This window comes from Astatotilapia calliptera, chromosome 20, assembly GCF_964374335.1.
Source record: "Astatotilapia calliptera chromosome 20, fAstCal68.1, whole genome shotgun sequence".
Taxonomy (NCBI): domain Eukaryota; kingdom Metazoa; phylum Chordata; class Actinopteri; order Cichliformes; family Cichlidae; genus Astatotilapia; species Astatotilapia calliptera.
The window spans coordinates 9418350-9540245 of record NC_137441.1 but is presented as its reverse complement, the minus strand read 5'-3'; the positions used below and the strand labels follow the sequence as shown (position 1 = coordinate 9540245).

The window sequence follows — 121896 nt, the reverse complement described above, 5'->3', positions numbered from 1 at the left end:
GCATGTCGCACTTTTTTTTCTTTTTTTGCTCTGCGTGTGCTCAAAGTCACAAATTATGCATATGTCAGCGAATATGATGCAAGGAAAACAATGAAAAGAACAAAGTTGGACTGAAGCTCTAGTCTTTTGTTTAGCTTCCTGTCAGCCTTCTTGTTTTCACTTATTAAGGGAGACGGGGAAAGTATGTAATAAAGCAACATATTTGTAAGTAAACTTGTAACTTGCATGGTTTCTTTGCTCTCTAGCAACCCATTCTCTTCGTCCTACATATAGTTTTTAGGGATTTTAGGGATCTGTGCAAATATTAATAAAGCACAAGCACCAGCACAACAATCCAGTTGTTTATTTGCAGTTAAATAATCCCCGGCAGCGTCACGGTATAAAGCAAATGTAAACAACCTAAAATGACATAACAAAACATTAAAATAACTTCAGGTAATTACAGAGAAACAGCTCCCCTTAAGGAAAGCAGTAGCGAGCCAAAGCCCGGCAGTGAACTCCTACGCCGGTTCCTTGTTCCTCCCTCATGTTTCCGCAGAGCTTCTGTGGTCGTGCTGGCTGTAAGCCAATCAGCGCATTTCATCAAGGTGATTCATCCGCCTGAGTGGAAATAGCGACTTGCCAGTTTAAGCAAGAGTAACGGTAAACCGCACCAGGACAGCACTCTCTAAACTTTCCTCCACTAAAGAAAGAAAGAAGAACATTTGTTTAATCTGCTCGTAGTTAGGGGTCGAACACACGCAGCACACTGTCTGTTTAGTGAACTTTGATAAAGTACAGAATGGCTGATACAAGTGCGCATGGCTCTCCCAGCTGCGCGGAGAGGCTGAAAAGCTACGTGAATACCCAGAAAGGGTTCATCCTGGCAGCAGAAATAGTAAGTTTGTTTTCACTGTGATATTTGTGTGCCGCTCTGCTGTGATGATCCACGTTTAACGACTCACAGATATGGCTTTAATATGCTGCGTGTAAAGCTCACTTGTAACTAATCAATAATTTATAGATGGTTACGTGGATTTATGTTCTGTATCTATTGATTTTTTAATCACTAATGTGTCATTTTCCCTTTGCTCGGTTTTCTTCTGTTTTGTTATTCACATTTCTCACTCTAGTCTGTCCATATATATCAGAGCGGAAACGAAGCGCCCTACAGGACATGTGCGACTTAGCATATGCTACTTCCGGTGCGAAACTCCTGTAGGGCGCTTCGTTTCCGGTGTGATATTCGTTCCTTGCTGAGGCTTTTCCAAAACAAGTCGACCAAATGGATGAATCAAGGGGCGATTTAGATTTCTCGATTTGTCTTGGGCATTTACGGAATATATATGTAGATGCTGTTCATTGACCTGTCGATATTTTTCCCTGCGCCTCAGAGCAAAACAGAGAAAGGATTCAAATTCTATGTTTCTCAGTATTTGCAAACAGCGGCCCCCCTACTGCACTTTAGAGTCACACTGCTAGCGATCGATGCAGCGATTCAGTACTGTACTGGCACGGAGTAGATCGTCGGCAGCCGATCAGGACAATGTGATGTAAAAAAAAAAATGCAAACTTGCACTAAAAAATTTGCGAAACAGCAAGGTGAAAGGTGAACCGCGTTATAGCGAGGGACCACTGTAATTTTGAAAGTAAGTCACAACATACTTTTTGTAAGTACTAATTATTGACACATTTAATTAATTATTTATGTATTTCACATTTTAATTAATTATTGACACATTTAATTAATTATTGACACATTTAATTAATTATTTAATGATATATTTATTTATTTCATTTTGGCAGTCCTGACGCCTGGCTCTCATCATGAAATAATTTCAGCCTCACCCATCAAACTCAGGGGGCGGGGTTAACGCTGCCCATGCAGCTTCTCTAACATTTGATTGGTTGCCGTGCAAAGTAAGTCAAAACAGGCCGATCCTAGATAATCGATTGCTTGTGTAGACTTGGGGCAGCCAGGTATCCCAGAATGCAGATCAAATCACAGGCAGCAATGGTGGTGGTGTAGTTTTAAAATACCCCGTTTTTCTGTCACCAGCTACACTTTTAACAGTGTTTTAGCGGCGAATGTCGCGCCGTATGTCTGGTCAGGTTGTCAACATAGAACATGTTTGCAAAAGTGCTCAGATGTTTTTAGAGATTTCACTACCTCTGCTAACAATTAGCATGCAGAGTGCACCCAGGGGGTTACGTTAACCGGTTTGTTTACATATTCCACTCTCCGTGTTCCACATGTTGCATTCGCAGATTCTCATTTTCACCGAACGATCGTCTCTTTCCGCCTGGTCTTGTGTCTCTGTGCTTCTGTAACATAAAGAACGAGCTGACATTTTTCTCACGAAACCAGCGATCAGCTCAACAGACCCTCAGTTTACCTGCATGCATCCTCCTCCTCATCTGTCAGCTGTTTAACACCTGCTGCTAATTCAAGAAACACGCCTACGTTACCTGGTGATAGTCACAGTTTAACTGGGCAGCCGGTGCTCGATATAACGCAATGTCAGCGCATTTTTATGCACAAGATAAGTAAATATAGTGTTTTCCCCGAGCGCAGAGCTGCTGGAGCTTGTTTCCTTACAGAGCACATTATAGGCGAACCAGCTTCATCAGCGGCTGATGTCCAATCACCGGCACACAGCTTAGCAGAGTTTTAGCTCTCAGTGGTTAAACGCTGGACTTCATTCACTCAGGTTCTGTCTGTCGGGTCACGTTTACTTCGCTGTTTTATTTACAACTGAGCAAATCGGTTTGGCTGAAGTTAAAGTTACGTTTCATAACTGCATAGTTTCACAGACGTTTAATGGTTCACTGGCACATGTGTTAGACTGAACTATCATCTAAATATCATCTGTTTTTTAATAGTTATTCAACTGTATTCTAAGCACCAGCTGTCTGTTAGAATGTGATTTTTTTTTTTCTCTCTCTGTTGGCAGAGGTATAAAAATGCGCAGGAAAATCTGACGTGCGTGGTTTGCCATGCACGTCAGATTTTCCTGCGCATTTTTACCGACGATATTTAGGGAGGAATAAACACACATCAAACATAAATGAACCATTTGCCTGTCTCCATAATTGAGAGCATTTTCTCTTCTTATGTCAACACTCTCTCTCTCATTTTTTTTTTTTTTGCTTTTTCGGTCATGTTATGTTTACCTGTCAAAGGCTTGTTACAAACTATGAAACACATCGTGCAGACTTCTGGATGTTAGAAGAAAACTAATACTGCTCATGAAGGAGACTAAAGGCAGGAAGGTGTCCTTTAAAACTAAACATGTTAATAGGACCTCCCTATTTATATCATAGTTTATGATATAGCATGTGTATTTCAGTAATAGCCTGCTGATTTCAGTGTAGTGGTGAACAGTCGCACAGCTCACGTAGGCGTTATCTGTGATACTCCTTAACTATAATTTATCCAAGTTAACTTCAGTTAACCATTCAGACAGTTCTTTTGCAATGACAAACATAAACACCCATGCTGCCGGTAGGTTTCCTCAGTGCCAGCTGTTAACATTATAGCTGCTTATGCAGTAACCATGGTAACCACGGACTCTGAGCGGCTGGATCGACGGAGGTCAGACAACAATTTTACATGTATGATCTTAAAACAGGACACAGCCACTATACGTGCTGGCCTCATATCAAATGTGAAGGCAGACTGAATCTATGTTTGACGTTTGTTTATATCTAATCTTCCTTTTCAAACATTTAAACAGCAGCGAGTCTGCAGCTGAGGGAATACAAACTCAAATTGTCTGCTGCCGAGTCTCTTACACTTTTCTTTATGCTGTATATTTTCACGTCACTGGAATAGTTGGAAGTTAGATAGTCAGCTGGGAAACTTTGTGTTAACTCATGGAGCTGAGGATATCGTGGATATCGTGGATATGCTGACCTCACTGCGTGGTGTACAGAGCGAGGTCAGCATGATTATTCACAATAAAAATATTAGCCGAACATCATGAAGTCTGTATGTGTTTCATAGTGTCGAACAACCTTTGTACAGTTAAAGCCAGCAGTTACTACATGACGGAAACACCAACGTTATCTCTTTTATGTGTTTATACACAGGTCACGCTGATTACTGAACAAAAACCCAAAGATCAGATGTTAAACAGATTTATTTGCTCTCTCGCCTCCTTAAACATGTTTTTAATGTTAGTTATAATTCAGAATTGGCGACTGAAACACGTAGGACACATAAGAACATCAGGAAATAAAACACCGATAAATATAACCTCAGTAAAAGAAGTCAGCGGGGGTTACTACAGCTGTGTACCGGGGCCTGCGCTTTGTCGGTGGGATTGCTTGCGAAGCGAGCGGGTCTATCCCACGCTTTGCCGTGAGACTGGGCAGACATCTCCGAAATCATCGAAGCACTTTTGCAAAGAGGCTGTATCTTGACAAACCGACCAGACACATGAAGATTAAACCACTACATTCTCGGCTAAAAAAATATTAAAACGGTATTTGGTGACACACAAACAGGGTTTTTCAAAGTTCAGTTCTGTTAGCTTCCACATGCCGGTTGTTGTGTGCTAGAAACAATGGCCACCAGGCCAAAGCAATGGTTTTGACTCGATCAGCGTTAGCCTCGCCCCCTGAGTTTGATGGGTGAGGCTGACAGATAAAATTATTTCATGATGAGAGCCAGGCGCCAGGACTGCCAAAATGAAATAAATAAATATATCATTAAATAATTAATTAAATGTGTCAATAATTAATTAAATGTGTCAATAATTAATTAAATGTGTCAATAATTAATTAAAATGTGAAATACATAAATAATTAATTAAATGTGTCAATAATTAATTAATTAAATGTGTCAATAATTAATTAAAATGTGAAATACATAAATAATTAATTAAATGTGTCAATAATTAATTAATTACATGTGTCATAACTATTTATTTAATTAATTAATTCCAATTTTAATTAATTATTGCCACATTTAATTAATTATTTAATGGTGTATTTAATTAATTCATTATGGCAGTCCTGGCGTTCCATAGTAAACAACTGATCGATCTAAATGCTTTAAACGTCAAAATTGATCATTAGATTTTTTTTTTTATGACACAACAGTGGTGAGTTTTCCCACCTTCTGCTCTTTGTAACTTAACGCGATCTTTCCGTGTTTTGGACATGATTTTGGAGTATATCTTCACATTAGCGATTCACCGCAAAGTAAAGCCACCGGAAATGTCCAACCATACATCCAGTCTCAAACCAGGAAGTTAGCATTTTCTCGTGCACAGAGTCTGTCACTACCCGATCCGTACCGGAAACCCGATCGGTACCCCGCATGCGCAAATCTTATGTCACTTCCTCTCTTTGCCAACATTGCGACATTCAATATATTTGAATGATACGGTTAGCGCCCAATTAGCTCCTAGCATTTCTCAACAGCTCTGCCTCCTTTTCGACTACCGGGACATTTAAACTATGGATAATCCGTATACAAATGTTTTTCTCCTCAACAGAGAGCGTTCCCTGATTGAACAACAGCGCCGTAAAATAAGAACAATGGTGCCTAATTACAGAGTTAATAATACAGACTTTGTAATATGTCATGTGAAGATTCATCAGCCAGATGAAGTGTTTACTGACAATTGACAGTGATAGCGGACATCATCATCACTATTCCAATCAATCCTCTCCACACAGACAAGCATAAACACACTCGACTATCACTAAATCAAATTTAACACGTTTTGTAATGATGCTAATTCAGTTTGCAATAGGCTTCATTCGCTCGGTCAGCAGGTGGCAGTATCCTCGTACACTGAGGAATAAACTGCCATTAAACGAACAGAAGAAGAAGAAAACATCTGCACATGCGCGGTACGGATCGGGCAGACCCGATTTGTACGGTCCAACTTTGCATATGCGCAGTAAGGATCGGGGAGTTCTAATCCGTAACTATCTTTTTATTTTTTGTTTTTGTCTATATTATATTGAAAGATTTCATTATTGGAAACATTTTAAGAGATTCTTATTATTCTTAACATCTTAACATATACTCTGACCTGTAACTATCGTAAAACACTTCGACCGGAAGTAGACACCTTCGCGCATGCGGGGTACCGATCAGGTTTCCGGTACGGATTGGGTAGTGACAGAGTCCATTACGAAAGTCAAGGGGTTGTCACATGATTCGTAAGGCATTGTGGGCATTGTAGGCTCAGCCAATCAGAGCCAGCGGATTTCGTTACACAGGCATTTTGCTGTAACACGGGCAGAAATATTGCTGTTCAGCGCCTTCGTAACTTAAATTTTTCGTTAAATGGGATATTCGTAAGTCGGGGTTCCACTGTATGTGCTTTATCAGAGGTTAAGGGATTCCACCTGTCACTGCTGCTCCACTGTTCTTGCTTTTGGCATCAAGGAGCTAAGATGCTGATTATTAAAGGTCACATAGGTTAACTCAGCCCACTCTCTCATGTGCTCACTTATAGGCTGGATATTGTCTGTAGCCAGAGTAGCAAAATGCAACGTATATCACATTATTGGTAGTATAAAGGCTCATAAAAGGATTTTCCATCCCACATTATAGGTTTGCACATCTGGCTCTGGTTAACAGGACTGCATGCACCCTGCAAAGGCAGGAATAGAAGTATAAATGCAAACAACCTACAGCTCCTAAACATAAACTGTCGTAGTGGCAAATTAAAATGACTTCCTGTCTGGGAATACTGTTGTACTTTACTGTCCTTGACCACTATAGAGATTGACAGAACACGTGACTTTCGGGCATTGCATTGTGGGTACAAGTGGCAACAAATTCAAAACACTGCATCAAGCGCTAGCATTTCCAGCACCGGTAATCATTAATTCTGCGGTTTTAATCCCTACTTGAATTTTATTTGCCCCAAAAACAGCAGAACACGGCAGGTCTGTACGAAGACAGACTTAACGAAAAGGCAAAAAGTAAAAAAAGTACAAGGAAAAAATCAAAGGAGTGAAAGGGTTAGACCCATACGAGCATACAGAGTGGAGTAAGGACATTAGCGTGCTGCCCAGCTTTCATCACGCACATATTTATTATTATATGGTCCTAAGTGTGAGTGCATACACTCACAAAATGTTTAGTAACTTCAGATCCCTGCAACAAGCCCAGGTCCAGTTTACTTTGGTGATTTGGACTATTCCATTTGACAGCTGTTGTTACATTTTTTTCCCTTTGCGTTGGCCTGTACAGGAAATAATCTATTTGTCATTTCAGGTTGTAGTATTACACAACATTTTTACATCTAATAGAAATAAAATAAGTGTTTTGTAATCCATTCAATTTGTTTTTATTTATAACTGGCATTATTGTTTCATTCTATTATAGAATCTTACAAGAAAGAAGCAAAATTGTATTCCATCATGCTTTATTAGCTGCTTCAACAATGCAAAAAAACAAACAAAAAAAACCCACGCACTACAAAACAACATACTGGAAAACAGTTATTCACCATTTGGGCACATATATGCGTGACTTTTCGTGGCTGTTTTGATATCGCTTTCTCTCTTAACCAATAAAATCGCACTGTGGTAGCAGCTTTAAACTCGGTATGACCCAGGTTGATAGAGGGTGCCCAGTCTGGATCGTATTCCTGCATTTTGTAGGCTGGTTTTCCTACAAAACACAACGAACATTAGCCCACAAAGCCACAGTGAACAAAGCAGCAAAGCGCATCGAATTCAATTCAAATCAATATAAGACTTATTTGTAACCTACATCAACAATTATGTTATGATAAACGTAATAACTACAACAGAAGACTGGGTGGAAATGCTTGGAGCAGACTAACTTGTGAACTGGAGTGTTCTGGAAAGTTATATTTGGTCTTCGAATGGCTGCAATCCAGGCCATTCGTCGGCTCTTTGTTACTTCAGAAACATGGCTTGAACAATTTCTCTTCCACGACGTAATCCGATAAAAAAACGATCTCTTTACCCGTCGCCTTCCCGTGGCTGTCATTCGACTGGTTTTACCCCGGAAATGACGTCACATCTTCAATCTCTATTTTCACATGAACGCCTTTGTTTGCATTTCACAGCGGTGTGATCTCTTAACACATGAGTCACTTTAAGTTTAAATACTTTGCATAAGTTCTGTATTGTCAGTGGATCAGTATCTAAGTACATTTACTTAAGTACTGTACTTGATGTCATTGCACCTCCACTGCTTTTCTTCTATATGTTGCAATTTACAAACTAAGATTTTTGTTATAGATCTAGTCAGGTGGTGAAATATAACGCAATGTATGAGAATGCAAAACAATCAGCACCACTTGGAGACTCATAATAAATTCCATATGCATAGTAGCCACAAACGATTATTTTGATAGTCGACTAGTCACCGATTATTTTTGCGATTAGTCGACTAATCAGATCATGCATCCATTGGACGTAAAACGTACAGCTTATTGCACTAGCATGCGTCTGCTCTTATATAACTATCACAGCTTTAAGTGTTTAAGGTCTGTGCTAACTAAAAATAAAGACAAGATGATAGTTTATTAAATTTTAATGGAATTTGCAGATTGTTTCGGTGAAGTTTAATAAACTCATTGCTATCTAAAATATAACAGGACACTGGAGTATATTCTCAAGCATCTCACACTTCTGATAATCAGTTGTCTGCTTGACGTTTATTCAGCGGTGTAAAAACTATAACTTTAATCTCAGCCAAACCGATTTACTCAGGAACAAATAAAATACTAAAAAAATCCAAACAATAACATTTTTAAGTTATCTAAGTGACTCCTATATCATGTTTAACCTGAGTAGCAAAAGACAGCGGTGGGTTTGAAAACGATTTGCCGGGAGTCCGGTGTTCTCACGGGCTCTAGTGAGCCTTGCTCCCGGCTAGCTATCGAGCTAGTGGGTAACAGACGTCTCCGAAAACGTCGGAGCACTTTTGAAAATATGTGGTGTCTTGATAAACTGAGCAGATATTTGAGGTTTACACAGCTACATTCTCGCCTGAAAATATGTTAAATGTTTATTTTGTGACCCAGAAAGAGTAATAAGAGTAATATTAAAACTAACTAGCTGCCGCCATTATTGGAAACTGAGCTGGGCTGCGCTATGAATTCTGGGACAGAGCTACCTCTTCTTCGGGGTTTAACGGCAGCTGGCATCCTTGTACATGGAGTGCGGCCATCTTCTGTTTCAGTCTGTTATTACAGGGGGTGGCTGTAGCTCAAGTGGCAGAGCAGGTCAGCCACTAATCAGAAGGTTGGTGGTTCGATCCCAGGCTGCATCCTGGCTGCATGCCAAATATCCTTGGGCAAGATACTAACCCCATGTTTGCCTACTGGTGGTGGTCAGAGGGCCCGGTCCGGCAGCCTCGCCTCTGTCAGTGCGCCCCAGGGCAGCTGTGGCTACAATGTAGCTTGCTATCGCCAGTGTGTGAATGTGTGTGTGAATGGGTGAATGACTGAATGTAGTGTAAAGCGCTTTGGGGTCCTATGGACTATACAAATGCAGGCCATTTACCATTTTACACTCTTAAATATTACTACTTATTCCTGCGTCTTTTGTGATCTTACAAAGCTTCAAATGACGCGTCGACTATTAAATCAGTCGTCGACGATTTTGATAGTCGACGTAATCGTGACTATTCGACTAATCGTGGCAGCCCTAATGCATAGTAATAAGACAACAGTACGGTAGGGATGCCACAAACGATTATTTTGATAGTCGACTAGTCACCTATTATTTTTGCGATTAGTCGACTAATCAGATCATCATCCATTGGACGTAAAACTACAGCTTATTGCACCAGCAGCATCTGCTCTTATATAACTATCATTAGCTTACAGCTTTAAGTGTTTAAGGTCTGTGCTAACTAAAAATAAAGACAAGATGATAGTTTATTAAATTTTAATGAAATTTGCAGATTGTTTCGGTGAAGTTTAATAAACTCCTTGCTATCTAAAATATAACAGGACACTGGAGTATATTCTGGAGCATCTCACACTTTTGATAATCAGTTGTCTGCTTGACGTTTATTCAGCTGTGTAAAAACTATAACTTTAATCTCAGACAAACTGATTTACTCAGGAACAAATAAAATACAAAAAAAAAAAGCCAAACAATAACATTTTAAGTTATCTAAGTGACTCATATATATTTAACCTGAGTAGCGAAAGACGGCGGTGGGTTTGAAAACGATTTGCGGGGAGTCCGGTGTTCTCACGGCGCTAGTGAGCCTAGCCCCCGGCTCGCTAACGAGCTAGTGGGTAACAGATGTCTCCGAAAACGTCGGAGCGCTTTTGAAAATATGTGGTGTCCTGATAAACTGAGCAGATATTTGAGGTTTACACAGCTACATTCTCGCCTGAAAATATGTTAAACGTTTATTTTGTGACCCAGAAAGAATAATAAGAGTAACATTAAAACTAACTAGCTGCCGCCATTGTTGGAAACTGCGCTGGGCCGCGCTATGAATTCTGGGACACAGCTGCTCCTTCTTCTTCTTCTTCTTCTTCGGGGTTTAGCGGTAGCTGACATCCTTGTACATGCAATGCTGCCATCTTCTGTTTCAGTCCGTTATTACACTCTTAAATCCTGCCACTTATTCCTGCGTCTTTTGTGATCTTACAAAGCTTCAAACGACGCGTCGACTATTACCGTAAATGTCGGACTATAAGCCGCTACTTTTTGCACAAGCTTTGAACCCTGCGGCTTTTAGTCAGGTGCGGCTTTTCTATGGATTGTCCGTGATTTTTGTCATATCGTAAGACGATTTGTTTTGTGTGTTCCGCTGTTGTACGGCACTACGTTGCCTGGCGGAAGGATCGGGGTTTAAGAGTGGTATGTTAGTCACATGTCCGTCCGCCAGGCAACGTAGTGCCGTACGAAGTAGCGCGAAAAACAAACTTCAAAGTAGCGCTACGCGTTCAGCGGGAGTCGTGGATGATGAGCGGCGATAAACTTGCAAGTTATGCCCAAAAAGCAAGTTATGCCCAACTCCACCGGTGGATTCTGACAGCGTGGAAAAGTGTGAAAACATCCACGATCACCAACGGATTTTGAAGGGCTGGACTGCTGCATGATGGAGAGGAGGACACCGCCACGGCCCTTCTGAGGGTGTTCGACTCTGACACTGACAATGAGGATTTCTTTGGTTTTGAAAGTGACAACGAAGGAGAGAAGAAGAGTGGATGACGAAGCCATCATGAGCCTGTTTGTATCCGACACTGGAGAAGAGGACTTTGGTGGTTTTAGTGCGTAGGAAGAAGAGAAAGATGGTGGTGAATGACTGACTTTTCTTCTTGTTAAAGCTGTGTCACTGCACCTGAGCCTAAAAGGTAGGCCGAATCTATTGTTCTGGTGTGCTGTAGGTTATTGTTATGTACTACATGTGCAAATATGTACCCATAACTTGTTTTTCAAAATATTAATAAAAGTGATGTCTCCAAACAGCCATCTCTTTCCTGACAATTCCCTTTGTGCATATTCTCTTACATATGATAAGTCAACATTGAAACACCTGCGGCTTTTGGTCAGGTGCGGCTAATGTATGTACAAAACAGGATTTTCCCCTGATTTTAGCTTGTGCGGCTAATATTTAGGTGCGCTTTGTAGTCCGGGAAATACGGTAAATCAGTCGTCGACGATTTTGATAGTCGACGTAATCGTGACTAGTCGACAAATCGTGGCAGCCCTACAGTACGGATTGAGTAATATGATTACAGAAGCTTTGGAATATAGGACTTTTACTTGTAGTTGATTTATGTTTCCTTCAGGCAGAGAATGAATACCTTTTTAAAATGTTTGTCAGCTTCACATTAAGCTCTTGAGTCGAAGTTTTACCACATCACCCTACATGACTCGAGGGAAATGACTTGTGTTAAAACAACCAAACATGTACAAATTGCCAGATATTTGTCTATTGTCTTGTGTAGTCTGGAAGATAAGTGGATCTACTTGAGGCGACTTTTGTTGTGATTTGGCGCTATATAAATAAAATTGAATTTAATTGGATGACAGGGTGGGTGCAGTTTTCTCTGTGGTGGGGTTGGGTGGGCTGTCCCGGGCTCTGTGGGGCCGGGTGGCGCTGCTGAACTGGGCCCCGGTCCGGATGGGCCTAGACATTGAGGGCTATCAGGAGGGGCTATGTGCTTACCTGCTGCTCTCTGACAGGTAGCTCCATGCCCTCCTGAGTTTTAAATGCACCTTAGTGCACACATGCATCAACACTACATATGAGCGGGCGGAGGGAGGTTTGGAGTCTTCACACACCCCCGTTCTCTGTTGCCTGTTGGGGTGGGGGGACTGGGAGGAGTATCTGTGTGTGCCCTCTAGCAGATCATTACTTGAGAAACCTGTTTAAATACAAGCGCGCTCATGCTCACAGGTGTACACACGGGTGCTCACACACACAAACTACACCCTTTTTGGCTCCTACCTCAAAGCACACTGTGCGCTGTCGATCTTACGTGCTGCACAATAATATTCAGTATTTAGTATTTACTGTAAACAGAATAATGATGGCATACACTCAGAAAAATAAAGGTGCCAACTGGATTGGCAATTTAGATTGGCTTTTAGATTTCTGCTGTATGTTTGATTATTATTTAGGGCTGTGCGATATGACCAAAATCTCATATCCCAATATAAGAATTCTATCGTCCGATAACTATATAAATCACAAAAATGTAACATTTTCTGCAAATTCTGTGAATCTCGGGCAGCTCGTCTTGCGGGAAGTGTTTCCAGCTGCGCGTCATGTTGCTGGAGTCGAGTGTTTTAACCGATGCATGAAACTATACATTTTTAGACATAAGTTGTAAAGGCTGCCGTTTTCTTTGAGTATTTATTACACAGCGTGCTGCGGGGAAAAGCCTGTTCTAACGTTTGAGTCTAAGGTTTATTTTTTTAGCACCTGTCGGCTCTTTTTTAATTCTCATCCGTAAATAATCTGCTCTTTCACGTGATTGTTTATTTTGAAAAGTCTCAACAGGATCTTGAGCTTTATTGTGAAAGGTTTATGTGGAACATAAACAAGCGGACACGCAATGCTGTTACCGTCGTTGTTGCTAACCACAACACATAAAAACAGGCGCCTGTCCGTCCGTAGTGGTTATATTAAATATGAGAAAGAGAGAACTTTAATAAATCAATATAGCCACTACAGTGACCATCAAAACGATGAAAAAATATTGTCGTAAACAGTTTATTTTGCGACACCACGAAACAAACGATAGCGTAAAATGAAACGATAGACGTTTTTATATCATCATCCGATATATATCGTTATGTCGAACAGCCCTATTAATAATGTATTTTATGTATTTCTTTTATATTACTATGAAGCACTTTGTGGTTTTTATCCTGTGAAAAGTGCTATATAAATAAATTGATTCATAAGACCCTTATGAAAAGGACACCGAGGGAACAGTTTACCCTGCCCGGGATAGGGTCACCGGGGCCCCGCCCTGGAGCCAGGCCCGGGGAGGGTGCCCGAGGGCGAGCGTCTGGTGGCCGGGCCTTAGTCCATGGGGCCCGGCCGGGCACAGCCCGAAGAGGAGACATGGGCCCATCCTCCCGCAGGCCCACCACCCGCAGGAGGCGCCATAGGGGTCGGGTGCATTGTGTGTCGGGTGGCGGCCAGGAGCGGAGGCCCTGGCGGACTGACCCCCGGCTGCCAAGACTGGCAATAGGGACATGGAATGTCACCTCTCTGGTGGGGAAGGAGCCTGAGTTAGTGCGTGATGTTGAGAGGTACCGGCTAGATATAGTCGGGCTCACCTCTACACATGGCTTGGGCTCTGGAACCAGTCTCCTGGAGAGGGGCTGGACTCTGTCTCAGTCTGGAGTTGCCCCTGGTGAGAGGCGGCGGGCTGGGGTGGGTATCCTAATATCCCCTCGGCTTGCTGCCGGTACGTTGGGGTTTTTCCCGGTGGACGAGAGGGTTTGTTCCCTGCGCCTTAGGGTCGGGGAACGGGTCCTGACTGTCATCTGCGCTTATGCGCCGAGTGGCAGTTCAGAGTACCCAGCCTTCTTAGAGTCCCTGGGGGGGGGGGGGGGGGGTGCTGGAGGGTGCTCCACCTGGAGACTCTGTTGTCCTGCTGGGAGACTTCAATGCTCACGTGGGTAACGACAGCGAGACCTGGAGGGGCGTGATTGGGAGGAACGGCCTCCCTGATCTGAACCCGAGCGGTGCTCTGTTATTGGACTTCTGTGCTAACCACAGCTTGGCCATAACGAATACCCTGTTCGAACATAAGAGTGTCCATAAGTGCACGTGGCACCAGGACGCTCTAGGCCGTAGGTCGATGATCGATTTTGTAATCGTATCAGCAGACCTGCGACCATATGTTCTGGACACTCGGGTAAAGAGAGGGGCTGAGCTGTCAACTGATCACCACCTGGTGGTGAGTTGGATCAGGTGGCGGGGGAGGACGCTGGACAGACCTGGTGCACCTAAACGCGTAGTGAGGGTGTGCTGGGAACGTCTAGCAGAGGCCCCAGTCCGCGAGATCTTCAACGCACACCTCCGGCAGAGCTTCAACAGGATTCCGAGGGAGACCGGGGACATTGAGTCCGAATGGACCATGTTCAGCGTCTCCATTGCCGAAGCTGCTGCATTGAGCTGCGGCCGCAAGGTGGTGGGTGCCTGCCGTGGTGGTAATCCCCGAACCAAATGGTGGACACCAGAGGTGAAGGGAGCCACCAGGCTGAAGAAGGAGTCCTATCGGGCTTGGTTAGCCTGTGGGACTCCGGAGGCAGCCGACAGGTATCGACAGGCCAAGCGGAATGCGGCTCAGGCAGTGGCTGAAGCAAAAACTCGGGTGTGGGAGGAGTTCGGAGAGGCCATGGAAAAAGACTTTCGGACTGCCTCGAAGAGATTCTGGCAAACCGTCAGACGTCTCAGGAGGGGAAAGCGGTGCTCTACCTGCACTGTGTATAGTGCTGGCGGAGCGCTGCTGACGTCGACTGAGAAAATTGTCAGGCGGTGGAAGGAATACTTCAAGGACCTCCTTAATCCCACTGACACGTCTTCCGAGGAGGAAGCAGAGTTTGGGGATGAGGGGAATGACCCGCCAATTTCCGGGGGCGAGGTCACTGAGGCAGTTAAACAACTCCTTGGTGGCAGAGCCCCTGGTGTTGATGAGGTCCGCCCCGAGTTCCTGAAGGCTCTGGACGTTGTAGGGCTGTCCTGGTTGACACGCCTCTGCAATGTTGCGTGGAGATCAGGGGCAGTACCTGTGGACTGGCAGACCGGGGTGGTGGTCCCCATCTTTAAGAAAGGGGACCGGAGGGTGTGTTCCAATTACAGGGGGATCACACTCCTCAGCCTCCCTGGGAAAGTCTATGCCAGGGTGCTGGAAAGGAGAGTTCGTCCGTTAGTCGAACCTCGGATACAGGAGGAACAATGCGGTTTTCGTCCTGGTCGCGGAACACTGGACCAGCTCTTTATCCTCTCCAGGATACTTGAGGGGGCATGGGAGTTTGCCCAACCAGTCTACATGTGTTTTGTGGACTTGGAGAAGGCATTCGACCGTGTCCCTCGGGGTGTCCTGTGGGAGGTGTTGCGGGAATATGGGGTGTCTGGCCCATTGCTACGGGCCATTCGATCCCTATACAACCGTTGCAAGAGCTTGGTTCGCATTGCCGGCAATAAGTCGGACTCGTTCCCGGTGGGTGATGGGCTTCGCCAGGGCTGCCCTTTGTCTCCGGTTCTGTTCATAATTTTTATGGACAGGATTTCTAGGCGCAGCCAAGTGGTGGAGGGCTTTCGCTTTGGTGGCCTCAGAATCTCATCTCTGATTTTTGCAGATGATGTGGTTCTGTTGGCTTCATCGGGTGAAGGCCTCCAGCTCGCACTGGAACGGTTCGCAGCCAAGTGTGAAGCAGCGGGAATGAGGATCAGCACCTCCAAATCTGAGGCCATGGTTCTCAGCCGGAAAAGGGTGGAGTGCCCACTCCGGGTCGGGGATGAGTTCCTGCCCCAAGTGGAGGAGTTCAAGTATCTCGGGGTCTTGTTCGCGAGTGATGGGAGAAGGGAGCCGGAGATCGACAGACGGATTGGGGCTGCAGCTGCAGTAATGCGGACGTTGCACCGGTCCGTCGTGGTGAAGAGGGAGCTGAGTGTAAAAGCGAAGCTCTCAATTTACCGGTCGATCTACGTCCCTACCCTCACCTATGGCCACGAGCTGTGGGTAGTGACCGAAAGAACGAGATCGCGGATACAAGCGGCAGAAATGAGCTTCCTCCGAAGGGTGGCTGGCCTCTCCCTTAGAGATAGGGTGAGAAGTTCGGCCATCCGGGAGGGGCTCAGAGTAGAGCAGCTGCTGCTCCACATCGAAAGGAGCCAGCTGAGGTGGTTCGGGCATCTGACAAGGATGCCCCCTGGGCGCCTCCTGGGTGAGGTGTTCCAGGCATGTCCCACCGGGAGGAGGCCCCGGGGCAGACCCAGGACACGCTGGAGAGATTATATCTCTCGGCTGGCCTGGGAACGCCTTGGTATTCCCCCGGACAAGCTGGAGGAGGTGGCTGGGGAGAGGGAGGTCTGGGCCTCTTTGCTTAGGCTGCTGCCCCCGCGACCCGACCCCGGACAAAGCGGATGACGATGGATGGATGGATGGATGGATGGATGGATGGATGGATGGATGGATGATTTTATTCATTTACTGTCCAGCTGGACGTGACAGCTCTATAGACAGATTATTTTCTGTTGCTGTGTGACGCTACAAAAATGTGCAGTCCTATCTCAGAGAAATTGCAGCTGATTTTTATACCTGGAAATTCTAACAGGGTAGAGGAATTTACGCAGTGTGGGTGTTAGTTTCCTGTGAAATTTACACTGATATCAAGTCTTATCTCCTCTTTTCTCTCATCTCTATCTTAGCTTGTCAGTTTTATCGTCATCATCTGCTATGCTTCTTCCTGGTGTGGAGGCTACACTACGGTGCCCATATGTGAGATGACCTTCTCCATGATCTTCTTCGGCATCTTCATGATGGACCTGGACAAGCAGTTCTTAGGGATCAACTGGGTCTGGAGTGTGAGTCCGCACACACATAACTACATGCACACACTCTGACACATTTCTGTGCTAAATTGCATAATGCTTCATCTTTTGCTTCCCTTTGTGCAGGATCTGTTCCGTGCTGCAGTTGGTGCCGTCCTCTACATCATCACCTCTCTGGTCAATCTCATTGGAGGATCTAGGGATGGAGCTTGTATGGCAGGCGCGGTTAGTTAAGCCAGAATGACTCAGCCTGAGTTCTTAGCTGCATACTGAATCCGCTCATATTTATTTCTCTGTTTATCTTGACAACTGATGGCTGTTACCACTGACTAATTTCGGTGCTGCCAGTTATACATGTGAAAACTGAATGCCTGGTGTTTTTGTCACTTTTTTGTGTTCAATATGAAACACTCAGACTTTCTGAAAAAGCAGGCACTCAACATTGAGTAATGTTCATACTGCAATACTTCCTTCCTTTTTGACTACAACTGTAGACTGTGACTTATCACCTTACTTTAGCTCATTCAAAAATTTCTAAGACAAAAAAAATCCAGATATAACACTGAATCCATGTGTCATTTAGTTTGAATGTTAGTTTATTGTTGCCAAAAACAGGACACGGTGATGACCGGAAATCAGTTTCAGACTGATTTCCCAGCCGGGACCAGGGACCCTGAATTTGATAAACCTTTAAAAAGATGGGAGTTAATGTAGTTTTTTGACATATACTACTGGATGTACTGACAACTGTCACTGTATTACTTTGGTCATGAGGTCTGACTGAACATACTGCTGCTCTCACTGAAAACACTCAGTGCAGATTCACAAATCCTCAGATGAACAATGAGCAATTTTGACAAGTTCCTTTGAGTGAGAGAAGTTGATCATGCTCCTAATGACAGATTTTCTGTATGTTAAAGATAAATTTCACATCTCATTTCCCCACCACAACCATCCTCGTGGTATGCTATGTCTACACGTAGTCTTTTGTATTAATCACGTGTTTAGTCCCAAACATGTGCTTTGCAGCTGTATATCAGGCACAAGTCTGTCCCCACATTGGCTTCTTCATGAACCAAAGTGTCTAATAGTGTGAAGAGCACAAAGTCTTCTGGCACTTAACTTTAACAAAATACTGATCATTTATTTAGATTGTATTTGTGTTAGTTGTGATTCTGATTGTCAGTTCTTGCTTCTTAGGTGTTAGGGTTGTTCGCTGGGCTGATATTTGCATACGACACCTACACAATCTTCCTCCAAATCCAAAGTAACAGACAGCACTCAGCAGCTCCAACTGGTGAGAAAAACAGTTTTTGTTAATGCATTCAAAACGCTGTTACGAACTTGTATGTCCGTGTGTTTGTTTGTGCAGGTGCTGTGTTTTTGTCTATGTTAATTTAGCTGTGCCAGGTCCCTGTTCCGATTGGTGCGTGGACTTACTGCCCCGGCGTGATTGGATCCAGCTGGAGGACCCGCCCAATAAAAGGAGGCTGGAGTGCTACAGCGGGAGAGGTCCTCGCATTTCTCCTCATCACCCAGCAGTAGTCCTGTGGTAGCCGCTGGCTGCAGTATACGTGCGAAAATTGTGGAAGTGGAGTGGGTAGGGGTGAGCTGCCGTTTATTTTGATCACCCGTTTTCTCCTGTTTTTGAGTTGGTTAAGGAGGTCAGACTCTGTCTTTATTTTGACTTTATTTTGGTGAGGTCAGGGGTGCGGGATTTGTGTAGGTTTGTTTTGTTTATTGTTTTGGCCTTGGCTCACCCTGAAGTGTTGACACTCCCGTTTTGGTTCTCTTTATTCACCTTGTAAATAAATCACTTCACATCTAACGGATTTGTTGCGTGTGACTGCTTGGGTCTTGGGGAGGGAAGCGAGTGCCTCGCTCATGTTATGGCCTGGCCCTAGACGGGTCGTAACAACGCGTTCTTGGTTTTATTTGATATGTGCAATTTTCTCTAATATCTTGACTGTTTTTGTTTTTAACAGATGGCAGAGTTTAAATGTTCTCACACAGAAATACTTCTGTCAAGAACACAGAAGAACCAAAAGCAGTCATTTGGGCAAAGGTTAACAGAGGAGCGGGTCAGAGAGGAGGATGGACAGTAAAATGAGCAAGTCACAGTTTAATAAATGCTGCTGCATGGCCTGAACAGATGAAATGTATCTTAAAGAATGAAGCCAGAAAAGAAGATGACATAGCCTTAATAAGGGGTGCTGGCATCTGTCTGTATGTCTACTCCATGAGGGATTCCCCTCTCAAACTTTTATTCCAACCAGAGTAAAACAGGAAAGATTATGAAAGAGCGACCTAGCACTCACAGAATCCTCAACCGATGCTTCTGAGATAATTCCATAACAGCAAAGACGCTGGTAAAGTGTAACCTCCCAGGGGATAAAAAGCTTTTTAAAGCATTATTTTGGGGGCAGCAAACTCATAAAGCACTCTTTTTTTCCAGGTGTCCCCTTAATCACTGAAATAAGAGTTCATTTTCATAATCCTTTAAAATATCTCCCCATATAAGTGCCCAATGGTCTTATCAAGATGCCAAATGGCCAGACTTCCTTCTAGGAGGACTTTGGATGACGTCATCATGCAACTTGTCTAATACACCTGTCTACTGTTAATGGACTGCTGTAGTAAATAGTAACTGTGTTATTTGGGCTTCAGAAGCAACTGACACAGAGGTGGTGCTTTTTGAATCGTTTAATATTATAAATGTCTTCTTGGGGGACTTTTTTTGTACTTTCTCAGCTGGTTACACCTTTGCTTTTCTGTTATTTAACCCTCTGAAAGCAGGCGTTGCAGATTTGCAACAAGTAAAAGCTAACAACCTGATTAACCCACATACATATTTTATGAGGATTTTTTACTGAGAAGTACCACTGCAGGTATTCTTTTGTGCATTAGCAACAAAAACTTAATTTGAGCCTGAGAGGGTTAATAGTGTTCTGTGTGTTTTACAGTGCCTTAAAAGTCTCATTCAGAGTAACCAGTTCCCTCACCTTCTTCCGTTTCATCTTTTGTTTCTAAGTACTAAAACATTTGCTGATTAATAAAAATGAAATCAATCTTTGGCCGTTTTCCTTCGAGAGTTTTGGAATTTAGGACCCATAGACAGCCCATTAACTAAACAACCACACTTTTATTATTTAAAATTACATCATGCCTACAGCTCTTGGATTCTTGCTCCGGTTATGCATTTTTCTTAAATTTATAACACATTTTTAAGGTGGTACAATATTTTTCTGTAGACATTTTATACTGCTCAGTAGCACAGTCCATTTTTTGAACATGCTATGTTAACATTAGGATATGTACTGCGAGTGTTTCCTCAACCCCTTTGGTGTTTTTGCTTTTTTAAAAATTTCATTTTAATATGCTTTACAAAAGTCTGTAATTTAAAAGTTCAAAGGGAAACAAAAGCCATTTTACCACAAAGAAGATCAGTTTTCTGGCTTGCTCTGTACACTCATGTGTCCTGCTAAATTATCTTAAAGTGCTTCATTTACAAGTGTATACAGTCATGGTAAAAAGTACACTATCTGTTCAAAGGTATTGCATATCAGGACACCTGGTCCTTGTCAGGTCTATAAAAATTGGGTAAATACAGCACGAGATAAACAAAAAGATGACGTGATATATACAGAAGCAATCCTGAGAAAAACTAAATACGCTCCCATGATTCAGTCATGGAATGACCTTTACTAGCAACAACTTGACGTAATCATTTTCACGAGATAAACAAAAAGACAACCTGAAATTATTCGAGAGCTAAATTTTTAAAGGATAAAATACAGTTTCAAAGCAAAGGAATTCAATGTCAAAATATAAAATTCAATTTAGTGATGATCATTTTCAAACCAATAAATTGAATTTCAAATTAGACTAATTCAAATTCAGTTTTTAAAAGCATTTATTCAAGTTACAATTCAGAATTCAGCAGAAATTAGGTTTTATTTTCGGAAGTATAGGTAAAAGGAAAAGACAGCGGCCGACAGCGCTGTAAAAAAAACCGTAGACTTGTGCGCAACAAGCAAGCGAATAATGAAGAGAACAGATTTTTAGACGGGGAACTTTTCTTGAAGTATACTGAGAGAGAGAGAGAGAGATGTCCATGAAGTGTGATTTTATCGTGGTGGAGGCAAAACAGCAAAAGTCAGAGGTATTTCATGACGATGTCAAATTCAAATTTGACAAATAAAATTTGAATTTGACGATGTTTATGTGAAGCGTAGTTTGGATCTTCTTTTGCTGCTGGTTCAGTCATATTGTTTGTCTAGCGCAAAAAAGACGTAAACACAAAGCAGGGACCCGCCGAAACATCAGAATCAGCGAGCTGTCGGCTTTGAGCCCCGTCAGGTGAGAAAGGCCACTTTGTGCAGAATCCGTGTTCCTGCTCTCATTTACTGTTTTAGCTGTTTGGTGGTTGTTGAAATTGTGTGCGGTTTAACCTGAGATTCTGGCATTTCCGGCAAAATTAATTTATATAAAAAAAATCGATTCAGGATTTTAATTGATATCACGTTATCCAAGCTAGAATCGATTTAAATCAATAACCAAAACACGCCCCTACTACTAACCACAAAACAAGTTTTCCCATTTCTCATAATACCATCTGCATCAAGACTCCACACAAGGCTGAAAATGTTTTGCACACCCGTTTTCTACATTGGGTTTATTTCTGATCAAATACCCTGCACTCCTCACGCCTCGTGCTCGTCGTCGCTCCATGCCATTTGCCACCCCAATAGAAAAAAACCTGGAAACGCCCCTGTTCACGTGCAAGCTGGCATGTCGCACTTTTTTTTTTCTTTTTTTGCTCTGCGTGTGCTCAAAGTCACAAATTATGCATATGTCAGCGAATATGATGCAAGGAAAACAATGAAAAGAACAAAGTTGGACTGAAGCTCTAGTCTTTTGTTTAGCTTCCTGTCAGCCTTCTTGGGGAAAGTATGTAATAAAGCAACATATTTGTAAGTAAACTTGTAACTTGCATGGTTTCTTTGCTCTCTAGTAACCCATTCTCTTCGTCCTACATATAGTTTTTAGGGATTTTAGCGCTCTGTGCAAATAATAAAGCACAAGCACCAGCATAACAATCATAACAATTATTTGCAGTTAAATAATCCCCGGCAGCGCCACGGTATAAAGCAAATGTAAACAACCTAAAATGACATAACAAAACATTAAAATAACTTCGGGTAATTGCAGAGAAACAGCTCCCCTTGAGGAAAGCGGTAGCGAGCCAACGCCCGGCAGTGAACTCCTACGCTGGTTCCTAGTCCCTCCCTCTTGTAGAGTTTCCGCAGAGCTTCTGTGGTCGTGCTGGAGTCCAATAACCGCATTTCATCAAGACCTCTGCTCGGAGAAGTTGATTCATCCGCCTGAGGGGAAAATAACGACTCGCCAATTTAAGCAAGAGCAACGATAAACCGCACCAGGGCAGCACTCTCTAAACTTTCCTCCACTAAAGAAAGAAAGAAGAACATTTGTTTAATCTGCTCGTAGTTAGGGGTCGAATACACACTGTCTGTTTAGTGAACTTTGATAAAGTACAGAATGGCTGATACAAGTGCGTCCGGCTCTCCCAGCTGCGTGGAGAGGCTGAAAAGCTACGTGAAGACCCAGAAAGGGTTCATCCTGGCAGCAGAAATAGTAAGTTTGTTCTCACTGTGATATTTGTATGCCGCTCTGCTGTGATGATCCACGTTTAACGACTCACAGATATGGCTTTAATATGCTGCGTGTAAAGCTCACTTGTAACTAATCAATAATTTATAGATGGCTAAGTGGATTTGTGTTCTGTATCTATTGATTTTTTTTTATCACTAATGTGTCATTTCCCCTTTGCTCTGTTTTCTTCTATTTCCTTATTCACATTTCTCACTCTAGTCTGTATAAGGAATGAAAAGTATGTGCTTTCTCAGAGTTGAAGGAATTCCACCTGTCACTGCTGCTCCACTGTTTTTGCTTTTTGCACCAAGGAGCTGAAATGCTGATCATTAAAGGTCACATAGGTTAACTCAGCCCACCGTCTCACGTGCTCGCTTACAGGCTGGATATTGTCTGTAGCCAGAGTAGCAAAATGCAACGTATATCACATTATTGGTAGTATAAAGGCTCATAAAAGGATTTTCCATCCCACATTATAGGTTTGCACATCTGGCTCTGGTTAACAGGACTGCATGCACCCCGCAAAGGCAGGAATAGAAGTATAAATGCAAACAACCACCAGCTCCTAATAATAAACTGTCTTAGTGGCAAATTAAAATGACTTCCTGTCTGGGAATACTGTTGTACTTTACTGTCCTTGACCACTATTTTCACATGAACGCCTTTGTTTGCATTTCACAGCGGTGTGATCTCTTAACACATGAGTCACTTTAAGTTTAAATACTTTGCATAAGTTCCGTATTGTCAGTGGATCAGTATCTAAGTAAATTTACTTAAGTACTGTACTTGATGTCATTGCACTTCCACTGCTTTTTTTTTCTGTGTTGCAATTTACAAACTAAGATTTTTGTTATAGATTCCAGTCAGCTGGTGAAATATAACGCAATGTATGAGAATGCAAAACAATCAGCACCACTTGGAGACTCATAATAAATTCCATATGCATAGTAAAAGGACAACAGTATGGATTGAGTAATATGATTACAGAAGCTTTGGAATATAGGACTTTTACTTGTAGCTGATTTATGTTTCCTTCAGGCAGAGAATGAATACCTTTTAAAGTGTTTGTCAGCTTCACATTAAGCTCTTGAGTCGAAGTTTTATCAGATCACCCTACATGAGTCGAGGGAAATGACTTGTGTTAACACAACCAAACATTAAACTGTACAAATTGCCAGATATTTCCTGTATGTTTCTGCTTTAATAGGTTCACTGTTAACATAGATCCCAAATATTTAATAGCATTCATCCACCCGATAAAGGATAAACTGAACATAGTAAATTGCAAAGACAAAAGGAAAAACAAATAAAACGGGTCAGCATTAATATCCAAAACAAAATGAATTAATGCGTTCCACTGAGTAAAACGGAGAATGCGCTTTTTTTCCGCCGATCAAACTTCTTGCTCTCATAGCTCGACAAGCTCATTATAAAGCAGCCCCTCAGATGTTGGTGGTCAGTAGTCTGCCCACTGTAAACCCCCCCCCCCCCCCCCCCCAAAAAAAAAAAAAAAAAATCCGCTTTGCCAGATAATGGAAATTCCAAGCTGGTGTGAAGTTTTACCCTGGGAACAAAGAATGCATGAAATGTTTAGCGCACACATCTCTGGTCTGCCATTCAAGGATAGGTTTGCTTTATGCTTCACTGAACACCCTTCATAGTTTGTTTCCTCTCCTACTCATTACTTTACTGGAGACTGATAAACTCAGACGGAAGTCATCTGATGGTGGATATCTGAAATGCTTTGGAGTGTAGGGAGAAGGACTGTGGGAGCAAACAGGAAGGCAAATGTGATTAGTGCTTATTATGGGTGTTTCCATTTTAATAGGAAAAGGGGGTATCTCATCCCAGCAGGCAGGGATGCAGAAGCATGCCTGTTGTTAAACCAAAAATGTGAAGGAATAAACTTCCTGACTTCACGCACAGTATTTTAGCCTCAAGGTTTCAGTGCATCACCAAATTAGGTTTAGACCTATTTTTATTTTCTGCCTGTAAGAAGCATGACCATGCATGAACATGTTTGTATTTGCAGAGCAGGTCGCAGTCACACCCATGTAGCGCATGTTTCACATGGCACAGTTAAGTCTTTGGCAATGAGTTGTGATGAGCCAATTAATGACCTTGTTTATAATATTAAGAATGTGAACTAGTTCAGTGATTGAAGAGTGGAAATCCGTTTTTAGTGATTCAGGTTTTTTGGGGGTGGGTGGGGAATGCAACGTGTATAATGGGTACAAATGAGTAATTTTAAGTAAGAAGAGAGATGAAATAGGACTTTCCCTTCTTGCTCTTGCACACATTCATTGACTTCCCTAGCAACTGTTGCTGTTTGGAATGGCTCTGCACTGTGTACTACGTCTTTGCCCTCATGTTGCTGCTGACTATAAATAGCCAGCCGTTCACAACAGTTTCCCTCCCAGTCAATTCAACGAGAGCAGCTTATTTTTCTGATTTGAAAAGATCCTGCCTGGGATCTTTTAAAGCTGCCTGGTGCAAACAGATCTACTGCTGTGTGCAAAACATAAAGGTGTCAACAACTCAGAGACTTTCTTGTTCAGAGGGACTCTTGTGTAGTGGGTGTTTCTCTGTGCGACGGCCTCCTCAGTAGCCACTGCTCTCAGAGCAGCCGCCTCGAGCCCGAATAGAGCTTCTTTTGTGTAGGGCCTTGGCCTCAGCCTCCTGACTGCACTACAGAGGCAGCCTGTGCCAGTCTCAGGAACACACGAACTACTGATGCATCAGAGTTGCTGGCTGGCTGTTCGTGTGTGGGGAGGGGAGGCTGTAGTGACAGATGTAGGGGCTGGTGTCAAGTCAGTTAAATCATGCGTGTATCATATAGACTGCTGTGATTTGACACTGTCTCCTGAGTCGTCTGTGTCTGAGAATAAAACATTGCATTGAGTGCAACTGCCTTTTTTAGATGCATGTCAGAGTTAAGAGTGTGATTTTATTTAGTAAGTATTACACGACTATGATGAATGTAACCATAGATTATGATGTGATGTGCTTTCTTTAAAAGGCTCTGGGTCAAAAAAGAATCATACCTAATATAAGATTTAGGGTAAAAAAGTAAGTATATATATTTTTTTCTAGTGTTAGGATGCTTGCGTGTTTAAGACCTGTAGTGATTAATTAGTAAATTCATTAGTTAAAAGGAATATCATTTTTCATTCCTATGCACCATAAATCTAATGTTTTCAGTGGGTTTTAATGTAATTTCCCCTTTTCCTATATATGCAGTCTTGTTTTTTGGCACGTGTGTAAGTGGCACAAACCCTGCTGTGAGGTTTAAAGACAACTGTGCAGGAAAAGGATTCCCTGAATGTTGTCACAAATAAAATAAAATGAATGCCAGTTAGTGTGTTTTAGCAAATATAGTTGTTATACTTTTGAACCTTTGAAGTTTGCTCTCCTTTACGGCTGTTATATAACTTTGTGTGAAAGCATCTGCCCACACAGTTTGACAGCGGCAACAATAGCGATATTGAAAAACAGACTGATAGTGAGCTGTAGGCTGCCTGAGTTTATGGTTTCTCCACACTGGCCGCGTTTCATTGGAGCGAGAAGAATGCACGCTGACTTTTTTTTCCCCCCTTATATGGAAAAATATGATGAAACAATCACTGGCTGTAAATCTAAGATGAAAGCAGCTTCTGATAGGCAGACACTGTGCATTATGCTCGGTTCAGTTGTCTCACTCTAATAGTATTTTGTCTAGAAAATAATTTGTTAGCATGAATAGCTGTTGTCATGTGAATGTTGACTTGGAAGTAGTCAAGTGGCTGCTGTAAGCAGAATAATGATGGCTTTGTTGGAGTCATTTACTGTCCAGCTGGACGTGACAGCTCTATAGACAGATTATTTTCTGTTGCTGTGTGACGCTACAAAAATGTGCAGCATCTCAGAGAAATTGCAGCTGATTTTTTTATACCTGGAAATTCTAACAGGGTAGAGGAATTTACGCAGTGTGGGTGTTAGTTTCCTGTGAAATTTACACTCATATCAAGTCTTATCTTCTAATTTCTCTCATCTCTATCTTAGCTTGTCAGTTTTATCGTCATCATCTGCTATGCTTCTTCCGTGTATGGAGGCTACTCTGCGTTGGCCATATGTGAGATGATCTTCTCCATGATCTTCTTCGGCATCTTCATGATGGACCTGGACAAGCAGATCCTAGTGATCAACTGGGTCTGGACTGTGAGTCCGCACACACATAACTGCATGCACATGACACATTTCTGTGCTAAATTGCATAATACTTCATCTTTTGCGTCCCTCTTTTGTGCAGGATCTGTTCCGTGCTGGGATTGGTGCCGTCCTCTACATCATCACCTCTCTGGTCAATTTCATTGGAGGATCTGGGGATGGAGCTCGTATCGCAGGCGCGGTTCGTTAAGCCAGAATGACTCAGCCTGAGTTCTTAGCTGCATACTGAATCCGCTCATATTTATTTCTGTTTATTTTGACAACTGATGGCTGTTACCACTGACTAATTTCGGTGCTGCCAGTTATACATGTGAAAACTGAATGCCTGGTGTAACAAAGGTTGTTTTTTTTTTTTAAGCAGAAAAAACCAACAACCCCATTTTAAAGTTGCTTTATCATTAGTTTTTGCCTTTGAGCAGGATACACCTGTAACCTTTAAAAACTTTGCAAGCCAAAGCAGAAGTGTCTCAAACCTGCATTCTTTGTAATGACCAGCAGGTGGCAATTCTTTTTGGTTACAGAGATATCAGGCTATATGGATGATCTCAGAAAACACTTTGATGAGATGGAAAGGGCAGTGCAGCTTATAGTATGTGGAAGTGTTAATACAGTTAATTTCTTACTGGAAAACTAAAAATAATGCATGAACAAAATGGTAAGACTGAGCCTGTAACTGCATCACAATCTCTGTTTCCTTTTACACTGAATCAGAGGACATTAAATATTATTTTGTCGGTTTTTGAAAGATTTTGTTTACTATTTATCAGTTTACTTTTTAAAAAATGAACTAAGTGGGCTTGTTATGCTCCTAATGACAGTAGATTTTCTGTATGTTAAAGATAAATTTCACATCTCATTTCCCCACCACAACCATCCTCGTGGTATGCTATGTCTATACATAGTCTTTTGTATTAATCACGTGTATAGCTCCAAACATGTGCTTTGCAGCTGTATATCAGGCACAGGCCTGTCCCCACATTGGCTTCTTCATGAACCAAAGTGTCCAATAGTGTGAAGAGCACAAAGTCTTCTGGCACTTAACTTTAACAAAATACTGATAATTTATTTAGATTGTATTTGTGTTAGTTGTGATTCTGATTGTCAGTTCTTGCTTCTTAGGTGTTTGGCTTGATCGCTGGGCTGATATTTGCATACGACACCTACACAATCTTCCTCCAAGTCAAAAGTAACAGACAGCACTCAGCAGCTCCAACTGGTGAGAAAAACAGTTTTTGTTAATGCATTCAAAACGCGTTCTTGGCTTTATTTGATATGTGCAATTTTCTCTAATATCTTGACTGTTTTTGTTTTTAACAGATGACAGAGTTTAAATGTTCTCACACAGAAATACTTCTGTCAAGAACACAGAAGAACCAAAAGCAGTCATTTGGGCAAAGGTTAACAGAGGAGCGGGTCAGAGAGGAGGATGGACAGTAAAATGAGCAAGTCACAGTTTAATAAATGCTGCTGCAGGGCCTGAACAGATAAGAAACAGAAAAGAAGATGACATAGCCTTAATAAGGGGTGCTGGCCTCTGTCTGTATGTCTACTCCATGAGGGATTCCCCTCTCAAACTTTTATTCCAACCAGACTAAAAGGGGAAAGCTGCCAATAATAGGGAACACTTTGATTAATGCAGAGAGATTATGAAAGAGCGACCTAGCACTCACAGAATCCTCAACCGATGCTTCTGAGATAATTCCATAACAGCAAAGACGCTGGTGAAGTATAACCTCCTGGGTGATAAAAAGCTTTTTAAAATATTATTTTGGGGGCAGCAAACTCATAAAGCACTCTTTTTTTCCAGGTGTCCCCTTAATCACTGAAATAAGAGTTCATTTTCATAATCCTTTAAAATATCTCCCCATATAAGTGCCCAATGGTCTTATCAAGATGCCAAATGGCCAGACTTGCTTCTAGGAGGACTTTGGATGACGTCATCATGCAACTTGTCTAATACACTTGTCTACTGTTCACTGTTGGACTGCTGTAGTAAATAGTAACTGTGTTATTTGGGCTTCAGAAGCAACTGACACAGAGGTGGTGCTTTTTGAATCGTTTAATATTATAAATGTCTTCTTGGGGGACTTTTTTTTGTACTTTCTCAGCTGGTTACACCTTTGCTTTTCTGTTATTTAATAGTGTTCTGTGTGTTTTACAGTGCCTTAAAAGTCTCATTCAGAGTAACCAGTTCCCTCACCTTCTTCCGTTTCATCTTTTGTTTCTAAGTACTAAAACATTTGATTTCATTTTTATTAATCAGCAGTCTTTGGTCGTTTTTCTTCTAGAATTTTGGAATTTAGGACCCATAGATAGCCCATTAACTAAACAACCTCACTTTTATTATTTAAAATTAGATCATCATCTTCAAGTTTTGCCTACAGCTCTTGGATTCTTGCTCAGGTTATGCATTTTTCTTACATTTGTAACACATTGTTTTAAGGTGCTACAATATTTTTCTGTAGACTGTATACTGCTCAGTAGCACAGTCCATTTTTTGAACATGCTATGTTAACATTAGGATATGTTATGTTCCTCAACCCCTTTGGTGTTTTTTTTTTTTTTTTTTTTCCATCTTAATATGCTTTACAAGAGTCTGTAATTTAAAAGTTCAAAGGGAAATAAAAGCCATTTTACCACAAAGAAGATCAGTTTTCTGGCTTGCTCTGTACACTCATGTGTCCTGCTAAATTATCTTAAAGTGCTTCATTTACAAGTGTATACAGTCATGGTAAAAAGTACACTATCTGTTCAAAGGTATTGCATATCAGGACACCTGGTCCTTGTCAGGTCTATAAAAATTGGGTAAATACAGCACGAGATAAGCAAAAAGATGACGTGATATATACAGAAGCAATCCTGAGAAAAACTAAATACGCTCCCATGATTCAGTCATGGAATGACCTTTACTAGCAATAACTTGACGTAATCATTTTCCGCATGACTTTATGAGTTTCCCTCGTTGCTGTGGAGGAATTCTGTCCCGCCCTTCTTTACACTATTGCTTCAGTTCATCGAGGTTTGCAGGTATTCGTTGATGAGCGGCTCTCTTAAGGTCCCACCACAGCATTTCAGTCAGGTTGACGTCAGGACTTTTACTGGGCCATTGCGACACCTTCATTCTTTTCTATTCTCTTGTAGATTTGCTGGTGTACTTCAAGCTATTTTTCTGTAGCATGACCTAATTTGAGCAAAGCCTTAGCTGGACAGATGGCCTAAAATTTAACTCTAGATATTACTTATACAGCAGAGTTCATAGTCAAGTCATTGACTCTAATGTATCCAGGTTTTGTAGCCAACAAGCTGATCTAGACCAGCTCAAATCAACACTTCTACAGCGCAATTGGTATGAGGTGTTTGTGTCCAAATGATTTTGTGCCGTGCTTACTTTTTGCATATTGTGGCACTGTATGTTATGGCCAAACATCTCCACTCTGGACACATCTGTTGAAAGGACTTCCAGAGGTCATGTGGTTTGTTCAGCTGCAACTTTGCAAATCGAAGTCATCCTGTCATGTTCTTTTTTTTTTTTTTTTTTTTTTTTTTTTTTTTGACAGAAGAGGCTTTCTCCCTGCAACCCTTCCAAACAAGCAACATTTATAAATCTTTTTCCTAATTGCACTGTCATGAACTTCAACATTTAACTGAGACTAACTGAGTCTGAGATGTATTAGTTGGGCATCCACTCCTGGAAAGATTGGCAATTGTCTTGAATATTTTCCACTTGTAAATAATAATTTTCACTTCGGAATGATATATTTCAAATTGTTTTGAAATGGTCTTATAACTCTTTTCAAACTGTTGGCAATCAAGGAAAGGTCATCAGAGATCAACCCATCAAAATTGATGGGCTGCTTGTCTTGTATTCATTTAATTTTAAGACCTACAAAGGACCAGATTCTTTTCATTAGGACATGAAATGTAAAATCTTGAACGAGGAGGAGGATGCACTTTCTTTTTACCATAACTACATTTTAGATACTATGTATTTGTACTCTAAACTGTTTTATATTTCACTGCCACTAGATGGAAGCAGTCTGCAACTCTTCTATTGTGAACTGTTTTTCCTTATAAGCCACTACGAAAGTGTAAAACCATCTAATATCAACAAAGTTATGCTGGTGCCCCTTATCAGCAGGGCAATATTCAGATACGATCGGAAATTACTATGATTTGACACAATTCCTGCCCGGATCTGAATGACCTTGTACAGCAAACATCTGTGATCTGTAATCTCGTCTGAGTTTTTTTTCTCTCTCCCCTAAATATTATTATTTTTGCAGTTTGTACATGCTGCCCCTACTCTTCGTTCTGAGATTACAGTGTGTTTATGTAAATCCTTTCCTACTTTGTTTTGAGCTTTGATGCTGCTGCCTTCGAATTGCAATAACCATTATGACCCGTGTTATTTTAAAGACCTGCAGTGCAATGATAATCCGTTGTTTGGGGTCATGATGGATGTTATCAAACTATTTCCCACTGGAACTCGAGAGTAATATTAACCCCCCACCCTAACCCCATCTGTGTGCATATTTTGTCGCCCCATTAGGAATATTTAATTTGAAGCTAAAGCCAACGTGGCTGACTTCTCTTGTGCTCTGAATGTGCGTATTTTATAAAACAAAATGTCTTGGTAGACTTTACAAAACTTTGCATATATCCATGTCAACTTCCTTGTAGCCAAGGTGAAGTACGGGCCAAAACTTTGGGACAGTCGGCTAGTCTCTGTTGAGCAGGACAGGTAAAGTTGGAGGTTCACCAAGGTTACAGGTTGCGGCAGATCCGTGTCCACACAGTCAAAATAAAAAAAGGCACGGCATCAATTTGATTGAACAATGGGTTTCAAAGTGATAAATTGAATAAGTAAAAATGTTAATGAATATTTAGTTAAAGTTTATTTGTTAACGTTGCTTAAATTTTGACTCTGCTCAAGAATCGAGAAGAATATACTTCAGTACCTCTTTTATTTTGAAGTCTCCGCCGGAGGTTGTATTTTACACTTAAGCTAGTTTATCAGTTCGAATGCCAAAACTCCTTCCTTAGTTAGTTAGCAAAGACGGAAAGAAGAATCCGGGGGTAGTCTGCAAGAAACGGCATGTAGTTTACACCAAGCGTGTTACTTACAGTTTTTGTCGCTCGCCGTTGCTTTGCTCTGCTTCTTCACCGGAAAACTGCTTTTAACGTCCAGCCAACATCATGTTCCTGCGCGGATCTAAAAAGCGACGGTCCAACCGCTCGGTAGGTGCCTATTTTATTTTTTGTTTTTCCCGTACATTTATACCTTAATAACTTTCAAGGTCATTTTGAATATCATCATCTTTCAGCACAAGGTAGCGTTTGGAGTGATTTAAAGCTTCCGAAGCATTTTCATTGTAAAAGCAGGCGTGAAATGAACTTTTAGTACATTGAAATCCAACGCAGAAAGCAGCCCAAGCGGAACTTCGTCCCACCTTCACCTGGCTTTTGTTTCCCTCCAACATTTTTTTTCCTACGCTCGAAATAGGACAACAAAAAATAGAATCATCTATCTGCCACAGAGTCCCACATTCTTTGTTTCTTGGATCATGTCGAGTGCCTCAGGTGTAGTCAGAAGGGTGACTGTGCGTCATCTTTGTACCTGTGCAGGTTAGGATGGGGTAGCTGTTACCTGGACGTGTTTATTACCTTTGTCAAGCTTTCATGCTGTGTATTCAATTATGTTGTGGTTGGAATGCTGCTTTATAAAGCAGCCTAAATAGTCAGGAGTTAGATGACGAGAGAACACCTACGTCTGTTTTGACACGGAACATCTGGCTCCGCATCTCACCTGGACTACGTCAACGTCCAGGTGAGTTCAGTGACTGTAGATCCAGCTACTATTATAACTAACCTATACATTGAAATTAACATAAAAAAAGTATAGTATTTCATGTTAATTTGTATAAATACTCCATCGTAACACAAAGCACACACCTGTTCCTACCTGTGCATGTAATAACAGTCCTTAAGAATTAATGAATATCATGAATATTTAATGCAACACTCTCATTACACCAGCATTAGAAAAGTGAGGTTTAACTCATCTTACAGCACCAGTGTTAAACACCTATGTATATATCTTTGGGGTTTTTCCTGCATCTACAGGAAACAGTGTTGGTGACCAAAGAGATTTTGGTCTTCCACTAAAGGACAACCAGCCAGCCCAATATAATTATTTTTAACCATTTTTCAAAAAGGAGTTCAGTTTACTCTTACTAAAGTACAGTTTGTTTGCAAAATTACTGCAAATAACAGAAGAAGACATACTTCTGTTAAATAAGGTATCAAAGACTTTTCTTAACTACACGCAGACCAGTCATGGTTATGCAGTTAGTCACTGGCCCAAAGACCTGTTAAGCCATGAAAAATCCTTATTGTCTAACTTAAACAATTTTTAGACCTATGTGAGGCTCAGTAGGGATGAACTGGCTTTGTAATTCATGCCAGGATGTGAGATTAGAAATGATCTGCAGTTTAATTAAATGTGGTTAAATGGTTATTCATATTCCCCCTTTAGTGGCATGGGTTTCCTCTGGGTTAACTGGTAATTCTAAATTGGTTGATTTAACCCTCTGATGGATCGAGGCATACCCCATTCCCAACCTGTTTCAGCTGGGTTAGCAGCCTTTACGACATTGAGCTGGTTAAGCGGTTAAGAAAATTGATGGAAAATTAAACGTCTTCCTTTTCTTGGCAATTGAAATACATTTTAGTCATAAATTGTCATGTAATTTAACAGCACTACACAGACATCTTAATTTATGTTCTGTTGTTTTTCTTGTAAATATTCTTCAAGAAATCTTCTGCGTAAATGTGGTGTAATCGACATTGAAATGTGATAAATAAGTCATAGACTGTAGACTTTGCTCTCCCACAGTGCAGCTTTGAACACATATTTGAACAAAAGCCTTTTGATTTAGGCTGGATTACAAATTTAATTAGTGTACATGATTTGAGAATAGAGACTGTGTACACAGTAAGTAAACAAGGCCCTCAGCAGCGATTTGAAACTCATGATTTCCTTGCCACAGTGTCTCAAATAATATATTTACTGAAGCACTCAAGTGCTGAAGTGATAGATTAGCCTCATTAGATTCAAATATTTCCCATATGGCTCTCAAGTAGATGTAATATGTAAAGGAAAAAAACCCTACTCTGTCGTTCAAGATGGCGATCTCTTACTTTCCCTATTATTGATATAATGAATCTGCAATTTTATCTGCTAAGATATAACCAATTTAATTGTGCTCTCAACTCCTTCCCAAATGACAGCTTGACAAATTTGACTGTATGCTTTCTTATGCTACAATTATTTGGGATCTGAGAAGCTGCTGTCATAAGATAATGTGTACTGAACTTGCCTACTTTTTCTAGCAATAAAGATGTAGATGTGGCTATAGCTGAATTTCATTTTACTAAAAAATATTGAAACATAACAGAGGGAAAAGGGGAAGTGTCACAACTAGAAATCCCTTTAGCTGCCTTGGTTTGAGTCTTGGTGCAGTCACTTAATTCATGGTATTAGTAACACATGTGCTTTTTCTACTGTGACTGCAAAATCAGGGTTCAACATAACCCAGCTTGGGCCAAGTAAAATAGTATGTCGGGCAATTTCAGTGGCCTGTTCTGGCCAGTGACTGTGTTTTCACCAATTATAGTTGTACCTGTGAAGCAATGCCTTGATTTGCTAAAAGTTTATAATTAAAGTAAATGTAAGAGGAAAGGAAAGCGGGGTTTGTTACTGTCACAGGTAGCCAGGTGGTTAGCTCGCTAGGTGGAAACTAGCGAGCTAACTTCCTGCTAACTTCTAACTCCGTTAAATTAAAGAAATTCTGTTTTCATGGATGCCTGAATGTTAAACTTAATTGTTACACCTGGTAAAGCAGCAACACTGATCATTTTATTGAAGATGAAATAATTTAGCCAGTTTTTACCTCTCAGTGATGCTGTGGTGTTCGTTTGACTTTGGGACCTGAAGGGGACGGAGTTTTGGACCCAGATTACTCCACGAGGCTCCTGACTACGGTAGCCGTAATGCTCAGACAATCCATCAAGCGGTGTGGCTTCGTAGCTTACCAAAGTCATACTAGAACATTTTTTGACAGAATTTTGAGCCCCGTGTACCACATAAAATCAGTTCGAGGTCGGCAAGCACAACCAGAATTCATATATAAGGCACACCGGATTATAAGGCGCATTGTCGATTTTTTTTAAAGAATATTAAAGGATTTTAAGTGTGCCTTATAGTGCGGAAAATACGGTAAACGTAGCAGAAAAGTGACAATGGTGCTGCAGGACTTACACACTCACTCACATTTACAACTATAAGTATATTCATGCAATTAAAACTCAGATCCGCAGGTCCCAGGGGACCAATGTGGGAAGGTGTTATGTTGGACACTGAAAATGTAGAATGTTTGAAGAGAGGAGCGTCCACTTAGCGTGCTAAGACCACAAAGGCCCCCAACCTGTGACCTTTCCTGTTAATGCTTAATCCATCCAACACCTCAGCGTTGAGGTCCAAAACCAACACTTAGTCATTCTCTCTTATGTGGGGAGCCATTTTTTTTCCACTACCTCACTCAGCCTCAGTATGGGCCACATGATATCATTCAGATGTATTATTTATCCTTTCCTTTAAATTATTGCATGTAACCCCTGGTTAGCCAGTGCTGTTGCATGCTGATGCCAGATAACAAAGCTGGCAGTCTTTCAGTTTGTCCATTACCTGGTTACATGCCACGTGATTAAACTTTATACCTACTTAGTGAAAACAAAGGACCTGATATGAAAAGTCTTGACGCCGCTCAAAGTGTGAACACATGATCCGCACCCCCCCGGACTTGTGAATGTATTATTTACTTTACCCACACTCGGTTTAGAAGAAACTTCCTATCACCACTCCCATCACATCCTTCACTCACAACACAAAAGGAAAACCTCTTTGTCAGGATGCAAACTTGACACTTTATCTGTGGTGGAAGCCTGAAAGAAAACACACACAAAACCTTCAGGTCTGTGTAGCCTTGATAAGACAATATAGAACTGACAGATATGATTCCATGTTCTTCTTTTGGCTCATTTTTAGGTAATTTTAAGCTTTTCTCAGGATTCCTAATCCTTCTTTCTTTATTACGTCACCATTGAGGCAATGCTTAGCTCTTCATTACTGTCTGCACTTAAGTGAGTGAATAGTTATGCTTTAATGTTGACCCTCTAATCTGTTTTGTATAGTTCCAGTAAATCAGTTGATAAATTTCACTGCCTAGGGTGGCCACTTTGATATGTTTCAGTTAGTTTCCAGAGTGGATATGATCACCTAATTTGTATTAGTTAAAATCGTAAGTTTTTGTTTTTATTTGTTTGAATGAAAAAAGAAAGTTCCAAATGGTATAATGTGTGTATTACAGAACTTTGTGAAGGCAGTTCACAAACAGTCGTGTCAACATCTCAAGTCTCAATAAAGTTTAAATCATGTGTAATGGGTCTTGAGTCAAACACTCACAAAGCATGTGAGTGTTTGAATCAAGCAATCTGCAATTAGTTGTGGCAGATTGCTGTGCCCTCCTGGAGACTCGTTCTGCCACAACTGATTGGGGAGTAAGTTGAAATAGAAGAAAGGAAAGAGTGTGTAGAGAGACAAGGACAAAAAATAAACTATAGGAGAAAGAAGACAAACGTTCATGACATGAAAATTTGAAAAGTTGAGAGAGAGAAGAAGAAATGTTCATTGGTTCATGGAACGTCTCCCAGCAACCTATAGCAGCATAACTAAGAGATGGGGCGGGTTATCAAAACTTTTGATAAAATAAAACCCCCAAATATTTTGTTTATAAACAAAAAGAGACACATGTTCACACTCTGTGGCTTTATATAAACAATCCATAAACTGATTGGAGGATGTAATCACCTTGGTATCATCCATTAGCAGGTTATGGAGCTGAGCGACTTAACCATTTTTTTTAGTGTTATTAAACTGGGCACGACAATATAGGATAGCAACTCTTCAATCATAAGTCAGACCCTTCCTAAAGCATATTCTGGTTAATCGTTTTGTTGTCGTTGTTTTTTTTTTTCACAATTTCTCAGTAAGACTTAAAACTGAATATTTAAGACATAAGGTCATCGGAAAAGTGTTTACTGAGGTCACAGATCAAAGTTGGAGAGGCACGCTTTTATATACACATTCATGCAACTGCACATGTTTTTGCAACCAGTCACCCAGTGCTGCCCAGTAAACAGACTATGGGTTTCATTCACATCTGCATTGTTCTTGAAAGTTACGTAGACTTAGAGTACAAAATCTCTGTCCAATTTTGTAGTGTTGGCTCTCCATGTCTGTTGTTATTGGGGCTGAGAGACTATAATGTTTGTCAAATTACTTGTGTTACACCTTCAGACAAGTGCAACAAATGTCAAGCATCGGTTTCACTGGTTTCTCTTACGAAAAGTGAAATCCAGTAAGGAGCAAGAAAACATTTTTAAATCTGTTTTCTATTCCTCTGTGATGTTGATGTCACTTCTTAAAATTGGCCAGCTAAGCAGTTTTTTTTTGTGCACCGGCACAAGAAACTTTGTTAATCAATTTCTGCTTTGCTTAAAATATCAAAAGGGTGTCTGAATGGAGAGAAATTACAGCGAAAGCATAAACATATAAAGTGTCATTTAATTTCTTAACTCTTTGAATTGAAAAGTAGTAACACCCTGTAGTATCCTGAAGTGTAATCATATCAGGTCAGCTACAATTTCCAAAAGCATTTTTATCCTGCAGCTATTCACTTTCATTCGCTGAAACCTTAATAAATGCAATATGTAGGGCTGTGTTAGATGTACAGACCTTTTTTTTTAGTGTGTGCCTCCAGGGCTCGGTCTGTCACTTTGTCAGTGCGACATCTCAGCCGTTCCTTCCAAAGGAAATAACAACTGAAAGGTTCAGTCACCCAGAAATCATCTGAACGCTTCATTTAACCCGTCTTGTCACTTTTCATACCTGGCTTTGCTAACAGCAGTCCAAGCCAAATTAGCAAGGCAGCGTGGAGTAAAACTGATCCCAGTGTGTGTCATCGTGTTCTTTTTAAATGGCAAAGCTTTAAAAAAGGCATGCAAATTATAACTCATACAGTAGTTCTGGATTAACTAGTTCCCACGAAGCTCTGTGCTGTCATTAGTGAAAATACCTCAATATATCAACCCTAAAAACAGCTACATAACTCCTCAAACCATCAAATTTTTTAAAATTGAAGCAACTTTTTTTTTTAGTTTAAGCCTCTGTGGTTTCTTACTCCACTAATAATATACTTTCAGCCCTCAGATGTCTGTTAGATAAGCGAAGTATCCTGATTACTAGTCAAAGTAATGTGCTGCAGTTTCTGAGATGGCTCATAAATATCTCAGCTTGGGAAAACAGGCTTAACGTGAATAACAATGATTATGTGGTTAGTGTGGCCTGAAAAATAAAGACAGGTGAACAGGCACGCACAGGTACCGTGTTGTATCACATATCTGCATTTTATTACTTCGCTTGTTAAACTCAGTGGTGTTGTTGTTGTTTTTTAATGTAGAATTTCAAACCAGTTGTGGCCAAAAAAAGTAAGAATCTCAGCAGAGGGAAAAACACTTAAGTAGCTTCCTTTTTGTTTACCAACCTGGGAAGAACTGTAAGCTTTCCCCTCTGTCAACAGTAAGTTCTTCTCAAATAAGATAGAGGTTGTGTATATTAAAGGACTAGAGAAAAAAAGGTAGAGACAGAGTAACTATACTGAGAGGGAAAGGGTGCAGCTCTCATCCTGTGTCTGCTTCCTTCCTCCCATCTCTAAAAAGAGCTTTGTGTATGCAGTAAAGCTGCAGCAATAGAACTGAGATATGAAGCGGCTGATTTAGTGCTAAGCTGCGGAGTTGCCTTCAGCAATGCTCAGTCAGCATATTTGGCAGGAGGAATATTTGGGATTTAACTACCTGTCATGTATTCCTCCATATATTTCTGCAAAACAAAGAGCTTTGCTTGAACTCACTGTTGAGTTTAATATGTAACTGTGTGGCTGAGCTGAGCTCAAGTAAACAGGTTTTGTAAGGGGATCGTTATGCCAAATTATGGGTATCACTTACCATTGTGTGTGTGTGTATTTTGTAACCTAGAAAATTAAACACCCACTGCTGCATTGATTAAAAACACAAACAGCTATAAGAATACTTTATTATGTACAGGCATGGCGTACCGGAGCACACAGTATCTACTCAAACTATCAGTGATGTTAGGTTTATGTGCCTTAAGTACAGTGTTAGTACAAATACAGTGTTAAGTACACATCACTGACTGTATATAAAAGATAGATGGGCTGGAGAATAGTGACCATATTTAGGCGAGTGGGTAGAATGCAGTTGTTGGGTAAAGGAAGCAAGCTCATTTAGCAAGCTGAATCCACAGAGCCCAAGACAGTTCTTTAACCAGGCTCTAAACCTGCTTTTTATTGCTTTTAAGTTGGAAGTATTAACATGTAAGTCATAGATGGTATAAATGTAGCCAGTAGGATGTGGCCCAGTGATTTCTTTGACCAAACATTTCAAAACCTCAGTATTAACACTTTGGCTGCTGCCATGTTGGTTTCTTTGAGTCAGAAATGACTATATTTTGGTGAAAGGGTGGCGTGCTAAGCTATCAACTAATGTTAACTAGAATAGAACATAGGCTATTCAAGGGCAACACAGACATCAGTATCTGCTAATTAGTCTGAAATAACTTCTACAAACATGGTTGAAAGGTCTGGTTTATGGCTCATTTACCTGACATGATACATAGACAGCCACAGCCATAGCAAAATCAACATTTTCACCTAAACTTTGAAAATCAAAACTGTCCATATTAGGGATTTCTCGTTAATATAGAAAGCAGTCTTGAAACTCACCCCTAATTCATAGTGCCCAAACCATTTTTATACCTGGCCGTTTTGTTTGCTGCTTTATCTGCACTGACATAACACATGGATATTATGTCTATCTCTGCCACTCCAAGCTTGCAGTATTCGGTAAGGTTTTGGTATAATAGGATGGGGGGTGTTAATAAACTGGTTAAGACGAGTAATGACAGCCCACGCTCCCCCCACAAACATGCTAAACTAAAGACTGAAGTGATTGAATTTAAGCACATTCTGCTTGAGGCTTAGGTGGACTCGTTAGCTCACTCCGGCGTTGATGCTTTTCCTTCATGTCTAGCAAACACTCTATATCCTTATTCTTTTGTGTCTTTTGCCAAAAGGCACAATTGAATCATGTTCCAGTCAGAAATTACGTGAGCTAAAGTGATTTGTGTTTTTATTCAGCAGGAGGAAGAGGATCCAGACAGAGGCCAACCCTGTATGCGCTGCGGAGACCAGTGCCCCGGCTTCCGTGTCCATGGCTGGAGGTATGAACTGTAGGACTCTTAAACACTGACAGCGGTGCCTGTGAGCTTTGCAGGAAATGTTTGTTTCATACCGTAGAGTCATTTTGCCCTGCTGGACTTCAGAAGCAAAACAAAGTATAAAAGCAATGATTTTATGGCTGTTTTTTTTTTTTTTTATGCCACTTTAGCTGGAAACGTGATTTATAGAAACACGACCCCTTAGCTATTTAATTGTTTTGCAAACAAAAAACATGTATGCATTAAAAAGGAAAAAAAGTATGTGTGTGGTGTGCGCGGTCAGTTTGTCAAGTGATAGTCATGGTCAGCGCTAGTGGTCCAAGTGGAGGAGCAGAGGAGTTTGCGGCATTTTAGCAGCCCTTTGCTGCCCGATCCCACCGGGCTAAAGCTATTACAAAAGCTATTGGGGTTTTTATAGCTGCTGGCATGAGGCCGTATTCCTTTGTGCAAAACAAGCGGCTTAAACATATGATGAACGTGCTTGAGCCACGCTATTATATCCCGTTGCTATTACATCCACTTCAGTGACAAGATCGTTCCAAGCATGTATGAGCAGAAAAAGTGTAACGTTATGGCTGAACTGCAGATGGGTGGACCTCAAGGGCAATGGAAAGCTACATGACCATGACTGCTCATTATATCACAGCAGTGGTAGATACAAAGCCCTGCACTGCCCTATATTGCACCTTAATTTGTTTTTTATATAATTGCGTGGAATGAGTCTTAAGTTGAATGTTTTTTAATGGGCAAAAAATACTTAAATTGATAAATGGCGAGTTAAATTTTTCTTATCTTTTTTCTTTTTTTGCTGACCCAAAAATTGGGGATAAATGTTTTCATACCATGTCCACATTGTGTTCAGAGGGTTTAATTTGTCTTATTCGTACTTTTTAAACTGCTGTATACCTCTTTTACTTATTTGTTCAGAGTTGTTAAACACTACCAAAGTCCCTCCTGATGAACAATTCAACCTCCTCTGTCAGGTCTGTTTTTGTGTGCTTTCTTTTGAGCCCGTCTTTCCTTGTCCTCTCTCTTTTAGTCCTTTAGTGTATATCCAGCTGGTGGGGTCTCTGGTTAGTCTAATCCTGTCAATCTTGCTAATAAGATTAGGCCTTACTGCTGTGATAGCAACCCTCTCAACCACTTCAAACCCCCCTCTGTCTCTCCAGTTTCTGCTTTTCAGTGCACTTTTCCTTTTTCAGATGGGACTTCTGTGTTTCATTACGCTTTAATGTATGGAATAAAAACAGAGGCTGCTCCAGCTCGACAAATACTACAAAGCTAAGGGTTACTGCTTGTTGTTCACATTATTTCAGAGGTTAAAGATTAAAGAATGAGTCACTTAGAAGGAAACTAGGTGATTCAACTACATTGTGCTGTGTTTGGTGCTTACAGACCCAGAAACTCTTGAGGATGATCACAGGGTTTGACACTGACACACAAGATTTATTCCTGATAATGAAGGCTGCATTTATAACCCCTAATGTGTACTACATGGTTGAGACAAACTGGCCTCGTGATGAGAGAATAAAACAAAAGGCAGGAATGTGTACTTCATAAAGCCAAAAGCCTGTAATTTTATCTTTTTCCTTTTTCAGTTTTCTCTCTATTCGGGTCAAGATAAAAGCTTAGAAGTTAGCACGGAATCTGAAACACGTGTGCCGCACTCTACCATGCACGTTGATCTGTTTACAGTGCATTTAATCTGTGTAGCATTAACAAAATGCTGTAGTTCATTGTTTACGTTTTTTCATTACTCGTTTGGCTGATGGGCAGATCCGAAATGACATTGGGTGAGCTGACAAGGATAAATGTCTTGTTTAGACGTTGTAAGTCTCTTAGGCGATCCAGAAGACTGAAAACATGAAAGTGATTAAATGATTGAGATTTATAGGGGTCAGACTTTAAGACCTCGGAGTCTGGCACTAATTGCATCTGTCTAAATAACCAATTTAAACTCACACCTTTGCTGATGGAGAAGATCTTCCAAGTGACCACAGGCTCAGCTGCTGATGCTCGGTGAGAGGGAAGTGATCCATCTTCATCCTGAGCTTTATCAGGCACAGCTTAAACTGAGGTGGGGGCAGATGGTGCTTCCGCTGCCCAGCAGCAAGTGAATTGAGTTACTTTTGACCCACAGGTCCCCAACACGCTTCAGAAGTGTTCAAAGTCGCCATTGCTATTAGTCTGGGTGGCCATGCGGCAATTACTCTGTCACTAATTAGTGGCAGGGAGTTATGGGAGGAGGCCCATCTGCTTCTTAGAACCAGATCTGTGGAGAGTTCACAGTTCCCTGCTGCAGGTATAGATTATCACACCAGCAGCAGCATTTTAAAGAGTTATCATATGGCTGCTATACTAGACCCCTCACCAGTTTTAATAATATATGCTGATTTATAGGTTCACTCACAGTCTGGATTAGAATTATTTATTTTTTCACCAGTTTTTATCTTTTTGTTTACAACTGTTTTAAGTTAGTTTCCAGTAGGTTTCCTCATTTCATTTCATTGTTTTTATCTTCAAAAATGTTCAGTTTTACTTTACGTTTGTTATTATGATATGGTTGTTACTTTTTGGATTGTTGTTAACTACTAAAAAATAATATAATACAAAAATACAAACACGTTGACAAATCGTACCTCTCAGCCGTAAAAGGCTGATGGGGTATTGTTTTTCAGTTTAATAAAATGTGTTTTTCCACACATGTTTTTTTTCTATTTATTTTAGTTAACTATAATTTCCTAGATAGGCTGCTTGAAGTTAGTTGTAGTGGGGCAAATTTGTCAGTATTGATTAGTCTTCTGATTATCTTCCTGATCAATCATATTGCCATTAAAGTGCAAAAGAAACAGGTAAAGCAGTAGTAAAGTAAATTTTTGTTTTCATTTCTTTGTCTGTGTAACCATCAAAATGAAAACATAATCTCTGGACTATATTATGAGCACCAAGTGTTTAGATTTAAGAAGCAACAGTGAGGTCAAAAATAGCTGCAGATTGATTTGTTGTCAGTAGACTAAAGGGATAATCTACTGTTTGTTGAAGCACCTCTGATGACTCGGATGCTGATCCTAAAAAAAAGAGAAAACAGGTCATTCTATTAAAAGATTGTAATCACGCTGCGTCTTTTTGAGCAATCATGTTTTTCCTGGTATTCATTCATCATTCATCATTCATCTTCACCAAAGTCGGATGAGCCGCTATGACTTCGGAGATGTGTCGTGACTTCACAGAGACCATGAGCCATGCTGTCGGTTTGATATATCACTAGAGACACTTTGTACTCATGCATGGCCATCTTGATCACATAACATTATAAATACTCCACTCTACAGCACAGCATTGCTCACAGGATCAAAATCTGCTCCGCTTATGATTAATAACTGCATACAAGCTACAGATAGTCCATCTGTTATGAATCAGTTACAGCAGTCTGGTCAGGGGAGGAAAGACGCAGTGACTTTATGCATCGTGATTGTCACTTGATGTTTCATATCTTCAAAGGCAGCGTGAGTAAATTGAGAGGCTTAATTGAAACGTTCATGGCATGTACACTTTAGCTTATCTTTGTGGGCAGATTTAAAAGTCACAGGGCTTGTGTGTACTTTGAGATCTGTGTTTGCATTTTGTGTAGTGTATGGTTCCGTTCAGAGCCTTTTGTTTGCACCTACTATCGGGGCGGAGGAGCGTGGGAGTGGGGGCTATAGGGGGACATTGAAAAGAGCTGCTCAGACAGAGAAATTATCAGATGGAAAGGACCTGCCAAAGAATATCCTGCTCTCACTGACAGACAGACGGCAAGGCAGTAGGAACCTACTGGATGCAAGAACAGAACAAGTCTGCATGGGACTCCATCAACAGGCCAAGCCGGACTAATTTGTCATGGTTACAACAGGTAATGGAGAAACCAGATTTTACTGTTAGGATTAGACAGAAAAGAAACTCAAATAATAATTAAGTTGGGAGATGTGAAGGAAAATGCTTTTAGATGATTATTGTTCCTTAGTCTGACTTTATGTTGTTTTGTACACTTTGTAAAATTATCTGTATAGTGTGCAATATGAGGTACTGATGTACTGATACTGCTGTTACTCAATCCCTCCTTGTACACAACTGGCTTATTATATATCGCGCATTACCTTTTGAGGACATGGTAACATAATAGAAGGGCGGCTTTATTTAAAGACTTAGAAATCAGTGATAGTGCAGGGTAAAGTTTTACTGGCTAGCCCAGTAACCAAAGGGAAGAAATTGTAAATCATTAGTTTCGTTTTTTTTATCTTTCCATTTAATCATTCTGTCGGTGGAAAAACACACACTTCTTATCTGTATGTTTTCAGTCAGACTATTAAGTTCATTTAGTATTATTCAGTTGCTATAGCCAGTAATACAAACAAAAGATACACCATTAACAATAACAGAATCAGTTTTACCGGACGTATCGGTGATTGTGATTTGGTTGGCTAAAGCAAGCTTAGAGGCAGAGTGTGAAAGCGTCATCTGCCATGTCTTAATAAAAACAAACTAACTTTTTCTTACACATGTAAGAAAAACCCACTAAAAAACTGCACATTGGCTTCTTTTGTTACAAACTGTTGAGTGGTGTGTTTCTTGTTTGCATGCAGTAGTCGCACTTGGATTAATGCTGCATTTTTCTTGCATTTAAAAAGTTTGGGCACAGCACTACATTTTTTTTTTTTTTTTATCACCAGGATTTTTAACCAGTTTAAGTGGTATCATTGAATCAATCTTAAAATTTATTTAAGCGGCAGACTTCTGTTAAGTAAGGCACCACTCACGATATGTAACCCAATCAAAAACCCTCAGTGCTTTTTGCCATTTGCAAAATAGCAGCCGACAGGGACCATTGCAACTCTCAGCAGAACCTGCTCTAAAAATGTCATGCAAGTATTTTTTGACTGGATGTTGTCTCTTTTGGTCGTTCTTGGTAGAGTTTTTGACTCATCAGTGCTCAACGTGGCGCTGCACATATCCAGAGGGGACAGAGCGCAGATGTGTTACATCAGAGGCTTGTGAATGAAGTAATAGAACAGGACTAGGCTCAGCACCGCACAGCTTGGTAAATGGCACTGCTGAAATAGCCCTCTGTTTGTGTGTTTCTAAAGTCATGATCAAACAGCTACTTGCAAAAGAGCCATAAAATGGGAATGTTTTAGAAAAGCTTCCTGAGTTTCTGTACGATAACTGCAGATAACCATATACTGGGGTTACTGCCTTTAGATTTATGGTTGTATATTTACAGGGCATTTGGAACATGTGCGTGTACCCCATCTTTGTATAAAAGAAGAAAGGCACTACTAGACACTACTATCACATTTCTGTAGCCTGTTCTTGATTTCAGTCATACAGTTTCATCCACCAGAACAGAAATCTTGCTAAAAAAAAAATCACCCTTTAAATTAGTTTATAAATGTAAACAAATGGATATTTCAATGATCTGTGACAATGTGTGTAAATAAAAGACAAAACAGGGCTAATATCAGACGGAACGTGTTTTATCAAAGTGTAGCATATGTCAATAATTTGGCATGTGCATCTGTTCAAACAGGGACCCTAATTTGGTAAAATACCTGCAGAGGCATTTGCACAGAGAGGCATAATTTGAGATTTTCCTGTAATACCTTTATACCCCACATACTTCCAAATTGGCTCTTGTCTCGGTAACTGTAGGTTGCATGTGAGAGTTGGCACCTGCTTGTAATTAAAGCACTTGCTAATGCTTTCGTGGTGCGCAGACTGCTGGTGGTACTGGTGGGGTGAGAGGGTGGAGAATCTACCATCTGTGTCCCATAGTGCCAGGTCACCTGCTGAGCATCTTCATTCCCCTAACCTTTTATTTGCATAGGAATCCACATAAATACAGCTGGGAAACAGATTTGTGCCACTGTAGCTTAGCTTAAGCTCTCTTGCTGTGTTTATAATTATTTATATTGGTGCTAACTGCTTGGCAGCCATGTGCATAGAACATGCCAATGCAAGACAGCTGCATATACTGAATGTGCAGTTCTGGGCCTGAGAAAAGGAACTGGAATCCCATAGAAGTACTTCTCATCTCTGTTTTGTCAACTATTCAAGAATTACCTTGTGTTGGGTAAAGACATGCAGTGATTACTGGCTGTCACCTGGATGATTTTTATGAGGCAATTGATTAGAGGTGGAGTGCTCATGCATTTTACAAGCAGTTGTGTGATGGTGTGTGCGGGCTTTTTGGTCGTGTGGGGGTTGGGCGCTGATATAAAGCAGCTTTGTGCCTTGTGAACTTGAGCCACAAGTGCCAGCTGGCAGACTGTTATGCAATCGCAACAGAGATGTACACATGCAATACATGCTGCTTATGGACATATTGTTCAATCTCCAGAAAACAACAACAAAAAACGTGACACCCACGCCTCACTGTTAGCCCAGGGCACTTTATTCTGACTCTACTGGTCCCACACACAGGCACACCCACCACCAGATTGATTGTAACAGTCTGAGGACAAGATAGGTTGTAATACGAGGCTGAGGGAGATTATTGCTCCCGTCTTCACCTCCCAGTCCTAACTGCCCCGGATTGACAGCTAAGCTTATGCCAATGACCTGATTTCCTGCTTGTTTGGTAGAAAAATACTCTGGATGTGCTGGCGCTGATGCAGATCCTGTAAGATCTTGGTGTAATGAGGGCATGAACTGGTCTGAGATAGTGATCTGTAGATTGCGTAGCCCCTAATCAGATTGTGACAACTGCTGTATTAGTAATTTGTGACGGCAGGGAGTCTCGCAGAGTGTGTGGGCCGGTTTGTGACGTAATGTTTCCAACGCAGCGTGTGTTCATAAATAATATGGTTATGCACAGTGGAAGTGTCTGCATTAATGTGGCCTAATCCTAATAAAAGTCTGGCTTAAATAAATGTTTAATATGTTTTAATGGTCACAGTGAAAAAAATCTTACGGATACATCTGAAATCAGGTTAAAAACTTTGTATTTTACACCTGGCCACTCGAAGATCCAGGAGAACACTTGGAGTTGTGTTTACCAAGATTTTTGACATTAGTTCAGTTTTGCCTCGGGAACTCCTCTGTCTCCACAGGAAGATTTGTGTGCACTGCAAGTGTGTACGAGAAGAGCATGCTGTGCGCCCGGTGCCAGGGCAGCTGGAAAAGATGATGACAAAGCTAGTATCTGACTTCCAGAGACACTCCATCTCTGATGACGACTCAGGCTGCGCCTCCGAGGAGTATGCATGGGTTCCACCTGGGCTCAAGCCTGAACAGGTAACAATCAGGGTGCACAAGAGAAGTCGAGACATAAATTAATGCTGTGCAGGCCTACGTGATGCTCATTTACTTGGACATGTTCGTGCATAGACTGGTTGTAAATTAAATTGCTCTATATTTGGATAAGTGGGTGTTTATATTCTCTATATGAGCATAATTGTCTTGTCATTCAGGTTTACCAATATTTTAGCTGCTTACCAGAGGACAGGGTGCCTTATGTGAACAGTCCAGGAGAGAGATACCGAATCAAACAGCTGCTGCACCAGCTTCCAGCCCACGACAGTGAGGTAACATCTCTGCGACTCTGACTTTGGATGCTTTAGACTTGAATATAGGGGTGATGTGCCTTTTTTAGTTTAAAAAAGCAACAAAGAAAATCAACAACCAGCCTTATTTCTTTTTATTAAGCTTCTTTCTTTTAATTTTTCTTTTTTGGGTGATTGGTAGGTAAAGAGGAAATTCACAACTTTTGGAAAAAATAAATTATATTTTAATCTCTTCCTATAGTCATTTTTAAAGCCAGTTTTACAATAAAATAGTCTGTTAATCCTTAATAATGGTCCTTTCTGCTTCAATTATACAACAAATATATTAAAGAAAAGAATGAAAAGGTTTCACAGCTGCAACACATGAATGTCAGCTTTAACAGAGAAAGATATTTCTTGAAAATAAATACAGGGGACATGGATAACGCAGACTCTTACTTGCTATCTTTTGGTTTGGGATGAGAGTTTTACACTTTACTGTCATTAAAATAATTGACAGATAAATTGTTAATGACAGTCTTCATACATACATACTTTAGGTCTAGTTGTTTGAATGCTGATGTGAGTTTCTGTGTCTTTTTCAGCCCCAGTACTGTAATTCTCTGGACGAGGAGGAGAAAAAGGAGCTGTGTCTGTTCAGTCAGCAGAGAAAAAGAGAAAACCTGGGCCGGGGTGTTGTAAGACTTTTCCCAGTAACTATGACTGGAGCAATCTGCCAGCAGGTAGAGATTTTTTTTCCTGTTGAGGCCGACATAAAGTTATAAACCTCACATATGAAAGCATAAAAAGAGCACGTCCAAGTCATGAAGAATGAAGTCAGTGTAGGTGCAAGTAGATACAGGCACAGCTCAGGGGCCACATGATTACAGGGCTGTGGAAGTAAATTGCTGTGCAACCTGGAGCATTTACCATTTTGTCAAAGGATATACCACCTAACTTGCTTCCCTCTGCACCACCCCACACCCATCTATTTTTCCAGTGTGGCAGACAGATCTGCGGGGGTGATATAGCCGTGTTTGCGAGTCGGGCAGGACACGGCAGCTGTTGGCATCCTCAGTGTTTCCAGTGTGCCTCCTGCAGCGAACTGCTGGTCGATCTGATCTACTTCTACCAGGATGGACAGATATACTGCGGTCGGCACCACGCTGAAAGGCTTAAGCCCCGCTGCCAGGCCTGCGATGAGGTGATTGTCTCCCCAAAATCCTCTTGCTTTTTTTTTTTTTGTTTTAATATAAAATCTCAGCAACAACAGTATTAAATGTTTTTAAATGTTTCCCACAGTAATGTATTTTATTTGTATACATGAGTGCATGCAAAAGGGGGAGTGTGCACACTTGTGTTATTAAAGAATTATATATATGAGGTGTACAAGGAAGAGTAGACTTACTTTAACAAACAATAACTGCCTCTCCACGGCCACACGCCAGCTCTATCATCCTGGAGAGAAGTTGGTGATGATAGGCTTTGGACACGAGTGTCGGTGCACCACCTGCTGCTACTTCTGGTTAGAGTGGCCTGCTAGCTAGCAGCGAATCTATAGAGGAGAACAAGAGCTACAGTAACAGCTGCAGCCCAAGATGGTGGAGTTTGAGTCCATCCCCAGGCAGCTGAATGAGAATGAGCCAGCAAGTCAGCATAATGTCATAAAACATGACGTGAATGGGTGAAACATTAGTGAGTTAGTTAGAGTTAGCAGTGACTGAATTTTCATAGTGAGGGCATTAGTCAATTAGTCACAGGTGGCATTGTTCTCTAACACAAATAATAAATGCCAAGTTGCTAAATGCACTTGGGAGGCTATTAGTACAACTGGGAAGTTACACAAAATAGTTTGTTGATGTTTTTTTGCAGGTTTGTGGAAGTAAACTACAGTAGGAGAGAAAAACATATAGTTATGTTCTTAATTTTTTTGGACAGAACACAATTTTTGTATTTTTTCTCATCTGTACACCACCACAGTGGATTGTAAATAAAACAGTTAGTATGTGATTTAAGTGCAGACGTTCAGCTTTAATTAAAGGGGTTTAACAAAGAAATTTATGTTAACTTTTTTTGGAATCACACACATCTTTTACATACTCCCCACTTTCAGAGGCTCAACATTAATTTTAATTTTAAATATGAATATTTGTTTCTATACTTGGATAAAGTGTAAAAAATGACTGCCTTAGGGGAATCAATGGACATACCAAATTCTGTTTCCTGCTTTTAGATTCACTGGCAGGCCTTTACTGCTGCTGCCTTCAGTTGCTGCTTATTTGTGGGTCTCTGAATTTAGTTTTGTATTTAATAACTGAAAATCATGGTCTGTTGGGCTGGCATCAGGTGACTTGATTTCATGTGTCCATTTTTTTTTTCCCCAGAATCTTTTTTTTTTTTAATGCTTTCTTGCAACATCTAATCTGGCCTTCTTGTTCTTGATGGTTACCATTGTTTTGGAAACTCTGTATTTCCATTCATAAAGGTTTCTCTTAATTGTAGACTTTGATGTACCCATGTCCTTGATTTGCTTGGCTGGATGTTATGCAGGTGTTTTTCTTAACCATGGAAATAATTCTCATAAGTCATTATGCAGTTTAGTTGTCTTCTGTGGTGGAGCAGGTTGTTGATTTGGCCACTCGTTATGATGGCCTTCCTCACTTGCATTGACATCTCTTTGGGCCTCATAAGTAAATTTATAGTGAAAAGCTAAAGTACAAATTCAAGACTTTGAATCAGCTTCAGATATTATGTCTGCTTCATTTGTCATTAAATAATAAGGGACATAAGTGTGCATGACTTCAGAATATCCAGTTCAAATATCTTTCCTTTCTCATGTAGCCATTCCCAGATTGGCTATTGTTGTATTTTAGCGTTTCCCAGAACCAGTGCATGCTATTTGTAGAATTTTCTGTTGGTGTCTTCTGGTTTTGAATAGCTCATCGCTGTGACTTAAGGGATTAGTTGAGATAGTTGACAAATGGATCTACCGCAACTGACCTACAACTGGCGGTTAGACCCAGGGAGTGGCTAAGCCTACAAACAGAACGGCACTGATTGGATATTTTGTACTCTGTTTTGTTAACCTAGTTCTTCAGTCTTCTAAAGTTTACTTACTTCTGTACCTGTGAAATTACCTCTCTGTCTCTCACTTTCTTTTAAACCTAGATTATTCTAGCAGATGAGTGTACGGAGGCTGAAGGAAGATATTGGCACATGAAGCACTTCTGCTGTTTTGAATGTGAGGCTGCTCTGGGCGGCCAGCGTTACATCATGAGAGAGAGTCGACCGTACTGCTGCTCCTGCTACGAGTCGCTGTACGCAGAGTACTGTGATACCTGTGGAGAACACATAGGTACTGAACTAAGTTTAATGAATTAAGTTTATAGTGAAGCCATGTTTTCACATTACCAGCCTAATTTGTATATACCAGCAATGTAAGTGTTTATTTGTCTTTAATCATTCCATCTTTTTGACGTCACTTTTTTATAATATTGCATAGTTTTAGCATGTTGTTATTCATCATCAGAGCCTACAAAAGGACTTATAATAATTTACTAATATATCAAGAAGAGCAGCTAGAGACTGCACACCTCCACCATGCCTGAAAATTAAAAAATCAGCATGCATGAATTAATTTAAAAAATCTGGATCTGGATTCGTTTGCAATACTTGCCTGAGAGCATGAAGATGATGTCTGCCTTTTTTAAATTGTGAATCATTTTAATAACAGCTCTGCATCATTGTAATGTGATCTCCTGTATGCTAAAGAGACCCTTTGTCTTTTTCATGTAGGATGTAGTGCTGAGTGAGAAAGGTGTTAGCTGTGATGAAGCAAAGACACGTCGTGATACTTTAAGCAAACTTTTACATGTATCCCGTAAGCAGATATTCTGATGATGGTATATTCTTACAAAGAAGCCTGTAATACACCATATTTGTTCTCTAAGGGCACATCACTCGCATCACTAATGTCAGAGTTCTAACAAGTAACTACTGACCAATAGTATAAAGTGTTATGCATTGCTTTTAAATGTGTTCTGAGGTAATAAAGATTGATTTTAAAATTCCACAGCTGACACACAAATATTTCCTCAGGTATCGACCAGGGTCAAATGACATACGACGGTCAGCACTGGCACGCTGTGGACTCGTGTTTCTGCTGCGCCCGCTGTCAGCTACCTCTCCTGGGGCGTCCCTTCCTCCCTCGCAGGGGCCTTATTTTCTGTTCCAGGTCCTGCTCTCTGGGAGAAGACCCCAATAACTCGGATTCCTGCGACTCTGCTCTGCAGACTAGATCGCCTCACCATAACAGACAGTATGGGACAGCAGAGAAACACCACAAGCTACAGTGTGGTTCTCCACTGCAGCCACTAGAGGGCATCAACCCCATTATAGCTCCTGCAAAAGACTGCATTCATACTGCAGTGGAAACCAGAGGTGAATAACGGTGGAGCTGTTGTGCAGTGAGTTCACATGGATTATGTTTTTGTGCTTATTGTAACACATTTATTTTCTCTGCTTCTCTCAGGTGTCCACTGCACGGCTCCAGTTCAGAATGGAGTTCCTTCACCCAGTCATCATCCTCGTCAAAGAGGCTCGTACTCACCTCTTCCACACATTCATTTAGGGAATGGCTTAGGTCCTTCTTGGCCCAGTGACATTCCACATTACAGTTTACTTCCAGGGAACTGTGCTATCAAACTTCCAGGCAGTAGTCCCCAGCCCGAAGGACAGCTAAATGGAAGTACTGGACTAAGTGGTCTTAATTCAAGAGGAACCTCTACTGAAATTGACTGTAGAACTTGGGTGGAAAAGACAAATAAAGTTATGCAAGGTATCAGAAACCACTGATACTGGCATGACTATTATATGCTTCTTATAACCTTTTTCATTGTCTCTTAACTACAATATGTCTTCTATTTTTCTCTCTTCAGCAAATCCTCCTCAAAAGAACTCTCATGTGAACAAACTCATTTCACCTGACTCGCCTCCTCTTCCTCTGGACAACCCCTCGGTCCTCCCACCTCCCCTGCCCGTGAAGTCTCGTGACTTGTTGCCCCGGGATTCACCTTCACCAAAACTCCAGCAACCAGAGGACAGACCCTGTGACTCTCCACCCCCGCTGACTCGCAGCAACACAGCCAGAGTCAGCTTCAGAGAGCCAATCAGCAGCAGCTACTCTATGGACGAGGATGAGGATGAAGATGAGAATAAGGAGGGGCTGCAAGAGGGTGAGGAAAACCAGGAGGATGAAGATGAGGGGGAGGGAGGTTTCGGAAGCAGGTTACATCTGAAGAAAGGCGTCCCCCCACACATGGATCTGCTGGGTATGTCTTCAGGCACTTTGAATATTAACTCATTCAAATGAAGTTTTCTTTTGTGTGTGTTTCTCATAGTTACTCATTCTTTTTATTCCAGATGGATCCTCGTACCAGCAACGCCATTTAAGGCGAGGTTGGGGTCGTTCCCGCATCCCTTCAGACCCTGCTCTACACCAGGGGTCAGAGAGGCGATCTCGACGCTCGCAATCCGACAGGCCCAGGTTGGACTCCCTAGACTGGAGAGGCGAGAAAGACAGAGACAGCCGAGGCGGCTCCGATGGCTCTTCTCTGACTCTCCATCCGGGACAATACAAACACGAAGACTGCTGTTCTACCTGCTCTTCATCCTCAGACTCAGAGGAAGAGGGCTACTTCCTGGGACAGCCCATTCCTCTACCCCCGCAACTTCGAAAGCAGCCGCCCGAGGAGGGCAAAGACGTAGGCGGAGAGGAGGGGAAGGAGGGGCAGAGGGACTTTGGCCTGAGGGGCAGCATAAGGCGGAGAAGAGCTCACAGCCTGGGTGCAAAGGACAAAGATAAAAACTGTGCTATTTCCTAACCACAAACAGCTAACCACGTTAAAAACACAGCATGTTATTTTTTTAGATTATGGTGCAAAGGAAAAACGAATGACCATCATCATTCTGATGTTTATCGGCTTTGTGACAGCGATGTAATGTCAGATCGAGATGACATGTTTAGACTTATCCAAGGGTGAACCACAGCCAAAGTTCCTGACTTAGCAAAGGGAAGCAAAATAAACCTGAGAGAAGTCACTGCCTCCCGTTGACGCCTCATTTTGAGGTGAATGAGTCATGCAGGCAGTGATGAATGGAGCAATGTGGAGTCATTATTTGTTACACACCTTTGTAAGTTTGCTCATACTTGTTTGAACTGAACTTTTAAACACTACCATAACACACAGTAACACATGTAACCTGGGGCCAGTTTTACAGACAAGCTCTCACTGTTGTTTAAATGTGCCTAAATGATACAGTGTAAATTAAAGTCGGGCTGATGTATAAAGCTGAGGGGCCATCTCAAACTGCACAGCTAACTGCAGAAAGCGTTTTCTCTTCCGGAAAAAATGGAAGATACAAAGGATGATTACTTTAAATACAACACACAAGTCAAGCTCAGGATGCAACCATCAACTCGCTGTGTTTTCTGTTTTGAAGAACCCACAATATTAGAGTAAGGTTCCCATATGAGCAGGCACTTGACAACAGCGAGGAGGAAGAAATCATAACCAGGATCAGGGTGGAGCAGTTGTGTGGTGCAACCAGTTTGAGGTGTGAGATGAAAGAGAAGAGGAAAAAGAGGGTTGTAGAGAGGTGAAGACCAAAAAAACAATAGAAAACACAAACAGAGCGCGGTTAAAAGTTAATGACATGCGACAATGGCTTATAAACATGAGGGGAGTGGAGAAGAAATGGTAATGCTCATGTAAAGTCCCTGAGGGAAGTCCTGATGTATGGTTCTGGATTAACCAGTTCAGCCTTAATTACAAATGTAGAGAGGGTGTCTGTCTCCTGAGCCCTCTCACTCCTGGAGGCTGCATCTAAGTTATATCCAACTGACTTAAGAGCAAAGTTAAGATGGGACAAAGACTGCAGACCAGGCAAAAATATCTGTTAAACTGGCTCCAGCACATTTTGTAAAAAGAATATATTTTTATGTCTGACTTACTGTAACCACTTTCCTGTGCTCTTATGTGCAATCTGTATGTGGCTGTAAAATACTACAGTTATACTTACACTGAATAGCCCAGTAGTTTGGAGGTGACGTTTAATGACTTCAGCAAACTGTGGTTGTTTCAGACTTTGAAAATCAAAAGTGTAATTTGTGTGAGTTTTTGGAGGTCGCTTATCTTTTTTTTTTTGTATAGTTCAAATGAAACGCTGCAAAATCTGTAAACGTTCTTAAAGTCTGTACTCACTCGTCATTGGAGTGTCATTTATTTTTCTATGCTTGGTGTAGGTCACTGTTGTTGCTGGTTTTATTTGGGGCAAAAGCAAGAGTCTGTAACACCCTTGTGTTTCTCTGACTGTATGCTGCATATATGAGTAAATTTGTTTAACTTGTTTGCCTAAATGTGTGTACAGTCTCAGCACCGACCTTTGAACAGCAGGAACTGTCTGGATATAATGTAGAGGAATCATGGAGGGATTGGAAAAGTACATGTTTTGTGTTTTTCAACTACTAGTGAGAAATACTTAATTTTTTTATTTATTTTTTTAAGCAACTTTCGACTTAACCTTTGTAACAGTTTCAGTACGTATTGGTGCTTTGCTTGCAGTTTCCTTGCTCCACTCTTGGATTCTGGGAAACGGTGCTTATCACTTTGTTGAGAGCAGATGACAATGATAGGGTCACATGACCAAAAAAAGCAAGCCTGTGTTTTTCCTTGTAAGAGACTGATTGGACAAATCAAAAGAAGGGGGTGGGTTCAGGAGCAGCACACATGAGTTGTCAAACAGGTTTGTCCTGTGTGATTTGAAATACACGAACACACAAAGGAGAAACCCAGGTGAGACTGAGGAACTCAAGGCAACCTGTGAAGGTGAGTTTCCTCTTGATAGAAAGAAAAGCTTTCTTTACTAACTTGTACCTTCAGAAAGGCTGGGTGTGAGTTTGGCAGGGCAAGACTAGTGTGTAAGCCATTTTGTTTACCTGCCCTTCCCGGGTGTCTGTGCTTGGCTTCCTGCTTCACTCCCTTTGTCAGACAAACGTGCCAGCACTTGACTCGGAAACATCAAATTAGAGGATCTAATTCTGCTTGTCTGACTAAACTCCTGCAATTCCCATTGTGTTTGTAAGCCGGCCGGTTGTTTTAATGAGATACTGTAGATAATTTGAGGATCATTTTGGGGGGAACTGGAGACGTAAAAACAGTTAAGCCTGGAGCTCTACTAAAACTTTCATAACTATGTCAGCAGGAGTTTAGCCCGGCTTAGGCTGGAATGGCAAATATGTAGAGAATTTGACTGTTGGATGCAGACTGTTCAAGCAGCATAGTCCATATGCACCTACAGGATCTTAAGTATGCACAGAAGAAGTCTGACCTTCACTATTTATGGACTTAAAATAGTAGGCTCCTTTTTTTCCCCAACATTAATTACTCCACAGAAGCTTGTAGTTGGCAACAGGCTGCTATATTTAAAGATGAAGAGTCATTGTTCCCCTAGCAGCTGTTGGTGTGTGTGATCTGCTCTGTATTCCCTCCAGACAATAGCTTGTTGACAGCTGTCCTGATCCACCTCCCCATCACCCCTCACACACACACACACACACACACACACTTGTATCACTCTTTTCACAGCCTTTCTACTGACTGAAAATGAGGTTTTATTGTGTGTTTGTCTGCGGAGAGATGGATGACTGCGAGTAATTGTTCGGATCTCTCTGAGATGGCAGCCAATGAACTTGTTAGAAGCATGGGGCTTCAGGAGAGCGATTGGCTGCAGTTTGAAATAAGTGGGAGGGTTTGTGGTTGTAGAGTCTTTGTGAAGTTTTGTAGCTCCACACAAGTTTCTGCTTGTGTTTGAAGGTAAATGTTTTCTATTCACTGGTCTTTTATTTTGTTAAGCTGCTTTTCTTCTAATTTGACTGACACTGTTTTTTCGCAGGAAGTCCAAATGTCAAGGAGCTAGAGATCAGCTGACTTACCGAGGTTGAGTCACTTCAAATATGCCATTAAGGTGATCATGAGAGAACCATACGGCCACATAAACAGAGGATAACAGTGAGGACTAAACAGATTGAATTCCAAGGTGGCTCGGGAAGTGGACAAGGTACGACTGCCTGGCCACAAAATGCCTGTGGAAACGCTTCAACACTCCGTGAGGCAACCAACAAAGACTGCTGTTGCTCCTACACCCCCACGGTTGCGACCCAAGGGGCCAGTGGGGCTAGATTTCTACCAGAAGTACCAAAAAGCTGCGAGCAGACCAAAGCAGAGTGCTGTGGAAAGGCTGGAGGCAGACAAGGCTAAATATGTCAAGAGTCAGGTAGCTCTTACCAAGCAGCAGCCAGTCAGGCCTCCTGAAGTGCGTAAGCCTCTACTCAGCCCCAGCTCTGCCCTGTGGCCCACCAGAAAGACCGCAGACCCAGCAAAGACAAAGCAGGAAGGATTACAGCTGGACATGGAGCACCTGAGTAACCTCATCAGTGGAGTGAATGAAGCGCCACGGTCCGGTGCAACTGCAAAGCCAAACGACAGTAAACCTCCTTACTGTGCTGCAGCTGTACACAATTTTCACCGTCCTACTCCTGCAGGGGCACAGCAGAAAAAGGAGAAGCCATGTCCGCCTCCACGTCCTGATAGGTTAGTTGCAGCTAAAGTAAGATTAAAAGCATCTGACCCTGCCAACGTAGAGAGCACGAGCTCTCCTGGGCCTCCAGCTGCAGCAACGGTACGGAGAGTGGATGTCATGCCTCAGGCCAGCCCTGTGAGGACAGCAGGCAGACGACCTCAGTTAATTCGACAGCCCCTTCAGCCAATATCTCTACAGTCTCAGTTTCGACCCGGCCCAACTGCTTCAAACCTGCATCTCTTTCTCCCTAGAACAACACCAGGTCATTCTCCTCTGAAACCTGTTATTGCTCAGTCAAAACCTGATACCTCTTCTACTTCTCCAGCCGAGACCCCAGTTCCTGCCACACCTACACCAAGCTACCCTGTTATACCTCCTCCTTCCCCAGCAATTACCCGTTTGTCTTCCACCAGCTCCAGGAAACGCCCTTCTCTAACCCGGTCTAAGTCGGACATGAGCGACAGGTACTCCCGAGCTGGGACAGAGCTGGAGCGCTTCTTCAACCTGTGCGGCTTGGACCCCGCAGATGTGCAGGAGCTGACTGGTTCTAGCTCTGACATTGTTTCCATGGCTCGTTTTCGCAGCGCGAGCGCTCCAGGGTCCGAGTGCGCGGCCTCTGGCAGAGAAGACGAGGATGAGGAGGATGAGGAGGAGGCTGGCAAAGCTGCAAATCGTGTTCCCTACGGTGTTTCTGTCATTGAGAGAAATGCACGAGTGATCAAGTGGCTCTATGGAATCAAGCAGGCAAAGGACAACTCGACAAAGAGCACCAATTTATAGGCTGGTTCAAGTCATTTATAAGCTTTGTATTAAAAATAAAAATGCCAACTTTAATATTTTTTAAGAACTAACTTGGATAAGACATTGACTGATGGAGCTCCATTACTAACCTGTTATTACACTGAAGAGTGTTTATTAATGGGAAAGTATAGTGAGTTTGTTATATCTCTTCTTTTTCACCATACTTAGAAAATGTGAGCCACAATCTTTGTTCTGAAGGTTTTTCTTTTCAATGCTGTATTACTTTTGTGTGTCACAGCCAGGCTGTCTGGCAAAGATGTGACATTTTCATTTTAAAAAAATCACTTTGTGCTGTAAATGGCTGCCATTAAAGAGAAAATGCTGCATGAAAGTTGTTTAGTTCTCCCTGTTATGTAGAGAATGCAATGCAGATACACATCTGCAGGTGATGTATGAACAATAATTTAATGGAAAAAAGTGAGATTTCAAACAATTGGTGCACAGTTGGCTTCTAACACTAGTATTGCCCTCCCTTGGAAGACAACCATTTAGCAGACCTTTGGCATGGTTGTCCACCACCTCTGAAAACTCCTCTGATGCAAAAGCCCTTCAGTTTAAAAGGTTTGAATCTTCCATCTCTGATTTCAAAGCAATTCCTACCCAAAGGTATTTTGATATGTAGAATTCGCAGTTGTGTGAATAAACAAAAGGCATTAAAAACTATCTTCTACAAAAATGTCATTACTCTGCACCAATACATGAGTGGTATTGATTTCTGTCCTGAGATTATTTCACATTTGTGTCTGTTCTGCGGCAAGTTTTGGCTTGAAGCTTGTTTCCACCACTGAAACCTCTTTTTTTCTGCCATGAATAAATCAAAAAAAAAAAATTCAGGTTATTTAAAATTTTGACATCATTCATAATTTAAGGGTGTTTTCTCAATTTCTACTTATTTTCTCCCAAGTTTAGTGAATCAAAATTGTGACATCAAAACCCCAAACTTTGACTTATGGATGGTAAAAAAAAAATGTTTCTTTCAGTTGCCAAAACAAATTTTCACAAGAAAGATCTGAAGAACTCTGACTAGTACTGGAAGAAGAAAAAATTATATTTGCTGATTTTCCACTGAACCGAGACAAATGTTAGGACTCATCTCTGTGGAGGAATCAATAACAATAACCACATTTGGTGCAGACCAATATAGACATTTGTTTCCACTATTGTAAAACAGATTTTGACAAGTCAAATTTGGGGGTTGTAATCTCAAAATTTCTTATTATTATCTCAAAATGTTGGCTTACTAACTCAAACTAATGAAAAAATAAATAAAAAATGATGAGAATTAGTTTGAAATTTTGCCTTATTGTGGTAAATTTCTTTTCCAGTGATATAAACCACCTGACCTGACTAAGATTGTAAATATGGGTTTTACGTTGATACCCATATTTACAATCTTACCTGCATTTCACTGAAGCTCCACAAGAGGTCACAGCCACCCACACTACCTCACTCCAATACAGCACATCAGTACAGAAGTATACTGCAGTTACTGACAATGTGGTGAAAGCGGTGGCCTTTTTCCAGAGTCAGAGAAACTCTCACTGCAGCTGTGGAAATACAGTTCTGTCATTTCAATTTTAATATTTTTAAAACGTGTTCCACAAGTTTGCTGTTTCAAACAGATCTGCAGCACTGGTAGTTCTTATGCTTTACTGTTGAGCCACCTCATTTATTGTTAAGTCTGAGCAGCTGTACTGAATAAGAATACCCCTCTTCAAAACACAAAAGAGTTGTTGAACCAGAATCTGGTTTCAAACGGGTGGCATTCACCTGTGTGTGCAGGGAAAGCATTACATGTCCAGTGATACTCAAGTGTTAACAATGAATTGCCTTAAAAGTTTTTCAGAGCACTTCCAGACATTTAAAAGGATTTTATTCAAGCAAAACACAAGCAGGAACTCGTGCAGGAAAGATCAGCAGGGGGTAAGGACCATTTCTCTTTATTCGTAGAGTTTACATTCACATTCAAACCCTTCATTTCTTTCTTTTTTTTTTTTAAATTATCTGTAATAGTGATAGCATTACAATTTTCCCTTGAATATTATGATTTAATGTTTGCTGCAGAAGCTTGTTCTCAATTAAATATGTTAGTTTTGTCCTCTCAAACAAGCTTTCACTTGAAATCAGTGGCAGCTAGCTACTGTATTACTTTCAACACCAGTGTCAAAGTAAACTTTGTGTTTCCTACTCTATTTTTATTTTTTTCAACAACATTTTTAAGAAATTGAAGAAAAATAAAACAAACACGGATACAAGAAAACACAAAAAAATTACACAAGGTGCTTCAAAATATTCTTGTTTTCATAAAAAAAATGAACCCTTGCATGAGTCAAAAATGTAACAAACTAGCACCCTTGTTAAATAGTGCTTTTGTTACGTTACATGGATTATAATCTAATTAATAACTGAAAATAAGACAACTGATATTTCTGAATTTATTTTAGTTTTGTTTGACACTCCCTCCGTGGAGGAGAGACTGTACATGAGCCAAATGAACTATTTGAACTAACCACATTCAGGATTTTCCTCCATCCTCTCTCTGGTTTTCACAGGACTCAGGTGGTATTCCTCTGGCCTGCAAGCTGTGTTATGCTGTGGGTGGGGTCCCACATCTGATTACTTCAGTAGCTATTGGTATTTCCTTGCAAATTTTCCTTCTGGATGTTGTAAAGGTAAAAGTTCAGTACTTTCCACAATATAATGTTCTATACTGCTTCTAATTTTAAGTGGGTAAAATATCACAGATGGAGGCCTTCTATGTTTCCATGATTTTATTTGTGAGTCGGGCCTGGGATGCTGTGACTGACCCTCTGGTTGGATATCTTGTGAGCCGCAGTAACTGGACGCCCATTGGCAAACTCACTCCATGGTTGGTTGAGCCACACATTTAACACACATTTCACTTTGAATTTAGATTCCTGGTGCAGCACTGTGCTTAGCCATCAATCTTTATCTCACAGGATGGTTATTTCCACTCCATTTGGCATCTTGTCCTATCTGCTTCTGTGGTTTGTGCCACGAGGCTCGATGTCTGTCAGCGTGTTGTGGTTCCTCACAGCGGCTTGCCTATTCGAGTCCCTCATGACTGTAAGTTGTTGGATGTTCGCAGGCACAATCACTTTCATTTGTCACATTTCATAGGTAAAAGTTCAGCTTGTTGTTTGAAAATCAAGATCCTACATAAAAAGAACACGATATACTCGTTACCAAACAACACCTATAGCATAGACTGTATGATTAGTGAGGTCATGATACCACGCCTTTCCCCCTTCTCATTTTTGATATTGCACATCCTGGATTCCTCTTCTCACATCTTAGTCCCTCCCACCAGATATGCAGGCAAAAGAGGCAAGAAAGAGGAGGAGGAAGGTGTCGGGGTAACAGGAATTTAGTCAAATGAGACATAATTTTTTTGTTTTTTTTTTGTTGTTTTTATTTGGGCCGACTCAGACAACATGGCACAGTCTGACAAGATACAATACCCTTTTTTAAATCGCACACAGATACGTTGGACGGCATAAAGTTTGAAAAGACATTTGGACTAGCTAATTAGAGTCCTCTTGTTAGCGCTTAGCAGCTCAAGCAAGATAAACATTAGGTGGGATAACACGCAGGCAAAAAAATAAAAGAGAATTCTGAATTTTAGCTCAGAACGCTTGTTAGCTCTTTGGTCATCTTTCTGGTGACTGAAATTCATAGTACTCTGATCCTACTGTTATTTTTGCTCCAAGCAATGTCACCATGGCTACTGAGTTTCACACCAATGGTGAAGTGTCATTTGGCATCACATTTTTCTTCCTGTCAACAGTGCTACAACGTCCCCTACCTATCACTGAATATGTTTCTGGGAGGAGATCAGAGAGACAGGGACTCTGCCACAGCCTACAGTAAGAATATTGACTCATTTACATTCAGAAACCTCATCAGACCCCAAACTAAATGCAAAGTGTTTTGAGTTTCTTTACTTATTTGGCCAGGAATGAGTGTGGAGATGGTGGCAATGCTGCTGGCATCAGTAATTCAGGGACAAGTTGTGGCTGTGTACAATACAGAGAAGCAGGAGGCCTGCCAGGACCATGAAACACCTCAAAGCACGTCTTCACCACAGACTGCTTCCTTTCAACAGACAGTATGCTACTCTCGGGGGGGGGGGGGCAAATACACTCTTCTTTATTTCCTGTTATATTTGGATTTTCATATTAAACATGGCCAAGCATATATAAAAGCACGTTCAGGCTTCAGATTGATCTAGACACCAACTGTTTTATCTACACCAGTTTTTTCTACTTTTAGCTCTGTGTGATGTCACTGAGGAAGCCCCTCCCATTTGCTGACCGATCTTTACAAACTAGCCAATCTGATTATGTCATCATCACACCTCCTCTCACGATTGCCGTTATGGCGCAGCATTCTCGGTGCTACGGTATTCCTGAACAATAGGTGTTGGTATAGGAGGAGAAGAAGCTAACCTGGAAGCAAAGTTTTTTCCACAATGTCTCATCTTTTCAAACTGTTGCGTCATCCTCTTTATTACCTGCAACTCTCTGAGCTTCTGTACTGATTATCACTGAAATACCAGTAAACACTGAAATAATCGTACACTCGTGTCTCCAATCCAGCAGCAGCACAACGTACCAGGTTACAAAAAAAGGTGGACAACTGTCAGCTTGTGACAGCAAGCTGACAGTTGTCCATTTGATGTCAAGTCTGTCATAAGGTGCCGCTTGCCAGATATAAAAAGTTTGATTTTATAAAACTGTAAAAAAAAAAAAAAAAAAAGGCAAAGGATTCTTTAACTGTGACATCAGTAAACTCTTTCCTGGTGAATTTACTTAGGAAAGCCTTAAAGCTATCTCAGTTGCTGGTTTTAAGGCTTAGCGAATACAATGTGATGCTAATTTTGTAAATGATTGCTTTTGGTAGTGTCCCAAAGAGTCATGAAGCAGTGTGGATGTCAGAACTTTTCATTGATAAGTCGTTAACCTAAAAACCCCGCAGTGTCAGTTAGATGTGCATCAGCAACAGAAGAAACTCCCAGCTTGAGGTTTCAAAAATGAGACTTAGCAAAACAGCTGATGGTGTCATGGTGGTCACACCCATCCAGTATATACAGTCTAGCTCAGTAAGAATAAAATAAAATATATAGAATAAAATATATAGCTGTAAATGAGCATATTAGGTCCCCTTTAATGTAAAATAAAAATTGTTCACCCTTTCATAGGACTCACATTTCATTAGTAGAGCAGAAGCTTTTTTTCTTTTTGTGCTCACATAGTTTCAGGGATATCTTGTTACCCTGTAATTTACTGCTCTTTGCTTGATGTATACACCATTGTTGTGGGGTTTCTGTGTGTCTGAGGTGAACTCACATTACTCATATTATGGAGATATATGGGCACATTGTGGGTGCTCACTTTCATTGCAAATCCTCATAACTGAATCCATTACATGTAGAGTGACATCTTGATTAATGGTTAGAGTAAGTTTTTGGAAAATTGATTAAATTAAATTTAAATGTAAGTCTTCTGTTTCATGATTCGACATGCTGTGTGTTCAGAGATGCTATTACGCATTGGTTGAAACAAGTGGTTTCTTAAATTACCGTTGCCTTCCTGTTAGGTGAAAACAGTCTGGCCATTTTCCCTGTCCTCTGACATCAACAAGGTCATTTCACCTGGAGAACTGCTGCTAAGTGAATATTTTCTCTTTTTGGATAATTCTTCAGAAAAACCTATAGATGATTGTGTGGAAAAATCCAAATCAGTTTCTGAAATACTCAGACAAGCCTGTCTGGCACTAATAACCATAACATATTTGAGTCACTTAAATTCATTGTTCTTCTCAATTCTGATGCTCAGTTTTAACTTCAGCAGGGCGTCTTGATCGTGTCTACATTCCTTAATATACTGAGCTTCTGCCATGTAAATGCCAGCTGATTATTTGCATTAATAAGACGTTGAGCAGGTGTCCCTAACAAAAGCCAGTGAGTCTATATCTTTACGTAGTTTGCTTTTTTTTTTTTGGATTTTATGCGAATGAGATCGACATCTACAGCCGCAAGCTGATTTGTGTATTTCACGTGCTCCCTGTAGAAACACCATTGCGCTTTTTGTGTTTATTTATAATGCTATAAAACAATTATTTACAGTGGAAAAACTTCTGTTTTTAAGCCTCTAGACTTTGTAGACAGAATAACATGCTTTGTTTAAAAGTTATGATTTCATGTGTGCATTTTGCCCCCCAGCAAAAGGCTTTCCTGACCTCAGCTATGATCATGGGTGCCTTGTTTTTCCTCTGCAGCCTGATTTTGTTCCTCGGGGTGAAGGAGAAGCAGGGTGAGTCATTCAGAGACAGTCAGCGTTCAAACACAATAAATAAAAGTTTTTTTGTTCTTGTTGAACAGCTTTGCAGAGGCGATCATGTTATCATGAGGATCTGGTAACAAATATTTCAAACCTTTATTTGTTGAGTAGGATAAAAAAAATGTTTTCTTTTTCTTTTGCTTCGGCACCGTTTGTGAACAGAATAATAAACTTGTCAAAGCTTAAACTATACGTATAGACAAACCTTTGAACCTCTGAAGTGAACATTTTTTTGTTAAATGAAAACATAATTATGCTGAGTCAAAGTGATTTAGTTTGATATATGCATGGCATGGACAGGTGTAGCTGAGGACTTAATCAAAATGTAAAATTAGCCAAAGATTTTACTCCACAAACAGAGTAAAATCACGAGTCTGATATTTCACTCTTTTCTCTCATATGTTATATTCCCAGCCTCTCGCTGCTCTGAAGATAAAGTACGACCTTCCTATTTGAGCTCGCTGAAGATGCTCACGTGCCACGTTCCTTACCAAAGGCTGGTGCTGGGCTTTGTGTTTAGTACATTTGCCTTTCAGGTTCAACTTGTAATCATTTCTGCATATGGTTTCTCCTTCTTAATTCTGTTTTTATTCACTTCAAAGTCACATGTGAAACAATTTGTCCTTTTTTTTCTTACCATCTGTTTTGATCTCAGATGTCCTTGGGTAACTTTGCGCTGTTTTGCAGTCATGCTGCTGGGCTGGGAGCCCAGTTCCAGCACCTCCTGCTGGTTTTACTGGTAAGGTGCAGCTAACTTAACAGACTCTTTCACACCCTGCTCTGCTGCATGGTTCAGTAGCTTTCTGGCCAGTTTAGATATGATTTGAGTTCAAAATAGAAATTCAGTCAACATTTCCACAGGTTTCTGCCTCTGTAGCAGTTCCTGTGTGGCAAATAATTCTTCTGAGAATTGGGAAAAAGTCCACCGTTTTCATCGGATTGTCGGTAAGACCTCTGAAACTTGATGATAAGAGAAATGTTCCACACCTTGAATCCTCGTTTTTGTCTCTCCCAGCTCTTCATCCCAGCAGTGATTATAGTTGCCTGTGTTCCCAGTAACCTGCTGGTCTTCATGAGTATGTGCGTTCTGATGGGATTCAGTGTGGCAACCATATTCCTGCTACCCTGGTGAGTCAGCTCCCAGCGTGAACACAAAGTTTGAGGTCCTTTCCAAGGCCCCCTGTCAGATCTAATCAGTGTCAGAGATGAATGCGGTGCACATGAATCATTCATAGTCTGTACTCAACCCTGGCCAGTGATGACTATTCCAGAAACGATGTGCTTTGCTGACCAGCCAGAACTCTCCATTAAAACTGACATGTGGTTTTGACATGTGATATGTCAACTTGTTGTGTGTGTGCTGCAGGTCAATGCTCCCAGACGCGGTGGATGACTTTGCTGTGAGACACCCGTCCTGTAAGGACCTAGAGCCTCTGTTTTTTTCCTGCTATGCCTTCTGCAGTAAACTGACAGGAGGGCTGTCTGCTGGACTCTCAACCATGACATTACAGTGAGTCAGACTCCAGTCCACTCACTTCTTGTGTTTTGTTACGTGGGTACATCACTTGGTCTGTCACATTATGTGCTCTCCTCGTCTGCAGGTTTGTGGGCTATGAAGCAGGTGCTTGTAACCATGGTGACAGAGTGGCGACTGCTCTGATCGTACTGTTCTCGCCAGTTCCCATCACACTTTTGCTGATAGGGATGGTGTTTTTTCACTTCTACCCAATTAACGAGAGGCAAAGCTTGCAGCTCCGGGAACAAATCCAGTAAGAGGCTCAGACATGTCATCTTTGAAACAGCTACAATGGAGATTTATATCATTAGAAAAAGCATCAAATTAAGAAGTGAAAACAACAGCATTAAAAGAGTTGCTCACATAGATTGCCTATAAACAGAAGCACTATGCACAAGACACACAGAGAGGAGTAAAACTGAAATCATGGGAGAACCCTACAACAGCAAAGATGGCGGTAGAAATATAACTTTCAGAGGACAGAAATCTTTCTAAAATGTAATTGTTGGGCAAAATCACGTTTGACTAGTGATTTGACATTTGTCAGGATTAGCTGTGTAGGAGGCAGATTGCAGACCCAGATGCACGGGGTACACAGGGGTCAATCCTAAAGTGAGCCTTTAATGTCGGCTATTCTAAATAACAAAGCACCAACCAGGGAATACGATCAAGATATACAGAAACCACGAGGAACACAGAGCAGGATAACACACAGCACTGAAGGTCAATGTAACAAGGGACAAAGAAGACAGACAGGGGGTGAGGAGGAGAGGAAACAGCTGGAAGACACAGCTGAACTAAATCAAAATAACAAGACATGAGAGAATTAAACTAAAACACGACACCGAAGTCAAATGACTATGAAATCATAGCACAAAGTAACTAAACAGAGACAAACTTGACACAATGAGACACAAATGGGCAACTACACAAATAACCAAAGACTAAACAGAATAAATCCTAAAAGGGATATTGATAGCAAAACTCGGCTGAAACAAGGAACTAAGGCTCAAGAATTTGGACAAGAACAAACTAAGAACCAAATAGAACATTAAAATAATATGCAAACATTCAAAGTTCACAAACTGAAACCTCTGGGTTCAAAACCCAAGACCATGACATTGTTTATGTTGTGATGACCATTAAAATTAAAGATTATTTAATTAAATTAATTTTAATGCTTCTAAATAACATCCCAAGTAAATGACTGGAGATGTTTCAAGTTGTTTGCAATACTGGAATTTGTTATACAAGATGGACCAAACCACTGAGATATCAACTGCTGGTTTGTGAAGTCCACCACTGTTTAGTTTTGTGGGGTTTTTTTTGGTGTTTTTTAAACCAGATGTGAAGAGTGACTGTTTAAGAAACAAGCAACACCACACCATACAACTGCATATGCTTAAGGCACTTCTTCATTGGCTTTTATATACAGTTCACAGTTGCTCATTTTGATGAACCTTTGAAGCTTTAGTTTCAGCTCATTGTATCACAACATCTTAACTGATTTCATGGCAGAAATCTCAGGAAAAAAAGACTCTTCGCACATCTATTTTGTAAGACAGATGCGTAGGAGAAGGACAAACAGATCCAGCATTGCAAACAGACTCCCACACAGTTTAACTTGGAAAGATCCCTTTTTTCTTCATCAGGCAATATTATTTTTGACGTATATTTGACAAGTAGAACAATCAACTTAGATACCCAACATAGCTGATAAAATCATAAATGTTTAGCCAGACACATGATCAACCTCATTACATATATACATATTTAGATGTAAATAATTTTCAGCCACTTCATGTACAATATAATGAACAAATACATTAAAAAAATTAAAAGTAAAAAATGAAATCCCAGCAAAAAGTTAGAAACGTGAAATAATTTAGCTGCAAAAGAGATATCAAAAAGAAAAGAGAGAAAAATAGACTTTTAGCCATTAAGGTTGAGGTAAAACCTTAAATACTGAGTTCATAGTTGTCTGTTATAGCATGTTCACAGCAAGTTCACACTCACAGATTTAAGATCAAGTCAAGTCTTGGTGTTAATAAGTCATAAGTTAAGTTATTTTCCAAAGAGTTTCTTGAGAAGATTTTTAACAGGTTACTCTCTGAGCACGAGATGGTACAGAGGGAGTCGCTGTGCTCAGAATAGCACAAAGACCAGAAACAGGGAAACTGATATGCTAAGCTTCAAACAAACAAAAAGTTTGGGATTTATGAAAAACACAAAAAGATAAAATCTCAAAGGATAATTGTAATTTTAAAAAGTATAACGCAATAAACTGACTTTGTTGAGTGAAATCACTAAAGAGAGTTCATTTTAATATAAAGCATTGAGACTCTGCCCATATGGATTGGCCAGAAGGACAGGCAAATTCAATATTTAATTCAAGGGATTGTTGAACTCTCTATATGTTGCTTAGAGAACTGGAAATAGCTAGAGTGAATTATTGAAATGTGTGCAAGTACAATATGGTATTTGTACAACTCTAACAAGCTCAAAAGACTATGCTTGGTATGACCACCTTTGTCAAGATGGCCTGAACCTTTTCTCATTATTTCTTTAAGTAGTCTTTAGTAATAGTAAAGCTAAAGATTTTTGCACAATAAATGTAAAATTTATAAACATACAACTGACCCCCAAATGATCTTTTTAACAGCGTCATCATGCTTGCTATTATTATATGGATGAAGAGTTCAGTAAACTATCAAGACAGATTGTAAATTCTCAGTTATTCACTTCAGCTGCTCAATATGTCAGCATCTACAATATCAAAGAATGTGTAAGCAAATTTATAAACTCTTTGAATGTAAATAGCATTGTCACACAGACTTGGATCAATATGGATTTTGAACATAAAAGAATAAGAGTGAAGGTCTGGTTTTGTTTGTGGATTAAAGCTTAAAACTTGAACTACAAAATAGTGAAAAAAGGTGGCCAACAACATACTAGAATGAATAACAACAGAAATCTGCCATGTGAGTTGAGTTGTGTTAACAAACAGTTGAACGGGATTACATTTAGAAAGATGTGAAATGAGATTTTAGTTAAATTGTTGGAGATTATGTGATTACATTGTAAGAACACATTTTGTTCACCCATCTGCAGTATAAGGTGTGGTATTATTATCTTTATTTATCAGATTTGTTTAAATGGTTTTTGTAACGCCAGGGATTACATCGCTCATTAAAATGTCAGGCAACTTGTGTTCATTAACTGGTTACAAAGTAGCCACGGAACACAAAGTAATCTGACCCAAGCGTGCCCAACAGCACCTCTAAAGTGTATGGGCATCTTGCTGGAGTCATTATTCCATATTTACTTCCAGCTCTTTTTCCATGAGTATGCCCAGATGTCATTGTTCCAAAAAAGTTTTCCATAAACCTTCAACATAGTGAGCAAAAGTAAATCAAAGGAGATCATTCTCTGCAGCAGAATAGAATCATTTGCTACATGCTTTAACAGATAGCCTTACAATAGTCCTTGCAGGACTTAAACATACCACTTTTAAAATGAAAGATGGATATTAATGATAATACATTTATTATTTATTTTGTATTTTTTATTCTTTATCCAGCTCAGAAGTTACATCATCATCTTCAGAGCGAAGAGAAAACACAGAGCTGCCAACAATCCTGCAGCAGGCCCACGCTGGAGTCACATCAACATCACATTATGACTCAAACACATTAAAATTTGAGAACTTACCACACTGTTACAGTCAGGAGAAAAAAAATTCAGTCAAGTCTGTTTGTTCAAATGTTTCCAACAGATCTTTTGGAAATGGCAGCAGGGATAAAGCAGATCGGTTAATTGTAAGTCCTCGATGTCATGAACAAAGCCCTCACCAGTGCTCAGGATGGGCCAAACTGGGCATAAATGTTCCTGAGAATCATTGCGAGTCTGCCTCTAACAGGTCGCATGTGAGAGCCAAGGTGTCATGGGTTTGAGGAGTACATCCCACAGCAACTGTTTTAGCCTGTTTTAAACATGATACAGCCTTCATGTCTGTACTTTGTAATTTGATGCTTCAGCAGGGAGTTGGTTCACTTATCTTAGCATATCATTGGATCGGCATAATCTAGAAAATGCATAGCTAAGAAACTAATAGAGAGTTACAGAAGACCCAGCCAAGAAATCTTTGCAGAACACAAGCTTAGTCCCTGCAAACTCTTTGCACACACTGAGTGGAAAAATTGTTTTAACAGGTCATGTCTTTATGTTAGGGTATCAATCTGACCTGTTTTAGCATTATATTTAGCATAGACAAATAGCATTAGGTTAGATTAGATTAGATAAAGCTTTATTAATCCCTCGGTTCGGTTCCTCCTGGAAATTCTGTTTCCAGTAGCACAGCACCAACAGAAGCTGCAAAAGAATGTAAGCAGAAATAGAAATATACCATATATACACATATACACATATATAAATACAGAGACACATATAAACACAGAGTATATAATAGCGATAAATAGGAATAGGAATACCAGGGAATTGCACATTTCAACTATTGTGAGACAATAGTTAGTCTCAGTTAGGCAGCAGATGTTCTTTAGCAGAAATGTGTCACACAAATCAGGTTATGGCATTAGTGTTATGGTGCCATCACTCCTAACCAGAGATGGGCAGTAACACGTTACTGTAATCCGATTACTTTTTTCAAGTAACGAGTAAAGTAAGGGATTACTATTGCAAAAACGGTAATTAGATTACCGTTACTTTCCTGTAGGAACGCTGCGTTACTGCGTTACTAAAACCGTGATTTTTTTTTGCGAGAATGTCTCATGACAGTGACGTAAGCGAGTGCTACGTTTGTGACAACAGCTGTCTGCAGATCAACAGTGGATATTATATCGAGTGCGGGAGAGAGTATGAGCGTGCAGCGTTTAAAGCGTGGAAGTACTGACCTTACTTTAAGTTTGATTCCATAAAAAGTGTCAAAAACATTAGCGTCCGGTGTGCGTGGGAAGAAAACTTCTTTTTACAGCGAAAAAAAACCCCTAAACTTCCAAGCAAGCACCGAGTGCGCAAAGACGTAATGGGAAATTCACAGAGAAACTCGCGGATTCTTCCACTGACCGCCGCGGCACACCTGCACCAGGGTAAACCTCCGCCTGCCCTACTCCTGCTTTATAGGTGAAAATAGAGCAAAAGGACCGCTAGTCTTTGACTTTATTTATTTTCTGCTGTGTTTTACTTGCATCTATTTGAAAGAGTGAGTGTAAACACAAAAAATATTAAAATATTATATAGAGCTAAAAATGATTACACATAACTTACGTAAAGGAAAAGTACAGGCAAAGGTCATATATAGGTTTCTTTAATTTTCTACTTTGTGCCACCTCATTTCATCTCCCCTCTGTCCTCCTGCCTGTGACCTAAAAGTCATTCTCAGTGAAGCATCGTGAAAGATTTCTCATCTCCAAAAATAAATATTCAGTAGAGAGTACGAGAATAGAAAAGGGTCAGCGGACGTGCAAGGATGCACAGGTATAACCTTAGAGGAAGTTCTTTCAGCAACTGTGATGTGATGTATATAAGAAGCATGACACTTGGTTAATTGAATTCAAAGTATATATAGTGTTAAGCTGTAATGTATGTGAAATATCCTGCAGGACACTGCTGTGATGAGCAGAGAGAAGGTGAGAGTTAGAGCTTTTTTATGTCTTATACACAGTTTTCAACACTTTATGAAGCGCAATAAAAAAAACAGTGCAGTAATAGACAACAGTTCACAATTTAAAACTAAATAAAAAAATTTCTACAGGTCATAATATAAATCTGTAAAGTTGTGATAGTATACTCATGTTGTCAGTGTCTGTTCTTTAAGTTGGACCAAGGTCAGCAGATTTCCTGTTCCTGAATTTCATATAAATACATTATGTCCATAATCACTTATTTGTGCCATCATTTATTAAATTTGACGAGTGTTTGCAGTCAAGCCAGAGTGTTCTATGCAAACTGTGGCTGACCACAGCAATCTGCTAGTGATCAAAGCAGTTGCGAGGAGGTTTTTCTCTAGAAACATGACTTTCAGATACTGTTCATCTGTTGTGGATAGTTTCTTAGACCTGACACTTCTTTATTTATCCTCCACTTTGAGGACACTGTACATGTTGTCCAGATATGCCAAGATTTTGGCTAATAACGCTTTGGGAATCACTTTAGTGGTGCAAAAAAATTATTTTATACCTGTCAAACTGTGTTATCGTTGGCATTTTTCATACATTTAACTGAGGAAATAACTAGTAATTATGTGTTTTTGCAACAGATTGCTAGTAACAAAGTCCCTAAATATACAATTTAATGTTGCCTGTTATGTGTAGACAAAAGACTGTTTCATCCCTTGACTTAGGTGTATTTTTATGCTTATATGATTCATAGGTCAGTGTTAATAGGCTTAACAAAACAAAACAAAACAAACAAACAAAAAATGCTCAGGACTGGATTGAAAATGAGTGACATGGCAGCCTGGAGAGCCTGGAGAGCCTGGAGAACCAGTTCTTTTGCTTCCATATAGTAAAAAACAAAAACAAAACAATACTGCAAATCCTCAGCCATCACAAATAAAAGTCACATCAATTCATTTTCCATCCTCAACTGAAATAACAGGATGTTACGGTGCTAATGTCAGTAGGTTCATGTGTTGAACATGTAACAGTGTTGCGTTCACTTTGTTGCGAAACATGGTGCATATGTGCAGGCATTCTGTAGCTCATCCCATCACGATAAAGAAACAACAAAGAAGTCAGGTGGGGTGCGGAACATGGGAAATGAAACAGTCATTCAAGTTTTTAACAATGTTCCAGATTACAAACAGTGTCATGCAGGCTGTAAACACCTATCCCAACCACAGATTTACAGTTTCAATACTGAACCTAGTTGTTTTTGACTTTGCTGCTCTGTGTATGATAATCGTTTCCAAATTTGTAGGAACACAATAGATATAAAATAGATGTGAAATAGATGTAAAAGCTGAAAAAAAAGGTTCAGAGTTGCAATAAGTGACAGCAGTTACTTAGATGGGTGGATATTAACAAGAGTTTTTGATACCAGTGCCAGTATCAGTTCCCTTATTGTAGAAAATGTAGAGGTATGCAAGTTTCAACTGCAATATGTCTGATTAATTTCATCTGAGTTTTGATTAGCTGTTATAAAATACAATGCACGAAGGGGCCTGAAATGCAAAAAATCCACTCTTAAAAGTGATTTGATTTTTCACTGTGTCAGTTCTTGCAACGCATTTCCTCCAAGATCTGATCTCTGCACGAGCCTATACATTTATACTGAAAAGTGTTCAAGTAACATGACCCCTCCAAGATAACCTAATACTACTTTAGATTGATTTTTTAATAATCCAAATCCCGCATGGTCATCTCAAATGAGACCTTTCCTAATTGGGATATCTCCCGGGGGTAAGACCTTAAAACTTAAATCATGCAGAGCCCCCCCCCCCCCCCCCCAAAAAAAACCCCAACATACATACATACATACATATATATATATATATATATATATATATATATATATATATATATATATATATATATATATATATATATATATATATATATATATATATATATATATATATATATGGATGATGACCAATCATCTGACTTAAATGCTCGTCTTAGTACACACGCAATCGTAAAACGTAAAACGCTTACTTGGGCCTTGTTTCCAAGTAGGATATTCTTATAAAATTGTTATAATATTGCTTCATTGGTGGATTTTTCCTCCATCCGTGCCCACTCGCTCGTCAGGAGGCCGCCCATGTCTCCAGCTTCCGCTCGCATTGTAGGGTGGTCCAGAAGAAGGATACAGCGGAGCGAAAATGGGAGTAGAAATTCAGACTATAACTCCGGGTGACGGTGAGAATTATGTGACTTGTTAAACAGCCTAATATTGTTTTTATCCCGAGAGTGTTCGCTTCATTATTCTGCCACTTTTCTCTCTGTTTTCCTGTTTCCAGGGCGGACTTTTCCGAAGAAGGGGCAGCGCGTCGTGGTGCACTATGTTGGTGAGTGCGGAGGCTGGAGCTCCGAGATTTGGATGCTCTTTAACGTTTTGAATGTTTCCTCTAGCCCCTACCTGGGTGAAAGGTGTCTGATTGGGTGAATTGTGAGCCAAGTTAGTTTCATCTAACAGTACCCGAGTGTCCATTGCTTCTTCTGCTGGTTAGCATTGTAGCTAGCTTCTGTTAACAGACTGACTATTTTGACTGTTGGGCTATCATCAGCTATTCTGATGCTCGCATACTTTTATTATACCCCCGGTCTTTTAAACCGGCCAGAATTGTCTTTAATTGAGGGAACGAAGAGTAGTTAAGTTCGTTGAGCTGAAGCCTCCTAACGTAAACTATCCGGGAACCCGTTATGCTAACGCTAGCATCACGGCTAAACAGTTAGCTCATGTTGGAGAAGGGTGCAGAAAAGTGGGATTAGTTATCAACAAGCCGAGCTCTGTGTCGAGTTAGATATTCAGACATGTCTAACCAGCCTTCGGACTCTTATTTCATCTCCAGGCACACTGGCAGACGGTAAAGTGTTTGACTCTTCGAGGTCCCGGGGAAAGCCGTTCAAATTTAAGATCGGACACCAGGAGGTGATTCGGGGATGGGAAGAAGGAGTAGCCCAGGTGAGCAAGATTTTCGCAATGAATACCTTTATGCAGGTATTACTTAACTAGCTATGTTTTCCTTACAACGGCTAAAAGTAACGATTGTGATCTTTCTCTCTTGGGGGGCATGAAATGCTTTTATAGTTACGTTTAACTGCGTTGCTTATATTGGGAGGTATTTAGCCCAATCTCAGCTGTAACATCTGTCAGTAGTGACGAGTATGGAAATAAATTTGTGTTACTCCAGATTGATGGTATTATTTTTGCATAAGTGGGCCTTTTTTAGCCTCTTTTATTAGAACTAAATGCATCCAAATAGCACTCACAGCTCTTTTAGTGGTTTCAAGTGATGCTGGAGCATCTCTGCTCTCTTTTCTTCATCCTCTATCTGCCTTTCCTGTTGCTTTAAGTGGCACAGAGCCTGTTCCAGCTGTTAACACGCTGTTATGATACTTTGCCACCATTAACCCAGTGTAATTTTGCAATTATTACTGTTAGAAATGATTTATATTTAATGATATAATGCTGTGATGTTTGTTCTGTTGTTTCCCGCTTGTGTTTTATTGAACCATGTAAGATTTTTGGGGATTTTGCACGATCAGATGGGTGAACAAAAGACCTATTATGCCCAATTTAGTCTCTATATTTTTATTCATGGGTTCTACTAAAGTAGCTATTATAGGATTACAAGGGGTGGGTGATATAGCCTTAAAATTATATTACAGTTTTTCACAAAAAATTGCAATAACAAGAACTGCGATGCTGGAAAAATGTTTCAGTGATGCTTGCAGGCAGCAGTTTTTATAAGTGAAAGTAAATGAAGTGAATTTTCTATGTTTCTTCTCTAGTAAGTTACTGTCGTTGATGGCACACTTCCTAATTTCAAGTGTGAATGTACTGAAACAAGTTGCCAGCAGCAGCAGCATTATGTCCAGTGACACAGCATAAATCAAATGCAAGCACAAAAGTAGCCTAGGCACTTGTTCTTCCCTAGAAAATTTAAGTAAAAGTATAAAAGAACTGCTCAGTATTTTAGTTTAACAATAACTGAATTAACTCAGTCTCATAACTGCTCTGAAGCTGCACAGGATGTTGTGTCTTTGGTCAAGCTTTTTATCCTTCTGCTTAAAGTCCTGGTTTTCCACCACGTAACCATGTCAGTAATTTCTATCCACTGCTTGTGCTTCCAGTCATGTGGTGTGAGGCTAGCCAGCGATGCTTGTTGAAGTGATCTGTGGACATTTGGGTTGCACATCATGAGATGTTAGTATCTGCTTCTTTGTAGCCTGGTTGCACTTGGTTGTCTGTTTTTGCCACAAGTGGTGAAACAAGTTTGTTGTTTTCACCCGCAGCATGAATAGTTTTCTTGCATATTTTGTAAAACACTGTGTTCTGTTGGAGGTTATTAAAGTTTTTAGGTGCTAAATCGTTATTGGAGGATGACCCATGGCTGTCGCTCCCAGATAGGGATGCTTATCGTTTAGGTTTTATCCGATACCGGTGCCAAACCGATACTTTTGAAACGGTGCCGGTGCTTAAACGGTGCTCAAACCGGTGCTTAAAGAATGGAGAACACAAAATTGGTCCAAAAACCTCTCATGTTCAGCTGTTTTTTTGTTTTTTTTTAAAAAAGATAACAATGTTAGCCTTTTCTGCAGCTATAGGGCATATATGGTATCACTCTTGGCTGGAAGCAGTGCTTAAACAATGGAAAAAACACAAACTTTGTCCAAAAACCTCTCATGTTTAACTGTTTTCCACTTTTTCTTTGGTCATTTTAGCCTTTTTGGCCAGGGTGAAGGGAGTATCTGCCATCAAACAAGAGGACAGCTGCATGTAACTACAACGGTGTTTGCTAGTTCATCTTACATGCATTAATGTAATAACGTGGTTAGCCTACTCAACGTAAATTACACACGAACAACATTAAGCTACTGACGCAGAGAAGAACGGCTGCTGCTGCCATCATCATCCGTCATCATTTCTGCTACACTGACAGGGCTAGGGGCCAGGACTCTACTCTTCGGGTTTTTGGGGGATGTTGCTAACTCCGGGTCCGATAACAGGCAACCCACCCGCAGTAGATGTGCTCGGTGTGAGGTCTCGCAGCAAGCTATCAAATAGGGCGCATTTTTCGGCTTTAAAAAAAACAACGCTATGCGTCGCCAGGTGTTTCATCGGGTTTGAGGTGTTACCTCCTTTCACAGTATCACAGTATCAGCTTAAAGCACTTGCTGCAGGCTGCTGAGTTTGCATAGTTTGCTGTGAAGTACAGCCAGACTTTTGACCGCTTCGCCTTGGGCATTTTTAATCTGTAGCTCTGCTCTAAAAGAACGGATGTACCTGGACCCGCCTACTATCCTCGGAAACGTAAAATGATTGGCTAGAATTCAAAGTGTATGACATCTCAGGAAAAAAAAGCACCGAAATAAAGCACCGAAATGTGCACTGCTTTTCGGTCTGGTTACTACCGTTTATGTCACAACCAGTGCCATCATGGCACCGGATACCGGTACCCATCCCTACTCCCAGACATGCCCATAAACGCATGGTGTTACTATAGCAATGATATAGGTATATGACAAATTTTATATCATATAAAAATTATCTCTGTTAACTCTGTTACTGCAGATTCTCCATTCAAGATAACCCTTGTTTATCATATACTGACCCTTGGTGCAGCCACTCATTTCATCCTCCATCTGAAACAAGCTGTTTTATGTCCTCTCACTTTAAAGCAGTGATTTTCATAATGTGAGGTGCAATCATCTCAGAAACATGAAGTGAAATAGATCTTTGTAATTTAATTAATTTAATTATTTATTTATTTATTTAAACATGCTACTGTGATTATACTGTGCCGGAGCTTTTGCCTCACATTGTTTGTTTGTGCGCTGACCTCATAATAAACATTATCCACCGCTGTAACTGTACATATCTGACAGAAAATAAGAGGAAACATGATCACTGCACACTACCATTAAACTGCTCTCTTATGATTGTGACATGCTAGCTTTCCCTGGCCAAGCTAACGCTGAGCCTTGTTTTCATTTCCTTACTCAAAGAAGGGCTAAACATGGCTTATTTAAAGCTTTGCTAATCTGTGGATTTGCAGGTTACTCCTGTTTGTGCGCCATCTACTCTCAGCGTCTTAAATGTCGCTCCCATAAGTGTTCTTTGTCTAATTTTGTTTTTCAATGGTGGTTGGAAAACGGCTCGTTACTGCCACCTTCTGGCAGTAGTAAAGCACAACATCCTCCCAGCTGCTGTTAAATCTGAAAGAATTAACTCCAGGCACACATGGTTACATAATTCAGTTTTGTTTCTTCCCGCGCGCTTGCCCATCCTTACTAATAATGCCTTTGAAAAACGCAGTTCAGCATCACCACAGACTAACATTATGAAGACGAGTTTATTGGATTGCCGTTGCATTTAACTGCATTAGTTTAAGATAAACAGAGCCTGTACTATTAAGAGGCCTTTAAATAAATCTATTACTTAGTTCGATTGCAGCAGTAGTGTTTGATTTCCATCTTCTCCACAGATGAGTGTGGGTCAGCGGGCAAAGCTTATTTGCTCACCAGACTACGCCTACGGCAGCAAAGGTCACCCAGGGATCATCCCACCAAATGCCACTCTCACCTTTGATGTGGAGCTGATTGGTCTGGAGGCCTGAAACTTGTGCACTCAACTTTAATTCCACTCAGATTTTCAGGGTGAGACGTGTTTAATAATGTGAATATTCAACATGATTAGATTTGTAACACCCGGCGCAATTAGGGAAACACATTACTATCGCTCCCCACATGCTTACAGTGACTATACAGTTATCTTTTATTGCTTATGTCCAGAGATTAAATAGTATGGATATAACAAGCTTTAGTGTCAGTAATCCACTCTTCCTCTCCTTAATCACAGCTCTGAGCTTTTTTTTTTCCTCTTCCCCCTCACTGCAGGTTGACTCCTATCTCGGGAACATGGAGGAAAAAGGTTAACAGATGATTCCTGCTCTTGATTCCTGCATAGGACCTATGTCTGTTGTTACACTATTTCACTCTCCTTTACATTTATATACAAGTTCTGTTTTGTCACTTGCTTTAAAATGTTATCCCTTATACTTTAGATTCCAGACAGTAATAAGTCATAGGCCATCTTATCACATGTATTTTGTCATATACTGCTTTGTATTTTTATGGTCATATTATTTTTTTTGACTTCAAATTGACTTTATTGCCGCTGTTTGACTGACTAAATGCGTCTGCCACCAGGACCATGTTTTAAGTGTCATAAATACTGAATGAGTCTCATTCCTGTGGCTTTGTGGCCTTTACAATAAAATCGTATTGATTGCGGGTAATGAATTGTCTTGATTCAAAATAAGAATAAATTGTTTGACACAATATTTTTATGAATTACTTTTGTTATGTACTCTAAAATACAAAAATGCCCAGAGCATGTCATAATCAGGGGATCAAAAATCAAACGTTTTCCTGAAGAGCGTTAGAGGACCTGGAAGATGGTCTTAATTTATGAGCCAAATATACCTGCTTGCTTTAATATCCGCAGCTAAAGGGGAAAAATTTTCCTCTAGGAATGGCTTATTCGAATACATTAAAGAGTGATTTTTAAGTAAAATGATGTTTATTTCTCCTCAGAGTTATTCTGTGTCACTTCATAGCCCTTTTTTTGTCATTTTAAGCCACTGTTGTCATTGCAACCACGTAGGGTATAAAAATGTTAAATTCAGCTTTTCAATGGATGCTGCAGGATTCTTTAATTTGTCAACTGGCTTCTAGGCCTGTTACTGGGGCTTTGCACTGATGCATGAATAAGGTGAGACTCTACAGGTGAACAGGGTATAAAATACCACCGTGTTATTTCCCCCAATTAATCTTAAGTAAGGAATATTGAGTGTAATACTTTCTAAGTCTTAGTTTTATTAAAATATTCACTTTTTTTTTTTTTTTTTTTTGAGCAAAAATTGGACAAAGCTCAGTTTTTGATGGCTGCTTTTTACAGAGCTATATTTGTGTTTGTTGGTTTTTGTAATGGTCTTAAAAAAATAAAATTATTGTTTTTTCTGTATTCCAAACTTTGAGTTAGTTTCATTCTCTTTCTAATGTGGCATCAATTTTTTTTGTTTCCATTGTTTTTGTGGTTGTTGGAATATTCTTGTTTCATTTTATTGACAAATTAATCAAAAGATTCTTTACACAGCATATTTTTGATATATTTTCTTGTTTCTCCAGACAGAAAAAAATGACCTTTTCACCATGTTTTCAGGAATCAGATTGATATATTTATAAATCTTTAGAAACTTCAATAATATAACACAGAATCGAGCTGGGGATTTTAAAGAATGTAAGTGCTACTTAAATGGAGATTTCTAGGCTCAGAATACAGAAGCTACTTTGGGCTGTTCCCTTATTCACAAGGGGTCGCCACAGCAGGTAGCTCCACGTTTGGTTTGGCAGTTTTTATGCCGGGTGCCCTTTAATGCTGCAACTACAAAGGGATTTCTGTGTCCTCCCAGGACTGATTGGGGATTTTTTCACCTGTTAGGTGAATGCATCAGGCTCAGAATATGTGAGAAAAAAAATCAAAGCAACCTTTAAAGATATACATTGTAAAAATGTTCTTGTAAAACCTTAAGAGGTAAGTTACTATGAAAGTTCCCCTAATAATTATTGACATAAAAAAGGTTTGGCATTGCACATTTCCCGAAATTTTATATTTAAATATGCAGATGAGCTGATGTATTATCTAATATGCATTCATTTGCATAGATAATGCAATGGAGCAAAAAGTGTTTCTGCCTGTAATGTCTCGCCTTAATAATTCATATTATTATGTCTCACTAACAAAAGAAAATAGAAAACAGAAGCATGTTTTATTTCCAAGAACAAAGGAAACAGTATTTTTTGCAATATTTGGCTGTTTCTAATGACTGAAGTGACACTGAGCAAATACAAATACATACAGGAAATACTGTTGCTTCGGAACAAAAGTCAAACAAAAACGAATAGCGTGAAATTTGAAGACAACATTGTGCGCTGCTCCAACAGACTTTATTATACAGTAAAATCGTCTGCTTCTTCCTCACGCTGAACCTCTGATTAAACTTCTCAAAAACCTCACTGGAAGGATCCCTGAAAGCCAAACCTTTGTTCTTTTTGCATAATAAGGCTGAAATCGGTAACTACATTTACAGCACGTCATAGTTTGTGATTACAATTGAGTCACATCAAAGGGCCACTTGAAATAGATACATTATAATATTAATGCTCAAACACTGATACACTGCGTTAGGCTTGACTGCAGTACAGTGAAAGAAGCCACAGTTGATGCCAAAAATAATTATGTTAATTCTTTCTAGCAGCTGTGCAGACATCTTTTCTTTTTTTTTTTCTTCATGTAAAATCAGAAAATATATACCTGTATCAAACTGTTATCTCTTTACAAATTCACTAAAGTGCTCTCGCGACTCACGCCATTCATCTGTGTGGATCACCGGTGACTAAATCTCCAACTTTCCCTCTTTATCTCCTTAAGATACAATGTAGATAAATGATCTGAGTGTGCGTTAAAGGATGGAGCAAATCAGACTCTCTCTCTTTCACACACACACACGCGCACACACACTACGCTAGTTATCTTTAAGATCCAAAATGTAATAAATGTTGTCCTTATAAAAGTATTTTTCACAATTTAGACCTTTACATTATCTCCATTATGTAAAATAACCTTGTATTAAGCTGCAGATTTCTGCTTCTCTATCCTTGGTCACGGATGCTCTTCCTTATTCATGTGTCCCAGCAGGATTGAAATGGAGTCTATACAGTTTTCCTTATGTTGTAGGAATTTAAAAAAATCATCCATCTGTCTGTTTCACTCTCACTAGAGTCAGTTCACATCTTTGCTTCTCAGAAAGTCCAAAACCTTTTTTCCTTGTTTGTGATACAAAAACGAATGCTTTTCCTCTCTTTTGCACCCACACCCTGTGTGCTCTGTTTATTAACTGCTTCTGAACACGTCACAAAAGAGCTGACTCTAACGTACTTTTCTGCTTTGGTGAGGCATCAGTGATGCCAAAGGAATTTCATGACTGTGACTCTCACATTCTCTGTGAACAATTTAGAAAATGTGATGAAGAAATTAGAGAAGCATTCAGTCACACACTATTTCTCTTATTTTCATAATGTGTACATTGTTGCTCTGAAGGCATCTCATACTGAAGGGGCTTTTTAATGCAAGCAAGAGTCCAAACAAACTGTGGGTTACATGCAAACCGCAATAAAGAGAAAACCACTTAAAGTGCAGGCAGTAGCAGTAAATACAGACTATATCAGTAAGGAAAGTATTTGATGTACAACTAATCTTTTGTTCTCTAAGGCAAAGCATGATCACAGACTCTAAAAATCTTATAAGTTTTGATATCCAATGCGAGGTTGAGACTGAAATGTTATAAAGTAAAGTCAGTGTTGTGCCTGGAGAGGTTTGGAGTCTTTTCTTAATGCCAAATGTGGCTGAAAGTTTCAGATTGATGTTGTTCCGTTCATGCTGGCGGGTCTGCGGCCCCTGCCTGCACCCTGACGTCGAAGTGAATGGAGAGCCACAGCACAGCAACCTCTCAGCAAGGACCCGATGTGGTACACCGGCATGACCTCCTGTGGTGCTCCTCGGCATAGCCATGCCATGGTTGGAACCACCGGCACTGCCAAAGCCAAGAGATCTACTAGGAAGTACCGGCTCCAGTGGCACCGCTGAGCGGAATGACCTTCTTCACCAGCTCCTCCATTTTCATCCTTATTGTCTTCTTCTATCTCCACTACTGTAGCTTCCTGCTTAACTGGTAGTGGAGCTATAGGGTGGGGCTGGCAGGTCTGAGGTCCCGCTGGTTTGTCCGGTTCTGATGGCTCTGCATTGTAAATATACTGAGGAAGGGATAGAGGAGGTAAAGATGATGGAAATCGTTGTTGTTCTGATGGGGTTATGTCTGCTGAGACTAAAGAAATTACACTTGGGCCTTCTGCACTGCTTTCTTCACAAAGCCAGGTCATGGTGGGGCTGCAGGCCTGGGAGCGGACCTCTGGTTTCTTCTCTGCTGCAGGAACAGGAATGGGGTTAGACTCAGTAGCAGAGACTGCAGCAGCCGTAACCGGGACTGCAGCAGCCGTAACCGGGACTGCAGCAGCTGTAACTGGGGCCTCCTCCTGAGGTAAGTGCAGAAACAAGTGATGGTGGGGGAGGTAGGTGTGTCCACTGCACCTGCAGCTGCTACTGAGAGTGTGGCAGGAGTGTGAGATTGGCAACACAGCCCCACCGCTGCACAACCTTTCATAGGTGGAAGAGCGTGGCACAGCTGGGGGGCCTCGGATGTGGCTCTGTGCCGGCAGCTGCTCTGACAGCAGGGCCGCCTCCAGGAGCAGGTGAGTTTGTCCTGCTGTTTGCGATGCTCCGCTTGGCTCGGGAGCACTTGAGCCGCGCTCCAGCTGCAGAGCCTCGCTGCTCAGTCTGGAGTGGGCGGCGCTGCGGGTTAAAGTGCTGGCTGGGGAACATCCACAGGAGCGAGACTTCCCACCTGGCCGACCTCCCTGCAACCCTGAGAATGGCTTGTGGTCATGGGAGTCTTGTTGCCGTACACCCAGGTTGGACCTTACCGACTCAACCACCTCCTGGAGATGCTGGATCTCCTTGCGGGCCTCTTTTAGGGCTAACTGGGCCTCGACACGGTGGCATTCCTCTTCTATCCAGTCTTCCTGCATCCTGTACAGCTGTGCCCTTAACTCATCTATTTCACAGTCCCTGATGAGGAAGTAAAGATTTTTGAATAGCAGTTATTTTTGCAGAGTCACTCATACACAGACACAGTGTAGGGAAGCACTAGGGAAGTGCAGAAAATGAAATAGCATTCATACAACAACAACTGCAACCACAACAAGGAAAGTAGGCGTATAGAGAAAAAGACTAACCTGTGCTGTAGCCTTTCCACATTTTCCCTCAGTCTGGCTCGCAGGTGTCGTATACACACCTCCTTCTGTTGAAGGGGTGTAAGGTACTGCTCTGGGGTCGGGGGCCTGATCCCATGGTTGTCGCTGCAAGCTGTGTGCTTCACCTGACGTCTGAATCACACGTGAATGAAAAAGGTTGGATTTAATCACATATGATGAGTATAAATTGATAGCTGACTGACAGTGAGTAGTAAAGTATAGTAGCATTAAACAGAAATCTGGTGATATAAAATAAAACACAAACCAATCCAACAACCTTCCAATAAACCCTTACTCTAGATTAATATCAGCCAGTTTTTGCTGACATTGTGTCAGCACTGGTAATTCAGTTCAACAGTTATTGCAGAAGCCGAGGGGTCCTGAAGTCTCAGCTGGCAAATCCCCTGTAAGAGCGTGCCAGTCCGACACAAGACTAACACATTCAGACAGTCAGTTACATCCATGGCTTTGGGCAATTCCGTGTGCAGTCCATTGAACTTGAATGTTTTATGAGAAGATGACTGAGTATAAAAAGATCTGGGGTAATTTTAGTAACATTTTGGTGTCTTATTTTCCGACTGTTAGACTACAGGAGTGTAAGTTGCATGTTACCTGGGGGTACTGGGATAAGTCCGGGCTGTAGGACTGCCCTCTGGTGGCCTAACTCGACCAGGGTAGGTGTGAGTACTTGATGTGTCGCTGTGGGAATATCGCCCGCTGCCGCCACTAGTTCCCACCGAGCGCCTTGTTGGGAGATCAAATTATTACTTAATAATATTATTATTAATAATGACAAAAATCAGATTTCAATCAGCACAACTATAATCGTAAGAGGATTTTTATTTCGATGTGCAAAAATTTATAACTGGAGAAAATTTAAAAAAGCAAACATCAATGGCAACAGATACAAGACAGAGTCGAGACGCACATTCAAGAAAGAGCTGGGGTGGAAGTGGGTCGCAAAGCAGCTTGCAGATATGCAGCAACTGTAAGCAGGCTGAAGCAGCTTAAATAGCATGCCCTATATGAGCCAATTTGATGTGTAGAAAGATAGCTGCTGAGCTGGTAGGTGCTGATTTGCTGGGGTGACAGCTGAGCTTGAACTAATGCTACACTCAATACGTAATATTTTTTGCCATTTGGCTGAAAAAAAAAAGAGAGAAAAATGAGAAGAAACAGTACCTGCGCTGACCTGAGGAGGGCTTTCGACTCGGAGTTAGAGACATCGATGTGCAAAGGAATGTCCAACGTCTCCACGGCTCTCTCTAGAGAGGGACACTAGGAGCCCTCAGAGCTGCGCTGTAATCACCGTTACAGACACAAACATATCACAGGTAAAACCAGCATGAAGAAAACTGAATCCCAAAACCTGACAAGGAGCGTGTTTTGCTTCTAAAACACTGTGTCTTGTGTGCGGCCATTATGTGGCTCTAGGCTGGAAGGCAGTGACAAAAGTCTAACGCTAACACTTGTAAAATAAATAGTCTAGGCAGCAGCAGATAAAGCCTCCTTTCTCTGCTGACACAAAGGCGACACAGTAAGTCTACAATCAGCGCAGCTGCCTCTCTCTACGTTGTGTCCTCCCTGTCTGCAGAGCTGCAGGCAAACATAATGAAACTTCACATTAACTGCTATAAAAAGCTATAAAACAGAGACAAAGCCTCACTTTTGGTGGCTGGCAGAGTCAACAGTCACTGAGGTTATCAACTGTTCACAAATACTTAAATAGTGGAACAGAGATGGTTCCTGCATGTGTTTGTACTATTGTAATTTCAACTGTGTTAATCTCTATATTTAATTTAATATATTTCATTCCTGTCTTCTCCAACATGAAGGTTTGAATCAGTTTGAATCCCTTCTTCACAACAGCAGGTTTAAAACGTTAATGTCAGCCGTGGTATTAAAACTCAAAACAACCTGACTACTGACTGAAATACTGGGCTGGCCCACCTTTTGCCCTCAGAACTGACTTATTCCTTGCTTTCCTTCCATCTTTCAGTAAGGTGCTGGAAACACTTCTCGGAGATGCAGCTGCTGCAGATTTGTTAGCAGGACATTCCTGATGAGAATCTACTGTTCCACCCTAACATCCAAAAGGCGTTCTATTGGACTGAGATCTGATGAATGTGCAGGGCACTTGAGTACAGTGAACTCACTGCCATGTTCAAGAAACCAGTTTGAGATTATTTCACATGGCGTGCTATCCTGCAGCAAGTAGCCATCAGAAACTCAATACACTGTGGTCATAAAGGGATGGATGTAGTTAGCAACAGTAAGTGTTCCAAGAAAATATCACCCACATCATTGCACATACACCGGCATGAACCATTAATACGAGACAGAATTATTTCAATCTGCTAATATCCGATTTTAGTGAGTTTGTGTGAATACTAGCCTCAGTTACCTCTCCTTGGCTAATAATAATAATAATAAGAAGAAGAACTTTGATGTGTATAGCATTTTCAAGATACCCAAGGACACTTTACAAAAGAGTAGAAAGCAAAAAGGCTGACAGGAGTGGCACTTGCTGTGGTCTTCCGCTGCCCTAACCTGTCTGCTTCAAGGTTCAACATTTTGTGTTTTCAGAGCTGCTCTTCTGTATATATTATAATATAATGAGTGGTTATTTGAGTTACAGTTGCCTTCCTCTCAGCTTGAAGCAGTCTGGCCATTCTTCTCCGATCTGATTCTCCTCTGATCAACAAGAAATATCCACCCAGATATCTCCTGCTCACTGGATATTTTCTCTTTTTTCATTAATTCTCTGTAAACCATAGAGATGATCATGTGGGAAAATCCCAGTAGATCCTCAGTTTTAGAAACCAACAACTTGAGTTTAAAATCACTTAAATCTGCCTTCCCTCCTCATTCTAATGCTCAGTTTAAACTTCAGTAAGTTGTTTTGGCCATGTCTACATTCCTAAATGCACCGAGATCCTGGCTTGTGGTTTGGTGATGAGATATCTGAGTTCAAGAGTAGATGAACAGGTTACCTAACAAAGTAGCCGGTGAGTGTATATTGGATTGAAAGCAAATATTGCGTATTGACTTTTTCAGAATTTAGACTTGTTCGGTTTATTATTATCAGATATTTCATAACTGCATCTTCCCTAACTGTGATTGTAAATCAGGCTAAGTATTTACTAATTTAAGCAGTTTGATACATGTTGATAATGAAAAAGAATCTAAATACATATACATTCCCTGAATTTAATTATCCCATAGGTAAAAATATTGTTTTTTCACAGATAAATCACTTGTATAATCAAGGTGATCTAATGGTAGCTACAGCCCATTTCTGTTCAGCCCAACCAGCAAAAAAAATCCAAGATGAGGACAAAATGTTCTCATCTGTTTTCAGAAGTCTCACAGCTCTGCGTAAAGCTTAAGGAAACCTGCTGATCCACGCTCAAAATGTACCAGCAATTCAGGCAGCTGCAGACACAACAGACCTGTAACACTGCCGCTAATGAAAAGCGCACCCAGCGAGCCGGAAGAGTCTCATTGTGCCCTATATTTAATTTCTAGGACGACGAGGCGGGAAATCTCACCTCCCTCTCCTACGTCTGCGCAACAAGTGCTAAGAGCTGGCGAGAAATACGCAATCATCTTACGTAAGTGTGAGTTTCGGTGTTCACTGTGTAGGCGAGCAGCATCAAACAGCCGGTGCATAAAACTGTACTCAAAGCAGCATTTAGGCACTCTGCAGAGGATCCAGGAGGTGGGGGATGCCGGGAATGTTTCCGGATAAATATCACAAGGAGAGATGGGGACGGTGCGCTTTGTCCTTGAGTCATCATTACGGTATTGAATCACATGATTTTCAACATCTGTCGCCTAAAATAAGACGCTGTTAGATAAGCAGTTAAAGAAGTCTCATCACTTTCGCATGGCCAACTGACTGCAAGCGAGTCCCTAAATAGGACACCCAACACCCCAGCAGGTACTTTCTACCGAAGACAACGCTTCTAATCGAAACCGCTGACAAGCACATTTCGCCCCAGCTGTGTCCTACATACGATCATGTTGAGTAACCGTATGATACGGTTACTAAACAAGGGTATATCACCATGTCTCTGAAGCTCAAAACAAACGTTCCCTGCAGACACAAAAGACCGACAACAACCTGCATGTGAAGCGGTACCATTTGGGCAGGTGGCAGCTGTGCATCGCGGAAAAGCCTCGGTTTCTGCCTGACTTAACGGTCCCCGGTGGCAGCAAGAAGAAAAGATGCTGGTGGTGCTGATGAGGGTCCATCCTGCAGCCATGAAGCCCGCAGATTAATGAGGCGACTGCGTCTGCTGCATCGCTGCTTCTTAAAGTGACAGCAGGGAATCATAAAGCCTCATCCGGCAGGATGTACCCGCATGTCTCCGTTTTCTGACAGGTGAATCCTTTATTCTAATAAAGACAAGCAGGCTGCTGAGCTCCCTGTTCAACAACCCAGCTGATGGACGGACTTGCAGAAAGAAAATCATGCTCCAATTCACAGATAAAGCAAAGTTTGTTTGCATAGAACAGAAATAAATACAAGTCTGTGCTTTGATATATGCATTTACTTTAATGCAATCCACAATGCTTCAGCCAATACAAGACACAGCACGAATAGAGAAACTTCTAAATTTTCACTACTTAAATAATTAACTTTAACAACATATTTCTACCTGCTAAAGAGTCACGTTAAATACTTTGTTAAAGAAAGTTTTGAAGAATGAAGAACAGCAACATTTCAGATAAAACAACTAAGAGCTATGTGACATTTTTTTTGTGTAACTGGTCACAGAAATAACTTCTGAGATCTTGTGTCTGGAATAAATATACACGACAGAAAAAGCAGAAAGCAGACTAAAACATATAGAGAATTGAATATGTAAAATCAGAGACCTGATAAAACAGTCTGGCCAAGCATTTTAGGAAACGTGTTCCTTCACTGAAACCCAGAACAAGCAAACATATAAACAGAGTAATATGTGTTCATTTAATGCAGTTTATACTACTTATTCCAGAAGCTTATTTCAGTAACTTTAATATAATCTTATCAGAGTTAAACAGACACAGTGATTCTGCGTCATTTACAAACCCAAGCTGGCATGTTAGAAGACTGACTTCTGCTTTTTACTAATTGTAGAATTTGGGTCCAGGTGTGGCAGAGATGTCCTCATAGGGAGCGGTCTGACACAGGCGGAGGACTTCTTGTTTTTTCAGGACGAGGAAACAGAAGAAGGTGGTTGCAGCTTGCCAGCGACTGCTTCCTTCACAAATTCCCTGCAGGCTGAACGTGGGGTCTTTGCTGTCATACTGGCTCTGCTGCAAACACAAACACACACAGACAAGAGTTTAATTTCCTGTACATCACCCCTAATCCTCTCCCATCCCTCTCATTGTTAAATTCCTGTCCACGCTGACTACAGTTTCTGATATTCAGGGTTAAGTAGGGCATGGTGCAGAAAAACACAGTACAGGGTGTCCACATTTAAAATAAACTTATTAAGTAAAATTTGATTGTCAACTAATTTTGTTACTAAATGGCTGCGATCAGATGTGCTAACCAACAGACCAGCAGGTCCTTTCTTTTTGGTAAGTATAAACAAAACTTAATCCCTTTACATTTATGTATATGTTAATTTTCTCTTTTTAATGCATGGTGAAGTTACATTTCTGGATAGTAACAACTCAAATAAGTTTCAGAAAGAGAAACAGAGACGACCCCGGTATGCTAAGCTTTTTCTGGACTTTGCTACTCTCCTTTAGGTCAAGAAGATTTGTTCAGTTTTATTCTAATTAGTAAAAGGATACCGTTAAACAATTCTTGAATACAACATCTCCCTAAGGCCAACAATGATATCCAGAAGGTGGTGAGGTTATGTCATTGACATTGGGACAACTTTCATCTTGGAACCAGTATTCAAAAAAACCCCAAACCCTTTCCTAAACCTGGAAACTGGTTAGTGATTTCCTGGCAACCAAAGGTTGCTAGGGAAAAATGTGTTTTCTTCACATAGTTTCGAGTGGTTGTGGGAGGCTGCTCACACTCGCTAGATAAAATTGGTCGCAAAGAGGACGCCACACTCAAAACCTCCACGTGACTGATTTTGAACAATCAGATGTGCCCTATTTAGACCCTCAGTAGCAGGATCGCAGATGTCAAGCCAAGACTGTTAGCTGTCATTTACTCAACACTGAAATGTTTGCAGAGTAATCAGGATGTTGTTATCATATCTATACCATAACAGTCAGGTCTGAATTTTGTCTCGATCATGCGTTTTTCAGGAACCAAGTACTAATGTTAAGTCAGCTTATGTAACATCCAAACTGAAATTAAGTAGACCCCATGGGACAAACAACACTCCTGTGTCCTGAACATGCATTCTTCCCATCTATTTTAATTCCAGTTACATCCAAGATCGAGTAGCTGGTGCGACTTTAATTCTAATGTCCAACCATTTATTTTTAGAGTCTTACTTTTAGAGCGTTCAGAAGCTTCTGTGCTCGCCTGGTTATCCTCCTCTCCTCAAAGTCCTGGCTATTCAGCATAGACTGGAGGTAAGAAAGGCACCATATTTCAGTCAGTGATGCTGGGCACATCGCCAAGGCAGGGTGGGAAATGAACACCCGCCATCTGTCAAGTGCTAATAGATTGGAGCTCATCTACTGTATTAGCTATTTTCACACACAATCATCCATTATTAGTTCACTTTCATTCCACAGTTAAGGTCGGTGAGAAGCAGAGGTTGGCAGAGGACAGTTTCCTGCCCTGCTTCTATTTGTAACTGTTTGTGTCTGCAAGCACCTGAGTGTGGAGGGAAGTTGACTGCGTGCTGTGCTCCAAGTAAGGCGGGTGGACAAATATGGAGTCTTCAGATGGAAGTGATGGATGAGTAAGCTCTGACCTGTTTTCATCCTGGTAGAAAGAGCACAGATTATGAGCTATGGACAATGAAAAACAGTGAAAGCAGGGGAACTATAATAAATATATATATATTTTTTTTACATAACATGTTAATACTTACTTGTGTGAGCTGTGAGTAGCTCTCACGCTGGCTGTCGTTGACGTGATCGTGTTCAGTCAGCTCAGTGTTGTGTGTTTTTTCAGGATCAGCTGATAAATCCATGACACTGACTTCTGTAGTGAGGGCACTTCGTTCCCTCTGAGCTAAGGAGCAGGACAAAGCACATACATTAAAAACAATATAGCACCAAATCACAACAACTGTCACCTCAAGGCGCTTTATACTGTAAGGTAAAGACCCTACAATAATACAGAAACAACAACAACAAAAGAAATCTATGAGCAAGCACTTGAAAGCAGTGGGAAGGAAAAACTCAATTTCAACAAGAAGAAGCCTCTGGCAGAAACAAGCTCAGAGGAAAGATCATTTTATTATAATCTTTCCTACTTTCTCCACCATTCTTTTGTCTTTTTACCCTTCTGCCTCTCAGCTTTAACTTTGTTATATTACACATGTACTGTAATAACAGAAACAACACCATAGAAATGAATAAACAAACATAAAATACCTTTATGCTCTTCGTGGCGCATCTCCTCAACATCCTCACGTACACCACGGCGCTTCACTTGGAAAAAACTCCTAGCAAAAAGCTGGAAATGTAAAATGTGACATAACATTAATAGCAGGGATTCACCTTTGTCTATGCGCCAAAATGCAAAGTTTAATCAAAATCACCTCATAAAATCAAAAAGCCTTTACTTGATTTAAACTGGCTTATCTATTATCTTCCCATGCACCTCCAGAACGCCTCGAGCACGGCTGCTATTTTGAGACCACTTGGTGGAAGTCTCATTGTGTCCTCTCGCACTATATACATCAGCAATGAATGCTGGATCTCCTGCAGCGTGTCAAAATGAGAATCCTTTAACTGATTCTACATTTTGTGCAAGAGAAGCAACTCACAGGGAAGCAAATTTGGCAAGTGACAAGTTATGATTGCTTCAGTGTAGCCAAAAGTCTCTTGCGTTTGGATCAAACCGTGTATTTGCAGTAATCATTACAGCGTTTCCACCGTATGCCCTCCCTCAGATAACTCAGCGATTTTCAGATGAAGACAATCACCAGAAAACCCAACACAAGCTAAAGCAACAAGCATGTTGCCGGTCCCACTCGTGATGCTTTTGGTCTTTCGGGCTTTACCTGAAAACTAGTTTTAGCGATCGAATTCACTATCATTACCAAAAGTTACATTAGTTTAAAAGACAAATGAATGATTCCTCTGTAAATACGTTTAAAGCTTGTCGTGAAATTGCAGAGTGCTCAGCTTAAATAGCAGCGCTGGAAGCTGTCTGGAAGTGGACCAGAAAAGGTTTTTGAAGGCGAAAATCATTTATGTGACTCCCAGAAAAAACAGACAATAGTGGTGATATTATTGTGGGATTAATATTGTTGAGAATGTAGCAGGGTTTCACCTCCTTTATCTGGAGCGATAAAACAGTGGAACACGGCTGTGCAAAGAGTTTATCTGCACCTCCGCTCTCTTTCCACTGCATTAGCTGCACAGTGGGCGGGGCCATGTCCAAAGGAGTGACCAGATCTGAAAAGTCAGAAAGCTGCTTTCTGATGCATTCGTTGCTCAGCTCTTTAGTCTGATCCACCACCAACTTGCGTTTCCTCTTCCCCTTCTTCCTCTCAGAGTTTGCTGAAGAAAAACAGTTAACCATACAAGAGTTTATGTGAGAAAAAGAGTGGCATTTCAGCTGTTCTGATGTGAGTGGCTTTTGATTGGCATGCTTGGTGCTTACGAGTGATGGGCACAGGTTCGAGAGCAAAGGCCTCCTCATTAGCGAGCAGGGTGGTCTGATTCGCCATCGGGGTCTCTACTTCCATGGAATCCGTTCTGTTAGCATCTGCCAAACATATGGGCTCTGTTCAGAGCAAACACAGCTCTTTACTCTCTTAATGAACAACACAATTCCCTTGCGCTGCTGTACAATCAAGCGCATATCACTTGCAGCTGTTTAAATTAAATTGAAAATGTGATTTAAATAGCTAATGTAAAATACAGTCACAATGAAATATCACCTTGCTGATCATATAAAGGCGAGCTCGGCAGGTTTTCATTTTGTGGATTCTCCTGGATGAATTCTGTGGCCTCAGCATTATCACTGGACTGCGCCAGAAAATCTACAAAGTCAGTGGAGGAAAAAATAAAACATATAGTTAATATGTTTTAATTCCATTTTAATTCTGATATGTGAAAAAGCAAAAAAAGAGACCATCTGCAACCATACAACCATTCATTATTAAAAACTAAAAAGCAGATAGGAGCCATGCCGTGTCTCAAAGGCTATTTATTCTTTGTGTTACAGTTCAGATGTTGGATCCCTGAGAGAATACAGGAACATGAGTCCTGTCAAGGACCTGAAGGCCCAGACAGACCGTCTCCTCTCACAAACACCAAAGCTAATAGCAGATGTGAGCAATCCAGGTCAAACATTTCCGTTTATAACCAGGACAAGGATTGCAAACACCACTGGAAAAAGGAGAGCTTTGATTGAGTTTATAGCATATCCTGTGACATTTTACTCAATCACCTACTGCAAGAATGGTTTATACTCCTTTTTTGATCTGTATGCATTTGGTGACAAAACACCAATTTTTAATGGCCTGCTGAATACTGATATATTTGAAAGAATATTTTCTGGCATCACAACTTTACAGTAAAGGTAACACTAGAGTCAGTCAGTATCCCAGAGAGGGATCTGTTTTTAAATGTTCTTCTGGCTAAAAACTGACTGTAAACTGATCCTCATCAATTCACGTAAGACTACCGAGTAATCAGCACCTCCAAATCTGAGGAGTTTAAGTATCTCGGGGTCTTGTTCACGAGTGATGGGAGAAGGGAGCGGGAGATCGACAGACGGATTGGTGCAGCGGCTGCAGTGATGCGGACGCTGTACCGGTCTGTTGTGGTGAAGAGAGAGCTGAGTGTAAAAGTGAAGCTCTCAATTTACCGGTCGGTCTACGTCCCTAACCTCACCTATGGTCACGAGTGGTAGTGACCGAAAGAACGAGATCGCGAATACAAGCGGCGGAAATGGGCTTTCTCCGAAGGGTGGCTGGCCTCTCCCTTAGAGATAGGGTGAGAAGTTCAGCCATCCGGGAGGGGCTCAGAGTAGAGCAGCTGCTGCTCCACATCGAAAGGAGCCAGCTGAGGTGGTTCAGGCATCTGACAAGGATGCCCCCTGGGCGAGGTTTTCCAGGCATGTCCCACCGGGAGGAGGCCCCGGGGCAGATCCAGGACACCCTGGAGAAATTATATCTCTCGGCTGGCCTGGGAACGCTTTGGTGTTCCCCCGGATAAGCTGGAGGAGGTGGCTGGGGAGAGGGAGGTCTGGGCTTCTCTGCTTGGGCTGCTGCCCCCGCGACCCGGCCCCGGATAAGTGGAAGAAAATGGATGGATGGAATACCGAGTAAGTCAAATCCTCGGTCCTCATCCCCGAATGCATCTCCATGTTGAGCCAAGCTCTGGAAGCTCACATCCATCAATACATTATGATAACTATGGCGCTCATCTCCTACAATCAACGACAAGTAAGGGAAGAAATTAATAATATTCTATGACAGAATGAAATCAGGCTCAACAGAAACAAAAACAATGACAACTCAACTTAAGCAAGAAAACAACTCAGCTCTTACCAATGTCTGCAAAGTTTAGAAAGTTATTTCCAAAGTCCTCTTTCAGAGTGATTTCCTCCAATCGACACTGGTTCAGTGAAAAGTGGTCCACAACATCTATGTCACTGGTGTGTGGACACAAACAGAATACTTATTCATCAGGTTTAAATAAATAACAAGTAATTAAATTATGTATGATTGCAGGGCAGCCTTACTTTAGGAAGTCAACACAGAATTATAACTTAGAAAATAGGTAAGTCCACAATCAGCCTTATATTTTTTTATATATTTTATATGAGCAATCCTTTTATTCATATCCTTTTATATTGACAAGCATGTCATAAAAATCAATTCTATAAATGACAGGTTAGACGTGTTGGAGAAGTGAGGAAAACAGTGCCTGGGGTCTGGAAGCTGGGGATCAAAGGTAGTGAAATCTTCGACCAAGGTAATCGCTTTTATTGTGGCCTCAAGCCCCTCCACCGGCAGATCTGTCTGACCTGGTGTATTATGAGAGAAAGAGCATGCAGGTAAATTAAGTTTTCACACCATAGGTTTGATGAAAGACTGTTTGCTGTGATCGTGTACATGAGAAAACCACAAATCAGGTCAAGTTCTTGGGGTTGAAAACGTTCCTTCTTAAAATATGTTGGTTAAGCACTTATGTCATAAATGGGATACGGTCTGTTACCACTTTAGATACATATAAGTGAAACTAATGCATTCTAACACATAGAGCATGTTTTCATAAATACTCCTTTCATGAATATTGCAATGTGCCATTTTTGTTGAAGCTTTTTGCTGCATTACAAATAAATGGCTAATATAAAATAAATGATTACATGGTTGGTTCAAAAACAAACAAAACAAACACACACAGTCTTATGTACCATACACTGTAACTTTAATAAACCCAGGATTAATTGTAGGATTGTTAGACTGGATTAATCGTATTAAAATCTGAATGAAATTTTTTTTACATGGCAGTTAATCAATTTCTGAAAACCATCCTTTCCTTATTATCAGCCGGTAAGACCATTTCCCACACCCATAAACATAAACTACTCTACACTCTTTTTATATTGCCAACACTTTACTCACTTTTAGTCACTTACAGTTATTTATTTACCTTTTAGTCACTTTAATTTTAAAACTGTGTATATACTGTATATTCTGTGTATTTATTATCTCACTCCTATTGCCTGTTTATGCCCTGTCCTCATCTTCAACATCACGCTGCTCTGTTGTATCTTAATTGCCCCTTGGGGATAAATAAAGTCTTTCTGATTCTGATCAGATTGTGAAATAAGTTTTGGTTCTGCTAAAATTCAGGTTTTAGCTTTATTTATTTACGAGGAACTGTCACATAAACTGTACAACAATAGCTGCTCCGATTAAAAATATTTTACAATGTTATTCTGAAAGAATTTAAATTATTTAACGCACACACAGACACACACGCGCACACACACAAACTTCAACAAGGCGGGGTTACCTGGCCTAAAAGCTGTTTTAATCTTAATCAGGGCATCGCTGCAGTCTGCAAGGAGATACTTTGCTTTTCTGGAGTAGATTCGAACCACACCAAGGAGCAGATGACCAGATGTCCGCAAACCAATTCTCACCTACAAAGAACACACAAACTGACGTCTCAGACTCACTCTTTATATAGTTAATATAAAAGATTAACTAAAACTAGCCATTAAAAAGCGTTTTAGTTATTTCAGGGATGAAATCATGATTATTTAACTCAAAGACTAAAAAAAAGTGTGTTTATTTAAACTTAAAAAAGTAGACACCTGACACTCATCTCCACCCTGCCTGTGCTCTGTATAAACCCAGAAAAGGGAAAGCAATAGTCTTTATCACTGTGGTTAAATTTGTTAAGAAAACTATTTGTTTAATAAGACTGGGATGTCTGATTGTGTTGTGTGTCAGCTGCCTTCACTGTAAAGTTTCACGTTCATATTGTGCTATCTACTTGCCCATGGGAAAATACCTCCTATACTCTAATAATTAAAAAGACAAAAAACAAAACAAAACAAAACAAACAAACAAACCCCAAACTAAAAATAACATAAAAACCGAAATGAACCAAGCAAATCCACTTTAGGAACTGACTGAAACTAAACGGAAATGAAAACAGTTCAAATAGAATAGAATGGTCCTTTATTGTCATTGCTCAAGCACAACGAAAAATCATAAAGCTAATGTCAACATAAAACTATAATAACTGGCTTAAGTTATCCCATAATATGTGGTTATGGATATGCGCTTTGAAAACGTTTACCTTTGGTGAAATTATTTCTCTGATAGTTGTTTCCAGGTTACATTCAAAAACATGGGCCTTTGTTAGCTTCTTTTCCCAGTGGGCTGCTAGCCAGATTTTGGCTAGTGATCCGCGCTTAGAAGTGAAGAGTTGTGTGTAGAACATCATGTTGGTAAGTTAGCTGTCACCTGTGAGGGAAATATCAATGTTTGTTTAATTATGTTTCACGTCTCGGCTGAATTTTCTCATGCTGATTTAGCTAAGTTTAGAAAATAGGTGTTTCCTTGACCGCTAACTAAGCCTGACTTCTACTGTCAATGTCCTCTAACGAAGTTAGCTAAGAGTTAGCTACGAAGCTGTAAGCCTATCAGAATTTTTTCAAGTGAGTTTAACTTCTACTGTTATCAGTGACGCTAAAAGCATAAAGGGGTTATAATAATTAATTTTACACAAGCGCAGTAAAGGCCCGATACAAACACAGCCGCCTACCTTAACTTTGAAAGTGCCGCCTTTTGACATTGAACAGCATAACACCGCCAGGGGTTATTCTGGCGCCATTTACGTCAATTAAAAAACAAACAACAACAGCCAGTTGATATAAATGGCCACAAATATATATATATTTTTTTAAAAACTACTAACATTATAAAAGTACCTGTGGTATTAAAAAAAACAAGAAATCACACATTTCACTATTCAAGCTTAAGTTGAAAAGAAATTCAGATATTTAAATAATTTTTAATCAATTATTCATAAGAATACTTATTAGAACAGCAAAAGAGTGCTTTCCATTAGTTATGTTCATTGTCATTAAAGTTAGTCTTCCTCTAACAATACTGGTCTCTAGCTGTCTAAGTAGTGCTCAAGGACTTTTGCAAAGTGCAACACAATTTCAATTTCAATTTTATTTATATAGCGTCAAATCACAACAAAAGTCGCCTCAAGGCGCTTCATAGATACAGAGAAAAACCCAACAATCATATGACCCCCTATGAGCAAGCACTTTGGCGACAGTGGGAAGGAAAAACTCCCTTTTAACAGGAAGAAACCTCCGGCAGAACCAGGCTCAGGGAGGGGCGGCCATCTGCTGCGACCGGTTGGGGTGAGAGAAGGAAGACAGGATAAAAGGCATGCTGTGGAAGAGAGACAGAGGTTAATAACAGATATGATTCAATGCAGAGAGGTCTGTTAATACATAGTGAGTGAGAAAGGTGACTGGAAAGGAAAAACTCAATGCATCATGGGAATCCCCCGGCAGCCTACGTCTATTGCAGCATAACTAAGGGAGGATTCAGGGTCACCTGGTCCAGCCCTAACTATATGCTTTAGCAAAAAGGAAAGTTTTAAGCCTAATCTTGAAAGTAGAGATAGTGTCTGTCTCCCGAATCCAAACTGGAAGCTGGTTCCACAGAAGAGGGGCCTGAAATCTGAAGGCTCTGCCTCCCATTCTACTTTTAAATACTCTAGGAACAACAAGTAGGCCTGCAGAGCGAGAGCGAAGTGCTCTAATAGGGTGATATGGTACTACAAGGTCATTAAGATAAGATGGGGCCTGATTATTTAAGACCTTGTATGTGAGGAACAGGATTTTGAATTCCATCCATCTATCCAGAAAATATGGCCTATTTTCTTTTTCCTTTTTCGCTGCTCCCTTTAATAGTCGCCACAGATCATCTGAATCCATCTCACCCTAACCTAACATCCTTCTCTCCCAGGTAAACTAATCTACCTTAACTACCTCTACTCCTTGCAGCTTCACTCTGACACATCTCTCCCTGTCATTTGCACACATGTATTTTGTCTTATGTCTACTGACATTTATTCTTCTTCCCTCCAGGCTGTTTGCCAGTTGCTCCCTACTCTCACCATAGTTCACATTGTCATCTGCAAACGTCATACTCCATGGAGATCCCATATGTTAAGTACCTAAAGTACTCTTATGCCCCAATCACCACTACAATAAAGTTACCAAGACATACATATATGCAAGTACTCCATAAAACTGCCCACTCCCAATTCTCAACTTTTCCACCAGTCCCAGTTGAGAGTACTATTTAATATACAATATAATGTTTGATAATGTATGATAACAGCATGGAAACAACTCTTAATTTGTTATATGTAAGTACTTTCCTCAAGGAGAGCTTTAATCTACATAGAATAGAATAGAATAGTCCTTTATTGTCACTGTACATGTACAACAAAATTGTGGGTACTGCACACCAACTGTGCCAGAATAAAATATAAATAGTAGACAGCAGGGATAAATAGCAAACAGGAATCAATCAAGAGGGATATATATACAAAACAAGGGAATATATATAAATAATAGAAAGTCACACACTGGAGAACAAAATAGTCACAGAGTGCTTAGAGGTAGTGCAAAGAAAAGACTTGGTCTGAATAGAGTCCGTGTGTGAGTGGCCTGAGTGATAAGGTTACTCAAACATTGGCTCAGATTGGTGAGGTGCGTGTGCGTGGGGCGTGGGGGGATAGTGTTTATTGACAGTCCGAATGGCCCAGGGGAAGAAGCTGTTTGTGAGTCTGGAGGTGTGGGACCAGATTGACCTGAGGCGCCAACCAGAAGGCAGTGATGGCCCTGGTTTTACTTAGACTTTAGGTAATGCTATGTTATACTGCTTCCAACTTCTACACTAAAATCTAAACTATTCTATTCTATGCTTAATTTATTTGCTAATGATTGAGGGGGCACAGTTTATGGATGCAGTTAAGATAAGCTACTTCATATTTTGTGCATATCTGAGTGACATCTGCTTAAGATGAAGACCTTATACATTTAGATCTGAAGAAAGAGATATTAATGGGAGAAAATCACAAAGTAAAAAAATGCAATTGTATTGATATAAAAAAAGATATAATTGGCCTACTGTTTGTCACATTTGACAGCATGACTCCTTTTTAGTTTTAGGTTGTCCATTTGTGCAAGAAAAGCACTAAATAACTGTTTTATGTTTCTGTTAAACTGATGTTTCTTAAAACTAAAGCACACTCAGAATCATGTAACAATTCAATTTTTTTTTATTTTTTTTTTACACATTAGCTAATGTTTTATGTCTTAAAGAAAACAGCTCACAAGCAATGCTTTTCAGAGGCTTCATGCCCCAGTGGGCTTAAATTCAGTGAGTCAAACTGGTTTGTCCTCAGACTCTTAACTTATTCATGTAAAAAAAGGAAAGTCATTTAAAAACCTATGTGATTATATAATTTCTCTCACTGACAGATGTTGTATTGAAAGAAAAAGTAACAAATTACTGCGATTACTGCTGTAAAGTCTGACAAGTTTCATTTCACACATGATCAGGTGTGGATTCTTAAAGCAGTCCATCATAAATGCTTCTCATGTGGTAATCTGATGTTTGGTGTTTCTACTTCTTCTACTTGTGTTTAAATCCTCAAAATGATTTAATATATTTTTGGTCCTAATGACCAGTGGACATGTGAAGGAAAAGCACGAGGGTGCAGCACGAGATTGTCATACTGTATCTTATTTAGGAGTGCACAGACACACACAGGTGTTTTTAATTTTCTGGGCTGCATCCCAAACTGAATATTTTTTCCCTTTAATGCATACCACAGCTGCTCTTACAAAATATGTATTGCTGCATGCAGAATGCGTACAACTGGGATATACTCCATCATAACAGCACTTTGTACTTTGACAGTCATGCGTTATGTGTAGCTGACACAGACAAAAAACCCTCAAAAACATGCTGGCTTGCATTCTGCAAAAAGCGCCAGTATGCAGAAGCACATCTTAAAATGTAAACCTAAATACCAGTTTTGGAACGTACTGACGTACTGACTCTTTTGCCACAGTAACATTGTGGCTCAGTTTTTAGTGCTCACAGCAGAGTTCATGCTCAGGCAGCGGTCTTATCTGTGGAGTTTGCATGTGCTACCTGTTATCGTGTATGTTTTCCCCAGTTTCTCCTTCAAACACATGCGGGATGAAGGTTTGATCACCTGTTTCAGTTGGAGCTCATCCCCAGGCAATGGACAGTGTCTGCAGACATCCAGTATCTGCTTGGGATGTGTTAATGCAGTAATAAGTTTAAAAGTAATTTTATCCACCACTTATTTACAGCTACAGGATACATAAAGATGAATTTTATGGAATTATGGGTATTGGAAAAATAAAGATTATGCAGCTTAATGTTATTCCAATATATAGGAGGTTGAAGGAGGTGTTAGTCTTTATTTGCCACTTTGTCCTTAAGGTTTTCTGTTCCCTTGTTCTGTTCAACAAATTCAAGCATGAACTGCCTGTTTCAGATGTCCATCAGCATCAGCATTGACCTGATATGTTTATCTTCGACCGGGCGTTGGTCAGAGATAAAGATATAACACAGATAACACAAATATCTAGTCAGCCAATCACATGGCAGTAAATCACTGCATTTAGGCATGTAAGCATAGTGAAGACAACCTGCTAAAGTTCAGAGTGAGCATCAGAATGAGGACAAAAGATACTAGACTGTTGGAGCCAGATGGGGGGCTGAGCATTTTAAAAATTGCTGATCTATTGGCATGTTCCGCACAACCACTTTGAAGTCAAACAACTGCTCATTACAGCCAATGTATACCGGGGAGCTTCTCTGAACCCACAGCATGTCAAACTTTGAAACAGATGGGATTGGCTGCAGAAGACCACACTGGGTGCCCCTCCTGTCAACTAAAAACAGGAAACGAAGACTACACTTCGCAAAAGTTGACCAAATTTGGACAACAGAAGACTGGAAAAGTGTTGCCATGTATGATGAGTATCAATTTCACTACAAAATGGGCAGAATTTGATGTAAACAACATGAAAGCTTGAAAGACTTGATTCAAACTGGTGGTGGTGGTTTAATGGTGTACCAGCTGAGCATCATTTAAATGTCACAGCCTTCCTGAGTGTTGTTGCTGACCATATCCATCACTTTATGAACAGTGTACAGATCATCTGATGGCTGCTTCCAGCAGGATAACATGCCAGTTTCAATCCAGTTTTGGGATGTGGTGGAAGGGGAGATTAGCATCATGGATGTGCAGCTGACAAACCTGCAGCAACTGATGCTATCATCTCAATATGGACCAAAATCGGTGAGGAATCTTCCCAGCATTTCTATACCATGAAGAATTAGGGCAGTTTTGAAATAAGGCAAAATAAGGTCCAACCAGGTACTATCAATGTGCATCTAATGAAGTGGCCAGAAAGTGTGTATATTCCATTAATCAATAGACAGCACATTTGTTCCTCTGCTCTTTGTGGTTCAGTTTTTTATTTTCTTCCTTGTTTTTTCCCCCCTTTGATATGTGAAAATGTATTATTTCCCCCCAAAATTTATAATAATAATCATACACCTTTCTACAATATCTGTTTACATATAACTAAATGAAGGCTTATTGTCTTTCCACTGTCTTTCTGTTTGTATGCACTAGAGGGCACCAGCATGCTGGGAAAAACCAAGCAGAGCCACGGTGTCAAAGTTTGGGTTAGAATGTAACTTTCACCCTCTGTTGAAGATGAAATATAGTGAAACCTTACAAGAAGTGCACAGTAATTACTCACAGTCTATTGCAGACCTTAGTTGTAATGTTAAATCTTGCTGAGATGTAGTGTTGCACCTAACACTAACTTTCATGTCTGGTTTTTCTGCTGAATAATCATTTTCAGGTCATTTGTTTTCTTTATATTTCTTTTCATTATTCTAATAAAAACATACTGTGTTTAATAAACGTATTTTATGTCAGCTTTTTAACATCACGTCCTGGATCTTAAACACTAATTTACTTAGAGAGTTACCGTAAATACTTTGTATGTGTATCATAGAGTGCTAAATTTTGACCTCATTTTCCAAGATTTTAACTGATTTAAAATTCTACTTAAAATTTTTAAAAATAAATTAATTAAATAAAATGGACCTTTTCTGCTCATTTCCAGCACCAAATCTTTAGTCACTGTGCATGTGTTACGGTTCAAAATAATGAGTATTTATCTTATAAAGTTCATCCTTGTTTTGCATGAAGCAATTTTAGCTCCTCCAAATTAAATTATTATCTGATTGGATGCTGCTCATAAAGAGGAAGTGTGAATAACAGCTGGGTGGAACCGCTGCAGTCATAGTCAGAGATATTCTCCTGGATGACTGTGTTATGGATATTTGCTCTCCCTAACATCATATAGAGCCAAGAAAGAAAATAGGCTCCATATTAAGCAATTCATTGATCCAACAGAAATCTTAGCTGATAGACTGATTAATCAACTAATTGACTGAAAAATTAGTTCAGTGTTAGTAAAATATGTGATTCAGTGCACTATGATAACCAGATACATTTCAATTTACACAGGAGGTCACAGCCTGACATCAGGGTGATTCTGCCAGGTATGACTGTGGTTTTCCTCGACCAGAGGTAAGATGAAAGAGCCTAAACTCATAGAGGAGTTTTTAATCTCTCTCCTTTGTCTCTCATAGACCTGCCTTTCTCTCACATATCCATGTTTAAGAGCAAAAATCCTTCTTCTAGTGACCTTCAAGGCAGTGACGACTAGCAGAGAATTAAACCCGCCAAAATAAATTGTGTTTTGCACTAAAATGATGTCTTGAGTTGTCTGAGTGCACAAGAACAGTTGGTATGGGAAGTCATAGTCTGGGCTTTTAAGAGGAACAGACAAACTGAGGATAAGAGAGTTGGTGATGGAGATTGGGACTGAAAAGAGGAAATTCACATGAAGATAAGAGAAGCAGCGATTATTTCTGAAGTGGCCGTTGAATTGAAGCTTTATTTCATAATTGAGTGCTGTGCTGGGTAAACTTAGTCTTTAATGGTAAAACTGTGTACTCAGTAATAATCTCAATCATGTTTACCGATCAATTTCCATCTGGCTCTACAAACAGACTGCACGGACCAGAATGAAGAATCTCACATGATTAGTCTCAGTAATCAAAAAGGTAAATAATTGTTTTTATACACAGTTTCAAAAATGCACCCAGCTACAGTATGCACCCAAGTAGGACTATACTGCCAGTTTCTCTTAATGCGATGTGCCATATCAGTTATTTTTCTTTTAATTCCTCCTCTGGCTGTATCTCATTGCTTCCCTATATTGGTTGCCAGTGAAAGCTTATCCTACAGGCACTTTTTTTTTTCAAACTGGGGGAAAATAAATTACTTTGCATCTAAGTTGATCCTTCATGCATATTTTCTTGTGCTCCCTGTTGGGATTGCGGTTAAGATTTTCATTTCAGCTCAGTTTAGCAAAAATACAAGTACATCACTTTAGGTCATATGCCCTATAGATTTTACTTTTCATTACAGAGATGGGGCTTCCTATATGTTTTAAAACGCACATGCATGTAATCGTCATAGGAAAGGCAACCTCACAGTTGCAGCTTTGCTATCAATGTGAATTTTGATTTTTGATTAGCCTTCTCAGAAAGATTTCTCCTGAAATGTTGTGTGTGGCACACAAAGATGGTTGTTTCTCAAGTCCTAAAACCAAAGCTGTCCAAGGTTATCCTCATTCAGACCAATATTTATTCATTTATTTATGCCTTTTTCCCTTCCAGAAATGCCATATCCACTGCAGGACAAGCAGGACATTTGGATGATTTGGCTTCATTTTTCAAATCCAGCTTCTTCACAAAAACGCTAATGCAGTTCTCTAAAAACTGAGAGCAAATTTCATGCTCAACGCACACCATCCGTGGAATTTTAAACAGAGGTGTCTCCTATAATGTCAATAAACTGCTTTATGGAAAATTGCATTGGCAGTAAATTTGAACCTGCTGTGCTCCCAAGTTAATGAACACCCAGCAAAGCAGCTTCCTCACAGATAATTAAAGTGCTCGGAAAAAAAAAATTTAAGATTGCCTCATTCACAGAAAAAAAGAGCTGATTTTAAACATTCCATTATAATCTCTGTTCTACGATCGTTTTCAGTAAAATTTGTGTTTACAATTTCCCCTCATGTTTTAAAGTGTTTTTATGAATAATTTGAAATTATTTCAATCTTTCTGAAATCTCACTTTCTGTCAGATGATGCAACTTTCTGTGCCCCCAAAACAATGCAATGATCCGTTTGTTTTTGTGTTTTTAGTAAATAATACTAAACAAGAACTTTTTTTATAATGAAATAAATACATACATGATACTTTTTAAACATATATACATACACATGATGTCACACAGCACAGGACCACATTATAAAAGAAACTAAAATTAAATCTAACATAGTTCTTTGTATTTTTGCATTGACATGGATGAAAAGACATCATCGTTGCTGTAAAGGAATCGCTTTTTTAACTAATGGATGTAAATGCATATTTTTAGCAGAAAATAAACTGCAAGACAAAATCTCTGTAAAGCAAAATAATTCTCAAGGACCTTCAGTCTTAACCATGGCCTACTTTGGAAATCTTTCTCTTTGTACTGATGTAAAATATTGCTGAAACTGATTTTCCTTGATTCCTAATCAGTCGATTGTTTAAATAGAATGATTTGAAATGACAGGTTATTAAGTTTTCTTAATAGCGTGGGTTCCCTTTAATATTGGTTTGCTAAGATCCAAATAAGAAGAGAAGCGAGGCCCCACAACTGAAATGGGAGTTTCTGTAAACCAAAGGGAGTCACATGCAGTGCTTTTTATGAAATAAAAATCTAAACTTATGTACAAATTAATGTGGAACTATTTTGTTCTACAGTCTCTGTTTAGAAAATGACTGCAGGTTACATGCTGCACTGGAGCCCTGCAAGTACAGGCCTCTTGACTGAAGTGATCTTCTGCTTACAGCACTCTCTCTAACATTAAACCTCTCAAAGACCCTGCAGGCTGGACGAAGTGGGGAAATTTGGTTGTGTTGTTCATCTCAGAAAACTGCAGCTGCCAGTTTGATTTTATGTCTCAGTTACAGTACATCCCACTATTGACAAGGACAAAACATTAGATCCGACATTCACTCCTACAGGCGGTGAATACTTGATCATTTTAGGTTGAATACCCCTTTACGTACAGTATCACGGTCCTCAATGTAAAGAAACCTAAACAATCTTTTTCACAGTCCTTGACTGCAATACGTTCTTATAATATACTCAGTTGGCGCTGGTGGAATATTAAACATAGTTTATCCTCATGATGCACACTGAGGTACACATTTTCCTAATTAACCTTTAAGCTGGAGGGGGTTCTGCTGTCTCATTTTCTGCTCTCTTGGAATCCTGTTAAATTACTGCACATTTAAATGAAACAGGAAACAAGCTGACACAGAAGTAGACGTCAAGACATTGCAAGTATACTTTTTTGTGGCAAATCTTCCGAGAAGTTTTTGTATCATGTTTTCATTTCACAATGAAAGAGTCACTCAGAAAGGATGACATGAAAGGTCCTTGCAAAGGTGGTGAAGTCTCATTGAGACTTTATTGTTCAGTAACCTCTTTGTCTTTTTGATCACGTGTCGTCCTTTGTTTGCTTTATGAAAGAATCAGGCTGTTCCACTAGAGGAACTCGGCCTGTGGTTTGGCTGAGAGTTGGCCGACTGTCACCTCTGTGTAGGTGGATCCAGTCAGGATGCAGGCAGTCCTTTGGGGTGTCACATGACACAGAGCTGCATTGTCAGTGCAGTGCAGACACGCCCCGTAGCTCTCCTGCTGTCCATTTGAAAAGCGCGTGGAGACGCTCATGTCCTTGTTGCGCTGTGATGTGGATCCGAATCGTTCTTTCGGCTCGGACTGCGGACTGCCCCTGTAGATCATCTGTCGTAACATCGAAGTGTCTCTGTATAAACACTCGCGAAAGTTGGGCTTACACAGGAGGTAGACCATAGGGTTGTAGATGGTAGAAGACTTGGCAAACACTGCAGCAAGGGCAAAAGCAGCAGGAGGAACTTGCGTGGCATCCCCAAAAGCAGCCCACATGGCCACGACAGCATATGGAGACCAAGCAGCCAGGAAGCCTATGCACACTGCTACAGACAGCTGTGGAGAAGGAGCATTCACACATATGCATGCAGATATTCAAACAACATTGAACAAAAAACATGACATGCAGAATTTAGTTTCATGTTAGTGGCAAATTTGTATGAAAACATATATCTTAAGTATTATAACTTTAGTTTTGAATCTATCCACTCAGAAGTCTACATATGCATCAGAAGACTGTACAGAGATAAAGAAAGTAATCAATTTAATTTATAACCTTCTAATTATTTATGTTTTCATATCCTACTCAGATCCTGTTAGCTATAAAAGCTATAGTCAGTGGTGCTGAAGCGACACAGCCATAACCTCTGACCTTGACAATGAGAGCGTGTGCATTGGTGCTCTTGGCCTGTGGTGACACATGCTGCTGGACGGCCTGACGTGAGCCCCGCACGGTCAGCAGAATGAAAGTGTAGGAGAGGAAGATGATAGTGCAGGGGACTACATAGCAAAAGAAGAAAAGGCAGATAATATAAGACAAAGCTGAAAGCTCATAGTTGGGTGCATGCCAGTCAATGCAGCACGCTGTCCCATAAGGCTCAAGACTGTAATGTCCCCAGTGTGCCAGTGGCCCCAGAGCAAACACAGACGCGTAACACCAAACTCCAGCCACCAGGAGGTGGGCATGTGACGAGGAGAAGTTGTTACCTGATAAGAGAGGAAATAGAAAAAGGTGCCTTGAAGTTATTATGCTCGTTTTACTCCTGCTGCTGGTAAACTTTCTGTAGCTTTGACAACATCATGCTTATCAATTTATTCCACCCTCACCGTGGTTGGGGACACAGACTTTAAGGCAGCACACTAAGGAAAGCACTGTGAGGTTTGTCAAGCTGCAGAGACCAAACAGCACTCCACACATAGCATACACCTGGCAGATGATTTCTCCAAACAGCCACCTGTACACACAGACAATGAGTAAAAAAAATGTAATAGAGGCTAGGGCCCAGAAAACTGCTCCCTGTTTGAGTGTAACTGTAGAGTTTCAGTCACAGCTTTGGAGGGTCTTTTTATTGAGTGTGAGGATAGAAGTATAATAACAAGCTTTGGGAAGCCCTCTCCATCCCGAACATAGATTTCCAATATAATTTGTTTATATTTATTCTGCAATCTGATACAGTATTAAGAGTACCTGCTGGAACATGATCCATTTCAGTTGCATTCAGGCATTTAGGATGAAATAAACCACTTTCCAAAATGTTCTCACTTTTCCTCATTCTCATTCTTTCTTGGTTATTATTAATCTCTTCTAACAACAATAAGCCCCTGTTCAAAACCAGAGGTTCAGTTAAGCTAATTTAGAACAATACATTTTAAATCAGGTACATTATTATTACTGGAGGCCGTCATGTATCTTGTGTCTGCAAAAGTGTTCGCATTATTTTGTTTTTAAAAAGTATATTTTTGGTTGATAGATGACTATTTTCTGACTGTTTGCTAAGCTAATTGCACCAAAGGACCTCTGGATATTGTGTCAATAAAAAACAAGAACAAGAGACCTCACGTAAATGTGCTCCACCTTAATGTTTCTTTGTGAGCACTGAAGCTCTCCTGCAGTGCTGGAATTGCTCTTTGCAAGTCAGATTATGATCACTTTTTCACGTATGAAATGCATACTAGATCTCCTCCACCTTGTAACAGCAGAGACCCTTGATTTGAATATGAGTTTCTGGGAAGAGCAACTCACAGGCAGCTAAATCTGGCAACTAAGAATGGTGGTGAGTGACAGAGACCACAGATTTATTTTTGTTTACCGAAATGGTGACATTTTCATGACATGTACCGCAGTTTTGCCAGATGCCCTCTCTTGGGATGTAGCTGTTGAACTCAGGGCAAACTGACAGTGCAAAACTCTGTGAGTGTGAAGACAAAAACAAAAAACAAAGCCGAAAGCAAACACCTGGTAATGCTCGTGACGTAACACGTCTTCGTCAGGCTTGGAAACTGCAGTGTCCTCCACTGAAGATGTTTTCATTCAGAGTTTTGCACTGTTGATTTTCCCAGCAAGAGTTGGAGTTTGAGGTCAATGATGAAAATGTAAGTAGGTATTTAGACAGAGTGACAGAAAAAAAGGAACTGCACAAACTTTAACAGGAAATCTGTTAAAAGTCATTTTTTTATAGATCTTTAGGTTAGACATGTTGTAACATATACTCACTGGGCATTTCATTTGGTATAACTGTTTAAACTGCTCATTAAAGCAAATATCTAATTAGCCAAATACGTGGCAATATGTTGATACATTTAGGCATGTAGGCACGATGAAGACACCCTGCTGAAATTTAAAGTAAGCATCAAAATGCCGAAGAATGCGGATTTACTTTTGCTGGATTGCTGAATAGACTTGTCTGAGTATTTCATAAATTGCTGATCTACTGGGATTTTCCCACACAACCATCTCTAGGGTTTACCAAGCGCGAGCTGAAAAGAAAATATCCAGCGAGCAGCAGTTCTTTGAGTGAAGCCAGATGTCTGAGGAGAATGATGATGTCAAATAACCACTTGTTACAACCAAGGTAAGAGCATCTCTAAAAACACAGCACATTGAACCTTCAAGTAGAAGGGCTAAAGCAGCAGAAGAGGTGACAATTCTGTCTGCTGACAACAGGAAACTGAGGCTGCAGTTCACACTGGTTTACCAAATTTAGATAATAGGAAAATTGGAAAAATGTTAATGAGTCTCAGTTTCTGCTGTGACATATGAAAGCATGGATCCATCTTGGTTCTATTTCATGTCACAAAACGAATCAAACTGATTTCTTGAACGTGACAACGAGTTCACTGTAAAAGGCCTCCACAGTCTGGTCCTGATGCAGAAGGAAATTGGTGAATTCACATCAGTTTGTTAGGAATGGCACTAAATGTGGAGGCCCTTCCACATGGGGCTAGATTGAAAATATAGTTAAGGCCCACAACTACACAAAATGTTTATCAATCTCCATTTTTTTGCTATAACATGTAGCTATTTATAGTGAATAGAGAAAAAAATTTAATGATTACTGATAAATGAATTTGAAGTTGAAATGAAATAAAAATATAGAAGGAGCTTTTACGATACCTGTGTGAAAACGCCGATGGTATGGCCAGTGGAAGTAAAGTGAGTGTCATCCCAAGGTCACTGATGGAGAGATTGATGATGAAGAACTCTGCTGGTTTCAAGGTTGACCGCTTGTGATAAGCAACAAGTAGCAGTGTGGAGTTGCCTATGATGGACAGTACACCTGTGAAAGAAAAGGAGATTGAGTTGTGCTAAAGATGGATAAAGCATAAAAAAAATGTTGTGTGGACTCACAGAATAAGCTGTAGACTGAACCCATGAAGATGTCATGCTCCTTGGAGATGGTGGAGGTAAACACAGCAGACGTGTCTGAAGCATTTCCCATCTGAAATGTCACCACTCGAATTAATTCATGGTCAATAAAGCTGAAAATAATCCAGGAATTTACAAAAGTCAATACTCAACTTAGGATCCTAAAAAAATGAAAACATGCAAAAAGGAAGTATATGTAGTCACTATGTAAAATCAAATCAATGCAAACTGTTTTGTTTCTGAAGCATTTCAAACACTGCACACTGTCTGTAGTGCACTACAAGCTGTCCTACTGCTGTTATTGCAAGAAATATCTGCAGCCTACAGGATCAGATGTAGAAATAAATTAAAAAAGCTGTTTTGAAGAAAAATAATCCTCTGCAAAAGCTGAGGACTGTTCATATTAAATACAAATATCTAAAAAGCATTGACAGATGGAAAAAATTAAAGCACGGTGCCATTTTTAGGATTTACAACAGGGGTACAAGCGGTTGAGGGAACAAAACAATTATGATTAAGACCAAATGTGCTCAGATTTTCTGGGAATAAAAAGCTTGTGAAATTGCAGTCTAAGCATGATTCACCAAGCACACATGCAATTGCAATCCAGACACCGAAGTGATCGAAGAGATACATAATGGGCCGAGGTGAGAGTGTGATTCTTTTTTTCCCTGCCATGAAACAGAGTTGACAGGCTCTCCAGGATTTCTAACACATTGTTGGAAGATTCTTAATGGAGTCTTCTCGCCATCACTTGAAAACTGTCAGAGGCATTCATGCTTCTCATATTCTTTAGCCAATCGGCTTCTTCTTACCCAGCTATTTGCAACCAAGATAATGATTGCTATTCAGTGCATCACTTTGCTTGATAGAAAATGAAAAATCCAATGGAAATTGGGAAGGAAAGGATGGTGCAGGGACGAAATGCGGAGCAAGAGTTGGATAGCTACCAGAGATGATGTAGAGGCAATATTGATGTTCAAGGACTTAGGCAATCACAGGGATGAAGCTTCATTACTATGCAAGTCAGCACGCCAGTCAATGACGAAATGTCCAGTCAGTCTGAGTGGAGGAGACTCAGCGGAGTACAAAGCTGTGACCCATTTTAGTACCACTCAACTCCATGAACTTCATTCTTGTGTCAGCACAATAATGGATTCTCAATCAAGTAAATTTCCCTTCAGGTGTTTTAGGAATCAGTGATGGAACTGGCGTAGCACACGTTTACTATCATTCCAAAGCCTTTTCTTCCCCAAATTAATTACCTTGAAGAAACAATTCTTTGTATTTCTTTCCGCATCTAATCTCCAGCATTGATTAAAAGCAACACTGTTACCACATTAATGATCAGCCCTGTTATTGCTGGGATAGATACAGTTTGTGAGAGCATGTGTTCTGATAAAATGTGTGTTCACTCAGATCTGTGCAAAACATGTTTTCATCTCATGAGATCTCTTGGGAGGGGAAACTGTCAGGTTTTGGAAGATTTAAAGCTGATATTAATCATAAACATCCTTTGCACGGATCTGAATGTGCACATGCTTCTCTCTCAAGTGTGCTGGTTTTTAAGCTCAAGCACTCTCACCAAGCACTGACTGAGCTTTTTCTTTTTTTTAAAATTGGCTCTGTAACTGAGAAAGCGTGCATCTTCCTTTTAATTGGATCATAATATGCTTATTTTTGTATTAGCTCCATAATAAAACAAAAGCAGCTTTGCACAGTTCAAATTTCAAAATATGATCCTTATTTATGTTATATTGGGTTTATGTGTAGCTCCTCTGTTTGACGCTAAAAGACATTTAAGCTCCTGTCCCTTTATGCCAACTTTTGTCTGATGGGTTGCCCTTCATAAATACGTTTTCAGGTGGGTACAACTTCTTTAAACTGTGTCTGAGATATATTAGAGACATCCATTCTTAATTATATATAAAAGCAGCGGAGCATAGAAAAAATGTGTCATCGTTTTCGAAAAGGCTCCGGGTTCGCTGTCCAAACGGCGTTTTCAAATGTATCCGCTTTAGAAAGCGTTTTCAAAACACTGCGTTTTCCTTGACTGAAAACGCCGTCTCAGTGTGGACGGAAGGCCAAAATTGTCACGGACCCGGTTCCGGGGACTCGGGGTTCGTGAACAGTGTGGACCTTTATTGTTATTAGTGTATTGGATGTATGTTTGCTGCACTGTGCTCTTGTGTTCCATGCTGGTGTGTGTGTGTGTGTGTGAGGCTGGAGGATGAAGGACAGCCACCTGCAGGCCTGATGGGTGTGGCCCTGCCAGCTGCTGGTCACGCCTAGCTTACCACACACCTGCTTCTGATCAGGATCGTCGGGGGAGCTACTTAACAGAGCGATGGAGCTTCCTCCGGCGCAGGATCGTTGAGTTAGACTCCATGTCAGTGTTTCTAGTGTTGTTAAAGTGTATGCCTGCCGGAGTTGGTGCCATAACGGCTGTGTCTGTGTTTTTCCCCAGGAGGACAGCGGAACACAGGACTGCAAGACACACGGGGTGTGTGAAGGCACAGGGGCAGAGAGCACGGGATACCAGCACTTGGGAGAAGACACGTCACGGGAGTCGAGGGAGCACTTTTGGAGATTTAATGTGTGGTGTACAATTACCTCACTGTAAATAAACCCACTGTTCATTCCATTAAGTCTGCGTTTTGGGGCCTTTCTCCTACATCCCCCACGGTCTGCCCTCCAGACCGTGACAAAAATGGAGAGAAAAGGATGCAATTTCAAATGAAAATGTATTAGTGTGGACATGGCCCATTTGGCCCATTTTGACATCATAGCGTCACATAGTTGTTGCAGATTTGCTGACGAGTTTTCTGCTGCTTCAAGGTTTAACAGGTTTTGCATTCAGAGGTGCCTTCGTATCAGCTCAAGGCAGTCTGGTTATTATCCACTGACATCTAGCATCAACGAGGTGCTTTCACCCAGAGGGCTGCCATGTACTGGAGGTTTTCTCTGTAAACACTAGACATGGCTGTGTGGGAAAAATCCCAGCAGATCAGCAGTTTATGAAATACTCGGATCAGCATAGCGAGTGTGGAAATGAAAAGGGAGCTGTTATGGAAAGATAAACTCTGTCATTGGTCTGCTGTGATAGATTGAGTATTTTGAAGCTGAGTGGGCTATGACACAACTGTCATGTCTCTGAGCTTGCCTGAATAACTAATAATTGGACGCCTTTGATACAGGGACACGAGGACTTTGACCTCCAGATGATGACGTGAGAAATGTACCTTATATCACCTGCTTACCTGACTTATTATTTCATTTTTCAAGCACATGTGCACTCTATCCTTTCCTTCTCTGACCCTGTAGAATCATGTGGTTTGCAGAGGATATTTAAAATAATCTTTCTGCAGTTTTACTGCTGTTGTCAGCATGACAAGTTATCTATTAAGTTTGCAACAAGTTTGCCTGAGGCAAGCTATCAAACTGTGAGATTTGCGGTGCCACTGAAAGTAGAACTGTCACTCATAACCATTAAATGTCTGTAGTCAGCGGAGATGAGCAGCCATTTAAAGGCTGACAGGCATGTCAGCGAGTGAAAGAGCAAAGAGACCACATGCTCAAGGGCAATGGTTGTGTATCTGCATGGTTTCCAGCCAGTCTCAATTTTTGATTTGTGTTTAAATGTTAATCTGTTACCCAGCATTTTCTTTCCTTCAGAAAATGTTACCAACAGGATTCGTATTTTTATCTAAAGTAAATTACCCTCTTTTCCATTATAATGGCTCTCAGTGTATGTGCATTGACATTATGAATCAGAAAATGTTTGTGATCGAATGTGAACTGAATGCAAAGTGTCACATTTAATTTTGCATGCTTGGCTTGATTTACCAGCCCTGTCCCTTGAGCATTTACACTGTTTATATATGTACATTTCAAAGCAGTATTGAACAGTTTTTACTTATTTATGCCTTTTTGTGTTACAAATATGCTTGAAAAAAATAACCTGAAAAGTGAAACCAGTGTGGAAGTGCCTTAAGCCTGTATTCCCTCTAATAGCCAGCAGGCACGTCTCCTCTGATTGGGAAAAAATATCTGGTTGTATAGACGTCTATGGGGAAATGACCTCTGTAAATGAATTCCTGGGGGGGTTTATAGTGTCACTCACTAATTTCAGGTTTAACATTATGTTTAGTTTATAAATTATCATCCTTATTAGAGTGAAACAGAAGTGTACAGTGCCATAAAAAAGTATTTGACCCTTTCCTTTTCCTTTCTGTTTTTTTTAGTATTTCTAAAAGTAGGATGCTTCAGAACATCAAACTAATTTTAACACTAGACAAATGTAACCAGAGTAAATAAAAAATGTAGCTTTTTTTTTTTTTTTTTACCTGGCAGAGCTGCTGAATCAATACTTCATGTAAATAGGACCTGCCTGACAAAGTGAAGTAGGCTAAAAGGGCCTTGAGGCAACTGTTTGGCACTGTATAGCTAAATTTGAATTGAATTGAATAGAATTAAAAGATCTCTAAAAGCAACCCATCATACCACGGTCTACAGTGAAAGATCCTTTTAATTCCTTTGGACTCCAGTGAACTATGATGAGAACCATTATCCACAAATGGAGATAAGTTGAACACTAGTGAACCTTCCAGGAGTGGATGTTCTACCAAAATCACTCCAAGCACACATCATCAACTCATCCAGGAGGTCACAAAAGAACCCCGAAAAACATCTAAAGAACTTCAGGCCTCCCTTGTCTCCTTTTATGGGGAGTGTTCATGATACAACAGTACTAAACAAACTGGGCAAAAATGGCATGGGGGAAAAAACAATGCTGACCAAAAAGAACCCAAAGGCTCGTCTACCCAAGACTTTGGGCAAATATTCTGTTGGCTGAACAAACAAAAGTTACATTTTCAGATAGCTGGTGTAAAACTAATACACTAAAACCATGAATTCTACTCTCCACCAGGAAATCCTGAAGGATAATATCCAGCTATCAGTTTGTACCATAAAGCTAAAGAGGACTTTGGTTATGGACAATGATCTGAAACACAACAACAATTCAACCAAAAAACTTAAATCATATTGAAATTCTTTTCATGCCTTCAATTTGACTGAATTACTAAAACAATTCTGGAAAGAAGAGTGGGCCAACATTCCTCCCCAGCGATGTGAAACACTTATCACAAATGTGTGATCCACAGCTTATTTTCACTGAAGTCAAATAGACAGTTTCACTACCATTAGGCGAGTGTTTACAGGCAAGTCAGCATCTTCCATATAAACTATGGCAACTGTACCAACTGACTAGTGACCAAAGCAATTGCAAGGAGGTTTTTTTTTGTGCAGCACCAAATGTCTGTTTGTGACCACTTTCAGCCTCCAGCAACCATTTACCAACCAGACGAGGAATTGATATATTTTCCCTGTTGACTGGTGGGTGCCCGGGCGCCTCCTACTGGTGTCTAGGCCTCTGTGACGGTGGCTCTAGCAGCTAGTTTCACAGATGGCCCATAGCCTCCAGCAACCACTTGCCAATTGGTTGACGAATACACATTTTTTCCCTAGCAACTGGTGGTTGTCAAGGACCGCTGACCAGTCTTTAGGCCTGTTTGACTGGTGCCTAACCAGTCAACAAAAAAAAGAAAAAAGGAAAAAAAAAAAGAAAGCAAGATATGGTGCATACAACTCAAACTCTTGTGTTCTAGTTCAGGGCAACATAATTATACCACCGACAGCCTCACCCAGCAGCACTCTACCACACTAGATGCTGGAAATCGGTGGTAAAGCCCTTTGAGTTGAGCAGTATTTAAAATCAAAGCAGCAAATATGATGTCCAGTGTGTTGTGTGGTACGTGCCACGACAACCTAGTGAGACCTTTGTGAGATTAAAGTCAACTGTCACCGTCGCTGTGTGGAACTGCCACCTCATCTGAGAGTGACTGACAGTGACAAGCGAGTGCCATCACAGTACAATATTTACAGCAAGTTTTAGCGGCATGACAGCATGGTTGGAGGCAACTCCTTCAAACATTGCTGGGCATACGACATATCTTATGTAACCTGGAGAATTAACATATGATGCAATCTGCGTTCACATGATGTGTTTAAGAAGTCAAGCACTGCATCATATTAATGTAACTGTGAATCAGTTGTCAGCAGAATTATACGGGTAAATAAATTAAGCAAAGGGAGATGGCGCATGATTTGATTGTAGCATAGACCTTCTGCAGTTGTGGTAACATAGAGGACAGATTGCCATTTAGCTGATTGCAACTGAGGCAATTAATCATAAATGGTCTGATGCAAGCAGGCAATTACAAACTTTTGGTCATGTGACGTGTCGCTCATCCTAATTGGATTAACTTGGCATAAATATTTTTTAATATACAATGCTATAAAATAGCTTTATAATTTTAAGTTGTTTTATAATATTCAGATGGACCTCTGTGGCTATGTGCACATCACCATCTTCATCAGTCTATATCACACAAACTATTGTGTGATTAATCTCTGATTAGTATAGAAAAAGAAACTTTTGATTAGGTCAGTGTCATGCCCTCAAACAGCTGTTTTCATTTCCTATTTGCCTTTGATTCTCATCTGCAGTTGGAGCTCAGTCACTTTGTTAAATTATGTTGTATCCAACAGAAGGACTTCACAACAAAATCCGTCTTTGTCCACACTTATTGATTTTCTGCGAAGAGAGCTTTGAGTGAACCACAATCACATATGTCTGCACAAGCAACAACGAAAACAACAGGAAACAGTTCATGCATGCAGGCAAACCCATCCAGATAAACAACGTGCAGCAAGCGGCTCAGGATCAAGGCAGGCTATCTTGCAAATGGTCAGTGTTGTGACGGCTTCAACTTGGACCACCAGATAAAGAAAAGCACTCGTTTGTTACAGAGTGGGATAATCAGGATCTCGTCACTAATCCTGCCGGAGGTCCCACGAGTCCGCTGTGAGGTCTGAGCCTTCATCTTCATCATTATTACAGCTTGCACAATTCATTTTCGCTCCCTTGATTTAGTATCTGAACCTTAAATGAATGCCCTTCACTAAATAACCTTTTAACATATCCAGATGTTGTCATGTTAGAGGAAGAATTGCAAGTCAGGAAAAACTACCAGACATTTTCACAGGAAAAAAAAGCGGATCTAAAAGAATAAAACAAAACATAAATATATATATATATATATATATATATATATATCCTGATCTATGTCAGCGCCTATCTCGCTGTTCACTGGTAGTAAACACTAAAAAAAAAAACAAGCAAAATTTCGGGAGTCACATAAATGCGACATCATTGTTGATCCCCCCCTCTTTTTTTCTGTTATTGTCTAATCTCTTTGTATTGCTCTGAAAACTGACACCCCGCGGCTACGCTGCTTACCTTCCAGGGACGAATGGCTTGTCCTCAATTAAACTCATGGAGGCCAGGTGGAGAGCAGGACACAGAGGAGAGGAGCTTGGCCAGCCACCGAGAAGGAGACAGAGAGTGGAGGAGAAAGAGAGAGGTGGGGGGGAAGGATAGAGAGAGGGGAGCACTGGTTCTATTTCAGCCTCACACTGAAGAGTCCGGTTAAGGTATCCTCCTCCCCTTCAGTGACATACACTTGCATGCAGCTGGCCAGGTGGACACATGCTCGCTGCATCTTACAGCATGTGCGCTGATCATTATTGTTGGCATTCAACTGATGGAGAACGAAAAGCCCACAGTGACGGCAGGCCAGAGAGAGAATAACGGGAGAGAGAGAGAGAGACGGATCAGCATAATACTGGTAAGATCCGAGTGTCACTGATGACTCAAAGTACCGCTCCCCTCCCCATTTCCTCTGCCCACTCTTACTACCACTACTTTTTCCCCACATACCCTACACTTTGGATTATCCTCTCACTTTGCATGAATGAATCGTGCATGCGATTCAAGTGTGTAAGGTGGGTTTTCCCAAATCAGTCTCCACAGCTGACTCACATGCTGCTGTGAGCTGCTGGTATCAAATCGCTTAATTAATGAATCTTGAGGTTGGTAGCCTGCAGGAGAGAAAAGCAGCAATTGATTATAAATTTATAGGAATGAAGGCAATGGTGTTTTGATGTATTTTCATTCGATTTTGAATTCAATCACGGTTTCATCATTTTGGCTTATAATGGTCTCATGTCATGGTCCCAGTTCAAAGCAAAGAATGGAAGTAGCAACAATGGCTTATGGTGCTGATCAATGTATGTCTGCTGCTGTGCTACTGGCATCTGGAATTTGATGTGTAATTTGTGACTAAAAATGAATTTTGTAGGTGGCTCTCTGTAATTTAAGTCTAAAATGAATGTGACAGCCACTTTAGAAAATAAAGTGTCATCCTCGGTCACACAGTAAATCCAGTCCTGGTAGGGAGCAGCTGAACTCCACCTGAAGCGCTGTGTCATCCCACTTTATCATACCCACCAATGCAGTTTGCTTGTAGCAGCACCACTCCCAGACTGACAGTCATGGAAAGCTGCTTAAGGGAGCGTGGGCTCACTCGCTGAGCTGTGCCGAGGCTGCAGGGCTGTCAAAGCTGTAAAGAGCTGGGCTGTCATATTAATACCTCAGCACAGGGTTCTGGTCCTTCTCAGGCTGCTCGCTCAGACACGTTTAGATGAACTTAGTGTCACAGCCAGTGGCTGCAGTAGTATGATGTCCCTTTAGTGTAATATTGGACATGGCAGGAAGTGATCAGAGCAAGTGGAAATTATTAGAGATCATGTTGAAAGTGAGCACAGTCACTTTCCTTCTGGACCTGAAGACAGTGCGAATGTCAAGTCACGTAGTTTTAAACAATGCTAGATCATGTTTTCACGTGTTAGGTGGTCCAAAGCTGAGATCAGAAGAGAAATATCAGCATGATAAAATAATATAATACTCAAATAAAAAGATAAAACCCCAAACCTATATATGCAGTCAACAGACACTTTGCCTTATACAATTTTTGAATTTAATTTAATTTATTTAATTTAACAAAATATGGAGAGAAAAAACACCTTGACTATAATTATTTCATTGTATTAATGATACTAATATTAGCCTGGAAAGAGCACAACATGCACAAAAAATATTCACCAACATGTTTACTGTAACGTGCCAGAACTGTGTTCACAACTTATTTCTTTACTGTTCCAAAGTGGTAAAAAAAAACAGTCAACAATAAGGGACGTAGCAATAGCACTTTAATTTAATGAATTATACTTCAACCACTGAAAGGCTCCACAGGACTGTTAACAGAGTTTTGGAGTCTCTCACATATATTCTGAAATTGTTCTTCTGAACAACATGAACACTGAGAATTTATTCTATTAAATTCTCATTAAATCCTCCTGAATAGTACTACTGGGAAAGCAAAATGGGTACTGTTTTTTTTTGGAATCTCAGAATTACATCTGTGCTTTTTGCAGATGATGAGGTTTGATTGGGTCCATCAAAACATGACTTTCAGCACGCTCTGAGTGGGTTCTCAGGCGAATGTGTGGAATGAGAGTCTGAGTCAATGGTCCTCTGCTGAAAAATGGTGGATTACTCCACCCTGCATTGCAGCCTGTAAGGTGTTGTACCAGAATGTAAAAATATATCTGAGCTAGAAAGTGAGCCAAAAAAATTAGGTTGTTTTACAAATAGTTAAAATTAGTTTCCAATGTAAGGTGGCTGGCCTCTCCTTTAGAGATAGATTGAGGAGCACTGACATCAAGAAGTAGAACTTCTGCTCCTTTGCATCAAAAGGAGGTAGTTTTGGTGTCTCATCAGGATTTGTCCTGAGCAGCTCCCCTTGGAGGTTTAATTGGACACTATCAGTTGGGAGGAGACTCCAGGCTAGGCTGAGAAGGTGTTGGAAGCATCAGGTCTGGGAATCCCTCAGAATCCCTCAAGAAAAACTGGAAAAGCTGGAGGAAAGGAGTTCTGGAATATCCTTCCCCGACTGCTGCCAGCATTACCAGACTTTGGATAATAGGAAGAAAATAGTTGGTTGGACGCACATAGCAGACCATAACTGAAATTGACAGACCTTTCTTGGACAGAGTTAATCTCAATTACTAAATTTCTGTGTATGATTAGGAATATAGATAAGAAACAAAATTTTTGGTACTGGAAAGCCTACGTGGTCTCAGTTTGTACTCCGTGTTCTTTTAACCTGTGATGTTTGAGACGACTTTGTTTACTCCTAGTAAACAGTTTACATGAAGAGAAAATGAGGAACTTTGTTTGTCAAACTGCAGTTTCCAAAACATGCAATATTCTCTGATGATGAGTTAGCTTTTTATTTGATTTAGCCAAAACAGAAAGTTTTGGCCGGGACATCCACTTCCTACACTGACAGCTAAAAAAAAAAAAAAAAAAATCGGTGATTGTTCCCTGAGGCTGAGTCTGCAAACGATAGCCGATGGGTTCCTAGATTGACTCTGACTTATCCTCCAAGGAGACACATCGGTATTGCTTCAGGAAAGTCAACATTAAGCCTATTAAAATGACCTTGACCGCTGAAATGAAATGTATTGCTGTGATGTGGGAAAGTGATACTTCACCATTTATTTCCATGTAGGTCAGAGAAATATCCTTTTATATGACATCTTAACTCACTTAAAAAAACTTTTTTAATGAAACGTTTTTTTGGAAGGTTGTTGTTTATTACATAAGAAGATAGCTGTTAAATTGAACTTTGTCTTTGGTGAACGGCTCAAGTTCCAACTGTATTTTATCACATATTTAGCAGTGTGGTGGCTCAGTGGTTATGTGTGGCATTTTCATGATATGTTTGTGCTTGTGTTTCCTTCCAGCATCAAAGCATGCTGAGTAAATACTCACATCACTGTGCCCTTGAACAAGGCACTGCCTTACAGCTGGAGTTGCTCCCCAGGCCCTACTCCTTCTAATGTCTAGCATCGGTTAATGCAGGGAATGAGTTTTCCTACAGCGATCAACAAAGGAATTCTTATTTCCATTTGTTTTTTAAAAGTAAAAGTTACCCACCAAAGTCAGAAAAGACGTAACCAACATTACCGGTAAATCTGACACATGAAATAAATATCAATTTACTACTCTGACAATATTGCTTAAAAGTGGCTACAAATCATTTGTTTTTCATACGTTTCTCTTCCTGGAAGATGCTTAAATCTTCCACCTCTTGTTAGCAGTGGCAGTTGACTGAGAGCAGAGGCCAACCCGCAGCCCTTTTAAGAGCATGGATTAGAAAGCTTCAGGGTACAAAATTATCTGATAAGGCCCTACAATGTGATTAATTGGTGCTGCAGGAAATTGGTCTGCTTTTTACCAATAAATAATTTGAACGAAGGGAAGCAAACAGCTTTTACATATAAAAAAAAGTCCCTTTTTCTTCCTTTTCACATAGCTGTCAGTCTGATTATTGGATGCTTCATTCTAGACTGAGATGTTCTCGAAAAAGAGAAAATAATAAGAGTATCAAATGATTTAATTTTATTGCCAGAAAAAAAGAAATGAAAGAATAAATTACATAACAGATGATTCCCCCAATATCTACTAGAGGACTGCTTTTCGTTCCAAAGCAACGACCTTGGAAAGAGATAAAAACAAAAAAGCAAATAAGTATGTTTAATACCCATTCATAGCCATGTTGGATCCTACTCTATTACTAACAATGCCATAAGCATAAGCTGGTGCTTTAGTTGATTTTCAATCATGTGTCTGTTTTCGTGTTGAGGATTAAATTGCAGCTTTAGGGTCATTTCTACCTGCCTGAGGGACAGCGAGACAGAGAATGCTGAGACCACATTGTCCTGGTCACAGCAGCCTGAGTCAGAAGAGAACATTTGATGCACTCTGAGGCATTTATTTTGAGCTGCAAAACAGCACTGACATGTTAAATAACTTCAACCTGACAGGAAGAAGTAAAGGATAAGATGAAACGGTCTGTAATCGATACCAGAATACAAGTAAACATGCAATGTTTATTTGTTTATCACTTTTCAGGCGTCACTTTGAGACTGCAGCATGATGATGATGATTTACTGTG

At 40.4% G+C, this 121896-nt stretch overlaps 9 protein-coding genes and 2 long non-coding RNA genes across 18 annotated transcripts; 7 read left to right on the top strand and 4 right to left on the bottom strand.

Annotated features, from left to right (window-relative positions):
- The first annotated feature begins 579 nt into the window (after positions 1-579).
- LOC145422814 (proteolipid protein 2-like) lies at positions 580-20051 on the top strand. Of its 2 annotated transcripts, none has more exons than XM_080294633.1 (5): positions 580-877; positions 16856-17011; positions 17105-17203; positions 18179-18275; positions 18351-18806. In XM_080294633.1, exons 1-5 carry the CDS (start codon positions 782-784, stop codon positions 18377-18379), a joined length of 477 nt encoding a protein of 158 aa, XP_080150759.1. In that variant the 5' UTR covers positions 580-781; the 3' UTR covers positions 18380-18806. The 2 variants fall into 2 exon arrangements, with proteins under 2 accessions (XP_080150759.1, XP_080150760.1); XM_080294634.1 differs by lacking the exon at positions 18351-18806 and adding an exon at positions 18964-20051 and having other exon boundaries at positions 586-877.
- Positions 20052-22254: 2203 nt separating this feature from the next.
- plp2b (proteolipid protein 2b) lies at positions 22255-29503 on the top strand. The gene is made up of 5 exons (XM_080294635.1): positions 22255-22633; positions 26693-26848; positions 26940-27038; positions 27977-28073; positions 28175-29503. Exons 1-5 carry the CDS (start codon positions 22538-22540, stop codon positions 28186-28188), a joined length of 462 nt encoding a protein of 153 aa, XP_080150761.1. The 5' UTR covers positions 22255-22537; the 3' UTR covers positions 28189-29503.
- Positions 29504-31871: 2368 nt separating this feature from the next.
- On the top strand, positions 31872-55208 carry prickle3 (prickle homolog 3). 3 transcript variants are annotated; one of them, XM_080294623.1, is made up of 11 exons: positions 31872-32095; positions 40195-40274; positions 47360-47543; positions 47720-47833; positions 48397-48534; positions 48792-48995; positions 50960-51146; positions 51890-52231; positions 52323-52628; positions 52729-53121; positions 53213-55208. In XM_080294623.1, exons 1-11 carry the CDS (start codon positions 32054-32056, stop codon positions 53671-53673), a joined length of 2451 nt encoding a protein of 816 aa, XP_080150749.1. In that variant the 5' UTR covers positions 31872-32053; the 3' UTR covers positions 53674-55208. The 3 variants fall into 3 exon arrangements, with proteins under 3 accessions (XP_080150749.1, XP_080150748.1, XP_080150750.1); XM_080294622.1 differs by having other exon boundaries at positions 40192-40274; XM_080294624.1 differs by lacking the exons at positions 31872-32095; positions 40195-40274 and adding an exon at positions 44060-44163.
- A 307-nt stretch (positions 55209-55515) lies between these two features.
- On the top strand, positions 55516-58907 carry fam110a (family with sequence similarity 110 member A). The gene is made up of 2 exons (XM_080294627.1): positions 55516-55677; positions 56744-58907. The coding sequence occupies exon 2, from the start codon at positions 56930-56932 to the stop codon at positions 58208-58210; it is 1281 nt and encodes a 426-aa protein (XP_080150753.1). The 5' UTR covers positions 55516-55677; positions 56744-56929; the 3' UTR covers positions 58211-58907.
- Positions 58908-60231: 1324 nt separating this feature from the next.
- Positions 60232-66022, bottom strand: LOC145422818 (uncharacterized). The gene is made up of 2 exons (XR_013904053.1): positions 65231-66022; positions 60232-61407 (listed from the first exon to the last, which is right to left on the bottom strand). It is a non-coding gene; the product is annotated as an uncharacterized LOC145422818 (long non-coding RNA).
- mfsd2al2 (major facilitator superfamily domain containing 2a-like 2) lies at positions 61421-73568 on the top strand. Its single transcript, XM_080294626.1, has 10 exons — positions 61421-62118; positions 62209-62360; positions 64476-64566; positions 65008-65129; positions 65249-65332; positions 65455-65538; positions 65609-65721; positions 65960-66103; positions 66195-66362; positions 69690-73568. The coding sequence occupies exons 1-10, from the start codon at positions 61965-61967 to the stop codon at positions 70060-70062; spliced, it is 1485 nt and encodes a 494-aa protein (XP_080150752.1). The 5' UTR covers positions 61421-61964; the 3' UTR covers positions 70063-73568.
- A 128-nt stretch (positions 73569-73696) lies between these two features.
- fkbp1aa (FKBP prolyl isomerase 1Aa) lies at positions 73697-79136 on the top strand. The gene is made up of 5 exons (XM_080294608.1): positions 73697-73986; positions 74088-74135; positions 74640-74752; positions 78279-78450; positions 78691-79136. The coding sequence occupies exons 1-4, from the start codon at positions 73950-73952 to the stop codon at positions 78408-78410; spliced, it is 330 nt and encodes a 109-aa protein (XP_080150734.1). The 5' UTR covers positions 73697-73949; the 3' UTR covers positions 78411-78450; positions 78691-79136.
- Positions 79137-79446: 310 nt separating this feature from the next.
- On the bottom strand, positions 79447-88146 carry snpha (syntaphilin a). Of its 3 annotated transcripts, XM_080294601.1 has the most exons (5): positions 87869-88144; positions 84907-85023; positions 84337-84468; positions 83707-83856; positions 79447-83539 (listed from the first exon to the last, which is right to left on the bottom strand). In XM_080294601.1, exons 2-5 carry the CDS (start codon positions 84948-84950, stop codon positions 82270-82272), a joined length of 1596 nt encoding a protein of 531 aa, XP_080150727.1. In that variant the 5' UTR covers positions 84951-85023; positions 87869-88144; the 3' UTR covers positions 79447-82269. The 3 variants fall into 3 exon arrangements, with proteins under 3 accessions (XP_080150727.1, XP_080150726.1, XP_080150728.1); XM_080294600.1 differs by lacking the exon at positions 84907-85023 and having other exon boundaries at positions 87869-88146; XM_080294602.1 differs by lacking the exon at positions 87869-88144 and having other exon boundaries at positions 84907-87798.
- Positions 88147-88262: 116 nt separating this feature from the next.
- Positions 88263-97226, bottom strand: rad21l1 (RAD21 cohesin complex component like 1). Of its 2 annotated transcripts, XM_080294604.1 has the most exons (14): positions 97114-97226; positions 96646-96812; positions 95851-95980; positions 94756-94855; positions 94377-94480; positions 94148-94255; positions 92760-92861; positions 92480-92602; positions 92147-92376; positions 91243-91324; positions 90735-90877; positions 90515-90625; positions 90187-90261; positions 88263-89031 (listed from the first exon to the last, which is right to left on the bottom strand). In XM_080294604.1, the coding sequence occupies exons 2-14, from the start codon at positions 96790-96792 to the stop codon at positions 88843-88845; spliced, it is 1644 nt and encodes a 547-aa protein (XP_080150730.1). In that variant the 5' UTR covers positions 96793-96812; positions 97114-97226; the 3' UTR covers positions 88263-88842. The 2 variants fall into 2 exon arrangements, with proteins under 2 accessions (XP_080150730.1, XP_080150731.1); XM_080294605.1 differs by lacking the exon at positions 90187-90261.
- Positions 97227-104146: 6920 nt separating this feature from the next.
- opn7d (opsin 7, group member d) lies at positions 104147-117647 on the bottom strand. Of its 2 annotated transcripts, none has more exons than XM_080294606.1 (6): positions 117273-117647; positions 109892-109982; positions 109658-109820; positions 107371-107498; positions 106916-107250; positions 104147-106599 (listed from the first exon to the last, which is right to left on the bottom strand). In XM_080294606.1, the coding sequence occupies exons 2-6, from the start codon at positions 109980-109982 to the stop codon at positions 106120-106122; spliced, it is 1197 nt and encodes a 398-aa protein (XP_080150732.1). In that variant the 5' UTR covers positions 117273-117647; the 3' UTR covers positions 104147-106119. The 2 variants fall into 2 exon arrangements, with proteins under 2 accessions (XP_080150732.1, XP_080150733.1); XM_080294607.1 differs by having other exon boundaries at positions 109658-109802.
- LOC145422799 (uncharacterized) lies at positions 111876-112553 on the top strand. The gene is made up of 2 exons (XR_013904049.1): positions 111876-112298; positions 112377-112553. It is a non-coding gene; the product is annotated as an uncharacterized LOC145422799 (long non-coding RNA).
- Positions 117648-121896: the final 4249 nt, after the last annotated feature.

What these genes read in the sequence shown, in the direction of transcription:
- LOC145422814 (XM_080294633.1), top strand. Translation starts at nt 782, where the DNA reads ATGGCTGATACAAGTGCGCATGGCTCTCCCAGCTGCGCGGAGAGGCTG. An exon ending in GAGCTTGTATGGCAGGCGCG is followed by an intron (nt 17,204 to 18,178) that starts GTTAGTTAAGCC and finishes CTTGCTTCTTAG; the next exon opens with GTGTTAGGGTTGTTCGCTGG. An exon ending in GCACTCAGCAGCTCCAACTG is followed by an intron (nt 18,276 to 18,350) that starts GTGAGAAAAACA and finishes TTGTTTGTGCAG; the next exon opens with GTGCTGTGTTTTTGTCTATG.
- plp2b (XM_080294635.1), top strand. Translation starts at nt 22,538, where the DNA reads ATGGCTGATACAAGTGCGTCCGGCTCTCCCAGCTGCGTGGAGAGGCTG. An exon ending in TCATCCTGGCAGCAGAAATA is followed by an intron (nt 22,634 to 26,692) that starts GTAAGTTTGTTC and finishes TCTCTATCTTAG; the next exon opens with CTTGTCAGTTTTATCGTCAT. An exon ending in TGATCAACTGGGTCTGGACT is followed by an intron (nt 26,849 to 26,939) that starts GTGAGTCCGCAC and finishes TCTTTTGTGCAG; the next exon opens with GATCTGTTCCGTGCTGGGAT.
- prickle3 (XM_080294622.1), top strand. Translation starts at nt 32,054, where the DNA reads ATGTTCCTGCGCGGATCTAAAAAGCGACGGTCCAACCGCTCG. An exon ending in AGCGACGGTCCAACCGCTCG is followed by an intron (nt 32,096 to 40,191) that starts GTAGGTGCCTAT and finishes GTTTTTATTCAG; the next exon opens with CAGGAGGAAGAGGATCCAGA. An exon ending in TACCTGTGGAGAACACATAG is followed by an intron (nt 51,147 to 51,889) that starts GTACTGAACTAA and finishes ATATTTCCTCAG; the next exon opens with GTATCGACCAGGGTCAAATG.
- fam110a (XM_080294627.1), top strand. Translation starts at nt 56,930, where the DNA reads ATGCCTGTGGAAACGCTTCAACACTCCGTGAGGCAACCAACAAAGACT.
- mfsd2al2 (XM_080294626.1), top strand. Translation starts at nt 61,965, where the DNA reads ATGTCACCATGGCTACTGAGTTTCACACCAATGGTGAAGTGTCATTTG. An exon ending in CTGCTTCCTTTCAACAGACA is followed by an intron (nt 62,361 to 64,475) that starts GTATGCTACTCT and finishes TTTGCCCCCCAG; the next exon opens with CAAAAGGCTTTCCTGACCTC. An exon ending in TTAGTACATTTGCCTTTCAG is followed by an intron (nt 65,130 to 65,248) that starts GTTCAACTTGTA and finishes TTTTGATCTCAG; the next exon opens with ATGTCCTTGGGTAACTTTGC.
- fkbp1aa (XM_080294608.1), top strand. Translation starts at nt 73,950, where the DNA reads ATGGGAGTAGAAATTCAGACTATAACTCCGGGTGACG. An exon ending in CGTCGTGGTGCACTATGTTG is followed by an intron (nt 74,136 to 74,639) that starts GTGAGTGCGGAG and finishes TTTCATCTCCAG; the next exon opens with GCACACTGGCAGACGGTAAA. An exon ending in GGGAAGAAGGAGTAGCCCAG is followed by an intron (nt 74,753 to 78,278) that starts GTGAGCAAGATT and finishes TCTTCTCCACAG; the next exon opens with ATGAGTGTGGGTCAGCGGGC.
- snpha (XM_080294600.1), bottom strand. Translation starts at nt 87,981, where the DNA reads ATGGACCCTCATCAGCACCACCAGCATCTTTTCTTCTTGCTGCCACCG. An exon ending in AGCTGCCACCTGCCCAAATG is followed by an intron (nt 84,469 to 87,868) that starts GTACCGCTTCAC and finishes TCTCCCAACAAG; the next exon opens with GCGCTCGGTGGGAACTAGTG. An exon ending in ACTTATCCCAGTACCCCCAG is followed by an intron (nt 83,857 to 84,336) that starts GTAACATGCAAC and finishes CGTGTGATTCAG; the next exon opens with ACGTCAGGTGAAGCACACAG.
- rad21l1 (XM_080294604.1), bottom strand. Translation starts at nt 96,792, where the DNA reads ATGATGTTCTACACACAACTCTTCACTTCTAAGCGCGGATCACTAGCC. An exon ending in CCGAGGATTTGACTTACTCG is followed by an intron (nt 92,862 to 94,147) that starts GTATTCCATCCA and finishes CTGACTTTGTAG; the next exon opens with ATTTTCTGGCGCAGTCCAGT. An exon ending in GCCTTTATATGATCAGCAAG is followed by an intron (nt 92,603 to 92,759) that starts GTGATATTTCAT and finishes TGCTCTGAACAG; the next exon opens with AGCCCATATGTTTGGCAGAT.
- opn7d (XM_080294606.1), bottom strand. Translation starts at nt 109,982, where the DNA reads ATGGGAAATGCTTCAGACACGTCTGCTGTGTTTACCTCCACCATCTCC. An exon ending in AGTCTGTGTCCCCAACCACG is followed by an intron (nt 107,251 to 107,370) that starts GTGAGGGTGGAA and finishes CTCTCTTATCAG; the next exon opens with GTAACAACTTCTCCTCGTCA. An exon ending in CACACGCTCTCATTGTCAAG is followed by an intron (nt 106,600 to 106,915) that starts GTCAGAGGTTAT and finishes CCTTCTCCACAG; the next exon opens with CTGTCTGTAGCAGTGTGCAT.